We start from the raw sequence: 121896 nt of genomic DNA, 5'->3' as shown, positions 1-121896 counted from the left end.
CTAAAGCATGGGTCCTCAAACTCCAGCCCCCCAGATGTTGCTGAACTACAACTCCCATGATTCTTTGAATTACATAGATAGCCAGAGAATCATGGGAGTTGTAGTCCAGCAACATCTGGGGGGGGGGGCAGAGTTTGAGGACCCATGATCTAAAGGATATCATGGGGATTTGAGACAAGAGGTGACAGGGGAAGTGATGGCTAAGGAAACAGTTTTGCAGCTATTGGTAGAATATAGAGGGAATGAAGAGGTAAATGAGAATGCTATAAATTTAAGGGGGAACCTGGGTGGGCGGGAGGAGGGGCAGGTGGGTGGTATGGAAAATGGACCTAGGGAGGGAGTAGAGATTAACAGTTATATCAGGGTATTTACAGCTAGGAGTGGCAAGCATGGGGGGGAAAGAGTGAATGAATGCATGTAGCTGCAAGTACAAGATACTACAGTAGTACACTATAGATAACAATGAAAACATTATAAATAAGTAATCTAGTGGCAAAGGTGAAAGAAATCCGGCGGAGCATCTTCTGAATTTCAATTTGTACCTTAAAGCTGTAGCGTTCAATTGTAGAGGCTTGCAATAGAGATGGTATGGGAAATGGGCCTTAAAGCCCTATATTAATTGGACAAGAGTGCAAAACTAAATTATGTCATTTATACCTATGTCAATAAGGAACGGTCAATTTATACCGATTTAGGATAAGGAATATAGTTGAAATATATGAAAAATGCAAAAGAGTGAGTAAAATATGGTCAAATAGATACAAAGATAAATAAAAAAAACAAGCTGCCTCTCTAAAGTATGAGCCAAAGACAAATAAAACGTAACATAATTTGAAATATATATATAAACTTTTTCAGAGTATGTAAAATGGTTTCCTTTTACAAAATAACAAAACAATGATAGTGAATGTAAATAAAAAGCTCAAATACACATAGAAATAGCTAAGAAACATAAACTAATAAACAGTACTACAAGTATGCACAATAAAGAAAAAATAAAATGGCAGAAACACCTGATTTAGTACAATATAGGCAAACTGAAAACAATGTATCCAGATAAGAGAAATCAATAAGGTTCTGATCGGTATATTTAAAGGGACACTAGTCACCAGAACAACTACAGCTTAACTTAGTTGTTCTGGTGAGCATAATAGCTCCCTTCAGGCATTTCCATGTAAACACTGCCTTTTCAGAGAAAAGGCAGTGTTTACATTGCCCCTAGGGACACCTTCAAGTGGCCACTCCTTAGATGGCCACTGGATGGGGCTTCTTGGCTCAGGGCGGCACAGTAAACAGCCCTGCCGTTCAGCGTCCCCACGCGTTGGATGGGAATGTAAATTTCCTCATAGACATGCATTGATTCTATGAGGTACAAGTTACAGGGTCAAACATAAGGCTTGCCCATTTCAGTCTTCACACCTGGAAATTTGACAAAGTAATTTTCTGGGCCTATGTCACATGTGAGAGAGTATGGCAAGCTGGGTAATAACATTTCCACCATTATGGCATACCCTTTTAAAAGTAGACAACCCATTGTATTCCAAATAACATATTTTGATATGTTTAGCTTCCTCGTAACTCACTTGAAAACCCCCAGAAAGATGAACCAGTATCGCACAATAACCTGAAAAACAAGTGCATGTTTTAATTGTAGCGGGTTTAAACTAGTAATTTTAGAAAACGCCGGTTTTAGAGTATTTGTTGTGGTTACAGTCATAGAATTTAGAATTTCTCAGTACTATTTGCAACCAAAAGGTACTCCCACAATTTGCTTTTAACAATCATTTCCTTATTGTTGTGAGTTTAGATTTTTTTTATTCTCAGGACCATGTGGTTAATGGAACGCACTCCTATCGGGTTTAAAGCGTATTCTCGTGAAATAAAATCCAAATGGTGAAATTTACACAAAACATTGTCCATATAGAAAAATTCTCCAACTAATTTTACTAAATATTACCATTCCGATTTTCAGTAGCTGAAATTCAATTTGGTGACTAAACTTCATGTGTGCACAAGAGGATTAATCTGTGTATTCAGAGAGTGTGCATACATACATACAAAAAAAACAAACAAAGAAACGGAGCTCTATGAGTTCAAAATGTGATACAGAGCCCACTACCGTCTATTAAAGGATAGTAAAATAAGAATGCTGTAGAGCAGGGCTTATGATGGAAATGAATACGTTACTTGCCACCTTTTGAAAGTTAGTCACTGCTACATGTCTGGAGGTTAAGTTACCAGGGCAAAATTTTCACTCACCAATTGTAGTAGAAATGTTGAGCCACATTGCAGAACATCTACATACAAGGAACAATAAAGATTAAAACATCTCTTCACTAACTCTAGACATGATCCGCCTGGTTGTCTACCTTTGTACATGTATGGCACATAGAATGTTTAACTGTGCAATGAACATAAAAATATAATTGGGCATAACAGGAACGTTAATAAAGGGGGAAGATCACAGATAACTTACTCACAAGATGTGGTTTACTTTTAAATTTAAAGTAAATTAGCATCACTTTTTATATATTCTTTGTAGGCTTTTTGTAAATTGGCTGCCATGTGCAAATGAGAGAGCTTACATCAATAATTGACAGGGAGCTAAGATGCCGGCATCCAGTGGCAGGATAAAGATCTGTGGATTTCTATAGTTAACTTTATTGAACCTCAAAAATACATATTTGTTGAATATAGAGATAAGTAAACAATATGAAAAACCCTGGAATGTGAAGGTTCACCTTTGAATGTTGGAGAAAAAAAAAAATGAATATGCTTAAAAAAAAGTTCTAAAAATGTACATTTCTACAGCTGAGGTGCCATTTTTTGCCCTTGTTAGTGCTGGACGTTATTGTGCAATAAAATGGGCAGTGAGGACAAAATATCCACATCAAAGTTTCCTGGAAAATAATGGGTAGCTTTTCGTGATATTTAAGGATTTGTTTAAAAAAGAAATAAAATAATTGAGGAGGCATATTACAACACCATTGAAACATTACTGCTCGACAGGGACCCGGTCGAGTGCCCCTGTAATATCGGCTGGCTGGGAGGAAGAGACAGCCATTCACTTCCTCACAGCATCCTGCAGGGAGACAGTGCGGGAGGGAGAGGAGCATGAAGAGCTCCAGACCCCTCACTCCCACCGGCAGCAGGACCAGGGCTCCAAGCCACCCTCCTAGCACATAAGGTAAGCTAACAGGAGAGTGGCTGGAGATATATATTAAAATAAAAAAAAAAAATCACTTGTGAGTGTGTGTGTGTGAGAGTTTTTGTATGAGCAAGTGTGTGTGTGTGAGAGTGTTTGTATGAGCAAGTGTGTGTGTGTGAGAGTGTTTGTATGAGTAAGTGTGTGTGTGTGAGAGTGTTTGTGTGTGTGGATATATATATATATATATATATTTCCAAAAATGAAGTGGGTGAACTGAAGGGATTTTCGTGAAAAAAAACCTGTATATTTTATTGCATGTTTGCAAAAAATTAACACTGTCCCGATCGACGTTTCAACCCCAAACCGGGTCTGTCTCAAGATCAACAACTGCTGAACCAAATAAGCAATATATACAGTGCAAAATAAAGTGACTTACCAATCCAAGTGAAACTCCAGTGTGTACCCGAACCCGGAAGTGTTCATGCCGGACACGTTCATCCCATGTGACATAGAGGCATGTAACGCCGTTATGCATGCAGTTGGTTGCCAAGAAACATATAAACAACTGATGGGTGAAGACTTGATACTACATTAAATCATGGTGTGCATGTGTAAATAATACCCATTTCTATATATGGAATGGTGCCAAGACTAACGATAAAAATACAAATATGGAGGAGTAAGGAAATATTGTAGTAAATATAGAAGAAAAAAAAAAAATCATTGATACATCAGCAGGAATACTGCTCCAGATGACCCATACATATGTTTCTCACTTCATTCTCAACATCAGTATTGTTATTGATTTTTTTTTTATTAAACTATGTGTAACACTGCCTCTGCATGATGGGATAGCAGTTCACGTTTTCCTTAGTTTTGCATTCCCATCACTATCATATTTGTCACAGCGTGTTCATTACACTTGTTTCGTTCCTGTATCCTCTTCCATCAAGGTGGCAGATGTTATTTACTTCAGCATGGGTCTATCCTTTTTCTATTTCTATATTTACTACAATATTTTCTTACCCCTCCATATTTGTATTTTTATCGTTAGTCTTGGCACCATTCCATATATAGAAATGGGTCTTATTTACACATGCACACCATGATTTTCTGTAGTATCAAGTCTTCACCCGCCGGTTGTTTATATGTTTCTTAGCAACCGAATGCGCGCATAACGGCGTTACACGCCTCTACGTCACGTGTCCTGCTTCCGGGTTCGGGTACACACTGGAGTTTCACTTGGATTGGTAAATCACTTGATTTTTCACTGTATTTATTGCGTATTTGGTTTATCACTTGGTGATCTTGAGAAAGAGTTTGGGGTTGAAACGTCGATCGGGACAGTGTGTTCATTTTTTGCTAACATGCAATAAAATAGTCCAGCTTTTTTCACAAAAATCCCTTCAGTGCACCTACTTCATTTTTGGAACTATCTACTAAACACGGTTAGCACAAGGGTGCAAAATTGCTTTTGTACATAGAAAGGCGAGTGCCAAGCTTTTTGAGGAAATAATATAATATATATATATATATATATATATATATATATATTTATATACACACACACTTATACTGTGCTAGTTGACGTTTTTATATTGCAAAATATACACGCTGTTAAGGAGAGTATACCAATTGGCTAAATAAAAGTGCAATGGGGTGGCCCTACATTAGGACAAAAAACAAACAAAACAAAAAAAAACCCATAGGTCTACAGAATGAAACCGTTAAAAATAAAGGCTACAGGGATGTGATCTTTGCATTACAGTAAGATAGAATGGATATGGTGGTTAGTGACTTCCTAACGTTTTTGAGAGCCATCAAAAGGCAGCTTTTGAGTTTATGTCCATTATAAATATATTTTTACAATAAGACATTTTTGTGTAGATAGCCATTAGCCAATTTATATTTAGCTAAAAAAAAAAATTCAAGTTTTAGTAAATTGATTTATGTACTTTTATTTCCATTTAGTTTTTTTTTATTTGCTCTTATTCCTGCTATCCAGCATCAACAAACTGAGTTACGAATTAAGTGTCTCTTTGAATAATCTTTAAATGCCTCTTTTGAGGCATTTAAAATTATAACCATGTACATTGTTGTTCTTGGGAATATATTGGCAAATGTGGCTTGAATTTACCTTTCTGTACGCAAGTACCATAAGCGGAGTATTAATTCTAAGAGTCTCCAAGTTCAGCGTCCCCTTGGAACACATTCAAATAGGTTTATTAACGTGTAATAACAGAGGTAAAGCATTGAGAGCACCGTATATTAAAGAACAGCCTACATCAATGCTTTCATACAGAGACTCCTTTCTACAGCTGTACACAGCTCGTTCCAACCCCTACACAATGACCCCATTAAATAATCACTGTTAAACTCAAAGTCCGAACGTTCAAAGGAGAAACATTTTATTTATAGATGCGGCTTAATTACAGGGAAAGACAAGTAGTTGACTTTTTTATTCCTGAAGTTTCTGTCCTTCATCCCTCTCCCTCTCCCGCTCCTGGAGAGGCTAGACAAAGAGGTTTGTACAATCGTGATCGGAGACCGGCAGTGCTGAAGAAAGGCACCGGTGGGTGTTCGGGACGGCTCGGCCAGGTGTTATCACAACCTGCAGTTACGAAATCTGATTTAACAAGTTGGATTTTCAGCATCCTGAAACAGAAAGAGCTAAATGTTAGATTTGAACATACCATTCGAGTACCCAATCCCCTTGCAAATACATTAAATATAAACCATTAACCCCTTAAGGACCAAACTTCTGGAATAAAAGGGAATCATGACGTGTCACACACGTCGTGTGTCCTTAAGGGGTTAAAGGAATACAGATTTTTTTTTTAATATGATGGATCTCTATGTAATATTCGGTTACTGAGCTCTCCTTTTTATTAACTTGCTATGAAACCGGTTATTCCAGTGCTAGGGCAGTCTCATCACTGCAGTCTAATCCTCCTCCAGGGAAGCCCTGATGACTTTTGTCCAATCAGACTTCTCAGAGGATACACGCGATGCTAGACGCCAAATAGATTCAATTATTTAGTTCATTTAGTCCGGAGCCCCTAGTGGTTGTCTGGCAGACACTAGCAGGGGAGGAAAAGGCAAAATGGAAACAATTCCTTTCTTAGAAACACCTATTCTCATTAAGATGAAATGATGTTGGTTATTAGACTGATTCTTTAATTTATGGTTTTCCTGGGGAAATGACTTTGTTCTATTTGGTAGACCAGAGATGACAAGAAGCGGATCATCATCCTGTTTTAAAGCGGAGGCGGAGTATCTAGTTTTTTGTGGGTTTTTTTGCCACGACTCTGCAACATCATCTAAACATAACATACTCCAAGTTAAATTGTTAGAAATGGATACATTTAATTTCATTTAAAAGGATCTGTTCACTCTCAGGCATTGTGGAGAACCCATAGAGGAGCTGCACACTGCTTAATCCAAAACAGCCAAGCTAGCAAATAAATAGCTGTATTTAAAATGGGCAGTTGCCCAAAGTCCCCTTACAAATATTCCTTATTCACAACAACCTACGTTTTTATTTCAACCTGCATCTGTAAGCAAGGTCAATGACAAAACATAGGAAAGCAGCTACAAATGGACAGATACTAGGAGCATGATGTCAGCATGAGGCTATAGTGGGGCACCACATGCACTATATCCATCTCAGAGCTGGTCCTCAGGCTTCATTATGATTCTAAACAAACAGGGGTATTAGCGCAAAAATAAACAATCCTAACCACTGATCACAATTGCTTCACACAAAAGAACAGGGTCTTCTTAAAGGGATACAATAGAAGTATTTATTTTTCATCATGAATCTACCAGCTCTGTTTGCATAAACCGATGGTACAATCGGGAGGAAGATTCTGCTAACTAAGGAGAACTATTATTGAGTGAGAAGTGGTTAACCCCTTCATAAACGAGTACTTCTGACTGTACAATATTAGCAGAACATTTATTTAAAGGAATGCATAGCTTGCATATGAAGATATCATAAAATAATTTTGTGTTTGTTCAGCCTTTATACAAAACAAATGGGAAACGAGTTGTTGACAATATGAAAAGTGTCCTCTCTCTTGCAACATTTCCCACAGTCTGGAATGTCTGTATACAAGTAAAAAATGTATATTCCTACATACCGTAGATGTGACATAAGACTAAACAAGGTATTTTACCATTTTGTCTTAGGTAATTGCAGGACTCTGAAGGCATTACTAGCAGTTGTTTACTGAAAGTGACAACATAATGCCTACACAGATTTATAATACCGTAAATGGTTAAATAATATTTTTAAAATAAAAGGTTTCTAAAACTGCTATTGCAATCTTTATAAACCTCTGGAATGCCGGGCAAAAAGTGAAACAGTAGAGTCTATTCACTACTCCCTCTCTGAATGTAGAAATGATATAGCCCATTGAAACATCCTTTACCGTTTGGAAGCAGGGGGTGAGCTTTTTTCGGCAGGCATTAGATCAGTGATTAGTTGTTTATGGGAGAGAAATTAATTCCTGTGCAAGCTGGTAATCATTCCTACAGTATACATGAGGGTGAGTGAAGCTAAGTGAATTAAATTTCATACTGTAAAATACACAAAAATGAACATGTCTGTTCTGCTTTGGTAGCAAAAGTGTTAAGGTGGTGACCCATTGCAGGTATGGGTACTAGGACTGGGAAAATGAGAACCATGAATTAGGAGTATTGTGCTAAAATTTGGAGCCAAAGCAATAATGAAAGGAGGGGGATGTAACAAGAAGATCAAGGTGTTCTTTGGTGTCCAAGGGAGGGACGGTGATGAAAGTGTGACATGAATAGAGATGTAAAAAGGTGTAGAGATAAAGGGTGGGACGGAGGAATGGAACAGGAAGGACTGCAGTAGGTGTAAAATAATGAAATTGTGTTACTTGGAGGGAGTGGGTGTTGAAATGGAGGGGAAAATGGACTCCGGGGCAGGCACCAAGAACTGATTATGGCAAATAATAAACTAATTTTAATTTAAAAAAAAAAAAAAGGAAATAACTTATGAAAAGCTTAATAGATATAAAAAAAAATTATAATCTGTTTTTAACAGGTATGTATTTGAAGAGAGTGGTGCAGTTTGCAGCACTTACCTTCGCTGCCCGATGCTGGGTTGCAGACAGCTGGTGAATGTAATGTCAGTAACCAGCTGATGCTGCTTAGAAAGCTTTAGATTACGGCATAGAAACATCAGCATTTTCAAACTACTTCCAGAAAAGTTCCGCTGATCACAGACATGCTATGACAGCTCGGAGATTAGCGAAGCAGAAATGTGACAAGGTGGGGTCACGGCGAAAATTAAAACAGAGATTTACTTCAGACAAAAAGACCCAATATTTCACATCATAATGCCAGAAAAGGTAAACTGCTGAGATTTTAAAACAGGCCGCTCGGTATCACTCACAATAAAGACACGCTCGTGATTTTGCAAAGTTTTAAAGGACACACGTATTATTTAACCCCTGCAGGACCAGGTATAGAAACATAGAATGTGATGGCAGATAAGAACCACTCGGCCCATCTAATCTTTCCAAAAATGTTGGCAACATTCTGTCGGGCCAATAGTCCTCACAGGTCGTCATTTCTGACAAGATTAATAAATTATTTTGGATAAACTATGCACATTAAAGGGATAATCAAAGCATTACAAGCAGTGTTTTGAAGGGTTATGGTGCTTGGAGTCCATGTGTAGCGTTTCAGTTTGAAATGCTGCACATACTGAGATATTAAAAGGACTACTCCGGACTCCATAACAACCTAATCCCAATGAAGTTGTCAGGGTGTGAGGAGGTCATGCGTGCCGTCTTAACAAACCTTTTACACTTTCCTGAATGGCTGAGGATGTCATGGACACACAATCAGACTACCAGCGGCACTTGAAGTGCAAAGGCAGAGTGATCGGACTCAGTCTTCCAGAGTTTGCAGCTAAAAACCATTAGTTAACAGCTTAAGCCCAGAACCGTCCCTTTAAGGCTACCTGCCCGAGTTCTAACTTAACCACCGGCTGCGTCATTGGCTAGCCCAAAACTCTCGTTCTGAACTAGATAATGTGAATAGTGCATATTCTTTGCACATAGTGTCATTTACTGACTGAGCGCACGGCATCATCTAGCTTCTGCAGTTCTGACCCCATTACTGGGAAATTGCACCAGGGTATTCCTGGGCTGTAGTAGTTCTAATTCTTTCAGTAACCCTTTAGAGGTTTCCCCTGCTACCAAAATATTACACTGAAATGTCTCTTATTCCACAGGAAAAGTCGTTGCTATTAAGCAACTATCTTGCATAGTATTTGTTTTTGTGGTATAGCAGTCGTGTAAATTTCTATAAATTTTTGTAATTTAAATAGAGAGCTATTCTTGTTGTAAGATTTTTCGCCTCTTTAATAAAGAACCATAGACTAGCACTGTAATTTATTAAAAGGTAAAGGGCATCCCCCTATAATTTTGCTCTACAAAAATTTCTGACAAATTAGTAGGACAGTTATACCGCAAATACAGTAGCTCATAGTTAAATTGGGTGTGCCAGGTCAGTAATTCCGCTTTTTTCCCCCCTGTATATTTTTTCGTAGCGCTTCATAAATAGGAATTCAACTTTTGACAAATATGCTAACTTGGCATTCGTCACCTTCTCCCATGGTGTGAGTGGACATCTTGTTTACTCAGCAGCTCTGTTTGGGAAGTTTTTTTATAGTAATTATTTGCCATCACTACTACCCTTTATTGCAGTCATGCCCACCTCTTTCCCAGCATTAAGATTGATACAGTGTGTCAACATATGTGATGTGCAATCTGCTTTGTCCAGGGTCCGCTTAGTTTAGTTGACGCGATCGATATCACCATACAGGAGTGGAAGGTCAAAGCCAGTTTGCAAGAGCTTTTGGAAAAAAACGATGTGTGGTTCATCAATTACCCAGTTACATGACCCCATCTCCCTTACTTTCTGCCTTTCTATCTTTTGTGGATTATATGCACAAATGGGCAGGTCTTGCAGGGAAAAGGCAAAACACTAACAAAGTGAAAAATAAAACTTGGGTCTAAACCTGTCCCATCCCGTTTGACAAACAGAAATACAGCGTATGTAGTGCATGAGTTAATTCAAAGAAAACAGTTCTATATTTAGGCTTAAAACAATTTCCCCTTGCTCTCAATGAAGGGAAACAGAGCCCTTACAAGGAAGTTTAAAATAATTCCCCAAGTAGGTTTTATCCAGAGAGGAGCCATTGGTGGCTCGAGGCTCTAGAAAAACAGTTCTTTCGAGTGTATGAAGCGGCTGTCCATGCCTTTTCTATGACTCACATTCCAAATAGCTATAATATAATAGCTATAGTGAAGCCATAATCATGCGTCTTGTCTCCTAAGAGTGTTCCACTGCGGTTCCCGGTCGAGTCAGGCTTCAAGTTAGCATGTTCGTTAGCATGTTAGCACGGCATGTTCGTGGTTGCTTCCCCCAGCTCACAGGCAGGTTTGTGGGAAAATCGCAGCAGTTAATCTCCAGATTTCTGCAGAATTTGGGCCTACACTGCAGGAGCTCATGCAATGTGCGTCTAGTTCGCTTGCCTGTTCGGCTCCTACTTTTTGCATATATTTTATGTATATTGTGAATACTATTTTTGTGCACTGTGTATTTGGATTCCTTCTGAAGCCTAGTTAGAATTATTTTTCTTTCCCAGTATTTTACTTTATATTATAATATGTACTTGAATATATTTTGAGCTACCTTCTGATTGCATTATAATAATAGGGCTCACACCAATTTAATGTTTATATGACTTTTTAAGCTTTTCTATTTGCTCCTATTGAGGAATCTATCGGTTCTCGATTGATTTGCCCTAGTTTGATGCTTTCTGATCTCCCAAGCAGTCAGGAGATCGGTGTGTAGAGCCCTTTCCTTACTTTTGTTTATTGTTGCTTAGCAACGTTGACGCCCGTAGCATGCTGGGAAACATAGCAAGATGGCGACCGAATCCCAGGAGGACTCCAATAATTCACTAATCACGGACAGGGGGGTGGTAAGGTGGGAGGGACATGGTGCATTGAGAAAGGGAATGCCCGAAATGTTTGTGATATTCTGTCCTTCAAATAAATACAAGTAGCACCTTGGTGTGCACACAGCAACTTTTTGCGCAGCCTCCTGTTTGTTCTATTTAACAGAAAGTACAAGTCAAATTATGAAATTCGCAGTTCACTAAAAACAATATAATCTCTACCCAAGTTGTCTGTCTGCACTAAATCGGCCTCAAACCTTCTTTAAAGCCACAGACAGGAAGTGGTTTACCATACTGCCGTGTTGCATGTAAAGTAATCCACTGCTCTCCCTACTATGAACCGCTTCGCATGCACAGATGACAGATCACAAGAACTTAAAAGAAATACAACCGCACACCACAAATGTCTCATTCATGAGTCACAACCACACACCACAAAGGTCACAACCTTTTACACATATCTAAAAGTGGTGATGAAAAGGTCTGAATTCATTCCTGCAAACATGTAACATACTAGACCAGGGTTCCAAGATTTTCCATTTAAAAATGGCTGCCAACATATTCCACACACTGAATAGCGGCAGAGAGAAGGGACTGTGCAATTGGATTATTATTTTTTTTTTTATTTTTTTTTTTTTAATTCTTTATTTTTGTTGTGCACAAATTAACAAATAGTTTAAATACGTCACAGCAGTGGTAGCATGATGTATGGTGTTTCAACATACAGCGCATTATGTGACATGTGAGATTTCTGCACAGTTTTTTGTTTTTTAAAAAATCAAGGAAAAGAACATGCATCAAAGACTAAACCTTCATGACTAGATGCTACTTGTAGGGTTATGCGGCATAAAATGTGATGTGGGTGTGACAAGCTGCATAATATTAAGACTAGTTAGAGCTGTGACCCATGGCACCATGGATAATATTCAATAGGTACCCAACAGTATACAAGATACAACGTGGCACGGGTCTGGCACATAGGGAAGAGAGTGAGGCCGGGAGAGCTAGTTATGTGTGAGTGTAAGTGATTGTGTAAAGTTTAACAGGTTTGTTCAGCCTCAATCCCAGGAACAATCAGTGTAATAACCTTCACAGTAAACATAACGTGGCATATGAGCAGGCAACACATTTGTAAGTTCTATTAAAGATAGTTGAGTCAGTGAGGGAAACATAACATTTCTGCTTATGTGCATTACTCCCGTCTGGGTCATGAGTATCCATTGTAGAGGCAGGGTAGCTATCCTTTACATTGTGTTTTACCACGTTAAGACAAGTAAAATCGTAAGAAGGAACAACAAAAATGAATAAAGAAAAAACAAACGGGAAAGGAACGTATCCCAAAAGTCAATTCACTCTGGTCACATGGCGGCCCCTAGTTTGTGGTAAGAGTATAGCTATATTGCCCACTGTAATTGTGGGGTTAACTGTACGGGGGCCATGAGTCCCATAGAGTCTTGTCATATTCACCCGTCAGCCAGTGTCCCGAATGGTCATCTCTCCGGGTCGTGGCACGCTGGTCAGGCCTTCCTTCCGCAGAACAAATCAGTCGGTTAGTGGGCAAGAGAGGTGTTTGGTAGTCCATTTTTTAGACTTGTGGGTTGTTGCACTCGAGTGTGACAGACTGGTGAGTGTATAGTGGCTGATTCAGCCTGTCCAGATGCATATTCAAACCATAGGAACAAAACTGTGGAGCGGCAATAAAACAGAATTATGTTTTGTAGGTGTTCCCGTCTGGAGCGCTCAGGTAGGGACTACTGTCCGTGTAGTGCGGGCAGTGACTCTTGGGACAAAGGTCTCTGCGGTGGCCGGATTCCACTCGTGTGGTTTGGAAGGAGCTCGGGACTGTTGTAGCGAGTCTGGTGGGAGGCAAGGTGCGTCTTCGCTTCCTGCAGGTCCGTTATAAGGTAGGTATTTTCACCCTGGGTCACCTGAAGTTTGTGCGGGGAGCGCCACTGGTATTTGATGGTATGTGCGCGGAGCAGAGTGGTGAAGGGCCGTAGAGTTGCGCGCCAGGCCACAGTCCCTCTAGAGAGATCTGCGTAAAGTGAGAGGGCCATGTCTTCGAATGTGAGGGGTGTGTTACCTCTGGCGGCGGCCATCACAGCCATCTTGTCCTGACGCTTTTGAAATTTGATAATTAAGTCCCTGGGTGCCGTCTGGGGAGCTGTAGGCGGTTTCGGGATTCTGAACATGCCGTCCAGTACAACCCCTTTGGCCTAAGTCGGCGGTAGTAGTTTGCTAATTAGACGCCGTATAAAGTGGGGAAGTTCAGACTCCGGGACCGTCTCTGTAATGCCTCTAACCTTTATGTTTTGGGCTCGGCGTGAGTCTTCCAGTGCCGCCATAGTCTGTACCATCCTCAGGTGCTGTAGTTGTAGCGTTTGCACCTCCTGCTGGAGCGTGGACATTTGTCTCGTGTGGTTGCGACAGTCTTGCTCCACAGTGCTCACGCGATCGATGTGTTAGGCCCTGAATATCTTTTTTCATTTCAGCCATATCGCCCTGTATGTTTCTGCGGAGCTCCGCCAACAGCTCTCTCATCTCAGCTTTAGTGACCGGGGCAGTGTCCGGCTTTGCTTGAGGCTGTGTCAGGGTGTGCATTGCCGGTGGGCATGTCTCCTCAGGCTCGGAGAGACCTTCGTCGGAGTCTACAAAGTCATCCATGTAGGCGTCTAAGTCAGGCTCCGGAGCGTCACGTGCTCGCCGCCATAGATCCCCTATGCTGGTGCCCGGCCGGGGTGGGTCAGGTTTTGGCTTTTTATGTTTCCTGCCCATTGGTGTGCCGCCTGTTGCAGTAGGTGGACTTTGGTAGCTTTTTGGGGGGTAAAAACTTCGAATTTCGCTTGATTTGGGCCTGTAAATCTCGGAGCTCTCCAGAGATGCGACCAGTCCGTTCGGCTGTTGGCTCCGCAGGATTATTATTTTTAATTCAAACAGTGTATGAATTATGAATGCTAGTGGCTTGGTAGTCCTACACAATCCTGCATTAAAAGGTACGGCAATACAAGAGTGTTAAAAAAAATAAAAAATTGCTATTTAGGTAATTTTTACATATAGGAGGACAAAAAATTAAATTAGGAGCATGAAACAAATAAAAGTAAAATAAAAAAAATAAAAAAAACACATTAACAAAACCTTTTTTTGGTGTTTTATTCATTGCCTCCAGCCTTAAAAATCAAATTCAATTTATGGATTGTGTTACTCAACTCTTTAACAACTAATGACACACAACGTTTATCATGATATAACTGGATCTGCCTAACCCATATCCTGAATGTGTTAAACAAGGCCCACACTATTCCTTCACATCTGCATCTGAATCGAAATGTCTGGTGCGCACCGCTTCTCTCATTATCCTGTGTTAAGTGGGTTAAGCAGTTGTCAGTTTTTGTATTTCTATATTCTTCATGCTGTGCTCACAAAATTAGAGCCGTGAGGAGCAGTCTTGTAGGGTCAGGCTAAGCAGAGGGGGGACAGATGTGACAAGGATCCTGCGGATGTTATCACAGAATGTACGCTGGGAATTCTTCGCCTATCTCGGTTTCTGCATGACAGGTGACAAATCAGGGTGCCATGTGTCCCTTCACTCTGTCTGCCATGCTAACTGCTCGCGATAGGAGAGGAGGGGTGACGCAGCACACTGGGTGCTCATTTGTGAGAATGGAGTAGGGATTGTGGTCATCAGATAAGACAGCCAAGGATGTGTGAGAATAAAGAGACTGGCCTCGTGAACCAATCTAACGTCTCCATGTAAGAAACTGTCAAAGGAATAATAAAAAATAAAAAAATAGTGACAGGAAAAAAAAAGTAAGTGATACACTAATATTATGTGGATTTTATGTTGGAGAGGCAAGATTTTGCTCCAAGATTTTTAATGACTAGCTCCTTAAAAAGCAAATCCAACTGGTTATCCTGACTGCCCTCCCAACAGCAATGACCAATGCACTACAAACCAACCACAAACCCACTAAAATGTGGAGTTCTAGAACCAGTTATTTAATAATCCCACAAGGCTGAAAATATACATAAACAAATATGGGAACAACAATATACATTTTCAGTGTTGATATTTGCATTGCTGAATCACAAATATACAATACATGCTGAAAGCTTTGTGGACACCCTTTTTAACACGTGGATTAGCAAGATATTCACGACCACTGCTGACAGATGTATAAACTTAAGTGCAGTCATGATATTTCCAAAAACAACTGCCCATACGACAGAGGTCAGAGACTTTAAACAGGAAACCGGCATAGGAAGGCACTTTTCTAACCAGTCATGTCATTAATTGTCTGCCCATCATAAGCTGCCCCAGACTAGTCAACCATAGGAAAAATGTCAGGTAGCAGAAAGGACTCTAAAAGCAAAATCAGTGCAAGAATTATTCATTGGAAGCCATCTAACTTCCCGATGGACAGCAACTAGGTTTAGTGTACGGCAAGAATCAAGAGACAAGAGCTAAAATCTGCGGCAGGAATATAAACATGACAGGGTATCACTTCATTAGGCCAGATTTATCTAGAGATTGACAAAATATCAAATGTAAAGATTGACATGCTAGGCAGTGCCAAGGCATGGGCAGATCACATCAGAGATAAAGAGACAAATTTTACACAGGTAATCATCTATGCAAAGCCTGCCTATTTAGAATGCACAGTACGAATATAATATTATATTAAAATTTACCCGAAGCAGACCACATGTATGACATGTTACACCTTTACATCAAAGGCAATCAGAAGAAATACGGATTGATTTTTTTTTTCCCCAAATACATTTTGTGAGACTCCTCGAATTTTAGAATAAAAGATTCAGCAAATTTGAGAGTAAGGTTTCATAATAAAAGTAAACGTTATACCTCTTTGGCATGACTGGCATTTAAGATAAAGGACGACTTGCCGTGTCTGAAAAGATGGATTGTTCATCCTGTCAATGGAGGCATTGCATGCATATGCCAGGCACATTAAAATGCGGTAAACATAAACATAATTAAAAACAGATTTATCAAATTATGTTTTTATCAAATTAGGCACCAAAATATTGATGGCATTTTCTAGTCACCCACCCTTGGCAGGAGCACTTTGCATCAGGAGATGACAACTTCAATTACCGAGTTAGATTAATTAATTGTCTAATTGGGGAGGCAAGGTACAGCTGCACAGGAAAGAAATCGATTTGGTTTCCACGGCACCTACTGTACATCTGCATCCAAATCGTGACATGGACCAATGAGAAGGTCCATACAATGGCTTACATCTCTGGATTATATACAGTATAGTGTGGAGTTCACTCAGGGCAAATTATATCTCTCGACCAGTTACTGCACTTTTGTTAAAGCAGTTGATTCACCAAGAACTATAGAGAATGGACTATGAAATGACAAATGTTATGTTAAAGTAGAAACACTTTGTAAATAGTCTCCACCAGATATTTTTCCAGCTCAACAATTCTGGCCATATTTATTGAACGTTCAATTTCATAGAGCACCTACATTTCGTAGACCACAAACACCAAATGGTGATGGCAGTACATGCCACAAATGACCCCTTTACAAATCAAACTCGTGGACACTAAAATCAAAATGTTTGATAGCGGTGTAAAAAAAAAAAAAAAAGGGGTCAAGCGCACAAAAGCAAGGACATCTTATTTCCTTCACCATTCTAGGAAATACAGTTCTGAGCTGTATTTAATTCCGATTTGTTGCTCCGGGTTACAAAATATTGCTTCTCCCAAAGCATTGTCCAGAAGTACGGTAGTTAAGAATGCTGGAGTTTACTCCTATTCAGTTGTGTTTAACAATAAAACCACAGAGATACTTGTGTGGCATCAGTATTGGTGCTGTCGGTAACCTGCCTAATGGTGGAGGTTAGTGAAGTTATAAAAAGTAATCTGCTGGGAGAAGAGGAGGAAAAAAGAAAAAAAAGGGTATGTAAAAGGAGCTATGAATCAGCCTTAAAAAGAGAGAGTCTAGAAGTGAAGCTTACAAAGTGCCTAAACATAAAAAAAAAAATGAAAAAAAAAAAAAAATTGTACTTGGAGAAACAAAATGTTATTATTTTGTGAATACTCTCTACATATACCAATAAACCACTTACTTTATAATTCAATATAAGAAAAAAAATATAAAATAAACCAGCCATTGTATATAGAATTACAATAGGCATGAATGCGGGCATATTAATGGTTCTAATTGAACTAATTTGTCTAATCTGTGGTCAAGACAAACACATTAACTTTGCATAAGGTTTAATAGAAACCACCACAAGTGATTAGGAGGATCCACTTAAAAATAATTCTGGATTCTTTAAAAGGAACACTCCAGTTTTCTGCATAATACATACAACACTGCTGCGTTCTACATAAATGTAACAGTTTATTATTGCCTTCTGCTTTTTGTTAGGGCATAAAGCAATCACAAAGAGCACCCTCTCAGTCATCGAACTGACCGCTGGGAGGGAGAAACCGTGTCACTTTATAAAAGTGCTGATCTCTATTGAAATTAGCATTTTTATGAAGTGACAAACTGGGAACACACTCTTAACACCAGTGTTCTAGGGATTCTGTAAATACTATGTCCAGTTCTGTCCCTCTTACAATAGATAGGCGCTCGCTAGCTGCACAGATTGCACCCCATGAGTTTGACACATCACTGCACAGTAAGAGAAATTTTCTTTTACTGCAAAGTGATATAGGAGATATTATATAAGAGAGACAGAAGTAGTATGGGTCCGGCCATACTAGGAAACTTTGTTTTATTTAGAAACATAGAATGTGACTGGAGATAAGAACCATTCGGCCCATCTAGTCTGCGCAATTTTATAAATACTTTCATTAGTCCCTGGTAGTGATGTCCCGAACAGTTCGCCGGCGAACATAGCGTGTTCGCAATCGCGAACATGCGCGATGTTCGGTCAGCCCCCTATTCGTCATCATTGAGTAAACTTTGACCTTGTACCACAGTCAGCAGACACATTCCAGCCAATCAGCAGCAGACCCTCCCTCCCACCTCCATGACGAATAGGGGGCGGACCCCGAACACGCTATGTTCGCCAGCGAACTGTTCGGGACATCACTAGTCCCTGGCCTTATCTTATAGTTAGGATAGCCTTATGCCTATCCCACGCATGCTTAAACTCCTTTACTGTGTTAACCTCTACCACTTCAGCTGGAAGGCTATTCCATGCATCCACTACCCTCTCAGTAAAGTAATACTTCCGGATATTATTTTTAAACCTTTGCCCCTCTAATTTAAGACTATGTGCTCTTGTTGTGGTAGTTTTTCTTCTTTTAAATATAGTCTCCTCCTTTACTGTGTTGATTCCCTTTATGTATTTAAATGTTTCTATCATATCCCCCCTGTCTCGTCTTTCCTCCAAGCTATACATGTTAAGATCCTTTAACCTTTCCTGGTAAGTTTTATCCTGCAATCCATGAACCAGTTTAGTAGCCCTTCTCTGAACTCTCTCTAAGGTATCAATATCCTTCTGGAGATACGGTCTCCAGTACTGCGTACAATACTCCAAGTGAGGTCTCACCAGTGTTCTGTACAATGGCATGAGCACTTCCCTCTTTCTACTGCTTTCTACTGCTATAGCCAGTGAATGCTACTTTTTTCAAAATTACGAGTGAATCTTTAAAGAAGGAAAAAAAGAAAAAAGAAAAAAAAAAAAGCGCCTCTTAAAGTTTGATGGTTCTAAGTACTTAATCGAGTTGAAGAGAAAATCCATAAAGTTCACAGGTTCAACACTTTCAAGAATTTGATGAAGACAAAAATGTATAAACATTGACCTTATTTCAATTTTACCTTAAGAAGAATAAAAATGATTTTTTTTTCCGAATCAATGTTATCCATCATATCACGGTTTGCCTGCATTGCTTTTTAAGCAATCTTTTATCTAGATAAATCTTACAAAACAGGGGGCGGGGCCAAGCCAGCAAGCTGAGAGGACGCATGAGAGCTGGGCTCCTGCTTTACTTGCTGATATTTTACGACCAAACGCCAAACTTGAGACACCAAACAAGCCGGGGTGCACTACCTGTGTCAGGGGTGACCTGGTGAAAAGCCAGATACTTGAATCGAGCGTGTTGGTGACCGAGAGCCCAAGAAGGCAAGCTGCGGCCTACTGATGGCGGAACCGGGGAGAGACGGCCGCTCTCCTCGCCGAAACATCGGAGGTACAGACCCACTGAAGCCCTGCTCCCCCCCCTGGACCGGCGGGGGTTATCCCGGTCCAGCCCTGAGGGGCAACCTCCCTGCCCAAGCCTCTGGGGTTGAATCTGACAAGCAGCGAGCAGCGGCACAGCCAGACAAAATGGCCGCAGCCACATGTACTCGAGGCATAGAGCATAACGACCTCGAAACCAGGCTGGATGAGCTATTCGCCAGGTTTTGGAGCAAGATAACGAACCGGGAGTTCCAGGCCAAGGCACACAGGGTTACCACCACGGTACCGGTGAACCCCCAGCAAGAGCGCACACCTCCGCCTGTTCCCAAAGCATGCAAACGGCACCGGGGACGGCAAACTAAAGGAACCCAAAAGCCCAAGAGTCTGCTACTGATCATGGCGACAACCCACACACGCCAGCTCCAAGCGAAACGAAGCCTACCTGAAAAACAGCCGCGGCACAGAGAATCAATTCAGGTCTGGTCACGACCAAAGGATCCCGGGCAGACTACACCGCAACTCCTCAACCGCTACCGGCAAGCAGCAGACCCTCGCCTGGGCAGACCCTGGAGGAGACACCAGCGCCCGCAGTACACAACCTCACACGGTCTCCCACGATCTGGCAGGCCCGCACCATGGGGCTCAGATCTAGCTGTTATGATGACCTCCTGCATTGTCCGGATCGGCTGGATACACCATAGCAGGGTAGCAGAGCAGCTGGAACCCCGCGCAAGACTGCCAAGCGGCATTGGATGACTTAGCCTGGCATCATCATTTCAACTTTACATTAGCCCACCGATGCTTGTCTTTAACCTGCATGACTGAACTGCCTAATTATTATCGCTATTTTTTGACTGCCTGTGCCTCTCTACCAGCCCAACATCATATGCACCTAAGCAAATGACACACACAGCATGCAACATACAACTCCCTGGATAATCTCATACGCTTCACATAAGGCCTAAGGCACCTGACACTCTTATCCAAAATGCTCACACACCTACACAGCCCTAGAGGCCTCGCTACTCACATAAATCTCAACTACGTTTAATCTTTAAAAGCATATAAGTTTATTCAAACTGTCTAACTTTACTTCATGTATTTATCACTAGAGATGTTACTAACATTATAGACAGTCCTACCATTCTGACCTCCCTATAAAAAATTGTGCTGTTCATGCTTGACATGTTAATGAATATCTTGTGTTACTTTATTGGCTTATATCTACTTTCATGGCGCTTTAAACGTGTCTGTAATTCTAAGCACTACAAAAATAAAGAATTATAAAAAAAAAAAAAATCTTACAAAACAAGTTCAGTAAGCCATTAATGGCACATTTTGATACAAATGCCACATTTTGAGAGAGATACATTTGTATTTGTTGCATTGAACTTATTAGTGAATCCACCACCTTTAAATTGTGTAGATGATGATAGGATCGGGGACCAGTGCATCTAGCCAACATGATAACTGTTACAGGGATTTCAATTGCATTCCCAATGGAACTACCACACAGTACTTATTTTTACTCTGGACTTTCCCCTATAAAAATTTCATTCAACTTATTCTCACCCACTTAATCCAGTACACATAACCTAATCATAAAGGGAATCACAGGGACACCCATAATAGCACAATCAAATATGTATAAAGGGATGGGGAAGACAATGACTAACAAGAAATATGTCCCCTGTCTGCAGAAACCATAATATGCAAATCATCTAGTCTTGATAATCAGGTAGTGCACATAATAGTTGCACCTAACAGGGGGCACTACATGGGCTCCACAGCCACATCCACCGAATTGGTAGAGAGCATCAGCAGGACAGGAGAGCACACAAGACATTTAACAAAAAATATTACACACCCAGCACTTATAATGGGCACAGGGTGACAAACATAAAAGTCATCTGGGGACCTACATGAAGTGTCCGTCTTGTGCTCCCAGTGATGGTGACTACCGTCACAGTCATGTTCTCTTATTTTATGTTGGGAGCTACACAAACATTAAAAGGATGCACAAGACAACCCATAATTCCTAGTAGGAGGATGAAGTTGCAGTTTGCTATATATCAGCAGCTGTAACACTCCAGTGGATACTCTTTAGATCACACACAAAAAAAAAAAAAAAATACTTTTTAGGTGATATACCCCCACCTAAAACACAAAGTGTGAGTGAAGTGCAGCGCTATAATTTGTACAGGGTAACACTTACCTCTTAAGGTTGCAAAAGAAGAAGATTTTGGTGCCACCTCAAAGGCACACAGAATTGTGCCTGTATCTCTTTAAAAGGCTCCTTTAAATGTGAATTTTGATTTACTCACTTTAGATACTAATTAATACTTGCCACGCAGAAGAATTGCACTATTTTTTGTTTTATTGGTCTACATGCTGCACCATATCGGTTTTCTCCCGTGTGTCATTATTGATCTGCCAATAGTAATGCCTATAAGGCAATATACGCAAATAATATTTCATAAACATTTTATTTACAAATAATATTTTTCTTGACACACTTCCCCTGATACTTGCATAATAAATAAAAACCTATTAGATACAAATGCATTTCCGAATCATTGTTTAGGTTTTTAAAAAGGTCCACATATTCCAAAATTCAGAGGCATAAAGCCAATGGGGGTCACCCAAAAAAGAGGCAAATCATAAGACCCCAAACAACGCTGAGACACCTGGGGTCCCGGTTGGCCAGACCTGTGTATGTGCTGCAAAGCATTATTGTGTGAAAGCCTGGAAAGCAGTTACAGGACATTAAACAAAAATCTTAAATATCGTAATACCTACCCATACACTGTGCTGCTATATATAATAAAATGATTATAGCTAGCCTAGACATTGAGTGCATTTAAACCAAAGAAAATCCCAGCTTCTGATAAAACTACTTTTAAGCAGCTTTTTAGTAGCTGCAAAAAGTCTAAAAATGGTTATAAAAGGCGACCACCTCCCCTCATACTGTCAAACTACAGCTGCAGCAAAAGAAAGTGAGATTACTCCTTTCCAGATTAAATGCACCTGATGTACCTACCACCAGTCCAGCACTGCTGCAGCCGCCATCGTATTGGTTTTCAAGTTGTTACACAAGCTGCAACATCCACCTATTGCTCCTCACTGTCTGTGGGACTGCCCCTTTCTAGGAAGCACAAAGGCACTTTCCAAGCATGGTACACCTTCCTTTAAGACAGACGCGATGGATTTGCTGTCACTGGTGTGTGACTCAATTCCTTTTGTTGTACTAAAGTGTGTAAAGTCCCAGTATCTCCTTTTTAAACAGGACGTGCATTTGCCATTAACAGACCATTTGAGATTTCTACTTGACAGATTCCAGAAGGAAGCATAGCATTAATATAGCACATCACTGCACGCAAGCTCGATTTACTTTGGAGGTAAACAACTATGCATTATATTACACACCGTAAATTACTATTATACGTCAAACACATATCATAGCGCTGTATGCCACGTTTTCAAAGAGGAGAGGAAGACCTGACTTTAGCCTTTCTTAAACAATGACATACTTACTAGCAATAGGTAAAGATGAAATTGAATTCCTCCATTGACATTACCCATGACTCGTACACTTTAAAGGATCACTATAGTGTCAGGAAAGCAAAACTGTTTTCCTGACACTATAGTGCCCTAAGGGTGCCCCCACCCTCAGGGTCCCCCTCCCGTGGCGCTGAAGGGTTAAAACCCCTTCTTCAGCAGCTTACTTTTATTCAGCGCTGTCAGGAAGACTGCCACTAGAGGTTGGATTGACCCTGCTATGTAAACATAGTAACTCTGAAACTGCTATGTTTACATCTGAAGTTTTAAAACCTGAAGGACCTGGCACCCAAACCACTTTATTGAGCTGAAGTGGTCTGGGTGACTATAGTGTCCCTTTAAGCCCCAGAAGGTGAGAAATAACATTATTTCTAATGCCAAAAGCCCAGAGATTATTTTCCAGTAGTCATTGTTGAAACATGCAGTTACTGAATGGCAGGACAAATATTTACAAGGACATTCTAAGCATCTTAAAGGGACACTCCACCCCCCCAGACCACGTCTGCTCATTGGAGTGGTCTGGGTGCCAACTCCCACTACTCTTAACCCTGCAAGTGTAATTATTGCAGTTTTTTTATAAACTGCAAAAATTACCTTGCAGGGTTAACTCCACCTCTAGTGGCTGTCTACTAGACAGCCACTAGAGGTCACTTCCTGACACATAGCACAGATTATCTGTGCTAGAGCATCGCTGGACGTCCTCACGCGGTGTGAGGCCCTCCAGCATCGCTCATTTCCTCATAGGTAAGCATTGGAATTCCTTTTTCAATGCATTCCTATGGGGAGCGCTAATGCGCGGAGGAGAAGACAGCGACGAGGGACATCGTCGCTGCCTCAGGTAAGTGACTGAAGGGGTTTTCACCCCTTCAGTAACCGGGGATTGGGGTGGGAGGGAGAGGGTACCTCCAGTGCCAGGAAAACTGATTGTTTTCCTGGCACTGGAGTTTTCCTTTAAGAGATCTGGCCCTTGGTTTAGCTGCCGGATGGTGTCCATAGCAGTGTGTGTGCCTTTAATGTTCGATAATTGCTGAAAACTGCAAACATTGCTGCTACAATAAGCTCAGCCCTGACCAGTCTTATTTATTAAGTGCAGAACATGCTATGTAAGTACCATCCCGACTTTCTGATAAGAAACTAGAGTCGTGCTTATAGTTTCAATCAGAAAAAGGCTGCTGTCAGCTTGAGCAATAGTGCCGTTAACACTTTCTGATAAATTACACCGTCGCAGAGTACTGAACTCTAGATCTCATAAATGCATGCTAAGCAGGGGTTTATGGAATGTGCTTGGCCCTTGAGGGAAAAACCAAGAGAACAGCTGCAAAAAAACGACAACCCAGGGGATTTGCATCAAAACAGGAATTTCAAAGGCCAAGTTTCTTTATTAACTCAGCATTATTGGCAGCCAGTAGCGCTACTTTAATTTCAGAAGACATGGTCAGTAATACTCACCCTCTGCCTGCTAGATGTGCCCACTTTCCTTCAGCTTGGATAGAAGGTCTTCTACAGACTCCACTTTAACCCCAGCCTGTCTCTGTGGAGGATCTTCCACACTCAAAATCTGGATTCGACTTGAAATGTCCACCCCCAGATCTGAAGGCTTCACATTTTCAATTTTCTTCTTCTTTGCTTTCTGCAAAGTCAATAATATGTGTAATAATTACTGGAACTGCTTAAAATCATGGCTAGATAAATATATATATATACATACATACATATATATATATAAAAAGACATGTTCTGTCCATAAACAAAATAGTGAAAATCTAGATTCTTTCAACTGATCCCAATACTCAAGTCTTTTTTTTTTTTTTTTTTTTTTTTTTTTTTTTTAAAGTTACAGTTTTAAGCAAAGTATAACAAAAAAACAAAAAAAAATCTGAAAAGATTTAAGGATGCCTTTGTTACCTTTATTGTTGCAAAGAGTTTGTATTTAACGGCAGACAGGTCCTGTCACTAGTTTATTCTCATCTGTGAATTCTTTGGTCAATGACCGTGATTTAGATCTAGGTCAGGGCTCAGAATTGCCATTCAGCTACAAGTTTTTGACGAGAAGACATCAAGCTTTGGAATGTGTGCATTGTATTGACTGCTGGTCAGGATCTTAAGTACTGTTTGAAGGCAGCCTCTTGTAATACGGGCATTATGGGTTGTCATGAGACACAAAAATATGCCCAATTACCTCAACATTAAGGTTATAAAGGAACATTCAATCTAAAGTTTACTTTAAAGAAACACTAATGTTAGGAATACAAAAGAGCCATAAACGTATTGTCACCCCCACCTCCCGCTGGTGTTGAAAGGGTTAAAAACACACATAGTGATATACATATTTGTTATCAGTATCAAAAATGAGACTTTATATAGAGTATAATTTGCACAAACGCATTCTCACCATGATATTTGGGAGAGTAGCATATCTCGGCTCATTAAGACGCAAGTCAACAGTTATGACAGCAGGTAGTTTCAGTCTGATGGTCTCCAGACCTCCATCCACTTCCCGAACTACGGTTACATTCTCTCCATCCACCTTCACCTCAGATGCAAACGTCCCCTATGTAGGGAAAATATTAGCAGTAGTATTAATACATAAAAAGAACTCTCAAAAGGCGGCATATCTCAGAAGTCAGACTAGTGAAAAGAAAACCAATGAACGGAACCTTCCCAATTCCCATTTCCATACATTCTAAAAATCTAGAAATCCTAAGTCATGTTTTTTGTTTTGTTTAAATGCATTATTATTATTCCACCACAGAAAACAGAAAAGGGGGGGAGGGGGGGACCTTAAACAATCCAACTCAACTCAGTTAGTGCGTCTCAGCATGCAGCTTGGGGTGCATTTTACCTAGAGAAGCTGTTACTGTTATGAAGGCAAGGGTGACAATTGATAAAAATAAACTATTAACATTTCTTTTTTTGAAAACATTCTTACTTAAATCATTTTAGCACTATGAAAACAGAATAAAGCAAGAAAACCCCTAAAAATAGGTCAAATCAATGCAGCAGACATAAAGGAACGAGAAAAAAACATGGTCCCTCTGCTGATGGCGGGGGATCCAGAGGAGGAGGAAAAATGAGGGGTCAGGAAGCCCTACCTTTATTGAAATCTAAGGTAATATACAGGATAAGTAGATAAGAGTCCAATAAATATTGAAAAGGGTACAATTGTAGTAAGGTGCTATGGACTGCCCTCCTGGTTGTTCTACTTTATTTATACACTATAACGGGTACACCATAACCCAAATGAACAGCTGGAATAGGCGCTACGGCCCTATATCGGTTTTGTCTTTTAAAAAGGAACAGCGTGCAATAAATCATTCCATATTTTTCCCAAATAAGTGTCACGATTTGTCTATTTTGTTGGTTCTCTACGCAGAGTTCATGACTTTTATCCTTTGTATGATTTTATCACACCTGCCTAAAGAGAAGGAAAAAAAAAAAGTTTCCTTCTACAGATAACGTATTGTGACATGCATAGTGTGTAGACAGCAGCAGCATCAACTGGAAGCAAGGGGGAGGGGGTGGGAGATAAACAAAAATTATTTAATGCAAAATCCTTTGTGGAGCAATAGATCTGCTGGATTGTTCGCCATTTTAGACCACAGGGGGTAAAGTCATCAATAGAGACAAGTTTCTCAGTTTACATCCTAAACCCTGTTTAAGAAGGGAAGGTACCTGAGGCCAGTCAAGCAGAGCAGCGGTCATCTGTCCAGTCTGATTACAGTCATCATCAATGGCCTGGAAAAGTAAAAAGGCAGAAGAAGGTGAGCTTCAGGGCATGTCTGTACAATTCGGACACATTATCAGAGACATGTACCAGGAGGGTGGCTTCAGAGAGGAGCATCACAGTCGCTAAAGTACATTGAGACACACAGACTGTACAAGGACTCATAAAAACATAACAGACTCAGTCGTTTACTGGTGAAATGTGCAAGATTTCTGTCAGTTTTACTTTATCATGTGTGAATTATAAAGCACTGCTTTTAAAGGAATGAAAGAAAGAAATGGAAAAAAAGTAAGCTTAAAGAAACACTATAGGCACCGAATCACCTTTAGCTTAAAGGACCACTCTAGGCACAGAGACCACTTCAGCTTAATGAAGTGGTCTGGGTGCCAGGTCCAGCTAGGGTTAACCCATTTTTTTTCATAAACATAGCAGTTTCAGAGAAACTGCTATGTTAATAAATGGGTTAATCCAGCCCTCAAATCCTTTAGTGGCTGTCTCATTGACAGCTGCTAGAGGCGCTTGCGTGATTCTCACTGTGAAAATCACAGTGAGAGCACGCAAGCGTCCAAAGGAAAGCATTGATAATGCTTTCCTATGCGACCGGCAGAATGCGCGCGCAGCTCTTGCCGCGCGTGCGCATTCAGCCGAATGGGAGGATCGGAGGAGAAGAGCTCCCCGCCCGGCGCTGGAGAAAGGCAAGTTTTAACCCCTTTCCTCTCCCCAGAGTCCGGCGGGAGGGGGTCCCTGAGGGTGGGGGCACCCTCAGGGCACTATAGTGGTCCTTTAAAGCGGCACTGTCATCAAGGAACACAAAGATGGCTGCGCCAAGGACAAAGATATGGAAAATAAATAAAAAGTTATAAATAACAAATGAAATGGGCGACCTAGAGGCAATAGTTGGATGACTATGGGGACAATCAAATGTAGAGGAGCCAAGAGGTTCCTGACACCATAGTGCTTAATCCACCATTTAGCTGGCTTGTGCCTCCTCCTCTCTTAGGAAAGGTGAAAACTCACCCTATTTACAGCGCAGCCAGGGTCCTCACCCCGCCTCCTTGATGACATCAGTATTGCCTATTTTTTGCCAATCCAATGCTTTTCCATAAGGAAAGCATTGAATTGGCTTATAATCAGCAAGGAGGCGGCATGGGGTGGGGCCAAATGCCATTTTGGCCAATCAGCACCTAATAAAGGTGCATTGAATCAATGCATCTCTATGAGGAAAATTCAGGGTTTCCTTGCAGAGCGTGGAGATGCTGAACGGCAGTGTTGCCTACTGTGCAGCACTGCCCCTGGAAGCACCTCCAGTGGCCATTAAGCTGTAGTTGTTCTGGTAACTATAGTGTCCCTTTAACATCTGATTGAAAATGAAACAATTTTTCCCATTCATGCTGCGTCAGTCACAGCCAGGGGAGGTGTGGTTAGGGCTGCATAAAAAGAAATACAAGTGATTTAACTCCTAAATGGCAAAAAATTGAGCAGTGAGACTGCAGATATATAATCTATACACTAAAACTGCTTCATTAAGCTAAAGTTGTTTTGTTGCCTATAGTGTCCCTTTAACAGTGAAATGACCTAATCTTTAGACTTGTACTACAAGCCCTTGTTCTGTACTAAGGACAGAAGCCTCAATTTAGTTTGTCAACATTAGAGTTTATGTAAATTAAAAAAAAACAATTAAAATATATATTTTACGTTTTCCTAACTGATTGTGATATTTGAAACGCTGATCCAAACAAATGAGGTTGAGACAATACATGGGGTTCTCTTTACATTTCACATATAAAAATGAGAGCCACTGACATAGGCTGACTATGTGCTTCAAATTGGCTCCCTGCACAGGTTAAAATTACCCCTTAAAAATGCATATGCTGTACTACTCCTTCACCTATCAAGTCTAAAAAGGTTGACAAAGAATAATTGCAATGTGAATGTATGCAGAGACTTCTATGAATGCTCACTTCATCCACAGTCAGTTAACCGATGACTTTCAGTGTGCAGCTATGGGTAATGAAGCAGCATTTAAACATTCAAATCTAGTCCTGGTTTGCTTCACCAATTCTAGAGAAAACATTGTTTTACAGCATTACCCAGTTTTCATTTAAGAGAAGAAAAAAAGAAAATTTGCTTCCCTTATCACTGATTTTTTTACATAGATTTATTTTTCTATATATCACAATATCACACATCGCCAGGGACAGGAATAATAACAATAAAATAATAATTAGCAATTTGTATAGCGCATTTCTCCCTGTGATACTCAATGAACTTTACAAAAACAAACATAAAGACATAAAAGTTAGGAGTTTCTTATGGTCAGATGAGCGGACTGGATCTCTGATAATGTCCCCAAATTACACAAGGCAAAGTGTTACATGTTGCAAATGACAATGAGGACCTTTAATAAAAAACAAAAACAAAAAACCTACATTGATGTATGTATTTGCTCGTATGCTCTGCTGGCAATCCTAGAATATAATGTTTCTCTCACTTGTTTACAGATCCTTTCAAGGTGACACTCTCATTGCTTTAGTATTGTGTTTTAGGAGTTCTCAAGGTCTCTGGAAGACTACCAAACGTGTCAGAGTCTGGCTGCAAAGAAGATTGTATTAGTGCGATACAGTGATCACTAGCGACCTATCCGCATCAGCTACTGCAAAGGTCCGTGACCCGACGGAAGCATTGATTCATTTTCAGATTTTCCAGAGGTAATAAAGTCTATGTCACGGTCCTTGTGGACAATCTGCTACAATGACGACAAGTTAAAGAGACACTCCAGGCTACAAAAGTACAATAAATGTATCTGAACATCATGCATTGAATCATCCGGATTAGCTTTTCTTTCTGCATGTTACCAAATAAATGCTTTTAGCAAAAAAAATAATTATTGGTTTCATCCCATTGCCTTCGATCTGTATGAGGAAGTGTCACCCTATTAGGATATAGTTTCCTATAAAATTAATTTACAGAGATCATGCATGTAATGTTTTAAAGTGAATGAGAAATCGTGTGAATGTGAAAATCACACTACTTTACTATAAAATAGTATGCTCTTTTATTGCTTTTGTGAAGTGATCTAATAAGATGGAATGGAAACCCAATACTTGGGATTCCAAGAACTCCGATATCACTGAGGACTTATTCACTAAACATTGCACTAAAGTGAATATAAAAACAAACTGCAATGTTTAGGCTAAAACAGGACATTTTGAAAAATTCTGTTCTGCCTAAATTTAGCAATACAGTGTTTAGTGAATAAACCTCCTAATGGGTTATCGATCACGTATTGTAAGAAAAAGTCTGTAAAAGGAGGAAAAAAAAAAAGTTTTCTTCGAATTTCATTATTTGCTGCAAATTCCAAAGCTCTGATGATAGTCAATGACAGCACTGGGGTGCCTTCAGTGCAAACTGACCTGTAACCGCACACAATTATTGCACGTGAGGCTCTATCCACTAACCTACACATATGTACAGTAATGCCAAGAGCGGCCTCTAGGGGAAAACACAGGTAGTGGTACTAGGCAAAATAACCGAGAATGGCATTCATTGAGCCTTACTTGCTTTCCCAGAAGCACAAGGTTGACATTTTCCTTCTTGACCAGAGCAGCAATGATCTTCGAGACCTGAAAGGGTCCAAGGCTTTCAGCGTCCTTTGCAGACACATCCACATGAACACCACGGTCTGCCCCCATTGCCAGTGCTGTCCGGATAGTTTCCTGAGAACAGAGAGAGCAGTGTGAGATCAGATGGACCCATACGTGTACAATAGAATAGAACCAGAGAACAACAATTCATGTCACAATTTATCTTTAAATTAAGTGAGACTTGGAATTGCTTGGCCGAGAAGTGGAAACTATACAGGTATTTAAAACCATACACCCTGAATTTTGAACTTTTATAAAATCTGTAAACTACACGGATGACAACATAAGAAGGGGGTTATATAAAGGGGAGCGGAGGAGGGGCTTACGCACATATTTTACATCCACACCATGAATCCATTTTTACATGGTTGACACAGCAATGAGATTATTTGATGCTTATGAAGTCTTGCTGAAGCAATACTCTCGTTCATTTTGCTTTAAATTGATTAAAAACAGACCAACATTCCTAAACATGTTGTTTTTGGCTTCAAGTTATAAAATATATATTTTTTCAAAAGTACATAATTGTTCATTAGACTTTATGTTCTCCAGGATTCACCGGAAAATCTAATTTAAGGTCAAAATAGCCATTTATGAAAGACTATCTTAAAGGACCACTCTAGGCACCCAGACGACTTCAGCTTAATGAAGTGGTCTGGGTGCCAGGTACCTCTAGGATTAACCCTTTTTTTTTATAAACATAGCAGTTTCAGAGAAACTGCTATGTTTATAATGAGGGTTAATCCAGCCTCCAAATCCTCTAGTGGCTGTCTCATTGACAGCCGCTAGAGGCGCTTGCGTGCTTCTCACTGTGAAAATCACATTGAGAGCACGCAAGCGTCCATAGGAAAGCATTGTAAATGCTTTCCTATGCGACCGGCTGAATGCGAGCGCGGCTCCTGCCGCGCATGCGCATTCAGCCGATGACGTCGCGATCAAGATGGAGAGGAGGAAAGCTCCCCGCCCGGCGCTGGAAAAAGAGGTAAGTTTAACCCCTTCCTCTCTCCAGAGCCCGGCGGGAGGGGGTCCCTGAGGGTGGGGGCACCCTCAGGGTACTCTAGTGCCAGGAAAACGAGTATGTTTTCCTGGCACTAGAGTGGTCCTTTAATGAATTTCCAACAACTCACAATTTATTGCAGTGGTTCCCAAACCAGTCCAGGATTTAGGGATTACCCAGTTATGTCTAGGACGTTTTTTTTTTCTCCCCTCTTTCTAAAAACACTTTAGACAGAACTTGGTAATCCCCTAATCCTGGACTGTTATGGGAAACACTGATTAAGTGAATAACCCTACAACTCTTTGATAATGCTACCAAACCCGATAGCAAAAGTACAACTTAAATGTCATAGGTTTCCTGATTTGTGCTGTGGACCGTGAGTTAGCCCACTCTTACAGAACCATGTGAGCATTTCGAGTCCTTGCAGTATGCTTTTGCGGTGTGCACCGATGCATGTAAAACCAACTAAACCATAACAGGTTTACCAGAGGCATGCGTGCATCCTGAATTATTACAACATGTAGACATTCTATTTTAGTTAGAAGTTTGCTTGAAAGCAGGTTGCAAATATGAAGCCATGTTCTGTCAAGTGACCTCACGCACATTTGCACGTCAGCAGCCATGATCTGAAGTAAATGGCAATCGCAGCATAAAAGTCAATCATTAGATTTAAAGTGTTCCACAAACTGGCAATGTTTTGGCTTAGCAGAACTTTGACTAAGCCACCATAGCAGAACACCAAGACTGTGACAAGTACCAATAGGTTAACAATCACTCTAAACGGTCGAATAACAAGACTTTCACAGCACAAAGAAAAAAACAAGTGGTCCAGTAGTCCGTAGCAGTACATAAAGTACGACCGATCAATGTACCAATTTATTTGGTGTAATATATGCAGACACGAGTTATGCGATTTGGCACTGTGCTTCGTGGGACACTGGATTTGAAATTAAATGACTAAAATGTAAAAAGTCCTACGTGATTCATGGCTTAAGGTGAAAATCTCCTGAAATGTTAGCCAATAGCCTGCACCTTACTCTCATACGGTTTCCTTCCAAAACCAAAAGGTGCTGGACAACAGAGTCAGAAATGCCAAGACGAGTGTCACGGACAAAGTATTTATGGGCTGAACTGTAGATTCAGTCCTAGAAATTTTGTTCTGCTATGTGTTATGGAGATCTAGCAATGTATACAGCAACAAAATATTTTCATAATCTCTAAAATGGAATATTTTCACAATGTTTGTGCTTTAGGAAAGGGAAGATAAATATTCCAGGTCACGAGGAGAGTGTGGGGGGGGAGGGGAGGGTGCAGCATAAAACATCTCAGCGGCAGCCTTGGTAATCAGTCTCGATAACTCTGCTTAGCTGCAAATTCCACAGGAATGTACCAAAACCCCAGAAGTGCCAAGGAAATAATGCACGGCCATTGATTGGTGCAGCTTCGGAAACAAAAAGCCTGAACGTGAAACGTACTAATGGGCTCACTGTCCTGGCACATTGTACACAGAAAGCAAGAAACCAGCATCTTGCAAGCAGGGGGGTGGGAGAATAAACATTTGGGGAAGCGTTGTGGGCTTGTCAATAAGTAACAGGAGAAAGAAATGAAGGAGGGAAAAAGAAAAAAAAAAAATATATATATATATATATATATATATATATATATATATATATATATATATATATATACACACACACACACACACACATATATATATATACATACATACATACATATACATACACACACACACACACACACACACACACACACATATATATATATATATATATATACACACACACACACACACACACACACATAATCATAATAGGGTTAGAGGGTTAGGTGAATGGCATATGAAAATTTTATGAATATTACTAGCAAAAGCTCCATGAAGCAATGTCCATAGGTAGCTGCCGTGCAAGATGGTTAGCAATCCCAGAAATGTATCCAAGAGTTAGATACAAAAACAATGGGAAAATCCCCAAGTCATTGTACAACTCTACAGAATATGTTGGAGCCTCACGAACCCATCAATAGAACAAAAGACAATGTGGAAGTCCCAGCTTGCTGAGCACACAATCTGGACCCATGTGAATGTCAGGGGGAGGAAGCATTCTAGCAATGCCCATGTTAAGAGGGGAAAGATAAAGTGATTTCAGTGTGGGTCATAGGAATGCTTGAGCTTCAGTAATGACTAGCAAGTGCCTTCATCCTGCTTAGATTTAATAAACAGAAGAGAGAAAAAAAAAATTAAATCAAAGTGTGGAAGGGTCTTGGCAAAATTTACTAGAGCAGAAAAGCAGAACTGACAGGTCTGTGGATTGGATCCTGAAGCCGCACGCACTGCAGGCATGAATGAGCCGCGGGGGGAAGGGCTTACCCTGCGAATGAGGCAATGTTCATCTGGGCTCCATCAGGAGAGGATAACGTGAGGAGGGGGGCCAGGACGGACAGGGTAAGAAGGCAGCACGCTGATACACAGCAAAAAGGGCAATGCTGCGCTGAAACCTGGCATCACGGCTGCAAGATAAAGGGGGTGGCTGGGGTCAGGTTAGTATTGCTTTAAAGATTAGTTTTTGAACCAGAGTTACAGCTACATTCTGGTTGAGTTTCCTTCAATAAACAGGGGTTTCATTCACTCAACACTGCGTTGTAGCAAACTGATAATTACATTGCAAAAATCTGGAAAAAGCGGTGACTACAGCCATTAGTGCACCCATATAATCCATAATATAGTCCATCCATATAATCTATATCAATCTAAATTTTGCCATTCGATTTTCATTTCTTTACAAAATGGTGTTTCGTGAATACAAGCCACCAACCCGTGTCCTTTAGTTACAATGGGAAAAGTGCTGCATAGATCTCTTAACCCCTTAAGGACACATGACATGTGTGACATGTCATAAATCCCTTTTATTCCAGAAGTTTGGTCCTTAAGGGGTTAAAGGAACATTCCAGGCACCATAAGCACTACAGTTTACCGTCATTCTGGAGTAATTTGTCAAACCAGTTTAGAACAGTTTGACAACTTACCTTTGTTTCTTCAGGACGCCGTGCCACTTCTGGTCTTTCGTGGTAGGACAAGGTGGATGTGCCTCTGCAGCAAATTAAGGTCAGTACATGACTGCGCTCATTGGCCGAGCGTGGAGCGTGACCTGCTTTGCTCAGATGAGCCAACGAGATTTCGCAGCGGGAGAATCCAGGAAGCAGAAGCTGCAGTACGGGTGTCCAGCAGGACGCAGGTAAGTTATCAAACCCTTCTAAAAACGGTGTGACAAATTACATTGTGTTGGTGCCAGGGTAGTACAAACACCATAACCACTACAGCAGGCACAACAGTTTTTTCCCACATCAATTATTTTAGTAATAGGCTTTCACTCTAAAAATTCACTACAATTCACAAAACTTTACATATTCTGCTTTGATTTTATTCCACGGTAAACCCAATTGCCATCAAATGTATAATTAAACGCTCACATTTTTGACACAGTATGAAGAAAAGAAAAAAAAAAATCTAGAAACATGGAGGCCAAGAGCAGCTGTGCATGCAGTCGAACCAACATCACAGGGTGTAGCTGCGGGCAAGGAATTGCTGCGCCATCATCGCTAAAGAAGGAACCATCTGCAGGTAAGTTCACTCAAAACAGTTTATACATCATGCTTGCAATAAGGTTATAGACCATTAAGCTATACATGTACTTTGGCTCACTCTCATATTAATCTCTGGTATCTTACAATGTCCAGGGATGACACAATTTGCATGGTGTGTGTGAATTAACTGATGCACATACATGTAATACGACAGCCAAATCAGAATGCTCACAACATAATTCCAATACAAGTAAAGCCACCTAGTGGACGAGCTGAGAACAATCCTGTATTCAGTCCAATAGGGTTATTCACTAAAAATGGGAATTCAACGTGAACTTCGAACTTAAAGCCAAAGTATCTGCATTTGAAGCATAGCGGACTTAAGATAATTTATCCAGTCTGGCTTCTTTGGCCTTAAATGTCAAATTCACTTTGAATTCTTACTTTTGCACATTTACTTTTAATGAAATGTGTTTTTAATGGTCTACTTGATTTTAAAATGTGTTTTAGCTTTGTGAATTGACCTTTTCTCCTCTCCATTCTAACCCTGAGCGTCTCCCATTTTGCTAATAAAATAGGACTTTGTTTTTTTTAATAGCTGTAGCTCAAGGTCCCTGTTGACACAGAAAGTGGATCGGCAACTACTGTTTATAGGTGAGCTCAAAGGTGCTACCAGAGAGGTAATAGGCTGCTAAACCTGGAGATTTGCAGCAAATGGCAGGTTTGTATATAAACAACGATAGACAGCTGCCTGGCCCTTAAACTGACAAAATAGCCAAGGATGCACTCCCTATTTTCTAATGGAATAAATAGGCACACACATTTCGACAAACACAAAAAAACTTATCAAAGATTCAAAAGTGGTTTCTATCAGACTGAACCCTGACATCAGACTGTGGCTTCGGCCCTCCGAAGAGCAGGACTAATCAGTCAGTCTTTGCGTACATGTTACACGCAATATTGAGAAGGCTCTTGGACGACCAAGAATAAAGAGAATTCCTCCATTAATATCAGAGTTCCAGTGGGCAGGTTTGTATAGCTGCAGCCATTTTTGTAAACTGCTGCAGTTATAAGCAGTTTTTGGCACAAAGTCTGGGAGCTGCGTATTCTCTCCACCAGAACATTTGCATTGACACGGAGCTGCTTTGGCATTCCTCAGAGCTCCTTGGCAGTTCATTAGCTAATTGCAGGGGTTATGCAGGTCTCCTGACCCTTCCCCCTGCACACAACTCCTTGTAACTGCAATGAACCAGAAAAAATGAAAGATCTCTACAGCCATAAACCAACCCACTATTCACATTATTATTATTTTATTATTAATATAGCGCCATCAGATTCCGTAGCGCTGTACAATGGGTGGACTAACAGACATGTAATTGTAACCAGACAACTGGACGTACAGGAACAGAGAGGTGGAGGGCCCTGCTCAATGAGCTTACATTCTAGAGGATCACAGCTGAACGTCTTGCCCTGCCTGTCAAAGGTTTTGTATGGTAAGTCAACATGACAGGCGCACACTACGTCAGTTCCCACCTCTACTGACACGCTCCTTCCCAGCTTATTGTGAAGGAACTGGACAGAAGCAGTGCACGTGTGTGGTCGCATTCACAGAAGTGAATAGAACACTCAGTAAGTTGATAGCCATTGAGCATGTGGTCTTTATAAAGAGACTTTGAGAATAGGTACTGGACCTTTGCTAGCGTAATATGTCTATAAAGAAACTTACTAAACATGCACCATATGTTTTTGCTTAGTGTGAGAATTATTGCAAACGTCTATCAATTATGCAAAAGGATCGACTGTTTATTAGAACTTTAGAAAAAAATGAAACCTTTGCAAATTACGGTAGTTTTCTATCTTGGTTTTTGCGCACAAGAACAGATGGCGAGCTTGGGAGTGAATGAAGCAAGTTTACAATACTAGCTTTGTTGATCTGTACATTTGCTTAAACAAAATTGCTCCCAGTCTCAATATGCTCGCCTCCCACTTAACAAAATATGGACGTTAGGATTAGTCAAGTAGCATCCTAATTTAAACGTTAGATCAGAAAGCTGCTTAAAAAAGACAGATCCATACACACACACACACTTTTAAATTTTTTTACATATTTTTTATTGGGACAGTGGTTATTGACATAGTATACCCAATCGGACATCAATCTGGTTCTCTCGGTGGTATCAGAAGTGATGCAGAGTACTGAGTACACTCACATTGTACTTTGGAGGCTGACGGCTGGTCTGATTGTTAATGGATCTGAACCAACAGGGAGTTTGGTTTGGTTGAGATCATCAAAATCCAAGCAAAAAGCACATTGATCCTGTATGAAATGTACACATGTTGAAATGAGCTCAGGGTACTGGGAAGGTAGAGGGTCACAGGAAAGCTGGAAAACAAAAGATTCCCAAAACGAGGGGAGAACTAATGTATCTTACGGAGACAGTAGCACTGCTCATGAAATCAATATATTTGGTCCCTGCTGAACAACAAATTTAATAATGTTGTGCCTTTTTCTATTCACGGCGTATTGAACAGACCTGTGTGTAATATATAAACCTTGACATTCGATATGATTACACACCAATATTCAAGTCTTGTCATTTCTGTTTAATCAGAGTATCTTTAATCCATTCCACATTTACAGTGTGAATTCCACCTTGGATGTCTGGAAGAGAGCAGGTAGATACAGCAATCTGCAAAATATTAATATACTCTAGCGTACCTCCCAACAGATCCAGGTTGACTGACTGACGTATTTGGGCTTCAGTCTCGCCATACCATGTTCTCATATTCCACGTCTGGGGAGACCATGGAAACGATCCCAGCATGCAATGCCTCGCACTGCGCCCTGTACCCAAAAGGTAAAACACAAATACACGCTTCCTTTATGGACCACTTGCCCTCCTCATTGCCACCACTCAATGGCCTATTTACTGCCTTTTCCACTCCCAAAGTTGTCTGAAACATAAGATAAGATTTGCGTGTAAAGTGGTTATGGCATTTAGATTGATGGTTTCAGTCACTAAGCGTTAAGTAATCATGTAGAATATAAATGCTGCATACCACAGGGCAGCGTTTTTCATAAGCTGTCTGTCAACACGAAGAAGTGATTTTGGTCCAGGGAGACATGTTAAATATAAGAAATGTTAAATATATCCACACAGTTAGACTCGTGAGCCTATTAAACATGCGCAGCGCAGCACAGATTAAACAGAGACTGGCACTCAGCACCCAAAGCAGACTAGGCCACACCTCCTGCGCTGTTCACATGGAGTGTTAGCATGTATGCTCTGATAAGGCATCTATGAAATCCAGCAGCAGGTGTGAATCCCAATTTCCTTTGTTGATCCCACACATTTAAAGAAAGGACAGGGGGGGGGGGGGGGGGGGGCTTTTTGACCCCTTTAACTATTGTATTAATGTGATCCATGCATTTGCTGTATGCACTGCATGCCTCTGCAAAGTGTGTCCATGTATAGTACAATGTGTAGGTCATTTAACCCCCGGAGTGCCAGAGGGATTGTCAAGGCACAGCAAATTACATGGTTAAAACCTTAGGGTTGGTTCAGCCAAGTGAGAAATCTGTGATTAATATGTAGTAAAACTGTGTGCAATGTGTCTTGCGTCTTCGTATTGCACTTTTAGCAGCGAATGGCTCCAGCCCCAGGTCTCGCAGGTCTCTCTGACTGATACACAGACAAAGCCATCAATAACTCCAATTACTGCCCGGCTCCTGCGCCAGGGAGCTTGTACGGTCTTTTACTATAACGAGAAGTGACAGGGCTCCCCTCCCTTCCTCTACCCCCTGCTCTCCCGAATGCCTTTTACTACGGCTGCTGGGACATAGCATTTCTCAGGCGATGTGACAGCTAGGTTCATTTTCAAACCCCAGGTAGCGAAACAGGCCCCGGAGCATGTTTAAAAGAACATTACTGTGGAGGCAAGATTAAATTAGCTTATGCTACAGATTCCTGTGCAACTGGAAGGACACGCTGCCTTTGTTTTTCCCTGGGCAAATGTAACTCATTGAATGGCAATTTACAAGCCAAAAGCGCATTAAATAGACTGACCCCTGGAATCTCCGGTTGCCAGAACTATACCATTAAAAATATAACCAATATTTGATGCAAAGATTTAAAGACGAAGCTCACTTAAAAAGGAAGCCAGATTGATGGACTAGACTGCAACAACGTTGGAAATGCTATGCATTTTATCTCAAAATAAGTGCTGGCAAAGGTTTTATTTGGCTTTAGTCAATGGACTTTCTACATATCCACATTTATTTTGTTATAGTCTGAAGGAACATATTATTATGATCCTGCAGTAATTCGTAAAAAAGGTATAAAATAGCAAAAACAAACGGTTTAATGGCAATTACAAAGCACAATATTTTAGTGCAATGGAAGTCAAGTGTAAAATGTTGGCTTGAAGGGGCACTAAAGGCATCATACCAAAGTCCGCTTATTGAAGTGGTCGTGGTGCCATGGTTATGTTCCTGCAGTAAAACAAGTGTATTAAAGGGATAAAACAGTATTTTATACTATAGCTCAAAGCTCCGTCAAGGAGTCCACGACTAGTGTAGTGGTCTGGTGTTTAGAGGGTGCCTTAAAGTGAATGAGACTTTGGCGCATTGGTACTAGAAACTATAGAAGAAATTTACTGCACATGAAAAAGGCCTTTAATGAGACTTACTGAGCTTGCACACAATTGTGAGTAACCTCACCTTATCAATTATCTAAATTAATAAATAGGCTAATTATCTGAACATTAAAAAAAAAAAAAGCAGTAGTGTAATGCAGATGTATCTACATTTAGCTTCCTCATTTGCATATCAGGACATCCTGTGAGTCTGGAAGCCAGTTTGAGAATTGTAGGTTTCGTTCACTTGCACTGAATGTTATTGGTGGCCTACAGGCACATGTTGAAATATTTTTATCATCAGAATTGGCTTTACATTTTGTATGTTAGTAAATCTATTGACCGCTTAATAAACAAATATCCACAGTACGGATAGTATTAGGGGCTGAGCTCCATAATGCCAAATGCAGACAGATTGATCTTCCCAATCACCTGTGGCTGCATGGTGCGATATACCAGGTATAATAAAAACAGCTCACATTGAAGAATTGCTTAGTTTAAGTGTGTGACAGTGTGTCTCGGTCATACACAAGGCCAGCACTTTAGGAGAGTGGCTTTTCTCATAGCACCTGTCCTGCTCTGCATTTAACCTATTCCCCCAGGAAACTGCAGCAATCACAGCCGATGGTCCCTGCTCAGGAGGAGTAATAGCTTCGGCTGAATTGGTTGGTAATGGCTTTACCTTTTCAGTGCCAGAGAGCTGAAAAACAGCAGATTACTTTCTGCAGGTTTTGTCAATACTTCCTTAAACTTCCTGTTGGGTTGCATTTTTCAGTTTGGGGTGTAGCACTATTAAAAAAAATTAATAAATACAAATTACAGAATAAACCTATGTTTGAATTGAAATCCAGCTGCATTCTGACCAAGGTGAATTTTACAAAAAAAAAATAAATAAATCGGTTTTGATCAAAATCTCTTAATTGTCATTAAATTATCCAAACAACCCATACATAATATTTGATTATCATTCAGTCATTTCATAAAGGCTCAAAGCTAAGTATCAACTAGAGCTTTTTGTAAAGGGGTGGTTTATCGCACTGGGACATTTTTATTTCAAACTTCACTGGGTTTTAGAATGATCAGCAAACTTGACACCATCCAGGCTCCAACCCTATTGCCAATAATATAGTTTGGGGAGAATTTTCTCTTTTCTTCTCCCGCCGTCCACTCATTTCCACAAATTATATCTGAATGGAAAAAAAAAAAGCGGATCTGAAAATATTCTCTAACTTTGCCATGATCCGAACATGTGTGTTTTTGCTTCAACTTTGCCATTGAGATTTAGCAAAAATTCCAAGTTTAGTGAATTACCTTGAGTGTAGTCTCTACCATTGTCATGGTGTGCGTTTCAGACGACCGTGTGAGCGTCCTGGCCGCCCCCGACAGGTGTGTGAGCTGGCTGTATTTTTAAAGTAATGGGATTCCGATTTGTATTCTTCTCGACAATTGGAGTGTTTTACGTACATATAATCATTGCTTATAATATAAAAACATGTAAATACTAATATGATCTTCACAACGTCCGGTTTGAAATTATTTTGCGGCCTACAAGACTGAAATGGTCCTTGAAATGGAGAAACGGCCCATTGGATTGGCAAAAAAAACAAAACAAAAAAAACAAAACAGTAATTCTGATGTCACCAAGGAGGCGGGGCCCGTGCCAGCAGACCTGGGCAGTGCAGGAAATAAGGTGAGGTTTAGTAGGGGGCAAGCCACCTAAATGGTGGGTTTAGCACTATAGGGCCAGCAATACATGTTTGTGTTCCTGACCCTATAGTGATCCTTTAAACACAAAACTGTGCAGTATTTCTTGATGCTTAGTGGCAGTTTTTAGGATTGTTTGTGATGTTTGTTTCTCTCATAAAATATCAATATCAGCTTGTATACTTCTCTATGCACACAAAAAAAAAAAAAAGAAAAAGGAATTAAAAAAAAAAAAAAAAGAAATCTGCTGATGTGGTGCATAATTCCCACAGAGGACAACAATATAGAAAAGATCTGCCCTTAGAATGTTTGCTAGTGGGACACAAGTACCTCAGTATTTTACATTATGCAGTAACAATCAGTACTCAACATTGCTGGGCCCTAAGGTATTCAGTAATATAGACCAGGGTCAGTACCTGATGGGCCACCGATAACTTAGTATTCAGTAATATAGAGTATGCTCAGTCACAGGTAGTTAGTATTCAGTAATAGAAACTAGGATCGGTATCAGGCATTACAGGGGTCCTTATGTATCTTAGTAATCAGTAATATGGACTAGGATAGTAAATGGCCCTACCTGGGTCCTCATGTATCTTAGTAATCAGTTATATGGACTAGGATAGTAAATGGCCCTACCTGGGTCCTCATGTATCTTAGTAATCAGTTATATGGACTAGGATAGTAAATGGCCCTACCTGGGTCCTCATGTATCTTAGTAATCAGTAATATGGACTAGGGTAGTAAATGGCCCTACCTGGGTCCTCATGTATCTTAGTAATCAGTAATATGGACTAGGGTAGTAAATGGCCCTACCTGGGTCCACATGTAGCTTAGTAATCAGTAATATAGACTAGGGTAGTTAATGGCCCTACCTGTGTCCACATGTAGCTTAGCAATCAGTAATAAGGACTAAGGTAGTAAATGGCCCTACCTGGGTCCACATGTAGCTTAGTAATCAGTAATATAGACTAGGGTAGTAAATTGCCCTACTTGGGGCCACATGTAACTCGGTATTCAGTACAATAGACTAGGGTGGTTACCTGGCATTGCTGGGGCCCACAGCTTACAGCAATGATTTCGCTGACAATCTTTTTTTCCTTTAGTCGGACAGCTTCTTCCACTGCGATCTCACAGAAAGGGTTCATCGAATGTTTGACGCCATCAGTTACCACTCCGGTCTTGTCGGGCCTTACTCTTACCTAGAAATAGGAAAATTGGGTGTTCAGCGATACAACATTTATATTATACAAGGAGTGACACACAGACACTGTTTATGTAAATCATACAGAACTGCATTAGAAGTTAGCTATTAAATCTTTATTAACTGTCTCACGTGAAACATAAAACATACTCAAAGAAAAGTAATATTCACAGGATTTGGCAATTAGAGCAGCAACAGGAGACAAGAGTAAGTAAACATCTGATAAATTTAAAAACAACGCTGTACTAAGATTGGCTACCATGTCTCCTTATCCAATCAGAATAATGTCTGCTAACCAGAGTTTGTGGATTACATTTAGTGCATCATGGGAAATGTAGTGACCCAGAGCGGAAGCACTAAAGATTCACTTAAAAATAAAAACAGATCCAGGCATATTCTTAGACAAAAACTCTCACAGAGATCCCAGATATAAGCATCCACAAAATCTATCATGAAAATCCTCGGATGATGAGAATATCCCACAAACCCATGACATCACTAGCCTTTTCCAAGCTGGGACACAATACGCCATTCAGGGCTGCTAGATCGCTATACTTTCCTAGACATAAAAGCTTTTTCACCCCAACAAGCTGTACATTAGATGTCCTGCCCTCCAGCATGTAGAATCCATATGCTGCAGGTAAGATATAAAACCACTCATGAAAGATTGGTTAACTAATAACCCTTCTGCAACATACCACGTTCCAGCTATTTTACAGGTTTTCTCCTTCAGCTAGAATAAGAGATGTGTACTCCGAAAACTATGATGAATCTGGCAGACATACCCTCATATTTACTAATCAAAATATATCTTTATTGAACGAACTAAGACTTGGCTTGTAAAGATTTTGACATACGGGTTCCTGAACTGAAAATAAAATCTATTCATGTTTTGTTTTTATACCAGATGACATCAGCCAAATGAAAGAGACCTTTTACAGAGTGTCAGGTTTATAAACGGCTGCCATTTAGTGGTTTTAGTATTACAAAATGAAGGGTTTCAATGCACAAGGCTGACTGAAAATGAAAGATTCTGGTTCCTAAATTCCACAGCTTCAAGCTATCATGCATTGTTATGACAAAGTAAGATTATTAACCCTTTACTAAAAAAGAAGACCTGGAACACCCATGGTTGCAATGTTTGCCCTTTTTCCCCAAGCAGCACACGGATTAAATCCCCTAAACGTTAACCCTTTAGCAGTGGTGGGGTGACTCAATGTGTTAGCATAAAAGAGAAATGATAGCAGAGGCGTAATGGAGGGAATTAAATAATGCCTCGCTTCTGCGGCAGAGGTTAAACATTCATTCACTCTGGACATTGAAGTACATTCCAAGGACACATTCGCTTTGTGTTTGAGCTGATGCCAGGAAGCAGGAGTGAATGGCCTGATAATATAGCTCCCTCCCTGCAGCCGCAGAGCCATGCGGCAAAAGAACATTTCAACGTTGAACAAGGGAAACACCTCTGCTTTCATAATCCTCCAAATTTCTCCCTATCTAGACATAATAAAGATAAGGAGAATGTAAGTCAAATCTTAATCGAATAATGAAGAGAAATAGCAGGTTCTGGCATTGGGCTACAAACGCTCCCTCTGGTGGACAGAAAGATGCTTGCATGTAACAAACAAGCATTCACCACAAACAAAAATTAGAACGGGGAATGTGTAGCGCTCACTATATTCTGTATTGATGCGCTTTCCAGCTTTTTTCTCATTTTCAAACATTCTTAATGAAATAAATGCTTGTCATTGTACAAGATCAGAATGTTGATTGACCTTTTAAACAGAGAATTATAGGAGCCACTGGAGGGCAGCACCACACTATACAGTTTACACAAACTAACCTCATACGAGTAATACAATACACTACAAATTATTTAGCAGCAATCAATCATCTATCAGAGTCTTCTTAGTTATCTAATAATCAACAGGATTACAGAAACAGTCAATAACCCATATACGCACAGAATGCTTGCAGGGCTATTTAGTGCAAATTGTTTTGGAATTCAAAGTGATCCTCAACTTACAGGCCCGAAATTGCCCAACTAGGAGAGTTTTTCATTGACCATAACATCTATAAACTCAAAATGTCAAGCATAGATACACAGATCCTGAAGTGGTGTCATTCTTCCTGATTAGACATGACTCGGTATGCATGCATTACTAACAGTGTTTAAAAACCATTCATCGTAACACCCAGGGGACTTTTTTATATCCAAATACAATACTTCAGTGCAGAGCGACAACAAGATGAGCTAATCTATGGTCCTCCACGCAATCCAATCTAGCCATGGGACAGCTCTTTCAAACCAGTATCAGAGGGTCCCCTGGACTGCTATGGTAAATAATGGTTAGCAGCTGCCGGGGACCAAGCAAAAGACAGGTCTGTTCCAACCACTGAGGATCAGTGTTACAGCATGGAGCCCTAACTTTGAGTGCTGATCTAACATTAAATATAGTAAGTGTTCTAAGACAATAGAGGGGAGATTTATCAACGGTATTCTGGGGCAAATGACTACATAGGAAGCAATCACGATGGAAACCAACAGAATGCAATTTGCCCCTAAACTAGCTCCTATTCTGCCTTGGTAAATCTCCACTAGTATGTCCTACTCATTTAGTGGCTGCAGGACTCTATAAAGCCTTTAATGCCAATTATAGAAAACATTTTCTGTTGGCACACAGGATGTGCAAAAGGCTAGTTCTAAGCCAACGAATGGTGATGGACAAGGCTTCCAGGTTGGATCACCAGGGAGCAGGGGAGGACCCAGGTAAGGTGGCAGTGGGCTGTAGTGGTTTTGACAATCACTATCTGTATTCGAATTAGCAGACATCAACAATGCAATCTGATTACACAATTAAAATGGATCTATTTTTTTTTTTTTTTTTTTATGTCCCTTCACGGGATTCATTATTGCTTCCTCTAAAAGCTAAATTATTGAATTGACAGACATATTAGGGCTGATATTTGTATATTTACTAAGCAAGTTGAAAATACAATTTGCAAACCTTTGCTAACAAGGCTTTTTCCCTATAACTGGGTTTTTTCCCCTCTCTAAATGCTGTATTTGTTTTATCACTGTTAATTGCATAAACCCATCAGTGCACTATCTCCTAGTGGTGCTAGGCAACAAATCTCTCACCTGATCGCTAAACAACTAAGAGAAATCAATGAAGAACAGATAGAGCCATATTCTTTCTATATATTGCTGTACTTGTTTATTAGTACACCAAAGAACCAGAGGAAATCAATACAAGCGGTTATAATTGAGCAATGTTATCAGAATACCAGGTAACTCTTTATGGATAGCCTCATAATATGGATATACATACTTCAAATGCCCATTTGCAATGATTACGGGTTGAAACCCGAAAACGCTTGTTACACCTTTGTGTGTCCTAATAAATCAATATTATAGCACTTTGTGCACACAGTGTATCCTAATTTTTCCTGTATTTTGTATTGTACCCCTGATAAAGCAACAGGGGCTTGAGTTGACAGCAGCACGTAGGTACCTTTTTGTTGAATATTTTTGCATTGTTTAAAAAAAATAAAAAAAAGAATTTAAAAAAAAAAAATTATTATATATATATATATATATATATATATATATATCTTAATTTACACTGTGGTCAATTGTTAAACTACTTTAAAAAAAATAAAAATAAAAAAAATATGGGAGATACTATGCAATTTCAGTGAGCATAATGGGATGGTCAAAGGACTGGCTGACAGATGCCAATTACTTCATAGACCTCACATCAAGAAGCTGTTAATCCTGTAAGAACATCTGTAGGAAATGTCACAATAAGGTGCAAGTTATAAGGACTGTTCACATAAACCATGGCCAGTTGGCTGGTATGGTTCCTTATACCCTAGTATAGGGATCGACCGATTATTGGTCTGACCAATATTTATCAGCAGAGTTTTAGCAATAGCGGTATCGGCCTTCAATGATACCAAATATTGCCGATAGTGCAGGTGGAGGCACAGTGCAAACAGTCTGCAGCACCTCTAAAATGGGCACACCAGGGTCGTGAGAGTTGGAGAAAGGAGCTGCCGAAATACAGCATGTGCTGGGTCTCAGGAGCCCCCAATTCAGTGTAAAACCCTCTGACAGACTCCACAAATATACTGGACAACCAGGAAGTGTAATGTCCCTCTCCTTTGCATACACACACACACACACAATGTACATATTATTTAAAACATTCAAAATCTGACTGGCATGTACATTTTGTGCATTTACCATTGAATAAAAGAATGATTTAAAGGGACACTGTAGTCACTATAACCATTTAATCTCTTTGAATTGTTATAGTGCCTGTAGTTCGCAGGCACTGTCCCTCCATTCAGTGCTAAACCATAAACCATAAAACCATAAGCCATTTAACACTTAATAAGGGTCCCTGGCTACCCACAGTATGGCCCCTTCTGGGGGTGTGGCTTCCTGGTAGTCTTACCCATAGACATAGAATACGTAGACGCCGCATTGCGTGCTGAGCGGTGAGAAATGCGGGCGACATGCTACTCAAGCTATTTAACACTTGGAAAGTCCATCTCACAAAAGGTAAGTGAAGGACTTGGGGCACTTATAGTCCTTAATACCCATAGTGCGCAGGGGTAGAGGTATGAAGGACTGTGTGCGCGCAGGGGTAGAGGTATGAAGGACTGTGTGCGCGCAGGGGTAGAGGTATGAAGGACTGTGTGCGCGCAGGGGTAGAGGTATGAAGGACTGTGTGCGCGCAGGGGTAGAGGTATGAAGGACTGTGTGCGCGCAGGGGTAGAGGTATGAAGGACTGTGTGCGCGCAGGGGTAGAGGTATGAAGGACTGTGTGCGCGCAGGGGTAGAGGTATGAAGGACTGTGTGCGCGCAGGGGTAGAGGTATGAAGGACTGTGTGCGCGCAGGGGTAGAGGTATGAAGGACTGTGTGCGCGCAGGGGTAGAGGTATGAAGGACTGTGTGCGCGCAGGGGTAGAGGTATGAAGGACTGTGTGCGCGCAGGGGTAGAGGTATGAAGGACTGTGTGCGCGCAGGGGTAGAGGTATTAAGGACTGTGTGCGCGCAGGGGTAGAGGTATTAAGGACTGTGTGCGCGCAGGGGTAGAGGTATTAAGGACTATGTGTGCAGGGTAGAGGTATTAAGGACTATGTGTGCAGGGGTAGAGGTATTAAGGACTATGTGTGCAGGGGTAGAGGTATTAAGGACTATGTGTGCAGGGGTAGAGGTATTAAGGACTATGTGTGCAGGGTAGAGGTATTAAGGACTATGTGTGCAGGGGTAGAGGTATTAAGGACTATGTGTGCAGGGGTAGAGGTATTAAGGACTATGTGTGCAGGGTAGAGGTATTAAGGACTATGTGTGCAGGGGTAGAGGTATTAAGGACTATGTGTGCAGGGGTAGAGGTATTAAGGACTATGTGTGCAGGGGTATTAAGGACTATAAGTACCCCAAGTCCTTCACTTACCTTTTGTGAGATGGACTTTCCAAGTGTACTTCAATAGCTTGAGTAGAGCGGCGCCCGGTCCAAGATGGCGCCCGCATTTCTCGCCGCTCAGCACGCAATGCCATAGACGTGCGGCGTCTATGTATTCTGTCTATGGTCTTACCCATTCATGTCGTCAGTTGGAGCTCTGATTGGCTAAAAGCAGTCGGCTGAGACTCTCAGAAGCACATTGCTGCTCAGGCTAATACTTCCTCATTTGCCAAAGCAGCACAGAAGGCTGCCAGCGACTCGCATTCAGCATGAAAACATTAAAAACTATTTAATGCAGAATAAAATGATGGTACCAGGGATCTCCAGACACTATAACCAGTTTAATGAGATAAAGCAGACACAGTGTCTACAGTGTCCTTTTAATAATAGAACAAATCAAAATGTTCTGTTACTGGCCGATTTGTGTTTCTTTTTTCAAAACTGTAGATGTACAGAATATTGGTATAGGTTGTCAGCCTGAAATGCCACAGATTATTGGCCCTAAATTATTATTTTCTTTCAAATAAAGCCATATCGGTGCATGCATCTCAGAGGTTCATTACTCCCCCATTATCTTGAACTGCAATTAGCACCATCTTCTGTCCTTTCAGAGGTAGAAGCCACCAGAGTTAGAGAGCACTAGGCACCAGCAATAGTTAACAGCAGAAGTCGGCAACCTACAGTCGTGCAGGCCATATAATGCCCACACCATACAACTTCACACACAAATGCCCATGAAAAAAAATATATGGGGCACCCAGCACCAAGTTGGGCCGGCACAACCCTAAAGTGGTCCAGGGGGGTTACCTCTTCCCTGACGCTTTTGGGGGTCTTGTTAGGCAGAGTAAGCACTTGCCCAATTGCAGGGCATTTGCCTACTCCGCCCAAATGGAGTGAGGCCGTGGTGAAGGAGCTAGGCTCTCACGCTGCTCTTCCCGCACAGCTCCCACCCGTGTCCTGTAATGATGCTCTAGACGGAATATGACGCCAATGGTCCCAGATCACTACAAGGAGCCGATGGAGCTGTGCAGGAAGAGAACAGTGAGATAGATGATCCACTCAAGCTGTCCCAGACAAAGGTAGGTGGAAAAAAAAAAAAAACTAATAAAAATTGTGTGTGCATATAAGTATGTAGAGGTCTGTATGTGTGCATGAGATTGCATGTGTTTAGTAGATAGCTCCCAAGTTTAGTATGTTTCAATAGAGCTGCCCACATAAGGGGTACCAAATCAGGGAGTTCTAAACAGCTGAAAGCACAGAAAAAAGAGCGGCATTTATTAATTGTGAGCTGCTAAGTAATACCCTAAACTGGTGCCCCTGGATGGGATTGACATATTTAAGAATAACATTCAAAAATTAAAAAAAAAGTGGCGCAAAGAATATTCAAAAGTGCAAATAACACCCAAAAAGTCACTTATGTGCACATGCAGCAACCTAAACAGAATCCTGATAAATCAATTCCCCAGATTTGGAAAAAAAAAAAATGTGTATATACACAGTGTAAACAATGAAATTATTACCATAAATGCAAACCCAAACAGTGCATCGATTTATATATACAAAAATGGGTAAGTCTATTAACTGTGTATATTTAAGGATATCAAAAAATCCTAAAGGGAAACTATAGTGCCAGGATAAGAAACTTGTTTTCCTGGCACTATAGCTTCCCCCTCCTTCATGTTCCCCTCCCCCACCATGGAGGGGTTAAAAATCAGCGCCGATATTCCTTCGCTTCTCTCCCGACGACGTTAATTAGCAAGGGAGATCTAATGCGCATGTGCGGCGCTTGCATTAGGATTTTCCCATAGGAAAGCATTATATATTGCTTTCCTATAGGGATTTGTGTGATGCTGGAAATCTTCATGCATTGCGACCAAATGTCTCTTAGCGGTGGAGTAAACCATGAAAGGTTATTATTACAGTTTCTTAAAAACCTGTAATAATTACATTTGCAGAGTTAAGGGACCTGGGACACTGCACCCAGGCCACTACAATGAGCTGAAGTGGTCTGGATACTTATAGTGTCCATTTAAATGACAATCCTACATAAGAGTACCAAATTAGGGAGCCATCTACTAATATTGCTATGTGTTAAAGTGACTCTTGCACCATCATATGATATTTTAAAAACTGCATTTTTCTTGTATTATTCTTGGCTGGTACAATGCAGCATGCATGGATCACAATCCAGCTGAAAGATCACAACTGCAAAGTTGTTTATGTAGCCCTACATTATATTTAGATCAGAATACTCAGCTTCTGAAAGAGGTCATTTGCATGGGTGCATAATAAAACCCTTAACCCTGTTGTATGTATTTTAATATATTGACTGTAAACTTCCTGAACTTTGCTATTTTAGGGTTAAGACATAACTATTAACACATCTGTATCAAAATATGATCATTTCTTAAAAATGGTGATTGCAAAGTAGTTTGTGTCCTTTAATCCTGGTATATATATATGAAAGAATGACTGTATTAAAACTGCAGACCTAGCAAAATGTTTTGTACCAGTGGATCTTACAGAACAGGGGAGGCTGAAAAGTAACAAGCAGGTGTGGATACAATGTACACCTCGAAATATATGCAAAATACGTGTCTTAAAAGGTGCACACTATGCACCAAAAACCCTGAAATGCTTCAGTCCCAGTCGTTAAAGCTTGAACGGGGTCCCTCTGGAGCTTTTCCAGCCGACCAAGCTGCAGCTCTACTTCCAGGCTGGTATCGTCCCCTCTGCCTCATACACTGCAACCCTGCTTCCAGACAGGTATCCACATCCAATGTTATAACCTGTCTGGAAGCAGCTCGTCTTTAAAAGACACTTGCGGCTCTCAGGCCTAGCTCTCCTGCTTTATCCCAGGGCTAGAGGGATACTACGACCAGCAAAAAGGTCCAAAAGGAACTAACATCCAAAGCTTTATTTTTACTTGGGACTAGCCCATATGATAATTACATAAAGATTGCTGTGACAACTCAAAAATACAAACAGTCAAATCATAGCAGACAACACACAGCAAGTTATTACAACACAATGATAAAGGGGTGGGGAAGACCCTATCGCTGTTGCTAGATCCTAGCAACCAACAAGTGGCGCTGTAAAGGCTCCACAGCCAAACCCAAGTAGTTGATTGCAAGCATTAGCAAGACAGGAGAGCACACTGACATTTAATCCCAAACAATGCATTACACACACACACACCCTGCACCCACAATAGACACAGGATGACTTTAAATATAGGAGTCAGATACCCAATTGAATTATCCATCTTAAGCTCTTGGTGATGGTGTCTACCACTACAATTACAGTGTTCCTTTAAATAACATTTAATGAAGTGCATGTACATTTTGTTATACAATTCGCCCATTGCAAGACTTTGTAATGAAACATTTTAACCTGCAATATGCAAGTTTTAGGATATAGGTTGATTTTTCTCACACCTCATCCCTCTGTCAATCCTTACACTGACTTCCTGTACCCTATAGGAGTCAATTAAAAATACAGTACTAATCCTTACCTCTAAAAGCTCTAAACAACTCTGTCCCCGTGATATTTCTTCACTGATTTGTATTTACGCCCCTTCTCTAAAAACATAGTCCGCATCCGCCCCTTTCTATGCTACTAAACAGCTTGCCAATGCTTTTGTAATTTCCCACATTGATTATTCTAACCCTCTCCTACCTAATTGGTCTTCCCAAAAGCCGTATTACCCCACTACAGTCTAATGAATGCTGCCTGTGACCTTCTCCTGTCCGCTGCTCGTACCCGTACGGCCAACTCTTGCAGGACGCCCTTCCTATGGAATAGCCTACCTACTGCCATCAGACTCTCCCCTAGACTTCAATCATATAAGAAGTGCCTTAAAACCCATCTCTTTAGGAAAGCTTATGGCCTCCCAGAGTAGCCTCTACCTCACATACCTGTCTCTTGCTCTCTCCTAAAGGGCAGCACTCTACTCTCTCCTCCAGCTCTGCCTCACTCCCACCTTATTTGATTCCTGTCCTATTGTGTTTTACACCCCACCTCCTATAGACTGTAAGCTAGTTTGAACAGTGTCCTCTTCAACCTATTGTTCCTGTAAGTTTTCTTGTAATTGTCCAAATCCCCCCTTCTTATAATATTGTAAAGCACTACAGAATCTGTTGGCGCTATATAAATAGCAATAATAATAATAATAATAATAATAATAATAAACTTGTGCTTGCAGGACTTCTCGCAGGCAGCTTCTCTCCTCTAAAACAGCCTCCCTACCCCAATCAGACTCCCCTTGTCTTCAATCATTTAAAGGGACACTCCAGGCACCACTTCTGCCCATTGGAGTGGTCTGGATGCCAACTCCAACTGTAAATATTGCAGTTTTCATAAACTGCAATATTTACATTGCAGGGTTAACTCCTCCTCTAGTGGCTGTCTACTAGACAGCCACTAGATGGCACTTCCTGGTGTATAGCACAGGTTTTCTGTGCTATAGCGTCACTGGACGTCCTCACACTATGTGAGAACCTCCAGCGTCGCTAAATTCCCCATAGGAAAGCAAAGCATTTTCACTGCTTTCCTATGGGGAGGTTTAATGCGCGTGCGCAGCATTGCCGCGCATGCGCATTAGGTCTCATCCCACCGGCGGCCGCACATGCGCAATCGGTCTCCCCCGCCGGCTGACGACGGCGGGGGAGGAGCATTGGTGGACGCTAAACCACCACGAGGGACGATTTGTTTTCCTAGCACTGGAGTGTCCCTTTCAGAAGTCCCTCAACTTTAAGACGTTTTTATACCAAACCTCCTCAAGACTGTAAGCTCCTTTGAGCAGTGTCCTCATCAACCTATTATTCCTGTAACATTTTGTAATTGTCTCATTTATTATTAGATTTTCCCCTTTTATAATACTGTAAAGTGCTGCGGAAAATGGTGGCACTATATAAATAATAATAGTAAAACCCTCAACTGCACAGCTTTTGGTTAGCCCAGGTGCCTACTGCAGGTCTGTAATAAAATATATACACATCTGCAGCTTCCCCTATATTGTTTATAGAACAAGGATTAAAACAGCACTGTCACCGTCTAGGGACTTTGTCAAATTTGCAGAGTCCCCCGACGGTGACATTGCCGCTGGTGGTCCAGGGGGAGGCATGGAAAGGCGAGTTTCCTGAATCTGCCCCTTGTGCCACCATCTCAGTCCGGTGGGGTCCTCTTCCAGCCGTCATAACTGGGGTCCCTCTTCGGCGCAGTCATGGAGGTCTAAGGACGATCCTGCAAGACCATCCATAGACACAGCCCATTCCCTGCAGAGGTCACTGATGACGGCTGCAGATATTGACACTTAGATTCCATCTTGTGTCTACGAAAGTCAGGAGGAGAAGAAATACAGAGACAAAGTAGTCACTATTTTGTGTTTACATATTTGACTGGGTTGGAATTTCAGTTAAATTATCATAATGAGTATTTCATATAGAGTCTATCTTTAATAAATGCTAATTTTTCAGGGGATAACAGTGCTGGCTCTGTACTAATTATTATTATTATATTATTACACACTATGACCAGTGCTGGCTCTGTGTGAACCCTGCACAATGTTATAACTCCCAGAGGGTCAGACCAGGCCGAAACCCAGTATTTCCTCACCCCCCCTCCCACCCCCCCCCCCCCCCCAACTCCCAGGTCTCCTCACTCCCTGCCTGCCCGTCCCCCCAACTCCCAGGTCTCCTCACTCCCTGCCTGCCCCGTCCCCCCAACTCCCAGGTCTCCTCACTCCCTGCCTGCCCCGTCCCCCCAACTCCCAGGTCTCCTCACTCCCTGCCTGCCCCGTCCCCCCAACTCCCAGGTCTCCTCACTCCCTGCCTGCCCCGTCCCCCCAACTCCCAGGTCTCCTCACTCCCTGCCTGCCCCGTCCCCCCAACTCCCAGGTCTCCTCACTCCCTGCCTGCCCCGTCCCCCCAACTCCCAGGTCTCCTCACTCCCTGCCTGCCCCGTCCCCCCAACTCCCAGGTCTCCTCACTCCCTGCCTGCCCCGTCCCCCCAACTCCCAGGTCTCCTCACTCCCTGCCTGCCCCGTCCCCCCAACTCCCAGGTCTCCTCACTCCCTGCCTGCCCCGTCCCCCCACTCCCAGGTCTCCTCACCCACTCCCTGCCTGTGCCCCCACTCCCAGGTCTCCTCACCCACTCCCTGCCTGTGCCCCCACTCCCAGGTCTCCTCACCCACTCCCAGGTCTCCTCACCCACTCCCAGGTCTCCTCACCCACTCCCAGGTCTCCTCACCCACTCCCAGGTCTCCTCACCCACTCCCAGGTCTCCTCACCCACTCCCAGGTCTCCTCACCCACTCCCAGGTCTCCTCACCCACTCCCAGGTCTCCTCACCCACTCCCAGGTCTCCTCACCCACTCCCAGGTCTCCTCACCCACTCCCTGCCTGTCCCCCCACTCCCAGGTCTCCTCACCCACTCCCTGCCTGTCCCCACACTCCCAGGTCTCCTCACCCACTCCCTGCCTGTCCCCACACTCCCAGGTCTCCTCACCCACTCCCTGCCTGTCCCCACACTCCCAGGTCTCCTCACTCCCTGCCTGTCCCCACACTCCCAGGTCTCCTCACTCCCTGCCTGTCCCCACACTCCCAGGTCTCCTCACTCCCAGGTCTCCTCACTCCCAGGTCTCCTCACTCCCAGGTCTCCTCACTCCCAGGTCTCCTCACTCCCAGGTCTCCTCACTCCCAGGTCTCCTCACTCCCAGGTCTCCTCACTCCCAGGTCTCCTCACTCCCAGGTCTCCTCACTCCCAGGTCTCCTCACTCCCAGGTCTCCTCACTCCCAGGTCTCCTCACTCCCAGGTCTCCTCACTCCCTGCCTGTCCCCACACACTCCCAGGTCTCCCACACTCCCAGGTCTCCCACACTCCCAGGTCTCCCACACTCCCAGGTCTCCCACACTCCCAGGTCTCCCACACTGCCTGCTCCCCCACACTGCCTGCTCCCCCACACTGCCTGCTCCCCCACACTGCCTGCTCCCCCACACTGCCTGCTCCCCCCACACTGCCTGCTCCCCCCCACTGCCTGCTCCCCCCCACTGCCTGCTCCCCCCCACTGCCTGCTCCTCCCCACTGCCTGCTCCCCCACTCCCAGGTCTCCCCCACTGCCTGCTCCCCCCCACTGCCTGCTCTCCCCCACTCCCAGGTCTCCCCCACTCCCAGGTCTCCCCCACTCCCAGGTCTCCCCCACTCCCAGGTCTCCCCCACTCCCAGGTCTCCCCCACTCCCAGGTCTCCCCCACTCCCAGGTCTCCCCCACTCCCAGGTCTCCCCCACTCCCAGGTCTCCCCCACTCCCAGGTCTCCCCCACTCCCAGGTCTCCCCCACTCCCAGGTCTCCCCCACTCCCAGGTCTCCCCCACTCCCAGGTCTCCCCCACTCCCAGGTCTCCCCCACTCCCAGGTCTCCCCCACTCCCAGGTCTCCTCACTCACTCCCTGCCTGTCCCCCCACTCCCAGGTCTCCTCACTCACTCCCTGCCTGTCCCCCCCACTCCCAGGTCTCCTCACTCACTCCCTGCCTGTCCCCCCACTCCCAGGTCTCCTCACTCACTCCCTGCCTGTCCCCCCACTCCCAGGTCTCCTCACTCACTCCCTGCCTGTCCCCCCACTCCCAGGTCTCCTCACCCCCTGCTCCCCACTCCCAGGTCTCCTCACCCCCTGCCCCCCACTCCCAGGTCTCCTCACCCCCTGCCTCCCACTCCCAGGTCTCCTCACCCCCTGCCCCCCACTCCCAGGTCTCCTCACCCCCTGCCTCCCACTCCCAGGTCTCCTCACCCCCTGCCTCCCACTCCCAGGTCTCCTCACCCCCTGCCTCCCACTCCCAGGTCTCCTCACCCCCTGCCTCCCACTCCCAGGTCTCCTCACCCCCTGCCTCCCACTCCCAGGTCTCCTCACCCCCTGCCTCCCACTCCCAGGTCTCCTCACCCCCTGCCTCCCACTCCCAGGTCTCCTCACCCCCTGCCTCCCACTCCCAGGTCTCCTCACCCCCTGCCTCCCACTTCCAGGTCTCCTCACCCCCTGCCCCCCACTCCCAGGTCTCCTCACCCCCTGCCCCTCACCCCCTGCCCCTCACCCCCTGGTCTCCCCCACTGCCCCTCACCCCCTGGTCTCCCCCACTGCCTGCTCCCCCACTCCCAGGTCTCCTCACCCCCTGCCCCTCACCCCCTGGTCTCCCCCACTGCCTGCTCCCCCACTCCCAGGTCTCCTCACCCCATGGTCTCCCCCACTGCCTGCTCCCCCACTGCCTGCTCCCCCACTCCCAGGTCTCCTCACCCCTTGGTCTCCCCCACTGCCTGCTCCCCCACTCCCAGGTCTCCTCACCCCCTGGTCTCCCCCACTGCCTGCTCCCCCACTCCCAGGTCTCCTCACCCCCTGCCCCTCACCCCCTGGTCTCCCCCACTGCCTGCTCCCCCACTCCCAGGTCTCCTCACTCCCTGCCTGCCCCCCCCACACCCAGGTCTCCCCCACTGCCTGCCCCCCCCCCACTCCCAGGTCTCCCCCACTGCCTGCCCCCCCCCCCACTCCCAGGTCTCCCCCACTGCCTGCCCCCCCCCCTCCCAGGTCTCCCCCACTGCCTGCCCCCCCCCTCCCAGGTCTCCCCCACTGCCTGCTCCCCCCCTCCCAGGTCTCCTCACTCCCTGCCTGCTCCCCCCCTCCCAGGTCTCCTCACTCCCTGCCTGCTCCCCCCCTCCCAGGTCTCCTCACTCCCTGCCTGCTCCCCCCCTCCCAGGTCTCCCCCACTGCCTGCCCCCCCCCACTCCCAGGTCTCCCCCACTGCCTGCCCCCCCCCTCCCAGGTCTCCCCCACTGCCTGCCCCCCCCCTCCCAGGTCTCCCCCACTGCCTGCCCCCCCCCCTCCCAGGTCTCCCCCACTGCCTGCCCCCCCCCTCCCAGGTCTCCCCCACTGCCTGCCCCCCCCCCTCCCAGGTCTCCCCCACTGCCTGCCCCCCCCCCTCCCAGGTCTCCCCCACTGCCTGCCCCCCCCACTCCCAGGTCTCCCCCACTGCCTGCTCCCACACTCCCAGGTCTCCTCACTCCCTGCCTGCTCCCCCCCTCCCAGGTCTCCCCCACTGCCTGCCCCCCCCCCCCCCCACTCCCAGGTCTCCCCCACTGCCTGCCCCCCCCCCACTCCCAGGTCTCCCCCACTGCCTGCCCCCCCCCCTCCCAGGTCTCCCCCACTGCCTGCCCCCCCCCCTCCCAGGTCTCCCCCACTGCCTGCCCCCCCCACTCCCAGGTCTCCCCCACTGCCTGCTCCCACACTCCCAGGTCTCCTCACTCCCTGCCTGCTCCCCCCCTCCCAGGTCTCCCCCACTGCCTGCCCCCCCCCCCACTCCCAGGTCTCCCCCACTGCCTGCCCCCCCCCCCCACTCCCAGGTCTCCCCCACTGCCTGCCCCCCCCCTCCCAGGTCTCCCCCACTGCCTGCCCCCCCCCCCCCAGTCTCCCCCACTGCCTGCCCCCCCCCCCCCCCAGGTCTCCCCCACTGCCTGCCCCCCCCACTCCCAGGTCTCCCCCACTGCCTGCCCCCCCCACTCCCAGGTCTCCCCCACTGCCTGCTCCCACACTCCCAGGTCTCCTCACTCCCTGCCTGCTCCCCCCCTCCCAGGTCTCCCCCACTGCCTGCCCCCCCCCCCCCCCACTCCCAGGTCTCCCCCACTGCCTGCCCCCCCCCCACTCCCAGGTCTCCCCCACTGCCTGCCCCCCCCCCCTCCCAGGTCTCCCCCACTGCCTGCCCCCCCCCCTCCCAGGTCTCCCCCACTGCCTGCCCCCCCCACTCCCAGGTCTCCCCCACTGCCTGCCCCCCCCACTCCCAGGTCTCCCCCACTGCCTGCTCCCACACTCCCAGGTCTCCTCACTCCCTGCCTGCTCCCCCCCTCCCAGGTCTCCCCCACTGCCTGCCCCCCCCACTCCCAGGTCTCCCCCACTGCCTGCTCCCACACTCCCAGGTCTCCTCACTCCCTGCCTGCTCCCCCCCTCCCAGGTCTCCCCCACTGCCTGCCCCCCCCCCCCACTCCCAGGTCTCCCCCACTGCCTGCCCCCCCCCCCCACTCCCAGGTCTCCCCCACTGCCTGCCCCCCCCCTCCCAGGTCTCCCCCACTGCCTGCCCCCCCCCTCCCAGGTCTCCCCCACTGCCTGCCCCCCCCCTCCCAGGTCTCCCCCACTGCCTGCCCCCCCCCCCCTCCCAGGTCTCCCCCACTGCCTGCCCCCCCCCCCCCTCCCAGGTCTCCCCCACTGCCTGCCCCCCCCCCCTCCCAGGTCTCCCCCACTGCCTGCCCCCCCCCCCCTCCCAGGTCTCCCCCACTGCCTGCCCCCCCCCCCCTCCCAGGTCTCCCCCACTGCCTGCCCCCCCCCCCCTCCCAGGTCTCCCCCACTGCCTGCCCCCCCCCCCCTCCCAGGTCTCCCCCACTGCCTGCCCCCCCCCCCCCTCCCAGGTCTCCCCCACTGCCTGCCCCCCCCCCCCCTCCCAGGTCTCCCCCACTCCCAGGTCTCCCACTGTCCTCACCTTCACTGCATAGTCAATGACCCGCTTGACACCGACCCACACTCCCAGGTCTCCTCACTCCCTGCCTGCTCCCCCCCTCCCAGGTCTCCCCCACTGCCTGCCCCCCCCCCCCCACTCCCAGGTCTCCCCCACTGCCTGCCCCCCCCCCCCCCTCCCAGGTCTCCCCCACTCCCAGGTCTCCCACTGTCCTCACCTTCACTGCATAGTCAATGACCCGCTTGACACCGACCAGAGCTCGCAGCGCCATCTTGCCGACAGACTCACAGACTGACAGTCAGCCACAGCCAATGACAAGCAGGAGCGTAGTTAGGAAGCCTTCAGCGCAGCCAATCACAGCACAGACCGTTCAGCCAATTAGAAGTGCGGTACGTCCAGCCGCCTGTCACGCTGGGGACGTTGGCATAAAGCCGCCATCTTTGAATCGGGCAATTCCATCCAAAGGTCATCTGAGGACATAGAGTATCCTGCAGTGTGCACAGATGTGTCCCAATGGCAAACTAGGATTTATCAATTCATTAACTAATTATTTATCATTTATCATTCTGGAAACAGGAGTGGGTGCTGCATGACATGGGATGCATTAATCAAAATAAATAACAAAAATGTGAGATGCACCAAATAATAAACAATAACTCATGCTTTGCTTGTCTTGCATGAAAACTCATAATTTATTTTTTCTTTTGTCTATTTTGAATTCTTCATAAAATTATTTGTTATGTATATTTATTTAATATAATGTTTAAACTGATAGATATATATAATGGCTGGCACTGCACTAACTCTGCGTATAGGTGCTATGATGGGCCTTGGGTGGCTGGGCTGAAGCTGCGCATGCACACGTGTGTACCCTGTTCCTAAATCTGTGTTTAAAAAAAAACAAAAAAAAAACATGGGTTGACACATTGTGTGTCGTATAAAATGCGGAGCAGCTGTTTTATCTTGCGCTTTTATCTTGTTGTTTTACATAGTGGCAGTGTCAATGTATCAAAACAATCACAACAGTGCGCCCTCTTTTCGCCAGTTTGTTTTCGCCACTGTCAGAATGACGGTTTTCTGTGACAGTCAAGGAGGTTTCACAATCTTCCTTTAGGTTTAAGGACCAAACAACGCGTCAAATTAACAACCCGTCAAATTGCCAGTGCTTCTTTTTATTTCGCAGTAACAGGACTGCTACGGAAATAGCTGGGCAGGGTGATTGGACACCAGATTCAAGACTTTGAGGGTAGGCCGTTCGCTTACTGAGTAGGTTACAGAGTAGGGTGGAGACCGCCTCACACCATAACAACTTCATTCTAATGAAGTCCTTATGGTGTCTGGGGTGTTCCTTTAAAGGAGCACTATGGGGTCAGGAACACAAACATGTATTCCTGACCCTATAGTGTTAAAACCACTAGCCCCCTTGGCCCACTTTGCCTCCTTAACCCCTTAAGGACCAAACTTCTGGAATAAAAGGGAATCATGACATGTCACACATGTCATGTGTCCTTAAGGGGCTAAATATAGTAAAATATTACTTGTATTCAAGTCTGAAGCTGCTGCCTCTGCCTGTGAACTTCCTCTGACATCATCAGAAGTGGTGGCCTGATCCAATCACAATGCTTCCCCATAGGATTGGCTGAGACTGACAAGGAGGCAGATCAGAGGCAGAGCCAGCACAATTTAAACACAGCCCTGGCCAATCAGCATCTCCTTATAGAGATGAATTGAATCAATGAATCTCTATGAGGAACGTTCAGTGTCTGCATGCAGAGGGAGGAGATACTGAATGTTTGGATGCATTTTAGGCAGCCATGACCCAGGAACGATCTCAAACAGCCATCTGAAGAGTGGCCAGTGAAGTTAGCACTATGCTGTAATGTAAACACTGAAAAGACAGTGTTTACAGCAAAAAGCATAAAGGTAATGATTCTACTCACCAGAACAAATTCAACAAGCTGTAGTTGTTCTGGTGACTACAGTGTCCCTTTAACACAAGTTACACTTAGTTTTCAATGTTTTTGGCCTATTGTTACCATGTAACAGTTCCTTTAATAAGTATGAAGAGATCATATTAAGTGGAAAATACTGTTTGACATTAAACGTTAAAAGTAATTTTTACTATATTGTCACTGTAATATGAAACAAAAATCACATGAAAGACAACAATATGCTAATATTTTTCTGCTTTTATAATAATGCCCATAGGGTCTTTTTTTATTTTAATTTTTTTACACAAACTGTATAAATGGGTATGCCAATGATCAAATCCACTCTGTGTGCCTACTACCCTGTTTAGAAGATACAGAAGTTGCGTCATTGAGTCAGATGTATTTGGGCATACCGCTGACATAGTGTGAAGTGGTTGTGAATCAGACAAGAAAGTGGACTGTTTGCCTGTTTATCTTTTTTTTTTTTTTTTTTTTTTTTAACAAGTCACTTTGAAAACTAGTGAAATCACAGTACGGGATAAAAGATTTTATTCACTAAACCACAAATTGAACCAAACTGCAAAATTGAAGCCAAGTGGAGAATTTCTACAGTGCAGCCATTTTTGCCTCATTTTTCATGTTATGAATTTCAAACACAGGCTTGTTCAGTAAACTGTAAATTGTAAATTAAGTGACATGGGTATATCACATTTTAAGGCCAGAAATTGTCAAATTGGGAAAATAATATTCAGCCACACGGTGCATACTTTCATAAACAACGTCTACCTGAACATACCGTACGTGTAATTCACAACAGCTGTGATTTGGGCATCAATGGTGTAGCTAAATAATGCTTTGAAGTTGGTAGCCCTGTCATCCACTAGATGGCACTGCAATCCTATAAAAAATCCTTTAATCTCAGAAATGTCCATCATTCTAATCTAGTCATATGCAACCATCGGCACTTCAGATGTTTTGGACTACACCTCCCATGATGCTTTGCCAGCATTATGGTTGTACGAGCATTATGGGGGATGTAGTCCACAACATCTGGTGTGCCGATGGTTGCATATGACTAAGGAAGCTTACATTTTATAATGCCTTTATTAAACTACATTTTAGGTAAACAGACAATAAATAAGATATCTCTAAAGACGATACCTTCCTAGACTCACTTATGCTACTTTCCTAGTCTTTACAAAAAGTTTTTGTCTGTCCTGTTGAAACTTGGTGGGACTAAAGCAACAACTTTTATTTTTACAATGAATCACTAAAAGTTCAGTATTACTTCAAACGTATCCTTACAAGTCCTTGGAACGCGGTCACTATTCTGGATTTATTAATATATTTTTTATATAGGAGTGAATGATTGAGGCAAGTTTTTGTAAGTTCGTGCCTTATCTCTGGTGAACTACGTTGGCCCTGGTGGGCAGAAGGAGCTAGATTTCTAGGTCAGGGGTGCCCACAAAGTAGATCGCCAAATGTTGTAGAACTACAACTCCCATGGTGCTTTGCGTGCCTTTCGAATGCTTTCGAATGACAAAGCATCGTGGAAGCTGTAGTTCTACAACATCTGGGGATCGACCTTTTGGACCAGTGTTTATTCTGTCGACTAACAATTTTAGTCAGATTTTAGTCGACTAAACCTTTTGAGATTTAGTCAACTAAAACTAGACTAAAACTAAAACAATTCAGATGACCAAAATACGACTAAAACTAAAATGGCTTTTTAGTCAAAACACTATGACTAAAACCAAATTGAAATTTGCCACCAAAATTAACGTTGGCGGGAAGACACAAGGGGGAGAGAGGAGAGGAAATAAGACACATGGGGCGCGTAGAATGAGACGACTGGGGGGAATCAAAGAGACACAGAGGGGCCGGGGAAAGAGAAAAAGTGAAAGATAGAGGCTTTAGCTAAACCCATTAGATATTAGTCATGCCGATGAAATCTACTGGAGATTTAGTCAACTACAACTAGACTAAAACTAAAACAATTAAGATGTCTAAAATACAACTAAAACTAAAATGGCTTTTTAGTCAGAAGACTATGACTGAATTGAAATGTGTCGCCAAAATGAACGCTATTTTGGACACCCCTGTTCTAGGTGCTTAGAATCCTCACAGAGGAATAGCTGGTTGTGAGATTCTACATGTTTACACATACTTTGCGTGAACAGCATAAGTTATGCTTGTGCTGTTTGTTATAGTCATAGTGGAGGCTGACTTGGATTTATTATCGTTCTCTTCACATGAACACAGACTATAGTCAGCAGACTTTCCTTGAGGAGCAAAAACATAAAGTGTTTTGTATGTGGTAACAGCGCGTTGATGCGCGACATTTTAACTGTGAACGTTACAATACTGTTAGCTTTTACTGCAATAAATTATACATAATTGTGTTCAGCGATGTCTGGCAAGTACAACAGTACCTCCTTTTATTGGGGTTCGGAAACGTCCAGGGTTACACATAGGGCTTTCCCTGTTTTCACTTTTTACACATTGAAATTTGCCGGATTGGTTTGTTGGGCCTATGGCAGCCCAGGAATGAATCTGATTGCCATTTTTAAATCAAGAAGGATTTTTTTTTTTGTCTGTGACACAATTGGTAATAACTTTTTTGCCTTCTTTTTGGTCACAAGAGGAGGCAAAGTTGTGATTGCTGAGTTCTTTCAACCTAAATAGCTGTTACTATGTATAAAGAAACTATGTGCCTTTCATCCTGTGTTTTCTCTCAGAGATAGTACAGTGCAGAAGTCTCGGTTCTGACCATGAGGGGGTGAGAGGGGGAGGGGAGGGCTTTTCTACGCTCTGACTGCTCCTGCAGGACTCACCATGGTGCCTCCAGCTCCAAATTTAAATCTCAAGGGGAACAGGGCAGTGAATCAGGATAATGCATTGAACGTACAACTATTTAAATAAACTTACATCCTGCTGTCCCCTTGACCACTTCCTCAAAAAGATAAGGGGCTAAAGAATCCTGAATCTGAGGCTCTTTCCCAAATACCCAACCCTAACAACACCTACGGATACACTTTAATATTCTGATTGTCTCAGTAAAGCAGAAAGATGGAGGGCGGAGCCTAACTGCCAAAGCAAGCGGTCGCATGATCCTTGAGCTCCTGGAAACAAGGGCCCAAACCGGCATTTTACAGCCTTCCCTACAGGCACTTTTGGGCTCTGGAAGATCTCCAAGCTACACTTCCTACCATGGGAAAGAAAAATAAGAAGATAAGACCTGATAAACCCTGAGTGGGGATGTCCATCGGCGACATGTGGCGGCAGGCAAACAGCGTGCAGGAGTCCAAAATAGCGGCCCTCATGGGAGACTGCTCGGACTTCTCCTGGATGAGGGGTACTTACCCGCACTGCCAGCCGCACCGCTGACACCACCGCCGAACCCAAACACCGCTCCAGTAACAACGGCCATAATGAAAGAGCTCCTAGTAGATCTGCAGCGGAACCTCATGGCTGATATGGCCACTATACGCAAAGATATGCAGGGCCTGACAGGCCGCCTTGGAGACCTTGAAAAAACCTCCACTGAAGGCACAAAACAAATTGCATCCCTGCAAACGTCAGTCCACGACCTGCAAAAACAAAACCTCATATACGAACGCCGCTTCGCGGCCCAGGAAGCCACACGCAGGCGAAACAACCTCAAAATCAGGGGGATCGCAGATACCGTCCCCGAAGAGGAACTACCACACATGGTGAGACGCCTGATGGCAGCCTTGCTGACACCACGACAGGCTAAAGCCATGGAGATAGAAGGTATATTCTGAGTGCCCAAACCGTTGAAAGCGCCCCCCACGGCCCCAAGGGACCTGGTGGTCCAGTTTCGAAATGTGAAGGACAAAATGACGCTGATAGCGGCATCCAGGGACAAGCTGCCATACCACTTTGAGGAAATGGAGGTCAACTTCTATGCCGACCTATCGGGCAGTACCCTGGCTTGGCGCAGGGAATTTTGGCCGCTCACGTCAGTACTACAGCAGCGCAAAATCCGCTACCGCTGGCATCTCTCACGGTCCCTAACCATCTTCCATGGAGATGTGACTCACACAGCCCAGGACGTTAAGGAGACGGCGGCTATCCTACAAAACATGGGCCTCATTGGAACAGCCTCGACCCAGGACAACCTGCCCAAGGCACCCAAAAACCAGCACCACTGGAACCCACAGACGGCGGCGGTGTTTGAGCCCCGATCCTCAGCGGCGGAACCCTCTGACCGAGCCACTACCTAGAGGCAACGGAACTCACTTCACACTAAGCATCTGCCGGGATCTGGACATTGCAGCTACAATACCCCTAAGACGGACTGCCCCCTACAGCACTCTCCCCCTTATGCATATGGGTGACTAGGGCACGGGAGGAAGAGCGAAGACAATTCCGCGGATTGGAAAGGAAGGGGGGGGGGGGGGCAAAAGCCTTCCACAATTGGCTGTGACCCCCAGCTACTGTCACACCATAATTGTTATTTTTCTGGAAGTTTGTTTTTTCTATTTAAAAGTTTCAGCATCTGCTTAGCGTCAGGCACGACATTTAATTTACCCTTTAGGGACAGAACCCACGACTACACCACCACGTTATCACCCACAGCAGGACACAGGCACACACCACACTACCACGGCCCATATGCCAGCCATGCACAACTCTCACGCTTTACCGGCCCTCAGACAAACCACACGCCTGACTGGGGAGACACAGTCTTATTTTGTTTTAGTTCCCCCTCTATCGATAACTCCACCACTGTAACTACTGTCCCACAGTGCTTTCAATATGGTCCAAACATGCAGGCATAGAGACGACACCCCCGCTATTCTGCTCAGCGACTTCGGGCATACCCATACACACTGAACTACTGCGGACTTATCTGTAAATATTGACCCTACTGGTGTTATCTTATGCCTAAGCCTGTATATCTAACGACGACAACTCCTATTCTGCCATACGCGCACCTTAAGCGAGAACCCTCACACATATTATTTACTTACAGCTTGCATTTTATCCGTGGTTTCGACAACATACTGCATTTAAAATGTTGATTATAATGTCGGATTATCTTCTTTATTTTCCTGCACCTTTTAAATTTGTGCACAGTAATCACCATGTCTTGTTGTATACTACTACTCCACGGTTTCCTACGGCTATTGTGGCATGGTAAACCAGATTGTTACGTTAATTCATGCACTAACAAAAATAAAGAATTAAAAAAAAAAAAAAGCAGAAAGATGGAGAGATGCACATATCTGTTGTTAACCAGTGCCATGCGCTTTATTTATTGGTACATGTTAAAAAGTTGTTTTACAGCACAAGCCTTTCTGGGACTTTTCGATTCCTTTTGGGGTAACGATGAGGTTGGCTTAAGGGTTGCTGTCTTGCTAGTCTCTTCTTTTTACCCCCTCGGACTTGAAGTTTGGAATTTGAGGCCTTTACTTCCGATTCGTTCTGGGACTCTCTGAGATCTATGTCTTTCGGTGGTGGCAGTTTTTCGGTGGGCTGGTCAACATCTCTCTCTGAATCTATGGAACTAGAAAATGAACAAACACATTGGAGGCATATTCTGATAACATTTGAAAACAATAGCCCACAATTTAGACCCCAGATGTTTTAAAGCGACAACGTCCATGATCTTGTGTCATTCTAAAGGGGAAAGTTGAAGTTTGACAATATCTGAGGATTTAGATTTGGGCAATAGGCAATAAAAACATGGCATAACTGAGCAAATTCACAAATCAAAACAATTTTAGCATGCTGACTGATCGCGCATAAGAACATTATTCTGTTCTTTACAGTGTAGCACAATTATATTTGCTAAACTAGTTACTGATAGTTAAAGGAACACTATGGGTATCATAACAACTTCATCAGAATAAAGCTGTTATCGTGCCAGTAGGTCCCTAGTGCCAGTTTAGATTTTGGGGTTAAACCGTAATCCCAAAGACTTCTCTTCAGCGCCGTTAAGCTCTGTCCCCTGCCCTTCCGGTTCTTCAAACCTTTGGACCATCTCGGACTGGGGTAATGATGACTAGCTAAGTGCGTCAGCTGACACTCTAAGGCAGCCAATCACTAGCTCCCCATTCATAAAAATGGTTTGAGAAAAATATGCCTGTTTCTCCAGCTGTTTTGTAAATAATCCTGTGTTAGAGATTAATGCAGGAATTGTGTAGCTTCTCACCTGGTGCTAGAATTCGGTGACGTGTCTCGATTTGCACTGCTTTCCAAACAACCTTCTGCCGTACGTATGACGCCGAAAATGCTGCTATAAAAAAGAGCACTAATCAAATATCCTGCCAAGCGATGTATTTTCAACTTAGCTTGGCTTCACTAGCCAAGCTATGACCATATCTATGTTGAAAAATGTTTAAAACATTTTACCTAAAGATTTTACATTGGTGGAAGCGGCAAAACACACCATAGAACGCACGCCTCCTTCAGTGACATCCCTCCCCCTGAGGGTGAGACATGCCAAAGTTCGGATGTGGAAGATGGATGCCATTAACAGTCCAGAACTCTCATTCTAGATTGCTAACGGCGCTGTCAGACATAGAGGTACACCTCCAGAGGCTCAGTATTTTATTACTGAAACGCTGCACAAACCGATTCCAAGCACCACGACCACTCCAAAACGCTGGAGTGTTCATGTTATTTGGATTAACCTTTTAATTTTGAGAATTATTGGAGGTTAAATAGAGAGACAGAACAATGTAAGCTTCTCACCTGGAACTAGGATTCAGTAACGTGATGCTGTTCGTGATGCCTCCCGAATTGTCATGCTCTCTATTTTTAATGCAAAAGGTACTGTAATAAAGAAAAAAGGAAATAATTATATTGATTTTTGAGGATTAATCACTAAAAGCTGAATTGCAAACCAAATTGCAAAATTGAGTCTTATCTAAAATGGTCAAGCTGTGATTACAGCTCGGTTGGAGATTACTCTGAAACCAACTCTTTTTGTCTAAATTTAGCAATTTTCAATCCACTACAGTTTGATGCTTAGCAAATTAACCCCCAAGTGAAATCATGCAATAGGTTTATACGAGTACCACAAATTCATACTTTCATACCAAGACTGGGAGCTATGCAGATAAGGATGGGTGGGCTAGCGGGCCCCAAGGGGGTCATCAACAGTGATACCCATAATAGGACCAGGCCTGTCCACTAAAGGGCTGTGTCAGCTGGGCATCAAGCACACCAGGCTAACTGAAAGCCTGTTTGACTGGCCCACGATATGCAGGACTATATAGAGAGCCCTGCTGAAGCACTCTCTGCTCGTCCTAATTTTAATTCACAGTGCGTCTAAGGCCTAAGGACAGTTTCATGGTGTCCCCGGATGGGACAATTGGAACGACGGGACTGTCCCACCAAAATAGTGACTGTCCCGCCAAAATCTGGACTGTTTTGAGGTCTGTTATTTGTTTTCTAAATTAATGCAGGGCAACTTAATTAAATTTTTCCCCTCCATGGCTAAATTTCTCTACACTACTAGCTCTCCCCAGTGTCTCACCATCTTGGACCACAATTCAGGTGAGCAGCGCTGTTTCTGCTAGTTGACGTCTGAAAATCTGCCTCATGTTCCAAGTTGCTAAACAGAGTGAAAAATAATAGTCATCTCTTCAGCTGAAGACAGTATTTATTACATGGTTATATTATCATTATATTAGAAAGCAGTGTTCGTACAAAATCCATACAATCCCTTATAACTATATGAACTTAGTAGCTTCTCACCAGGCGTTAGAATTTGGTGACACTGTGCTGTTTGACCTTCCTCCGAACTGATTTTCTGTCGTACGAATCATGCCGAACACACTGTCATAAACAAAGAAAATCATCATTTAACATCCCGTCATCAGATTGTGATTGCTGGGGCTTAATTTCTAAACGTCAGACTGTAGAGAATTGAAAGTCAAATTGCAAATGTTTTTTTCTAAAATAGTGAAGCTGGTACTGGAAATGAATTGGAGAATTGAAAAAATATATATATATATTTTTTTAAGGTTTGCAATCCGGTTTCAAGAAACAACAATCTAGTATTTAGAGAATAAGCCACAATGTTAAAGGAACGCTCTAAGCACCATAACCACTACAGCATGCTGTAGTGGTTTTGTTACCAAGATTGCCCTGACCCCCGCCACCCATGCCCTGTGTAGATTGTCAAACTTTTTTAGACTTCTTACCTTGTGTCTGCTGGGTGCCGCTCCCTGCCTCCACTACCAAAGCCAGAAAGCCCAAAGCTCCTGATTGAACGCTTCCATTACCTCTCCTGAGTAAATCCACGTAGCACAGGGCTAGCTCATTGGCTGAGAGCTTTAGATGAGCTAAACTCTTGCAGAGGTAGTGGAGACGGGGAGCGGTTCCTGGCAGACAAAAAGTAAGAAGTAAAACTGTTCTAAAACAGTTTGACTATCTACATTGGGGATGGGGAGGACTGGGGTCAGGGCAATATTGGCAACAAAACCATGCTGCTTTGAGTGTTCAATTAATGTAATCATAATTATCAATGGCCATATTACTTCTACTCTAAACTGTCCCTGGTGTCTCACCTCACAGGACTGCTGCCTGACTGCGCACTGCTTCTGGCGGCAGCCATCTGACTTTGTGCCTCGTGTACGGCTCTTTGAACACTGGCAAACAGAAAGAGGAATAATAGTCAGCTCTTCAGTCAAGGTCCAGAGGGAATTTTATTTATTTATAGGTTAGCGGTTAGTGATATCACGACATGACTGCGATGCCGTTTTAAGGGTTTAAACACACCTTCAGCAGATGAAGCTATTAAAACACAAGAATGTATTTACTAAGCTGTTAATTGTCCTGAATTGAAAACCACCTGCTCTGCCAAAACAATTCTACATCTAAGCCTGAGCTTTCCAATTTCAAATTTAATAAATAACCAAAACTACCGAACTGGACGCATATTTAACTTTTACATTTTCCAGTTCTTTTGGTAAGCCACCCATCCTGCTAAAAAAAAAGTCACACATTAACTCTGTTTTCTCCCCTTTCTGTGCATACATGTACTTGTATGACCTGTGCAGGCTTATCATAGCTACTGCTGCCCAAAAACACTGCAACACAAGCCAGGGGTTCATCGCACAGAGTCTCTCTGCACCTAAATGGCACCACAATGAGCTGCAGTGGTTATGGTGCTCTATTATGAAACAGCTGCTGTTTCTGTCAAGTTGAGCAGCTCTTAATATTTTATTCTGGGGGTTAGATGTTATTATTCCCTAATTTCTCTAATTATTTTATCGACTTTATAATACTACATGATACAATGACCACTGAGCTGTCTCACAATCAGTCTATTCAATATCCCACGAGCTGTTTCACTCCCTCAGGGTCATTCACTACAGCGAGAATTGTCAGGAGTCCAAAATAAAATTCGGGCCAAAACAGACACACCGGAAACATTCTCCAGGTCGGCCATGCTTCTGGCTCAACTACTTTGATGTTAAATCTGAAGTTTACTTTGGAATTCCAACCGTTGTCAGATCAGAACATAGGCCTCTTAGTGGTTTGATTTACTAAGGTGCCACTTCAAACCCTCGTATTTAAAAATGTTTAAAAAAAAACAAAAAAAACCTTCAAAAATTAAAAAAAAAAAATGTCACTTTCAATAACTGGAATTTTTAGAAAACCAGTGAGTTTATTGGCTAAACGTTGAATTGCGGTGAAGTGACAATCTTAACTGCTAAACATACACGGCCGAAACCTAAAAATGGATAGAAAACAAACTCTTAAACTCATCGGTTACCCCAACTTGGTCTAAATTTTGTTACCCATTCACTATAACTTACTGTTTAATAAATAACCCTATTTGTTTAGGCAAAAAAAAAGGTGATAATCTCTCCCGTTCGGCTACTTTGGTCTTTGGAATTTGAAATTCTTACCAATTTCTAACAGTACAATCTTTTAGTGAATAAGGACCTACTGACGCGTATGTCTATGCAGAGGAGCGCAGTTAGTTTCCTGGCTGTAACTCTGTTCAGCCATTAACTTTGTCATTAAATGTGGTTATATCTCTCCTCCATTAATTTAATTTTCATGAATAATCTTTACGCCCTGACAACAAGACAGCTAATCCTGACAGTACCGGTCACTCTGAGTGTACACTTACCTGGGTCTCACCGGTGTCTGGTAGTTGTCGGGTAGCCTCTGATTATTCATTTTCACAGCTCAGCAGAGTGTAGCTTCACAGGATCTGATAAATGATCAAAATGCCAGCCTGCCTCCCAGCTAGTGCTTTATAGGGGGTGTGTGTAATAGACACGTGACATCACGTGATGTCATATAATGCATGGAGACTTTTTCCCCCTTGCCCAATATTTATGAAAAAAACTACTCGTTAGTAATAGTGGACTTGACGTGTATTTTTATTTTTAATGTTCATCAATGGAACAATATGGCAGACATATAATTATGCTGGTAATGCAAACAAGCTATTGTGATTTGTTATTTTGTTTAGACTTATTTGTCGATTAGATTTTCTCTTATCTAGTATTGTTCAGGCAATCAGATTACTTGAGCGATAATCGGTCCTGAAATTTTAATGGGTTTTTAAATGAAAATCAACACAAAAAATGAACAAAATATGTAGTTTATTTACCTTTTACTAAGCACAATTTCACCTTCACATCTTGCACTTCCTGGTAAAAAAATACTTTTGCATTTCATAATGTCTTTTAAACATAAAGGTTTTAAAATACAAATAAATTAGTGAAGACATTAGGTCTGCTTAGTACATGCCTCACTATAATTATACATACCAAATATATATATATTGGGATTACGGTAAGAGAGGAAAAAAGATTTAGCCCAATAAAAAAAATGTGTTACAAGATATTCATTTCATCCGTTATTTAACATTTGCATCACAGGACTTATACGGATAACATGTTTGGGGTGTATGTTTAAATTCCTTTCAAAATATGCTGTTATGGAAGTGGAAACACACAGATGGTCATGTTCTGTTCTTGAATGGGAATCTTCTGAATATCTACGGCAGGCTTCCCGAAACTCCGGCCCTCCAGATGTTGCTGAACTGCAACTCCCATGATTCTATGAATGAAATAGGCTGAGAATCATGGGAGTCGTAGTTCAGCAACATCTGGAGGGCCGGAGTTTGGGGAAGCCTGATCTACAGGCTTCCCATATCCCTGCCTTGTAGCTGACTCTCACAGTTAAAGGACCACTCTAGTGCCAGGAAAGCATACTCGTTTTCCTGGCACTAGAGTGCCCTGAGGGTGCCCCCACCCTCAGGGACCCCCTCCCGCCCGGCTCTGGAAAGGGGAAAAGGGGTTAAACTTACCTTTTTCCAGCGCTGGGCGGGGAGCTCTCCTCCTCCTCTCCGCCTCCGATCCTCCCCGTCGGCTGAATGCGCACGCTCGGCAAGAGCTGCGCGCGCATTCAGCCGGTCACATAGGAAAGCATTCATAATGCTTTCCTATGGACGCTTGCGTGCTCTCACTGTGATTTTCACAGTGAGAATCACGCAAGCGCCTCTAGCGGCTGTCAGTGAGACAGCCACTAGAGGATTAGGGGGAAGGCTTAACTAATTGATAAACATAGCAGTTTCTCTGAAACTGCTATGTTTATAAAACAATTAGTTAACCCTAGCTGGACCTGGCACCTAGACCACTTCATTAAGCTGAAGTGGTCTGGGTGCCTAGAGTGGTCCTTTAAGTGCATATGTTTGGCTTAGCTCCCTCTCCCTGCCTTTGACTTAACGCATTTTAGAATAATTATTATCAGACAAATTAGTGTTTAAAGCATATTTAATGAAGACGTACTAGCTCCCCTGGGGATGGAATACTTTCCAGAGAGTTGCAATCATTTTGCAGCCTTGCAGAATTTAGCTGTACCTAAAGCTGTACTTTTATTGCATAACTGCTCTTTTTTTTATGAGGTTTTATCTCAATCCTTAAAATACCAAATTTTGTTTACTGTTGTTTAAATTAGAGCTGCAACCTTTAACCCTTTAAGGACACGTGACATGTGTGACACGTCATGATTCCCTTTTATTCCAGAAGTTTGGTCCTTAACCCCTTAATGACACAACTTCTGGAATAAAAGGGAATCATGACGGAATATATCCGTCGTCTGTCCTTAAGGGGTTAAGGGGTTAAATCTTTAATAATATTAGGTTTCAGTTTATTTTTATTTTTTTTTAAACCCCTATTTTATTACAAAAATATTAAATAAAAAGTACAGTTTTGTTAGGCTGAATACAACCCTGGACACCGATCATTTTTTTTTTATCTGTAAGTCGTCCCCTTTATTTGTCATTCCTCAGTCGTTGACAGCTGATGTCGTTGGCATCTTCACGTGCAATCAGCAAGATGTGAAACCAGTTTCTGTGCACGCTTTGTAGTCTTAGCTTTTATTAGTTGACAAATGCTGTCTCTTTAAATAGTCACACAAATTACACACTCACTCTGCCTTACGTTCCGCTGAATGATATCTATCACATCAATATTATATTAATCAGTTTAACTGTAACAAGATTTCACACTCTTCTCAATGAAAATAATGTCTCACTGTATTCTCAAGAGTTGCCACTAGGTGGCCTAGCATACAAATGAATCAAATAGTAAGAAAAATATAGAAATTGGTAGCTGAAAAAGGTTCTATTTTGGTTAACCCTTATAATATAGAAAACGTAGTCTGGCACCTCTTTGTTTTCCATTAATATTCAGAATAGAGCGGGGGAAATAGTATCCAATGTGTGTTTTACTCTTTAGCAGAACTTGTCGGTGACACTCGTTTTAATAAAATAATACAAGTTGTGTTTTAGTGTTTTGACTCCTTAAACTCCCTTTAATAAGCTATCTTTGTTTAATCATCTCTTAGGATTAATACCCCTTATTTTAGTGGTAGGATATTAGATACTGGATGGACTCAACAAAAATCAAATAAGGTCCTAGAGAGTGCGTCAGGCTGGAATCTCGTGGGGATGCCACCTTTTTTTAAATAAAAACAAAGGAACAAAAGTGGAGAAAAAAAACAGCTCTATAGATTGCAACAATACTGAAACTGTCATTGAATATTGTTTATAGTTAAAATAGAAGTGATGTATAAAAAGGATTTAATGCAGAAAAAGCCGTCTATGCAAAAATATGTGAAGGTATTAAATCTCTAGGCTAGTAGTCTTTGTATATGATCCTTTTATATATATATCATAGCCTCAGGCTTTTTGTGTCTGTCCAATCATAGGCTAACCAATGTAGCTCAGTGAGAGGTCTTTACAAGGCAGGTGCAGGTGGACAATTGTTGCCTCTTGAGTTTATCTACACTGTGCAAAACAACCAGGAAGTAAGAGGACCAGTTGTCTGATTGACAGCCACGGGGTTAACAAGGTTATTTTTTTATAAGTGGGAATTTTCTATTGAAAGCGCACCAAAAGGCGACACACTCTTCACGCAAGCTAAAGTGCTTTAGAAATCTCAAGTGTCCCTTCAAAGCCTCAGATCATTCTTGTGGAGATTCCCATGAACTTTGAAATTGCATTTCCACCTTTGAGTCATTTGCATTTTGTTTTCCATCCAAACATAAGATGGTAATCGCTGGGCAAGTCGGGACATAGAAGTCCGTATCTTTTCAAAATGCTTCCAGCTACGGCAATTAGAAGGGCAGCGGGCTGGCATTAATGGGCGGAGGTAACAGAGAAGAAACGCATGTCTGTGTTGACAAGAAGGGACTGCCTAAGGCAGCCTTGAACATTCACCGAGCATCTAAGAATATATTATTCCTTTGGCATTGTAATGAACATCACCACCAACTCTTAAAAAGTCAGCAAAGGTTAAAAATAAAAAAAATCACAGTCATCATTATTAATAAAAGTTTATTATGCAGAATAACCTTAAACGTGATACATATTTCATTTTGCTTCATTTTAATAACTTATATTGAGTATAATTGATTTACAATCAGGCAGCATTATTACTGCAATTAGGGAAAACAGTTACTTCTCTGGATATTATACGGAATAATAAAAAAAATGTAAGATTGAAAATCACCTAAAACTTATGTTATTTTTTTATTTAATTTTTTTTAACATGTTGCTCCATTTTGTTTTAACCCCTTAAGGACCAAACTTCTGGAATAAAAGGGAATCATGACATGTCACACATGTCATGTGACCTTAAGGGGTTAACTTTACTTTAACCCCTTAAGGACCAAACTTCTGGAATGAAAGGGAATCATGACATGTCACACATGTCATGTGTCCTTAAGGGGTTAAATATGTAACAATTGTTATCACAATCCAGTTTATTCCAGGCATAGACATGGCACATATTGCTTTGGGGGAGGGGAAACAGAAATATGGGAGGGGTGGACCCTTTATAAAACTGTGCTCGTCTGACAAGCAGTGGAAAATTGCAAACCTCGCTTTTAGTATTTCAGGCCACTTTTTAGAAAAGAACACTTTGATAAATCGCTACCTTTATTTCTGTTTTTCTATCACCACTCATATCTACAATGACAGAAAGTAGCAGAACGTATACCAATCACTGACAGGGAGACAAGATGGAGGCTTTCAGAGTTTAATTCATAGCTTTAAGTACAGCAACGTGGATTTTCTACATTTCATTTTACTTTTCATAGCTCAAACGCACATATTTGTTAAAATATAGAAATTAGGTAAATGTAGTTTTAAAATACTGGGAAGGGACAGTTCTCCGTTATGTGTAATGAATGTATGGCTATATACAGATTTCGAGAGAAAAAGCAGCGACAACTCAAATATTCTTTGCCAATCAACCCGTTCACCACGGAGTTTTACTGAAACCATTAGATGCGTAGCTCACACAGGAAATGCTAAATGCATGCCTTAACGGTTTAACGATTTGCTGATAACAGATTCACTTTATATTGGTTACATTTATAGATTTTTATATTCTTTTATTTATATGCAGAATGTTGTCTGTCATAAAGTAAGTTGTGTATTTATAACGGGGGTGCGCAAAAAGGTGATTTCCAAAAGTTTTAAAACTACAACTTCCATGATGCTTTGTCATTGTCAAAGTTGGCAAATCATCATTAGAGCGGTAGTTTAACAGCATTTAGGGATCCAGCGTTAGGGTAACCCTGCTTTGCCATATCCCTTATCCTTTAAAATATAATACCAGCAAAGTGAAGAAAATGGCATAAAAAGGATAAATAACAGTTTTGTGACATACTATAGGTAGGACGTAAATAAATAAAAATGTTCAAATGCCTTAATAACAGTTGTTATGCACTAATATAGTCTTGATAAAGTCCTATGTTGGAATGAAACGCGTTGACCATAGGACTGAGATATTTAGCCTCTTTCTTTTAACATTTTCCAGATGTGCTTGATCACGGAGCCAGCAGATGTTTGCAGCAGTATCAATGGTGTACTTAAAGACCTTCATAATTCTATCTGTTCCAGATCAGGAGATTGGAGGGATTCAGACCACTCTCTCCCTTAGGTTATAATGGACCTGTGGACGACTCGCATCCAAGTTCACTCGACTATGGCTGAAATGCGTCCTACGAGGTTTGTTAAACTGACCCATCTGATTAATATATTCCTAAGGATGATTTAATTTGTATAGCACACTATTTGCCTGTCGCCTCTGCACGCTACATTTAACATTCCTAGATACGTTTGTATCATAGTTGTTACTGGAAAATTGGTTTCATTGTTAAGACAATTGGCAATGGTACTTAGTGGCCACTATATTTGATTTTTACGTTACTTAATAAAGTACATTTTACATTACAATGGTCTATTGAAAGAATATTTCAATGTTTTTTCAGTTTAGCGCCCTCTATTCTTTAGCTATTTTGTGATTTACTAATAGTTGTGGAATGAATCTGATATTATATTTAAGAATGCAGATTCCCAAATGGCCAGCAGAATGTGATAATACTAAGCAGCAGGTTGTAGTGAACTAAAAACAGAATTGCACTATTTATTTTCTTATTAGAGGAATAGTAAGATTTTCTCTTATTCCGGGATAGTCACAGCGTGGCTATTTCAGACTAAATGTTGCAATTTGAATTTCAAATCACTGCAATTTTTGTATTTAGTTTTAGCTTCACGCAGCGACACACACTACGGACCTGTCATTTGACAAGACTTGTGAAAAATGGACGAGGAATTGCATATTTCCCATATAATCCCTTTTCATGAGATATACTTACTAACTGGCCTTATGGTTTGTTGTCTCTTGTTTTTGTTTGGATTTTTGTTTTTTCTTATTTTTTATTTTTTTTATTTCGTTTTGCATTTAGAAAAATACTAACCCACTGTTTGGTAAGAAAGTTTAATAAAAGACTACAGAATAAAACTCAGACCGATTCATATCCAGGTTGCGGGGAAACCTTATGTGCCAAGACATGGGAAATTCCTGGGGGGAAAAAAAGAGACAATGCAGAATTGATTGATCTCATTAATATTACAAAGAAGTTCAAGCTGACCCTCCCTAAGATTACACTTATTACTTTACAGTTAAGTATTCATTTGAGAAAATCATTTTCTACATTATGATTTTGTGAGTATATAGAAAAGAGCCAATGCCTGCAAATGTTATGGTGAAGGGAAACAAGAGGTCCAGAGAGTCCTGTCGACAGGAGTTTACAGTTTAAAGAAAAGTAATGTTTGTAAAGGTCTTTGGCAGTCTAAAGCGATATTAAAGCCCCACTTATTTTTACAGACCTTTGCCTTTAATTAGCGCTCTACGCACCACAACAACTACAGGGTGCCCTTGGCGCTGTCCTTGGGTAAGAGTTAAATCATTTTTGAATGGTTTGCCATTCACTTGGGTTTCCTAGGCACCCATGGTCAGTCCCCTCTTCAAACTTCAGCATTTGTGATATTAAGTGACCCTATTTTTGTTTGGACAAACTGCATTGGCTGAGAAAGTCAGCAGACACGCCTAGCCAATAAAGTCCATACAAATAGGGATGGAGTTGATGTATCTGAAGCAGAATATGAACATTCTTTTCAGAACTGTTGAGTTTTTTTTTAGTGTGTACTGCTGGTAATTGCTAATATTAGCGGCAGCCATTGTAGCAATCACTGATTGCTCAGCAAATGATTATGACAAGCATGAAAATTAGCCCTTTAAAGCAACAAAATGTATCCCTAACGTTGGAGAGATACACCGATAAGGGCCCTCCCCCCAAAAGTAATAAAATAAATTCAATTAGCTACCTGTAGGCCACCTGCGTGCCCGTCTTCCTGTATTTGTCACTCCCCTAATGATCTCAGCCAATCCATTTCTAGTATGCACGCGCAGCAATTGCTACATTGCCCCAATCAATATCTTCTTTACTCCATGCATCTCTATGGGGTTTGTTCAGTAGCTGAATATCGCCCTCTGCAAAGATGGCAGGACCACAACCAGGAAGTGGCTACGTGGGTGATAGCCACTAGAGGCGGTGTAAGGCAGCAATGTAAATGCTACCTTTTCTCAGAAAAGTCAGGGTTTACATTGCAAAAACTGCAGGGACAGTCTTTGTTTCACAGAACCACTACATTAAGTTGTAGTGATTCTGGTGCTTAAAATGTCCCTTTAAGTCAAATTCTGAGATTTTATTTTCCATATTTGCAGTTTGGAAGTGTGATGGAATCTCTCGTGCCATGGACATTTGGACAGGCATGAAGGCCTGGATCCTGCCCACAGACTGTAGGCCTGAAATTAGCTAATGTCACTAAGGGAAGGCGTATGGGGGCCCTGGACTCTTCCATACTAAAAAACTGCAGAGGTAAGTATGTTATTTACCTCCACAGCACAATTTACCTCAGTAAATGCATAAGATTATTTAAAATTATATTCACATAAAATTATGTCGAATAAACCAGTTTTTTTTTATCTGTTAGTTTAATGCACTCAATGTATCCAGTTCTGTAGAATATCGATACATAAATGATAGTAAACAAACTATAAGCCATAGCTGTGAATACCAGTGGAATATACATGTTGTGTTAGAATTAAATGTCTGTCTTATTTCCCATTGCAATGGAATATGAGGTTACATAGTAATCTAGGCTGAAAAAAGTCTAAAGTCCATCAAGTTCATAGAAACATAGAATGTGAGGGCAGATAAGAACTGTTTGGGCCCACCTAGTGTGCCCTCTGTTTCTACGTTTCTACGTTTCTACGTTTCTATCAGTTATATCCATTAATATAGCATAAAGCATCCAGCTTTTTTAAAATAAAATCTACAGCACCATTTGGGAGTAATTTCTGTGCTGATGAGTACTGTGGGGTGATATTCAGGACCAATATGCACTGTGACTATGATGCTCCTTACGGAACCGCCACAGTTGTGATGAGGTAAGATGTAACATTTTCTATTGGCACCCCTAGTTAAAGGGCATTCTTAACTAGACTCTAGCACTAAAACTATTATGGACTCAATAGGTTATGGAGCTCGGGTGGCCATTTAGTGCGGAAAAGAAAGGTTAGATATGTGAGGTTTATCCCGTACATTAAAACCTATCTCCTCAAATCTATTTAATACAAATGAGCTATTTGGGGGATTATTTACAGCTGATACTGGCATGGAATGTTCTTTTGAATGACTGGACTACACACCCCAGAACACACTTACCTGCTGTCAGAGTTGTTAGAGTCGCAGTCCAGCACAGGTAGAATGACCATTGGTAATTATAGGAGTTGTTATTGACTCGATATGCTGTCTCCCCCGTGTAGACTGACATCCCAGTGATAAGGAAAAGGACTGTAATAGACAAACACTGTCAGATGAATATTATCGCACGATAAGAGCACATGTTAAAGTTACAGCCTGTATCTATATATCCAGATGAGCAATGATGTCCACATTCTTAGAAACATTAACACAGGAACCTGGTAAATAAATGTCGGATTCAGAGGCAAATTTATATTTAAAAAAAAAAAAGGGTTTTATGGCCTTTCCTTAATAATTTATTTATTCACACTATAGTCCCCAGAATCACTACAGCTTAAAGGGACACTATAGTCACCTGAACAACTTTAGCTTAATGAAGCAGTTTTGGTGTATAGATCATGCCCATGCAGTCTCAGTGCTCAATCCTCTGCCATTTAGGAGTTAAATCACTTTGTTTATGAACCCTAGTCACACTTCCTGTAAAGAGTCATCTAATGTTTATCCTTCCTTTATTGCAAGTTCTGTTTAATTTCGATTTTATTATCCCCTGCTATATTAATAGCTTGCTAGACCCTGCAAGAGCCTCCTGTATGTGATTAAAGTTCAATTTACAGAGCAAGAGATACAATTTCCATGCAGGCTGTGTCAATCAGAGCCAGGGTAGGTGTGGCAAGGGCTGCATAAACAGAAACAAAGTGATTTAAAAGGACACTCCAGTGCCAAGAAAACAATCCGTTTTCCTGGCACTGCAGGTCCCCTCTCCCCCCCACCTCCCATCCGCGGCTGCTGAAGGGGTGAAAACCACTTCAGTCACTTACCTGAGACCACCGCCAATGTCCCTTACGTCAGCCGGTGGGCGAGACTGATCCCGCTCGCCGGCCAGGGAGACCTAATGCGAATGAGCGGCAATGCCGTGCACGCTCATTAGAGCTCTCCATAGGAAAGCATTGAAAATGCTTTCCTATGGGGAATTGAGCGACACTGTAGGTCCTCACACAGCGTGAGGACGTCTAGCGACGCTCTAGACCAGAACACCTGTGCTATAGACATGGAAGTGCCCTCTAGTGGCTGTCTAGTAGACAGCCACTAGAGGAGGCGTTAACCCTGCAAGGTAATTATTGCAGTTTATAAAACTGCAATAATCACTGTTGCAGGGTTAAGGGTAGTGGGAGTTGGCACCCAGACCACTCCAATGGGCAGAAGTGGTCTGAGTGCCTGGAGTGTCCCTTTAACTCCTAAATGGCAGAAAATTGAGCAGTAAATCCTGAGAGGCATGATCTTTACACTAAAGCTGCGTCATTAAGCTAAAGTTGTTTAGGGGACTATAGTGTTCCTCTAATGTTCTGCCTCCTACCTTGTATAGTCTGTCCCTGCAAACTTTCAATGTAAATGCTGCCTTTTCAAGCTCACTACTAAATGTGAGTGCTACATCATAGACCTCTTTGTTGTTTGTTCTGCGCTTGGTACTAGATACTCTGCACCACTACGCTATCTTTCTTCTTTATTTCTTATACCTGCCACCACCAGAAGCCTGGACGATTTACAAGTAAAGAATACTCCAATCATCTGATAATCTATTGGACTTTTTATTTTGGTGCAACCTGTACATATATGTTGTATTAGCTGGCTGTATTTATAATACATATTACAAAAATACTGCTGTAGAAGTACTGAAGAATATGGCTGAAGCAGTTACGTTTTGGAATGAAAACTGTATAACACTTTTTCCCCCTAGACCAATTCTGCTGTCTACAGAGAACAGTGGAAGGAGAACCAGAGTTGAAGGCAGCAGGATCATTGTCAGGGTATGCATATAATTAACAGGCAGTCTATTCTTCAAGTGCAAATTGCTTAATTTACTGTACCGACGGTATAGTTGGTAATAGGCAGATACATGCTGTAGGACTGTACCAGGCCCTTGGGGAACCTGGAAATTAAATCAGTGTTATTGCACTGAAGCCAGCAACTTGCTGGTGGGTACCAGTCTCTTTTAAAGAAGCCTCGAGGTTTAGTTATTATTGGAAGGATTCCATACCTGCTAAAAATTCCATGAGAGCAGCTATCAGGGCACAGGTGATTTTTCCAATGGAAAAGTTCTTGAATGATAGGCAAGAAGACAGCATTGCAAATATAAGGAAAGACATGGAGATGATCAGGAGCGCACGGGTGGCTTCAATATACCCTATGGAAGAAAAATCAAAATTAACCTCGTAAGCGTTATCATAAGACAGACTTGTACGGACGCCTAACACAAATTAATTTCTTAAAGTATTCCAGTTTCCATAAAACTTGCTAAATGATTGGCTGCATGTTAGGCTAATTGATAGTTATTGGGAAAACTGATATTTAAGGTTTATCCCAGGATGTAGATTAAACAAGTGGTGGAGGATTCCATACTTTGATACGTTGGGTATCTCCATTATCTCCTTTTCCAGACCTGGTGGTCTTGCTGTCTGCACAGAGTAAATTCGAAACGAGAGATTAAATTGCTATAATGCTACTAGGTAGATGGACGCATAGTCTGTAAGAAAATTAAGCTCACTTATTCCTTCGATTTTGGCGCAGAAATCTTTGGAACAGATCTGCCAGAGGCCTTCATGGGTCAGTCCTACACCAAAATTGACCAGCCAGAAGTCCGTCAGGATTCCAGTGAACAGTAAAACGAAACTGAGGCTGGATCCAGCAATCCCGATGACATTGCCGCACAACATTTTCTTCCACGTGATCGAACAACACAGTCACAGCTAAGTGCAGAGAACAAAAAATTGATGCAGAGCGAATCATTAAACAGACAAATACAAATTGTATTTACAAAACATAGTTACCATAGGAAAAGTTACAAAATAAAATAGCGGAAGCTATTATCACTCCAATATTGTATTTATTGAAATAACACTGACAGGACACTGTCCCAGTTTCTCTTGTTGATTCTTCCACCATGTCTCTGTTTTTCAGCCTTTAGCATCCAAACAATTCCCCCTTTTATATGTTTTCTGAGTAACGTTAAATCATCTCTTCAACCATTTCATTTTAGACTTCACGCCCCCATACGTTTTTGCTTTAACTTGAAATCTTATGACACCCCTTTATTATCTTTCCTATTGGTTGTTGGAGTAGGTCCAGCAATGAGAATAAGAGATCTGTGCCGCTATACCTACAAACTGTATCTTTAACCCCTTAAGGACCAAACTTCTGGAATAAAAGGGAATCATGACGTGTCATACACGTCATGTGTCCTTAAGGGGTTAAAGAGATGATGTTCCCTCCCATCTGCTTTGAGACTTCTTCAAAAGAAAGAGTGTAGATTTTTTAGCCCACCGGGCTGAAGGGGGAAGAAGGGGTTAAACACTAAGCTTTCTCCAGCGCCAGGCTCCCTCGGCGCTGGGGACTCTCCTCCTCCAGACGTAATCGGCTGAATGCGCATGCGCGGCAAGAGACGCACGTGCATTCAATCAGTCCATAGGAAAGCATTTCTCAATGCTTTCCTACGGACGCTGGCGTCTTCTCACTGTGAAAATCCCAGTGAGAAGCGCGGAAGCGCCTCTAGCGGCTGTCAATGAGACAGCCACTAGAGGCTGGATTAACCCAAGTGTAAACATAGCAATTTCTCTGAAACTGCTATGTTTACAGCAGGTAGGGTTAATCCTAGATGGACCTGGCACCCAGACCACTTCATTGAGCTGAAGGGATCTGGGTGCCTATAGTGGTCCTTTAACAAATATGACAAATAAATTTAAACGTAAAAATCCACAATGTTTCACCCTGCACCTGGCATGTTATAAGTTCTGTCCTTTGCACCTGGCAGTCAGCATAGGGAACTCATACAGAAAAGAGACGAAACGATACAATGTTTATATTTCAACTCGCCATTTGTAATGTTTTGCCCTGGCCTTGTTATCCCTGAATGGAATTACGATGTCAATTTCTAAATCTTTAATGTACATATAGAAGAATACACAGCATCTCACTAAAAAAAAAGTTAAAGGAAAACTTTAAGCACCAATAACAACTTTAGCTCAAAGAACACCGCTCACGTTTGACTTGTCGTTTTTTTTTTTTTTTAAAGCTTATTGCATTTAATGAAACTTCATGGTTTTTTTTTTTTTTTTTTAATTCTTTATTTTTGAAGTGCATAAGCATAGTACAGTCACTTGTGAGGTACCGTAAAGGCATTCCTCCAGCGTATTATAAAACCTTTTAGCAGGGAGGGGTGAAGAGGACTTTGCACATTTTTAGATATTAAAGTTATGCATTACACGGTTTCGGTTGTTCAGACTCAGGCATTTTCATATTATAAAATAAGCTCAACTAAGATAACATCGCTTATCTCTCTGGTCGTAAAGTAAAAGAAAGTTAAGATGCTGTGTCATGTGTAACGATAGCTATGTCAATAGACTAGTGTGGTCGATGTAGTAATGTGAGTCGCTTAATAGAATTACGTACTTGGATAGTAACAGGCTAGTAGACCAACGTCAGTAAAACAGGTATAGCGTGTGTTCAAGAATGAAACGTTGTTTGGGTGTTTTGCTAACTCTGTACAGTCTGCCACCATGGCAGTCAACAGGACAGGCACCCATCTGAGTACTGTTCAGTTTAGTAGAGGTTAACCATGCTAGTATCGCAGATCATTCTGTTGTGCCCTGCTCTTAGGCAGCGGGGGGCTAACCGTCCAGATAGCAGAGTAATTTATATAAAATAAAATAAAATAAGGGGTTTAGAGAAAGTTAAGATGCTGTGTCATGTGTAACGGTAGCTATATCAATAGACTAGTGTGGTCGATGTAGTAATGTGAGTCGCTTAATGGAATTGCATACTTGGATAATAAGAGGCTAGAAGACCAACGTTAGTAAAACAGGTATAGCGTGTGTTCAAGAATGAAACGTTGTTGGATGTTTTGCTAACTCTGTACAGTCTGCCACCATGGCAGTCAACAGGACAGGCACCCATCTGAGTGCTGCACAGTGTAGCAGAGGTTAACCATGCTAGTGTTGCATATCATTCTGTTGTGCCCTGCTCTTAGATAGTGGGGGACTAACTGCTCAGACAGCAGAGTAATTTATATAAAATAAAATAAAATAAAGTAATGGTTTATGCGTATAGAATATGCTAGGCAGATGGGAATTAACACATCTTCATGTCGTTTAAGGTTAGTCCAGGGTAAAGTTCCTCAGATATAGCCGGTGTGGCTATGTATTGTCCCCGTTTATGGGTCTATAGGGGCGTAGGCTGCCACCAGTATCTCCTCTCATATTTACCCCTTGCCGGTTCTGGGATCTTGGTGGACGGGCCAGCTGCAACGGATGATGCGGTGTTGCGGTCCTGTGTCTCCATTTGCAGGGTCCGGAGGTGTTCTCCGCCCGTGTCTCTTGCTGGTGAGGAGCTGTGCTGCCAAGGAGTGCGCCGCGCGGCTCACGGTGTCAGTCCTTGCATGTAGGGGCTCGTTACGTTGGGCGGGGGATTCCGGTGCCGCCTGCTGGCGAGTGGATGGGTCAATCTTGGTGGTCTCACTCTGCCACGTGTGAAGGTGAGTGGAGTATGTCGGTGTTTCCTGGCCCTCTGGTCTCCTGCTTTTCCCCCGGCTGGAAGCTGCTTTGGGGGCTCTGATTGGATGGTAACATAGGTGGCGCCGGATGGCCGGGCGTATCCACGCCGCCATTTCCCTCACAACCCGGTGGAGGTGCTGACTCTTGGTGCGGAGTTGTATCCGTAGGTTGGCATAGAGTCGATCGAAAAACTCCAGAGTGTGAGCAGGCGGTGTGGTGAGGGTCCTGTTTGTTGCCGGTCGCGTTTGTTGCGCCGCCATCTTGCTCGGGCCTCCAGAGTCCCGCTCGGCTGCAAGTTTGTTCGCTTGTGTGAGTTGTTTTGTGGGGGTGGTCGGCCCCCGTGAGGACCGGGATAACCCCCGCCGGTCCAGAGGGGGGGGGTGGCAGGGCAGTGTTTGATTGCCGCTTGTGGTGAGGTTCTGTACCGGGGGATCGGCCGCTTCCCCCAGGCCTCAGGCTCTGCTCTGGTGTAGGCCGCATGTTCGGTTCCGGTGCTTGCGTTGAGTTGGATTGTTAGACGGGTATTGTTCTGTTCCCCGTGCGGTCCAGGTACTGATTACAGGCTTCTTGCGCAGCTGGCACAGTTTTGGCAGTCGTGAGAGTCGATTTTTTGCCCACTAGTGCAGGAGCCCAAAGAAAGCACCTCCGTCCATTTTGGCTGCCAGGCCCCACCCCCCCATGGTATTTTTTAATGATGTATATTGATTTTCTTTGAGAAAATGATCCGTGTCCTCAGCTGTGATTGCGCTATGTCCTCAGTGTGAACCTGCAGCATCAGACATGTTATGTTGAGTTCTAACAGTGGAATCTGACTCGGACAGATAAAAAGCCAAACTTTCCAAAAAAATAAATAATAATAAACAAACAAACAATACACATTATTAAAAAAATTATCATTAATTGTTACTCCAAGCACCCTTCAATGATTTGAAGTAGTCATGGTTGCGTGAAGTCTATGGGTATTGTGCGTGTTGCTTTGAAAGACTGCATTTTAGGACTAATTTCAATCTTGGCAGGGGTGGAGGCTGTGAGAGTCTCAGCCAGAGGAGGTGTGGCTAGGGCAGTAAACACAAAGTGTTTTAAATCCTTAATGGCAGAGAATTGATTGCCAAGCACAAGTTGCAGCTGATAATTAAAAGCTTTATTCAATCGTGTGAATTCCAGAGAAGTGACAGTTTCCCTTTAAGTGTCTTAGTTCAGAGTTAGTAATGAGAGATGAGATTAATCTGGATCTGACATTATAGTAATGGTAATGTGTTCCTGTACCAGATAATTTATATAACATTGCATGTGATCAGAGACATGATAAGTAACACACATGGTACAAAGGATCTTTGGGTGACATCCCCATATCTTTTTCTAAACCGTTTTTTGTGTGGTTTTACAAATTATTGGGCTTTCAGGGCACCAAAAGAGCCATTTCACCATAGACGCTATTGATACTCTGTAACAATAGTCGGAAAGTTCTATGTGGTTTCCACGTCTTTTGTGACATTAATCTTTCTTTGAAATTCACATCCTCAGCCACAAGTCTTTGTCACAGCTTACAGTAAGTTAATGACAGGAAATTCGATTTACCACAAGGGGGATGCTCTTAGCACTACATCTAGTTTGGGGGCTTTGCTAGTTTGTATCATGTGAGTCACAATTTCTAGGGTGGGGAGTTGATTAAACAACTGGCCTGTCACCTACAAAGAATTAATTTATCTGCCACTAGTCCATTTGTAGCACCCTACAGTGTCCAGATGCAATCACAGATGTGCTTTCCCCAAAATTAAAGTAAATTCTGTTCATACACATAAACCCAATGTTTGACCATTTCTAATTATATTTCTTGGGCTTCTAAGCAATTTATTTTTCATAAAATATATGATGTTAAGGGTGCCGCATTGTTAGGTGGAGAAACGAGCAATGGGTTATCATTTATAGGCTGTTCCACTCTATATTTGTTTGCACTTCAAACCTCTGTTTCTTGTATGTTAAATCAGTACGTATTTACATCATTTATAATAACACAAGTAAGATGATAAATGGAAGGGATTATTGAAAAATGTACAATTGGGTAAAACACCTTCAATCAGGGGTGAGCCATGGCTCGATGACTCCTGTGTTTAAGATCTTCTTGGCTCCACTGTGGGCATGGTTTAATTAACCAATCCTATTTCTTGCCACAGCTACCTCTCTGGGGTTTACTGAGATCATCAGCAATAATGATCTCAACCATTCCTGTGCTTCTCCACAGAGAGGCATATTCATGCTGAGCTTGAGGACGCTGAATTACAGGCCTGCAATGATTGCAAGACTGTAACAGGAAGTGCCTCTAGTGGCTGCCTGAGTGCCAACCACTAGAGGTGGCCTTAGGGAGAAATGTAAACACTGCCTTTTCACAGAAAAACTTAGTGTTTACAGTGCAAAGAGTGCAGGGAAAGGTTTTTTGTTACCAGAAATATTATTTTTTAAAGTAAATTACACAGACGCACCCTCAAGGAAACATACTAAACCTTACACAAATGCACGCATACAGTGACACAGAGACACATTCTCACAGACACACATAAGAGCTCACAGTCATACATTATTATTATTATTATTATTTATAAAGCGCCAACAAACTCTGCAGCGCTGTACAATAGACATCACTTACAGGTGTGTGCACACTGGAACACACACAGATACACACTCCATCATACATTTAGCCAATGACATTCACAGCTACAGATACAATGTAGCCTCCGCTCTTGTCACTCCCACACTTTGTGTCTCTCCAGCAGCCCTGGTTAGCAGTTACCTGGATGCTACCTTACAGCGCTCTGTGTGTGAGGAGAGAACTGGCGATGAGATGTCAGTTCCCATACCCACTCCTTCTCCTGAGACAGAGTGCGGCATTGGGATGGTGAAAAAGAGACTGTTCACAGTGATAACCACTGGGTTGTGGGCTGTACGCCGGTACAAATTGGCACCATTGCTGTTGTTGCCATGGCTGCTCTTGCCTGATTGCCTGACTCCAGACTGGGTCAGCTCACCTGTAGCGATACTTCTTTATGAAGTATAGATTGTATCATTTCTATTCGATTTCAAAAAACACTTTATACCCACAACCAATATTTTAACAAAGGCTGAAATTTTTTTTTAAAATATACTTTAAATTTTTTTCAAGGTATGTTGTACAGCAATCTATACACCTAATGCCACAGATTCTTCATGGTAGCTATGAGTTCCATGCCTCAAATGTCACACATTTCTTTTAACAATAAAGAACTTGGTAATGACAGAGTGAAAGCTACAAACTAGCAGCCTGAGACAACAAAGGCACTAAACCACCCTACGGTCTCAAATTCCCATTCTGACCTTTAGAATGTTAGCTCTAGGAACCAAACTTTGTAAAAATGAAGAAATGTTAAAATGGCGCATTTAACTGTAGTTGTGATAGTTAACACTGGCACCTTTAAGGCTGACTGAGAATGGTGGGATTTGTTTTTCATTATTAAGTAGAGTGAAAATTCAAAGAAAATTCAAAGTGAATTTCAAATTTAAGTTTGAAATCGCTAAACTGGGAATATTGTCTAAGTAAGTTAAACTTTCATTTCAGCTATTCTGACCTTAAATTTTAAGTACGCGTATTTGTGACCAGATATTTGTTATAGCTCAGGCAGCAGAGAGAAAACTGTTAATAGTGTGACATTGTATTTTCATTACCTTGAACAACGAAGCTCTGTGTGTGTCTGTCAGCTTCCTGAGTGGTCTGGATATGCTCAGTTAAAGAGATGAGACTGTCTAAAAATAAATGAGCCAAAAAAAAAACACTTATTGTAAGTCGTCACACTTTTCTACTGTGTATTCAGCAGCAAAGTGGCCAAAATAGGGACTGTTTCCCTGAATTCAAGACTGTTGGCAAGTATGCGTAACACAGTGAAACACAGACACATATAATGAAGACACTGGGGCTTTCTGCCTGCGGTTCCAGGCCCGGTCTGTGGCTGCCACCTCATTCTGTCCCTCTCCCCTTACTGGCATACTGGGCAAGGTGCTGTGAAGAGTGAGGCACTCAGGGGTTATTTACTAAACTCTGAATTACTGTGATTTCAAATCTGAATTGCAAAATAAAGGCTAAAATAGCCGAGCCCTGACTGTAGCTGAAGTGGAGAATTTTTCCAGATCAGCTATTTTGGTCTCCCGGGTTTCAATTCCTGTTTTATTTTCCTCCCATTTAGAATTTATAAACTTTCCTGTCTATCTCTTCCTGGCCTCTCGCCTGCTATATTTCACGGATGGGAGAAGGGCAAACGTAATGATGGTAACTGCGCAGTCTGGTATTGTGACTTCCATCAATCACAGGCAGCCCAGGACATGTGTGTCTCAGTGCTGGACTTAGACAGGAGCTCTAGTGAGCGTGTATGTCTGTTTGTAGAACTGTGTGTGTGTGTGTATATCAGCAGCTGCAAGGCCAGAGGAGAGACACATTGAATGCCAATAACCCATGATATCAATTGATAAAAGGGATTTCCTGTTAGGGGTTACAGACTTTGATCCAAATGCCTTTATATGGATGGATGGATGGAATGGAATTGATGGGGTTTTGAGACCCTGAATTTCAGAGGGCAAACCGTGAAGTTATATATTTTGTTTTGTAATTATTTGTTTTATATATTTTTTAGTGTTGAGTAGGTGAATCGGATACGGATGTTGATGCCTTTATCACACTGTCACACTATTGATAAATTAATAAACTGTGCTACATCCTTTTACAGTTAGATTACAAACCAATCAGGGCGGATATAATTATCACCCATCATGTCTTTTACATGTCCGTCTCAGGAGCAACAATTATTATATAGTATGGATTAGTAAAAACATTTTCAGAGATTTCTAAAAACAACAATAAATGGAGCATAAATTGATGCATATACGTGAATTAATATAAAAACCACAAGTTTATCCTTATATTGTGTAACAGTCTTTGACTTCTTAAAATGGTATTTAACTCCAACACGTGTAGAAAAAATCCACAGGAAACTCTGCTATAGAGTTCTGCAGGAGCCTTTGTGTCCTAGACCTTACTTACAAAATTAATTAACAGGGTTATTAACTAAAGTATTAAATGTTGGCAATTCAAAATTAATTTAAACTTTTAACCGATAATAGCCTATATATATATATATATATATAGCTGACCAGGAGAATTTTTCACATTTGGCAATTTTGAATTTAAGTTTGAAACTCACTTTGAATTCACTCTGAACTCCTGACAACTCACACTTAAAGGACCACTATAGGTACCCAGACCACTTCAGCTCAATGAAGTGACCTGGGTGCTAGGTCCCCCTAGTTTAAACCCTGCAGCTGAAAACATAGCAGTTTCAGAGAAACTGCTATGTTTACACTGTAGGGTTAATCCAGCCTCTAGTGGCTGTCTCATTGACAACCACTAGAGGCCACTACCGCGATTTACACGGAGTAAATCGCACTTATTTGATGCTGGACGTCCTCATGGACCTCCAGCATCAAAAAAGATCCCAATAGGAAAGCAGTGAGTAATGCTTTCCTCTGGGCGGGTTTGAATGCGCGCACGCCTCTGGTCGCGCATGCGCAATCGGCTCCGGAGCTCAGGAGCTAACGTCGATGGAGGAGGAGAGGTCACCAGTGCCGAGGGAGCCCGGTGCTGGATTAAGGTAAGCAAATAAATGGTTAATTAACCATTTATTCCCCGCGGAACAGGGCCCTAGTCTCCGTTTAGGTGACTAGGGCTCTATAGCATTAGGAATACGTATTTGTATTCCTAACGCTATAGTGTCCCTTTAAGTGAATAACCATGTTAAAAGTATGTAGAATATAAAAAGACAGAAAACACACTAGTGCAAACATTTCGCAGCTTGGGTTTTTATACAATATTGCAGTGTTTGTAAAATCCAATCCATCCTAAAGCTTGTAAACACACCAACAATGTATTCACCAACAATGTCAATTCATACATTTAATGTTACAATCTGCACTTTTTCGGGGAACCTAAACAAATCTTCATGGGGACAGCCTTATATTAGGAAACTCGAGTGCTCCATTAGAGAACAAGATAACTATATCCACTTAATAATGGTTTCTTCTTTTTTATCTTCTTTACCATTGAGCATTATAATATCTAGTATTCTTAACAGTTACACCACTATAGCTGGGGGATGCCTGTCCCTTTTTGTCATCCTACACAATAATGGGGGGTCTGCCCCCCCATACTTCTCAGTTGCTACAACCATGCATCTTTACTGCTTGCGTTTTTGTTTTTTCTGTGTTATATTTATCAGCGGTTCTAAAACTTCTAGACAGCATAATCTTAATAAATATGTATATATTGCTCCATTTTTGGCTTATTATTGTGTGTTAACGTAAAACGGGGGAGAGATACAAAAGTTGGAAGATATTGGCTTTTCATGTCATTTAAAGATATATTGTTTGTGCTACATTGATACACAATTGTACAATGAAGTGTACCAGAAGTGCTTGTTTAACCCCTTAAGGACCAAACTTCTGGAATAAAATGTGTCCTTAAGGGGTTAAAACGTTGAATAAAATAGTAGTTTATACTACAGAAGTCCATAGATAGAACTAGTATACACAGAAATATGCTGCCCTTTAAAACCAAAAATAAAGTACTTACATTTGTTACTATCCTTCTATTCTCTGTCTTCGGACCTCTCAATTATAATTTTAAATTTGTTACTATCCTTCTATTCTCTGTCACTTATAATTGAACTTACCTGGCGCACAATGCTGTGTTCTTTCTTTATTGCAGATGTGAGTCAGACACAGTTCAGATCAATATGACTGCCTGGCCTCCCCCTTCGTCTTCATGTGTGCAAGCAAGTGAGAATAATGGTGTTAAGTTGTCAGAACGGGTGTTATTAGCGACGGAAACTAAATACACAGGAAATTAATTTTTTAGCAGAGTTTCACCACATTTTATAGATGTTTACCTGCAGCATCACAGCATGTCTCCATATCTTGAGAGTGGAGATAGATTAGAGCATATCTCCTATGTGTCCACTTTTGGACTCAAATTATTCTGCCCCACTCTTTCTGCTCTGTTTCCCTCGTTTTCTTGGTGTTCCGATTGTTTGGGGATACTGACACGATAATAAAATTTTTAATGTACAGTTTGTACGAATGTATAGCAGAACTCCACAGCAATAAAATTCACAGTAATATGCAGTGTGTATGTGTATAGCAGAACTCCACAGCAGTAAAATTCACAGTAATGTGCAGTGTGTATGTGTATAGCAGAACTCCACAGCAATAAAATTCACAGTAATATGCAGTGTGTATGTGTATAGCAGAACTCCACAGCAATAAAATTCACAGTAATGTGCAGTGTGTATGTGTATAGCAGAACTCTGCAGCAGTAAAATTCACAGTAATGTGCAGTGTGTATGTGTATAGCAGAACTCCACAGCAATAAAATTCACAGTAATATGCAGTGTGTATGTGTATAGCAGAACTCCGCAGCAGTAAAATTCACAGTAATGTGCAGTGTGTATGTGTATAGCAGAACTCCACAGCAATAAAATTCACAGTAATATGCAGTGTGTATGTGTATAGCAGAACTCCACAGCAATAAAATTCACAGTAATGTGCAGTGTGTATGTGTATAGCAGAACTCTGCAGCAGTAAAATTCACAGTAATGTGCAGTGTGTATGTGTATAGCAGAACTCCACAGCAATAAAATTCACAGTAATATGCAGTGTGTATGTGTATAGCAGAACTCCGCAGCAGTAAAATTCACAGTAATATGCAGTGTGTATGTGTATAGCAGAACTCCACAGCAATAAAATTCACAGTAATATGCAGTGTGTATGTGTATAGCAGAACTCCACAGCAATAAAATTCACAGTAATGTGCAGTGTGTATGTGTATAGCAGAACTCTGCAGCAGTAAAATTCACAGTAATGTGCAGTGTGTATGTGTATAGCAGAACTCCACAGCAATAAAATTCACAGTAATATGCAGTGTGTATGTGTATAGCAGAACTCCACAGCAATAAAATTCACAGTAATATGCAGTGTGTATGTGTATAGCAGAACTCCGCAGCAGTAAAATTCACAGTAATATGCAGTGTGTATGTGTATAGCAGAACTCCGCAGCAGTAAAATTCACAGTAATGTGCAGTGTGTATGTGTATAGCAGAACTCCGCGGCAGTAAAATTCACAGTAATATGCCGTGTGTATGTGTATAGCAGAACTCCGCAGCAGTAAAATTCACAGTAATGTGCAGTGTGTATGTGTATAGCAGAACTCCGCAGCAGTAACATTCACAGTAATGTGCAGTGTGTATGTGTATAGCAGAACTCCGCAGCAGTAAAATTCACAGTAATGTGCAGTGTGTATGTGTATAGCAGAACTCCGCAGCAGTAAAATTCACAGTAATATGCAGTGTGTATGTGTATAGCAGAACTCCGCAGCAGTAAAATTCACAGTAATGTGCAGTGTGTATGTGTATAGCAGAACTCCGCGGCAGTAAAATTCACAGTAATATGCCGTGTGTATGTGTATAGCAGAACTCCGCAGCAGTAAAATTCACAGTAATGTGCAGTGTGTATGTGTATAGCAGAACTCCGCAGCAGTAACATTCACAGTAATGTGCAGTGTGTATGTGTATAGCAGAACTCCGCAGCAGTAAAATTCACAGTAATGTGCAGTGTGTATGTGTATAGCAGAACTCCGCAGCAGTAAAATTCACAGTAATGTGCAGTGTGTATGTGTATAGCAGAACTCCGCAGCAGTAAAATTCACAGTAATGTGCAGTGTGTATGTGTATAGCAGAACTCCACGGCAGTAAAATTTACAGTAATGTGCAGTGTGTATGTGTATAGCAGAACTCCACGGCAGTAACATTCACAGTAATATGCAGTGTGTATGTGTATAGCAGAACTCCGCAGCAGTAAAATTCACAGTAATGTGCAGTGTGTATGTGTATAGCAGAACTCCGCAGCAGTAAAATTCACAGTAATGTGCAGTGTGTATGTGTATAGCAGAACTCCGCAGCAGTAAAATTCACAGTAATGTGCAGTGTGTATGTGTATAGCAGAACTCCGCAGCAGTAAAATTCACAGTAATGTGCAGTGTGTATGTGTATAGCAGAACTCCACGGCAGTAAAATTTACAGTAATGTGCAGTGTGTATGTGTATAGCAGAACTCCACGGCAGTAACATTCACAGTAATATGCAGTGTGTATGTGTATAGCAGAACTCCGCAGCAGTAAAATTCACAGTAATGTGCAGTGTGTATGTGTATAGCAGAACTCCGCAGCAGTAAAATTCACAGTAATGTGCAGTGTGTATGTGTATAGCAGAACTCCGCAGCAGTAAAATTCACAGTAATATGCAGTGTGTATGTGTATAGCAGAACTCCGCAGCAGTAAAATTCACAGTAATGTGCAGTGTGTATGTGTATAGCAGAACTCCGCAGCAGTAAAATTTACAGTAATGTGCAGTGTGTATGTGTATAGCAGAACTCCGCAGCAGTAAAATTTACAGTAATGTGCAGTGCGTATGAGTGTATGGCAGAACTACACAGCAATAAAATTTACAGTAATGTACTGCATGTATGAGTTCATAGAGGAACTCCACAGAAATACAATTCACATTAATGTGCTGTGTGTATGAGCGTATTGCAGAACTCCACATATTAGAGTAATGGGCAGTGGGCTCCCAGTGCCATGACTGCCACGATAACCACTTACACATCTATAGGGCTCCAAGTGCCCAGATTGCCACCACAACCACTTACACATCTGGAGGGCTCCCAGTGTCAGGATTGCAACCACAACCACTTACACATCTAGGACTCCCAGTGCCAGGATTACCACCACAACCACTTACACATCTATAGGACTCCCAGTGCCTGGACTGCCACCGCAACCACTTACACATCTATATGACTCCCAGTGCCAGGAATTAACTTATTGGTCAAGATTTTTGTCAACATTCACAGAATTTTCCCTCCCTCTCTTGTTTTGCCATCTTTTAGAAATCCAAAGCACTTCAGCACTTCGGCAGTTCGGACCAATGTCATTTGGTTTGGTACTTCCGAACTACTGAACTTCGGCACTTCGGCAATTCGGACATTTGTAAGCATCCGAATGTCTGAATTGAACGAAATTTGTCCGATAGTATATTCGGAACTAAACGAATTGCATATGTCTAATAGTTCATAGCAGAACTCCACAGCAGTAAAATTCACAGTAATGTGCTGTGTGTATGAGTGTATTGCCAAACTCCACAGCAATATATTGCACAGTAAAGTGCTGTGTGTATGAGTGCATAGCAATAAAATTCACAATAAATTCACAGTATTTAACATGCTTGACAAGAATAATAAGAAAGAGACATAGGTTAACAAATGGGAAACATGTAAAGGGGAAATAGAGTTGATGTCAATGATATGTTAAATTTCTGTTTATTTTAAGGAAGTATTGAGTGTCTGTTAGAACAAACATTGTATTGATCAACCCTTTTTCTTTACTGAATAAATATAACTTAACATGTTCTTTTAGAATTTAGCCTAATTATGTGTACAGAGAAATAAGCAATATTGTATGTTCTGAAAGAAATACCACTTCAGTTTAGAATTTTGTGAATTTAGAGATTAATTTCAGACTGAACTGCAATTTAGCCAAATCTGGGCCAGTCGGAATAATTTTTGATTTCCGATTAGCCACATCCCTGAATCGTGGGGAAACAAGCTTGTTTTTATTTGTGATCGTGAGTACTGTTCCAGGAACCAGGAAAAGGGGGGATGGGATCTCTTTGATAAAACTGGGATTTTATTCAGAAATCAAGTGCAGTGACCAACAGAGGGGGAAAAAGAGGTACAAATATATATAGATATATACTTCCAAGCACGTTTTTTTCCAGACACGTTGACTCCAGTTATTGAGGGAGACAGACCAGCAGTGATCCTGTTTGTTTACCCTTGCTGTGCTTGAGTTGGAGTGAGAGTCTGGGTCATTGATTCTAGTGTGAGGCTGCCAGGAGCTGTAGAGAAACGTTTGAGTGAGAGATAGGAAATTGGCACTTGGCAGGCATTTTGTCATTCATTCTAGTTGAGACTTTTATACCATTATACAGTTGTTTTTTATTTTGTTAAAGGGACACTCCAGGCACCCAGACCACTTCTGCTCATTGGAGTGGTCTGGGTGCCAACTCCCACTACTCCTAACCCTGTAAGTGTAATTATTGCAGTTTTTTAAAAACTGCAATAATTACCTTGCAGGGTTAACTCCACCTCTAGTGGCTGTCTACTAGACAGCCACTAGAGGTCTCTTCCTGGTCCATAGCACAGGTAAGTGACTGAAGGGGTTTTCACCCCTTCAGTAACTGGGGATTGGTGGGTGGGAGGGAGAGGGACCCTCCAGTGCCAGGAAAACGGATTGTTTTCCTGGCACTGGAGTTTCCCTTTAACTGTTTGGAGGAAAGAATATCCTTCTTTTGGGGACAACGGTTTTAGGAAATAAATGCTTTTGCCTGCCTGGCTTCATGGTCCCAGTATTTATTTATTTAATATTTTACCAGGATGCATACATTGAGATTTCTCTCGTTTTCAAGTATGTCCTGGGTATGAGACTAGCTTACTAACATACAGTTGTTAAAAGTTTATTTTTGGTTTGAAAACTGTTTAGAGAAATAAAAATCTGTCCTTTGGGTACTCTGCCATTAGGAATAAATCCTTTTGCCTAGGCACGGTCCTTAATCCCGTGAGACTAATTTACCACAGCTGTTATTCTTTTTGGTTTTGTTAGCTGTTTGGAGAAAGAAAGTTGTTGTTTTTTGGGGTTTTTTCTGACTGTGTTCAGTCCAGTGTGCAAGTGTGTGAGCAGTATGCAGTGTTTCTTAACACCAAACACAAAGACATAAATCCACCAAGGAATAACACATTTTGCAACACAAACATCTATTTTTGCTGACTAAAGTTGGGTTACCTTACACAGTACACATTGATTCCTATCCCAAGATTACTATAATAAGAAAACTAAACCCACTATCATTAATGTCACATACAACTCCCAAGCCTAAATGGAGAGTAGGGGAAGGGATCCCGTTAGATTTAAAAGAGCACATAATAAAACGCTACAGCAAGCGCTCACAGGAACAAATGCGGATGTTTAACAGGCACCAAGAAACATCAATGGGGGAAATAAAAACAGAAAATCCTTAGATTACTGCAATAAGTCGGTCCTGTTCCCCAATCTGCCATCAGGTTGTAGTGCCATGTCTTCTAACATTTGGAACACCTTCGCCATTGCAGCCACCAGATATTACTAGTATTCATTCAGTCTCAGGGTAGTTGGTTTGGCAGCATGTTCCATACATCTAAACTTCATGGTGTCCTCCAAGAAACAACTAAGAGAAAGCGCTAAAAGAGTGTACTTTTTGATGGATATCCAAGCCATTCTTTAGTGAGGACTTACAGAGGAGTGCCAAACTAGTGTCCCCAATGTCTGGTGGTGGCGGTGATGAATTTGATGATAAAAATTATGTTATCCCCAAAACTGCAGACATAGCACTTAATCTCTGGTCCAGGAACTACTCGACTATGAGTATGATGAGCTAGAGGAATTAGAAGAGGAGAGTGTGGAGAGGACGGTCAGAAGCCCAACATATTCTTTGGCATCTAGTTTGCACCCACCTCCTGCATCTTGTCCACTAACTGCAAGTCCATCTGTGTCTGCTGATTGATTGTCTCATGCAATGGAAACACTTGAGACATTATCTACATCCTCTACCCCTGGCACATGTAACTCACCCACTGTCAGTATCACCAATACCACCACCATCAAAATCACCTTTACCCGCACCATGAACAGTTCCATTAGCGTTAAAAAACCACTATAGTGACAGGAAAACATACTTGTTTTCCTGGCACTATAGTGCCCTGAGGGTGCCCCCACCCTCAGGGTCCCCCTCCAGCCAGGCTGGATGGAGAGGAAGGGGTTAAACTTACCTCTTTCTCCAGCACCGGGTGGGGAACTCTCCTCCGACTGTCCTCCTCCTCAGATGAATGCGCATGCGCGGCAGGAGCCGCGCGCGCATTCAGCCAGTCCATAGGAAAGCAGACGCTGGCGTCTTCTCACTGTGAAAATCACAGTGAGAAGCACGGAAGCCCTCTAGTGGCTGTTAATGAGACAGCCAATAGAGGCTGGATTAACCCCATTATAAACATAGCAGTTTCTCTACAACTGCTATGTTTATAGAAAAAAAGGTTAATCCTAGCTGGACCAGGCACCCAGACCACTTCATTAAGCTGAAGTGGTCTGGGTGCCTATAGTGGTCCATTAATTAGCCAAGTGCTAGTGTACAGGCTATTTGTACGATAACTTTCACTGACACTGATTTAAATCCAGCAGACCCAAGTTACAGGGTTGAGGGTCCTGTATTGCACCAATGAAGCAAACTTTGAAATTCCTTTGAGTGTCTCCAGGAAGGTCGGCATGCAAAGGGCATATTGTACAACAAGGAAGTGACTAGGGGGTTAGTGAAAGGTCGCTAATGCCTGGATGAAGCAACATCTGCAAAGTTACCGCAAGTCTGTATTACCGAGGGAAGAAGAAGAAGAGCAGTAAATACTAGAGCAGGCAGCAGGTTCACTGATGCTGTATCTGAACTTGTCTCAACTCACCACCAACTCTACCTCTTGAGCAACTACTATCACAACCCTTAGGAAAAGCAACGGGGGTGGTGACAGAGGCATGTTGGACAGGTACAGTCAGACTTCATATCATCTGGTGAATTAAAAAAAGAAAAAAATTAAAACAAAATTAAAACAAACAAAGTTCATCTTGCTTACTACCAGTGCCATGTACACCCACTTTCATTTGCTGACTTAGAATTCAGTGTCCTTGTGTGTCATTGCTTGTGCTTTGGAAATTGTAAGATTCTTCCCTCTGTGCGTATTTACAGCTTACTGCCCAGGTGAACCCCGTCTACACTGAGTGAGTGTGAGTGAGTCCCTGACAATGAGTGTGGCAGGTAATTTTTTTTTTTACTCTTTGTAAACAAAAGAGAATTCTAAAATGTGATGGAAGTGATGGTGTAGTCCCCTTGTTCACCCACATACAAAATAAATAAATGAAAAAAAGGTTACTGCTACTTCCTCTTTTTTTCAAATGCCTTTTATTGTGGTTTTGTCCTGTCTAACTAAGTCATGGCAGTTACCTCCGCAGATACAGTTAATAAAAGCTGATAGGACACTGCTTTCTTCCATGCTGAAGGACGCTCACTTCGTTTTCCAAGTAAAAAGTGAGTGGGCACAGGGCAATAGATGACTCACTCACCCTTACAAACCTGAGAAGAGCTAAGCTTTCCTGCAGATCCAGTCTGTAGACTATATTTGACCGTCTTTCTGTGTGGGAAAAAACTGCGCTTTAACATCATCTTCTACCAACTGTTTTGTGGAGGTAGCCAGACAGGGTAAAACCACACAATGAAAGATATTTGGAAAATGCTGGTAGAGCAGCAGAAGTGATTCAACTTAAAAAAATGGGATTTTAGTAAACTACAGACTGAATTGGTGGAAACGCTTTGTTTTTGCCAGGCTGGAAGGGGTGAGAACTTTTTCCTTTAATTTTGGATACTTTTTTTTTTTTTTTTTTAATTTAGATATAAAATAATCTAATTTGTCAACTCCAAATTAGCATTGCATATGTGCATTAAATGGCCTGGCCATGATACCAGCCAATATTGCGGCCATGTTTGCATTTCAACACAGTCATAGGCAGTATTTTTCCTGCCGTTCTGGCTCTCCGAATGGCCTTGTCAAATATTGTTTGTTACAGAAAATTGAGAAATAAATACTGTCGACCTAAACAAAATTGAAAAAAATCTTCTGAAGTGTTTGGAAGAACCAACATTGTTTGCCCTGCTGAAGTCTATAATTTTGTAGTTTTATATTATATGCTTTAAACCCAGAGTTGTCTCCAGCAGCAATGTCCACTCCCCCTGGCGGCATCCAGGTTCTGAATTTTCACATTCAGGAAGCGCAGAGTGTCACCAGGTACGGACATTGCTGATTGGCTGAGAGCTGACAACTGATACTCTCAGCCAATCAGTGACTCTCCGTTCACTAAACTTGCTTGGAAAAGGTAAGTTGGCATCAGACTAAAATTTTGACTAAATTTGAAATTCACTTTGAATACTCTATTTAGTGAATTACTATTTTGAGCGGTAGGAATACAAACTTGTATTCCGAACACCATAACGTCCCTGTCCCTATTTTTATTCAGTTCCCCTCCTTCTCCGTGTGTATTAAAAAAGAATTAAAAAAAAAGTTTCACAAACCTATTTCCTGCACCGTGGCTCCCGCTTAAAAACTGCAATATTTTACATAACAGAGTTAAATGTACAGAACCACTGCGCACAGACCACTGCACTGATGGTCTGGGTGACTATAGTGTCCCTTTGAACAAAAACAAAGATACATTTTTTGTTTTACCTGTCAGTACTGGATCACAGATACTTATACGTTTTCTGATTCTATTTAAGCTCATACATGATAAAGGTTGCCACATCGAATCATTGTACATTTGTGTGTTTTATTTGGCAATTATTATTTTACCCCCTCACTCACATCCCCCCACCCCCCCCAAAAAAAAAAAACATTCTTGAGTGCATTAATACTTTATTTAAAATATTTCAAAAACAATGTTTGTTTGTTTGTTTGTTTTTTGTGAAAATTCCTTTCAGTGTTTTCTCAACCATATGCGTTTAACAAATTAATCAACCCTCCCCCGTTTACCTTAAATGAGTCTGTTTGTGTGGAAACCAATTATTGCCCATATTATTGTCACACCATGACTGTTGCAATACTTTGAGATATACTAAGATTACCGTTACCATGTTCCAAACTCACTGATACATTTCTCAATTCCCAGCTCGATTTCTTCTTTTTTTTTTTAAATACTGTAGTGTATCAGGGGAACATAGAACTGTAGAAATCTTCCTACCAGTACGTCCTTGAGTGTCACAGGAGCTGTGCAGCCAACTAGAGGTCCTTCAGGACTAAGAAAGGTAGGCATCTTATTAGTTAGAGCTAAGATAATGAAGATATTGGATTAGTAAAATGTTGATGAATGTATTGATCATTCTGTGTTCTCTTTATTTTGGGTTGCGTTTGATATTTTGTATACCTTAGATATGGCAGGGAGGTGATTTTGAGAATCTGATGGAGACACATAGAGAAACACGATTCCCACTGTACTCGCTCTTCCAACTGCTTAAACACTGTTATAATTTTGAACACCGACAAAGAAAGACACACTTTTGCACTTGTAAATAAACCATATGTAAACCGTAGGAGTGAGAGGGTTAGATAATAAGCCACATTTTGGGAACATATTTCTAGAGCATTTATATAGACAGTGGCAGGCAAATATGATAGTAGCACTTGCTAAATCACCTGAATGCACCTGTCATGGTTGATTATATATTTCCTACCTGTTCTATGTTAAATTTTGTATATATTGTGTATTCATATTGTTTTTGTATTTTATTGTACCATAATGTAACAATGCAATGATTTGTGGACTCAGGACATACTTGAAAACAAGAGAAATCTCAATGTATCTTTCCTGGTAAAATATTTTATAAATAAGTATTTTATAAATAAATAAATCGTCAGACTGACAATTGTAATAAGTGTTCTAGAGTGAAAGCATACCAATTGCCTACAGCCTGCACAACTATAAGGAAAGTGGGACAATCTGTGCCTCAGGTCCCCAGATCTCTTTTTATTACTTTCATTAATCTGATGGAAGAAGAAGATCCCCAGTCCCAGTGAAATAGTGATATAATAGTGAATATAGCTCCCAATCCCCCAAACATTAGCCTAGACTTAATGAAGTGGTAAACTGATCTGTTTAATCCAGGTTCAATTGCCGGCTTTTATACAGTACAGAGGTACAATCAACACGCCCATGACACTCCCACAACCACACCCACAAAATGTCCCCAAAATCCCATGTCACCATGACTAAGCATAAAATGACAAAATATGAAAAACATCCAAAATCCATATTTCACATGAAGGGGCCCCCATAGTTTATATATCCCCGGATAGCCTGGATCGGTGCGCCCAAGATGGCAGCCATTTTCTCCACCATAGGGTGTTCGGGTTATACGAACGGCGGCCACAGAGAGAGAACACTTAATTATTGCAGTTTCTTTGTACTTAATGAGCCAGGGGGGTGATCGGTGTTCGGTACTTTATAATACCGAATGTGATGAAGGCAGAAAACAGAGTTAAAAATGGGTTCCAGAACTGACGAGGAGAACTGCTCCTGGGAAGGCAAAAATAGCGGTTTTGTCACAATAACGATGTGGAGAAGAAAGTTCTCTACCACTGGAGGAACCCAACAATGTGTTAGCTCAGACCAGTTCACCATAACTGACCACTCAACTGGAAGATATAAGAAGTTTATCAAACAGTGTAAAATATCTGAAAAATTATAAAATTATCCAGTGTGGAGCAATCCTCTTTTTCGTTGGTTACTTGATTGGTTAAATACAAACCGAAGACTTACTTGTAAGGTGTTACAAAAGGCAAACACCTAATTTAATTTGGAGACACCTTTTAAATTGTCAAAATGATGGAATTCCATAGAAATCCAACCTATATTTTGCTTTATTCATCAATGCAAAGACCTGCTGTGGAAAAAGCAGCATTAAAATCCAGATTGCAAATCTAGTTGAATGCTTCAGTAAACATAGTAACCCAAAATACATAGTTTTACAAAAAAGTCTTCCAGAAGCTCTTTGCAATTGCTGGATGTCCAATCCAGCACAAATTCACTAATATGATTTAAGAGACCATTTGCTCCTCTGTAATTTTGAGCATGATTCAAGTTAGAAATTCTTTGCTTTTGTTGCAATACAACTGTCCCTTTAACGGCTTCTCGAATATTTAGACTTATTGGTCCCCCCTTGGTGGGACGTGACAGATAAACACTAAATTCAAACTTTTTCTTGCAAACAGTAAAGCTATGATTTACGTTAGTGGCATGTGCTTAGAGGAAAATCTACCCACATTACTACAAAGAATTGAAAAGTGATGCATCTTTATCAGTAATGGTCTCATCTAGGACCATCAGGGATATTGTTTGTAAGATTAAAAGTGCGCTCGAAACATTTTAGGTGCAATATTATTTTGCTGGCCTATTTTTTCCAGGATGTAAATATTCACAGAATGAAAGCAAAACTGAATCAGATAATTTTTCCAGATCGGCTGTTTTCACTTAAAAATTGCTTTCTCACCAGTCCGTGGTTTGCCTTGCCCTAGGATTATACAATAAATATTAACTAGCTACTTCACCATGGATAACGTTCTGGAAAAATAATGTTTAATTTCTTTCGTTTTGGATATTATGGGAATTTAGATAAATCCTTTAGCAACTAACATTTACTATTTATGTTTTTATTGTTGTTTTTTTTTTCCATTTTATTTTGTAATTTTTGATTATCTGAATTTACGATGAACTATTGTCTTCGTAACAATGTTTATTTGTAATTTTTGGGGGAAATTAAAATAAAAAATAAAAAAAATGTTCTTGATTTAGGTATGTATTTCACACGAGACAGAATTTGCCAAAAGTACCAAAGGACTGGTTTAATTTTGTGCTGGTCACACTCTGTAGTCATATGTATTTTTTTGAAGAAACGATTTTTATTACCATTATTTTGTTTTATATTTTTGTTTTCTCTTGTAGATTGAAGCACGACTGACCAATTGGGAAGATGTTCTTTGGTTTGAAGTCAGCGATTCTGGTTCTGCTTCTTGTTTGCTCCATTTTGGCGCTAACGGCAATGATAACAGATTTTTGGATCACTATCCCGTCTACTTTCCAATATGCTGGACTTTTCAGAATTTGCACAATAGGCAGTGGCTGTTCAGATTTCGCTGATCTAGGTATGAAATGTCACAACATTTCCATATTCCTCAAGAGTTTTTGCTTAATGCTTTAAAGGGATAGCTATACATTTGGACATAAAAATATGCCATAAAAACACCCATATGCAGTCCACTGTGGGTGTCAAAATAATTTACAATGTGTGCTTTGGCTGAACCAGATCTGCCAACCATACAATGAAAATATAAGTATTGGAAAATATTTTGCAATGGGTTATTCTTTTCTGATTTGCATTTCTGTTAAAAAAAAACGACAGTTCACTTTTAGATAGTTTTCAAGTTTTTTGAGAAATGGTGCCAGTTACGCAATTTTTAGGTAAACAGATTTAGTTTATGTACGATGGGGATGGTGGCGCACAGCATAGATACCCATTAATTAATATTGCCAGTGCTGGGAAGGAAATTGATCAGAATGGAAAAGGCTTATGTTTAGACAATTCAATATATTTCCCATAATACATCTCTAACAATAAAACCTTCTTGGAAAGGATGCGGCATCAGTGGAATTTTAGGAAGAATATGGCAACATGACACCAGTGTACCTAGAAATGTTTCAACTCATGTGTGGGTCTTCATCAAACCAAGACTGGTATTCTGGCTTCTGTTGCTTGTAATGGTGGTGCTGTGTTGGTTATCTAACTGACAACATTGACAAACACACTTTTACTGACCCAGCCAAAATCATTTCTGAAAAAAAGCACGTTAATAAAAATGATATAAACTCACTCCAACCAAAACTAGTGCTTTAATAAAATCAGTTAGGTAGGCAGAGTGAAGGTGGCATGCTTTGATTGGTTTGTCAGTCCAGTCACCATTTGCAAGCTTGCTATGCACGCTGATTACAGACACAATGTATTCAGCAAATTAACATTAGAAACCCGGCCTGTTAGTTGCAGGTTGCTAATAACATCTCCAGCAGTATAAATTATTATCTTTGTAGGTGGGGTGTTTCTTACTCAAACGCTTCACATACGGACCCCGAGCACCATCACCACCTCAAAACACTGTAGTGGACATATTGCATGGAGTAATGATTTAAATAAATGTAAAAAATCTCTAATATGTAGAAACTGTATGGACTAAATAATATTCCATGTAAACATATATATTTATATGATAAATCTTTACATGTACATATATAGTCACCTGGGCTTTGCACTCATAGTATCCTTGGTGCTACATAACTCTGGCCATAATATACATACAACGGTAGAGCGCACTCAGAGGGCTCAGAAAGCAATACTGCTTTATTGTGCAGTTATAGAAACATACAGGTTATCTACTATCTATCCATCTATCTATCTAGTTTTAAAGGGGCCTTGGAACCATGAATTTGGACCTTGGACCCAAACTGGTCCCATGTGAGAGCTAGAAGAAAAGTGTGTGTGTGTGTGTGTGTGTGTGTGTTAAATTTCACAGTAGGTAAAAAGGCAGGGGAAAATAAAGCTGGTAACATGAAATATACATAATGGTGAAAACATGTGTTTTGGGAAAAAGATGCCATCCTGGAGTTCTGAAGATCTTTATAAACCACAATGAGAAACTCTTGATGGCAGATTTCCCAATAATTCACACTTATTATGTCTAAGTTAAAACGGAGATAGATATAGGTTCCAAATGAACGTCTTAATTAATGTATTTGTTATTTATTTATTTCAGATGATGTTAAGAATCTCTTAATATCAGTTTTCATAATTGGACTGGTCTTTACTTTGCCATTTGCGATTATAGAATTGCGGTATGCACGCACCGGTGGATTTGGGTGTCTTGTTATAGTTGGAGTTTTCTCAAGCTTGATAGGTAAATAAACATTGTATACAGTAATAAATACAGTACCAATACTATTAAAACAGTTGGTTAATCTAGTGGGCTATTAAAAGCAGGGGAAGGCTTCCTGTAAGCACCATAACAAATTTGCATTATTGGTTACAGAATAGGAGTTGCCTACAATGCGGTTTGTAAAAATCTCTTACCCCATAAGCCAATCGATTAAAGTTGTAACGATGGGTAGTATTAAACTGGATTGGGGCCAAACCAATGGGATCGAGGGTAGCAGAAAACCAGCTAGAGATGAAGACAATGGCTGTTACCTCTACCTCCAACATGTAGGCTGTTTTGTAGAAGATAACATTGTAGGGAAAAAAGATGGTTTATGACTATGGGACAATCAGTTTATCCACAGAAGTGAGCAACAGAGGGGGAAAAAGGAAGAGCACTCAGAAAAAAATCTATAGTTATATATTATATACTAATCAAATATATATTATATAAACATAGATGTTATTTATGTTTTACTGATCCCTCTATTTTTTCCTTTATGAACCAAATGTTGGAAAAATGCCCCTATTAATGTACTATAAAATATATACATACTATTATATTATACATATATTTATCAGCACACTAGTAGGCCCATTTCTGGTGCCTTTTTAGCTTGTTCGCTCAATTATTTTCTAGACTTATCTGAGGGACCAGGCTATGCACTATATTGGGATAAGGTGAGGATTTATGGACAGAGTGATTGGGGGAATTCTGATCATATAGCTAGCAGAACAGGTAACTATGTACCCAATGCTGTGGCTATTAATTTATATTATCTTTCAACCCACTGCACACTAAGTGTAGAAGGAGTTGGGTATTCACAACCCCCCGCACTACCTTCAATACTCAGTTATGGAGTTATCACATTTTCTTTTGTTGCATGCTGGGGACTTATGGACATCAGTTTTTATTTATGTATATCCCCTGTAACCATCACTGAGCACAGCAGAACTTCATGGGGATCTCCACTGTTTCGAACATGAGACTATGCAAGGTATAGAGCTCCATTGCTACACTCAACAATCTAACGTGGGCAGTTGCCATGGAAAAGGTACTCTGGTGAATATAAAGTTGTCCGAATGTCAGAAACAATCACTTCAGGTTCTAGTAAACGAACATTTGTGAAGGTTAAAGCCATAAACATTTTTAAGGAAACATTTTTGATTTAAATATAGATTTTAGATCCTGTGGATAGCTGGGAGTGATGCGAGTCCATAATTGGTTGAATGACTTCATCACCAGAGTGAGCAGTCGATTCAGTTGATGACCGTTTTTGAAATGGTTTCCTCCTCTTTGCAGCTCTTCTGGGATTTGTGGCCATGATTATGGGCGCAGTGTTCTTTTCATCGAGACTTGGCAACACGTATTCCTATTCCTGGTCCTTTGCTCTGGGATGGCTTTCAGTGATAACCGCGATAGCTACAGGTAATTCTTGCCTATCTCAGCTAGCTGTGTTCCAGGGGGAAAAAAGTGCTTAAAAAAAGACAACACAGTATGGTTACTCAGATCCCACCGGCAACCTTGTAGATAAGGCTTGATGTACTTTTTTTGGAGCCCTATGCCAGCTATCGGAGGTTTTCACTAAACACCAAATGTTGTCTGAAAGGACTAAATTTGAATTACAATTCACATATTTACTAAACTACAGTCTGGTTAGAATTTGGTAATTCTGACTGAATAAGCACCATTTGACTTAATCCATTCTGTATCTGCTTAAAAATCAGCAGTTTTCATGAGCAGACCCTACATAAAATATAGGATTGGCATATTTTTGCCAAACATGAGATTTGGACTGGATCTGATTGCGCTGTAGGATTTTTTTTAACATTCAGTTGTAGTGTTATGGTGCAAACAAAGGAAAAGTGTTATGTGTTATGGTGACAAGAATGTCCTGGTGAACCCCCCTCCCCCCCATCGATTGTAAGTACTCAATCCGTTTTAGAATGGTTTGACTTCTTATTTAGGGTCTGCTGAATGCCACGCTCTGACTCCACTACTGGAGGCTGAGAAACTAAAGCCTGGCGTTAAGCCTGGCGGTGCAGGGCTAAGCTCACAGTCTGAGAGTAATCAGCCAATGAACTAGTCCTGTACTGCGGAGCTTCGCTCAGGTGACCAAACGGAAGCTCTTGTTTAGGAGATTCTGGCTATCTGTTTGAAGTAGTGGAGGCGGGTAGTGGCACCCCGCTGTCCAAGATAACAAGTCAATCTGTTGTAAAATGGCTTCTCTACTTATAATTGAGGGTGACAAATCACCACACTGTAGTGGTTATGGTGCTTGGAGTGTTCCTATAAATAAGAATTTACCATGAATACACTACTATTCCTCCAGCTTACTGACAGTGAGCTCCCTAATTAATATTGTTTGCACATGATATTGTCTCCTCATCAACTCACTGTGTTCTCTCTTCATCTAGCTGCCTTCAGCTTCTACATCTTTAAGGTGGAACCACCTATTCAATCTCCTGAGGAGAACACAGAGGCTGGAGCTTTACCTGGAGCCACAACAACCCCAAAACCACAAGGGCATGTCGCCATTCATTTCAATCGCATCTCCCGGATATTCTCCCCACAGAACACTTAAGTCTAAAGCAGAGATCCTCCCTCCCATCTTCATTGAATGAAACTGTATCTTGTCGAACAAAAATAAACGAAATTACCCCTATACCGAGAATATCCCAGACGGGGGTTGGTCAGTTGGAGTGGTACCAATTCCACCCAGGGCTTAACCCTTATTAATGAGAAATAAATCAAGGGAAACCTTATGCAAGAATCCCTGTTTTGGTATTAAGTAGAACCATGTAACTGATTGATAGGTCTTCAACAGTAAATAATGTGTGAGAAGATTGCTACAATTTAGCAAAAGATAATAATTTAACTGTCTATTCAATGATATAACAGACTTTATTAACCATTGCCAAAAATAGACATCAAACTGACAGTTGTATCTATATGCTAATTTGATTAGTGATCATAAAACAATGATGGCGAACCTTTTTGATCCCGAATGCCCAAACCACAATACATCCAGCAAGCTTTTTTCCCCTCAAAGTGCCAACAAGGCAATTAAACCTGAATACTGAGGTTTAAGCTTAGAAAAATCAACTAGTACAGTTGTCCGAACTAATTAACAACTTTTGTTTTCAAAGAAGAACACAAAAACAGAGAGTTCAATGATACAAATGTTAAATTATGATATAAATAGATAAAATTAAGCTTCTATTTATTAGTATCTCCAACAAATGCAATACATACACACACAGACTGCTGAATACATACACACAGTCTGCTGAATACATACACAGACAGATTGCTGAATACACACACACACAGACTGCTGAATACATACACACAGTCTGCTGAATACAAACACAGACAGATTGCTGAATACACACACACACCGACTGCCGAATACACACACAGACTGCTGAATACACACACACACATAATGCTAAATACATACACACAGACTACTGAATACATACACACACACAGACCACTGAATACACACACACAGTCCACTGAATACACACACTGCTGGGTACACACAGACTGCTGAATACATATACACACACAGACTGCTGAATACACACACATACAGACTGCTGAATACATACACACACAGACTGCTGAATACACACACATACAGACTGCTGAATACATACACACACACACACACACACAGACTGCTGAATACATACACACACAGACTGCTGAATACACACACACACAGACTGCTGAATACACACACACAGACTGCATTGAGGGGTGCAGTGTATGTGTTTGTGTGTGGAGTGCTGTGTGTGAGGGGTGCTGTGTGTGAGGGGTGCTGTGTGTGAGGGGTGTTGTGTGTGTGAGGTTTGCTGTGTGGGGGCATATGGTGGGCCAGGGACAAAAGTAGAGGGGCACATTTAACCCCGCCCTCACTGCAGTTTGACCCTGCCCCTGCCCCTGCCGCATGTTAAGCCCCGCCCTCGACACAATGTGTTTTTTTTGGGTTTTTTTTATAATCCCTGGTGGAGAATTCATTATTTTCAACCAATGATTATTAAAAAACAAACACATTTCCCATGATACAGTCCATACACACACACAGACTGCTGAATCCATACACACACAGACACAGACTGCTGACCATACACACACACACACACACAGAGACTGCTGAGTCCATACACACACAGACTGCTGAGTCCATACACACACACACACACACACAGAGACTGCTGAGTCCATACACACACACACACACACAGAGACTGCTGAGTCCACACACACACACTGCTGAGTCCATACACACACAGACACACAGACACACAGACTGCTGAGTCCATACACACACACACAGACTGCTGAGTCCATACACACACACACACACACACACACACAGACACAGACACACACACTGCTGAGTCCATACACACACACACACACAGACTGCTGAGTCCATACACACACAGACTGCTTAGTCCACACACACACACACACACACACACACACACACACAGACACAGACTGCTGACCATACACACACAGACACAGACTGCTGACCATACACACACACACACACACACACAGACTGCTGAGTCCACACACACACACTGCTGAGTCCATACACACACACACACACACACAGACTGCTGAGTCCTTACACACACATTGTCTGAAGGCACTCTCTCCTCTGGGCTTAAAAGGATCACTATAGGGTCAGGAACACAAACATGTTTTCCTGACCCTATAGTGCTAAACCCACCATTTAGGTGGCTTTCCTCCCTCCCCCCCCCCCTTAGATATAAAAGTATAAAACTCACCTTGTTTCCAGCGCCGCACCCTTTGTGACAAAATCAAAATGGCAGATTTTTAGCCAATTCAATGCATTCCCATAGGGAAATCTTAGAATTTGCTGACATCGACACGTCGGCGGGGCCAAATGCCATTTTGGACAATCAGGACCTCCTCATAGAGATGCATTAAATCATCAGGGCTGCTTTCTGTGCAACACTGAGCCAGGAAGCACCTCCAGTGGCCATCTGAGGAGTGGCCACTTGGGCGTGTCCCTAGGGGCAATGTAAACACTGCTTTTTCTCTGAAAAGGCAGTGTTTGCATGAAAATGCCTGAAGGCAATGATTATACTCACCAGAACAACTACGTTAAGCTGTAGTTTTTCTGGGGAGTATAGTGTCCCTTTAATGAAGGATGTACATTTTCTGCATTCGTTAACGACCTTTAAATATCCTAGAATTCAAAGATTGATGACTAATATAACTATAATAAACTATTTACTATTCTACCAAAACATGCAACCATTTAGTAGATCTTCAGTCACTCAGCATGACATCTACGTCCCAATATTTTCATAATCTTTATCTTTATTACTCCATATTTTGGAAAAGAGATTAGGGATTTTTTTTTACTTATTTTTCACTAATACACTATAATAGAAATGCTGGAAATATATTCTAAGTCTTAATTTATTGATGAGCTGCTATATAAGGTTTAATAGAATGAACATTTTTTGGGGGAAAATATTGCAGAATTTTAGAGGGGTGTTTGTATAGTTATGAATACAAGCTCCTTCGATAACAATATATATTTAAAACCATTTGAAACCTATTTGTTTTTTTTAAATATATCTGCACAAACACGAGTAGTCCCCTATAACACAAGTTATAACTGATCAGCAAAATTATATCTACTCTATCTACTTAAGAAATATTTGACCGATAAGTTTAAAGGTTGAAGTGGTTCTTGCCTGAGAATCACGTACATCACCGCCTACTGGGAATTACCGAATAGTGTCAAATTGGTCAGATCCGCCCACTTAGACGATGACATAACTTTGAAGGACAGAACAGGAAACGCGATAGGTGGAAGCATGTTGAAGGTGCGACCAATCGCCTTTTAACACTCTCGGCTTTCAGTTTGAAAGCTTCACCCCTGACGAAGGTGCCATTAGAGCACTGTAACGCCCGTTGGGACCTTATTTTATTTATTTTTTACTTAGCACTTACTTCACTATGCACTAAGTTTGATTACCACTTTGTTTTTACTATTGTGAGGATATTCTAGGGGGTTAAGTGAGGGTTTACCTAGTGTAACATTAGGAGATAGGAGATTCAATTTCCCCCTTACAGTGAGGGACTTAGCCGTCTGGCATCCACGAAGGTGCTATTAGGGATATCCATATGAGGCATTTAGAGCACCCGTGAAGGTGCAGTAGATTGCATTTATTTCTGGTTCTTTACACCCTTGAAGGTGCGGTAAGGAGGGATTTCGGTCAATGCATCTACTAAGTCTAGACTAGTGATAAGAGGACTCTTTGCATAAGAAGAAGCAGTATGTATCTAATTTTTAAGCCTAATTTTTAAGGCATTTTTAAGCCTCCAGACAATTGCTGCCTATGACCGCCCACATACTTACCTAGCTGTATGTGACGGTATTTCCTTTCCTCCTCCTTCTACCCTTCCAGACCTCCCATACTTTCCCTTCTGTTACACCTATCTTAGAATTATTACCCCACTTTCTTACTCTAACAACCCCCTGCACAGCTACTACAGTCAATTGACAGTTTAGGTGAGCTCTCCCAATTATAATACTAGTTTTTCACTCCAACTTCCCTCTCCCTATTCCCGTATTCTGTGATTACTCCAGATTGTTTGGACATTTTAAACCAGGAAGTTGTTTGAAGGGATGTTTGCTAAATCAATAGGGAATATATAGAGACACAGCATATTACACTGTCTTAACCTTTATGATCACTAATCTAATAACATATAGATACAACTGTCAGTTTGATGTCTGTTTTTGGCAATGGTTAATAAAGCCTGTTATATCATTGAATAGACAGTTAAATCATTATATTTTGCTAAATTGTAGCAATCTTCTCACACATTGTTGACTGTTGAAGACATATCAATCAGGTACATGGTTCTACTTAATACCAAACCCAGGATTCTTGTATAAGCTTTCCTTTGCTTTATGGATCTAGTCGAAGCCCAACTCTGATGGTGAATTTCCCATTTTAGACCAAATAGCTCAGCTGGACGCACAGCAAGCTCAGTTATTTTGGTTTTAAATTTGAAATTCACTTCAAATTCACAATAATTCTCACTTTAGTAAAAACCCTGTGAATAACTCCGAACAAAGCAGAAATAAAACCGACTGAATGTTTTAAATATAAGGAAGTAACAAAAAATGAATAAAGACAAAATAGGAAGTCCAGTCCTCTCTAAAAGGGCAAATGTTGGTTCTACAGCAGGAATATACCACTAGGATGCTAGAAGTTATCTAAGTATGCCAATGTAAATGAATGCTGTCCTAGTTGTTAAATTCGAAGGTAAAGAGGAAAGGGGAAATTGCCACAAAAGTATATCTCCCTAAAGGCTACAGCGGGAGGCGGTGTAATAGAGAAAGAGTTTCTTGAGGGGTGCCCTCGAAAGCACACTAGTCGGAGTGTAATCTTTGCCTTAGCCATGATTCCAGTAGGAGCCAGGCTGTGGGTGGCCAGGGGCCCTTATTTAGTGTTAAACTGCTTCAAAGCGCTCCATGCACCCTAACCAATTTAATAAGAAGAAATGGTCATAGTCTCTACAGTGTCCATATATAGGGTTATTCACTAAAGGGAGAATTCAGGGTAAATTCAAAGTGGCTTTCTAAGTCAGCTAATCATTAAAGGGACACTATAATCACCAGAACATCTACAGCTTAATGTAGTGGTTGTGGTGTCTATAGCCTGTCCCTGCACACTTTTTAATGTAAATGCTGGCTTACCCAGCTGCCTAACCCAGCTTGCTTTGGGTCGATTCAAGGGCTTTACCTGCTTCTTGACCCAGCTGAGAATCTCTGCAAGGCTCAAAGTTTCGACCTGAGCTCATTTGTGACACGTCTTGGACCATGCTGCCTAAATCGCACCAGGTAGGAGAAACGGCCGATCTTTCAGACTGGGGCTACACAAAGGAAATTACTGAAGAACAGATGCCCCGTTTCCCCTCTCTCTGGACTGGCGGGGGTTATCCCGGTCCATCCCTGGGAGGCTGCCCTGACAGAACAGGACCATGGGGTGAAACCAAGTCGGCTACTGCAAAATCAGACGACACACCTAAGATGGCGGCTACCGCAAGGATCTCCAGCAGCGCAGGAGAAAGGCAAGATATCTGGTCCAGACTGGACAGAATCTTTGAAGATTTCTGGCGAAGAGTAGAGAGCAGGATGCAGCACCCTCCCTCAAGACAGTCGGGTAACTGCTCTACACCACAGCCAATACATACCTGGCAGCAGCCTGTGGCTCCAGCAGTGCACAGGACCCCAACATGGCGGCGAACCATGAAGAGCTTGTCGCTCCAGCACAGGAAATCAAGCAAGAGGAATGCGCCGTGGTCCACCGCAGAGACTCTGTAACGGTCTGAGGTGCTGCGAGTAAACCTGATCTGATCATATGGCACAACCTCCTGGCACACACCGAGGCTTGGAGGACCATCTTTCCTCTTAAAGCCGCAGGACTCTGCGATGCCCCTAGCCGGCATAGGCTAATACAGGTGCCAGGGCAGCACCAAGAAGAGCTATTGCCCTTCACCTTACCCTCACACCAAGGGGTAATTTATGTGATAATGCTCTCAAGCATCCTTGGAATTTCTGTGACACTAATCTCCAGCATCCTTTCTCTATTCTCTTGTATCACCTCTGGCCTACTCTTTAAGACATGCAACCAGCTGAGGGCCTCCGTGGGAAACTTTCCTGATAATATTCATGTTGACATATGTTTGTCTCTATCCTTAACCTTAAGAATGTCTGTGTGTTAGTTACACTATCTGTCGACTAACGTTATACAGTAATTTGCTTAGACACGTTAAACTTCACTGGATTACTAATCTATTACAAAAACTGTGCTAATTTACTCTGAATGCCATGCTACTATCTTCTATTGTATGTTATTACTCTGTTATCATTGCTGTCGTGGCATCATAAGCTTGTTTTGTGATCTCTGGCACAGCAAAAATAAAGAAAAAAAAGTGTAATCATTTATAAGACACAAAAAATTAGAAGCTAAAAAAAAGAACCTACATACTGTCAGGGGGAACACAGATTGCAATTCTCTCTAGCGTAAAACACATTCAGTGAAAAATAGAATTAAAAACCTTGCCCCCTATAGGCACTCAAAATGTCCTAGCCCAGGGTATCAGCATATCCCTTTTCAATACAGAGGACACCTCTACAATGCAGGAATTACAGTCACTCCAAGAAATATATTTGCAGCTATGCATTCAGTTTGGCTACTCTGATCTTAAATTTGAAATTCTCACTTTAGTAAATAGCCATATGCGGGTGGTTTTCAAAGGACTCTGTGAATACAGGCATTTATCTGTATCTCTGCATTGATAAAATTGATATTTACCCAATACCCTGGGATAGGGCCTCCAGAGTGTCTATAGGGGACAGTGATATTAATTTTATTTTTTGGTTGGTACTACATTGCTGGGTTCCCCCTAATCCAACAATGTTAAATAGAGATAGTACTGAGGGTACTCTTTTCAAGTGACCACCAGGTAATGGTGACCATTTAATGCCACCATGAATAAATCTGAAAAGGGGTCAAAGGATAGAAGTGTAAATATAACGATAGATCTCAGCCACAGTTGCTTCAAAGAGACTCCGACAGGCTCATCGGGATATCACATGGAACTGACACAAAGATGTTTTACGGCATCTATAACAATTCTATTTATTCTTTTTAATGGCTCCTAATTTTAATCTGGGGACACACATACATACTCACACTTACCTATCTACCTACCTCTGTAGGGCATAGAAGAGCTGTATTGGGGTTCCTGTCTATGGTTGCTTGCATTTTTTGTGTGTAACATATTGAGCTCAGACTCAGCCTTGTCATAGTCAACAGCCCGGAGTCTCTTCTATTCGAACGTGAATCATTGAACTTTTATACCCTTAAAATGCTGAGCATGTGGGCATTGGGCACTGAGGTACAAAGGGTGTAGCTTGCACGTTATCAACTGTGTATTTATATCAGCAGCTCCACCACTAGTTATAAATCAAGTGTGAGTTGCCCCATGAGATGAGACTAGTGAATAACATAATACATGAACGGTTAAGGTAAAGGCATGTAAGGAACTACGACAATAAACTCTTTAGAAGGTGAAATAATGACATGTTTAAACGCTTGCTACTTTACGATTAGCTAATGTGCAGAGAGCAGTTCATGTGATCAAAGGCATGGTGTGGAGGATCGGCTATAGTGGGACATGCTTGGCAGGCTGCTGTTTACTGCTTGTGCTCATCCGATCCCTTCGGGGCGCCAGGTGCAGACCCTGGGAGTCCCTGATACCTGGAACAACAAAGGCAAGTCTCTGACTGAGTGCCGGGTTCGCGGCTTGAGGTGGTGGAAGCTTGTTTTGTCGGGTGGTCGGATCTGTCCCGGTGGTGCTTCACGTCCGGTGCGGGATTGTGGTGGCTTAAGGTGGAGGCGAGTGCTTGATGTGGGGCAGGCTCTGCATTTCTGTTTGTTCCTCTGGTCCCATCTTCGACGCCTTTTGCGTTGGTGGATTTTAATGGGGACTGCTTCGCTTAGCTGTGGTGGAGCTTGTTGGGGCTGTGGTGGAGCTTGTTGGGGCTTCCTGCTTGTTATTTGCTTCCAAAATTGATTAAAGAGTCTGTCAATATCCTGCCATGCTTTGCTGGTACCAGGAGGACACGCGGCTGCCGCCATATTGGGAGAGTCGCAGATGAGTATGTCAGCCTGGGCGGCTGTGCTCTGTGCGTCCATTAGCTCCAGATAGCCTCTCAGGGGTGGACCGGGATAACCCCCACCGGTCCGAGGGGGGGGGGGGTAACAGAGCTCCTACCGGGAAGTAGCTGCTCCTGTGCATCCCAGGATCGGGAGATCGGCCGCCTCTCCCGCCCGGTGAGCACCAGGCCACACTTGCCACGCGGATGTAAGTAAGACTCTGTCGAGTTGCTGACCGCTATTAAGCATGTCGGGTCGGTCAGGTAGGAGCAACATTGCTGGGTCATCCCCTTCTGGGGTGAAATTCGCTTGTTGATAGCTGCTTAGAGTGAGATATTGAGGGAGCTCACACGAAGTGCGTCTTCCCTCCATGACAGCTAGGCCCCGCCCCCGGAAGCTGCATTCTTAGTGAGAGGAGGGACAGTGTAGCTGCTGATGATTTAATAGGGAAATCGATAGCTAGTCTAGTGTATTCAGTGTCCACTACAGTCCTGAAGGACTCATCTGATCTCTGCTGTAAGGACAGCACCCGAAAAAGCCCTTTTTGGGGCTAGAACATCAGTCTGCAGTTGCCTGCCTGCCAGCATGTGTGTCAGGCTCACAGCGTATACTGTGCCCACTTGCCCAGTGCCACCACTCATATCTGGTGTCACAATAGCTTGCATTTAAAAAAAACAAAAACTTTTTTGACTGTAATATAATAGCAGTCAGTTTCCTTCACACGTGTTTGTTTCAGGGCCTGCCAGGGCACAGTGTCACACCAGTGCAACTCATATCTGGTGTAACAGTAGTGTACATTAAAAAAAAAAGTAGAAATTTGACTGTGAAATAATAGCAGTCAGTTTCCTTCACACGTGTGCGTTTCAGGGCCTGCCAGGGCACAGTGTCACACCAGTGCAACTTATCTGGTGTAACAGTAGTGTACATTTAAAAAAAAAAAAAATACAGGGGGCTTGTTGTCACCTTTCGGGGACCCTTGGTGTTGTACGTGGCTGGGTGGAGGAAGAGACCTTCAATGACATCAGTGAGGACAAGGAACGGGACATGGCTAGCTTGGTATCCAAACTTGTGCAAATGGGGAGTTTGCGGTTGTGCAAATGGACTGTTTGTGGTTGTTTGCGGTGCATTAAATGGGGAGTTTGGTCTGTCACTGTGAAGCGGGTGTAACCCTTACACTACCTGATCGATACAACATCATACCTGATGTTTTAAAGCACGTTATTCCAAACAATTTAGGGATGTTAGGTGATTTATGCCCTTCATGGATTAAAACTAGACTCTGCATCAACTATGTAATTTTCCATGGGAGTTTTGCCATGGATCCCCCTCCTGCATGCCACAGTCCAGGTGTTAATCCCCTTGAAACAACTTTTCCATCACTATTGTGGCCAGAAAGAGTCCATGTGGGTTTTAAAATTTGCCTGCCTATTGAAGTCTATGGCGGTTCGCCCGTTTCGCCCGTTCGCGAACATTTGCGGAAGTTCGCGTTCGCCATTCGCGAACGGAAAATTTTATGTTCGCGACATCACTAGATACCAATGATCTAGATAGGATTGCTTATGCTTATCTTGTTATGCTTATCTTATGCACAGATATGGAAGCGGGGAAAAAAACCTTAAAACTAAAAACGATCACTCAAACGTGAAAGAAAGCACTCATAGGGCTTCAAAATAAAGCAGAGCAGATTTATTGTAAGCAGACGTGCATTTGCATATAATCAATTTTTCAGTCCAACTACCTTGGCATATTAAGGAAAGTTTTGTAATTGGACTGAAATTGTGAATGTATGTTATTACACAGCAGTAAAGATGACGTTATCTTGCTCATTTTGAAGTAACCAGAGTGTGCTCTTCACTTCGCTGACAACTGGATGATCTCAGTCAACGCCAATTCAATTCCCATAGGAAAGCATTGGGGGGCTATTGCGCATGTGCTTCACCGCACCAATCAGCATCTCCTCATAGAGATGCATTGCATCAATGCCTCTCTACGGGGAGAGTTCAGCGCCTCCATGCAGAGAGTGGAGATGCTCAACATAGGTGCTGCACACTGTGCAGCACTGGACTAGGAAGCAGCTCTAGTGGTTTTCTGTGTGACTGTCACTAGAGATGTTCATAGGCAGCAATGTAAACACTGCCTTTTCTCTGAAAAGGTAGCATTTACAGTGCTCAGCATACAGGGACAGGCTATAGACACCAGAACCACTACAATAAACTGTAGTAGTTCTGGTGACTATAGTGTCCCTTTAATACAAAGTTTTTCTCTCACCGGTCAACTCTAAATTACAGGGAGAGCAGGTGACCCAAGTGAAGATGCACTTTGTTTGTGGCTTTCTCCCCCACACCACTTTCATGTGTCTCTTAGCCCCATTGTCTCTTTCTCCCCTTCCCCAGCCCTTCTGTTAGTCTCTTTCCCAGACAGCAGTACCTCTGTGTGTCTCTTTCCCCACAGTTCCTCTGTGTGTCTCTTTCCCCACAGCTCCTCTGTGTGTCTCTTTCCCCACAGCTCCTCTGTGTGTCTCTTTCCCCACAGCTCCTCTGTGTGTTTCATTCTCCCCTGTCCCAGTCCTTCTGTGTGTCTCTTTCCGCACAGCTCCTGTGTGTGTATTTTGTTCGTCTTTCTCAGCCCCTCTGTCTCTTTCTCCCACGACCCCTCTGTGTCTTTCTACTCCCCTGCCCCTCCATGTGTCTTATTACCCCCAGCCCCTCCATATGTCTCATAAGCCCCCCATCCCCTCCATGCATTTCATTAGCCCCCCAGTTTTCCCATTAGCTCCCTCCCAGCCTTGTATGTGTCTCATTAGCCATCCCAAGTGTCTCAGTAGCCCCCCCATGTGTCCTATTAGACCTCCAGCCCTCCATGTGTCCTACTAGCCGCCCTCCCAGCCCTTCATGTGTCCCTATACCCCCACCCAGCCCTCCATGTGTCTCTATACCCCCTCCCAGCCCTCCATGTGTCACTATACTCCCAAACCCTCCCAGCCCTTCATGTGACCCTATAGCCCCCCAGCCCTCCATGTGTCCATAAAACCCCTCCCAGCCCTGTATGTGTCCATATAGCCCCCTCCCCAGCCCCCATGTGTCCCTATAGCCCTCTCCCCAGCTCCAATGTGTCCCTATAGCCCCCCACAACCCCATGTGTCCCATTATAGCCCCTAGCCATGCCCCTTTATAGCCCCCTCCCCAGTCCCCATGTGCCCCTTTAGCCCCCCAGCCCCCATTTGTCCAATTATTGTCCCTTCTGTAGCCCCCATGTGTCCCTTTATAGCCCCCTCCCCAGCCCCCATGTGCCCCTTTAGCCCCAGCCCCAATTTGTCCCATTATACCCCTTATGTAGCCCCCATGTGTCCCATTATAGCCCCTCCCCAGCCCCCATGTGTCCCATTTGTAGCTCCCTCTTCAGCTCCCATGTGTCCCTATAGGCCCCCCATCCTCCATGTGTCTGATTATAGCCCCCCTCCCCGCTCTCCCTGTAAGCCTGTACCTTGCTCTAGCGTGGTCGAGCAGACAGTTTCTGTTCCCCTACTCGGTCTGACAGGAAGCAGTCATGTGCTCTCTGTGAGCACTTCCTGTCAGACCGGGTAGGGACACAGAAACTCCTCTACCGTGGTCTGCCTGCTCGGCCACGCTACATCTTGTGACCAGCAGGAGGGGAGCGCATCCCTTACTGCATGTTACTGTGTAAATTCTCTGTGTGGCCTGCGAGCCATTGAGCACTAGGTGGCCACGCATCGGCCCGATAGTATGCCGGCCCACCGGAAAATTTCCCAGTCTGGCCCTGCCCACAAGACCTCAGGTAAGCCACCCCCTGTACCAAAAGGCATGGAAACCAGAGGGTGGCTAATATGTGTGTTTTCTTTGACATATTTAAAATGGTGGAAAAAAAGATAAGTAAAACAGAACACTTTTTTTCCAGAGCAAAATGTCTAAAAGATTGAAAATCCCATTGAGTCCCAGTGCAAAAAAATTAATAGATGAAAATTAAAATTCACTTTGAATTTTTACTTTAGTGAATAACAAAATGTGTGTTTCCTGATCACATTACAGTTTTAAGACACAGATACCTAAAATTACTTTATGAATATTTAAAGCAATTTCCTTTGCTCCAACTGAAGTTGCAAATATATTAAGCAATTAACAAAGCAAGATGTGAGCATTCGACCTTCTTCCTGTTTAGCAAACAGCAAGATTTATCACCGCAATACGTGCGCTAAGTGCATTGCAAATAGACAAAGAGAGACACTTCCATTTTAGGGGTGTGACTGGGGGTGTGACCATGGGAGGGGCTGATCTGAGAAACCTTAACTTAGGCGATTTACCAATAACAATTTATATAAATAAATTGTAACTTAATAGAACAATGTATCTTATTTACACAGATTGATTTCTAAACACATTTATTGTAGTTTAAAGACACATTACTGGGAGTATTATTGCTGTGGAGCTCTGTTATATACTCAGACACATTACTGGGAGTGTTATTGCTGTGGAGCTCTGTTATACTCTCAGACACATTACTGGGAGTATTATTGGTGTGGAGCTCTGTTATACACTCAGACACATTACTGGGAGTATTATTGCTGTGGAGCTCTGTTATACACTCAGACACATTACTGTGAGTATTATTGCTGTGGAGCTCTGTTATACACTCAGACACACCAACAATATGGAGCTCCTAGGAAAAAGGGACATTAGAATATAAAAAAGGGACCGAGGGATTTGGATCCAAAATAGTGACTGTCCTTCCTAAACAGAGACACTTGGGATGTATCCTTCTGTTTCTCCTCCTCCAAAGCAATCTGTGCCCTGACTATGCTAAGAATTAACTGAACTGTTATGCAATTTGCTTAATTATAAATTTAAGCAGAAAAGGTTAACACAAGCTATAGGGGATTTTCCATCTTTGTTCAGTCGTATTAAGTGTATGCACTGCCAATAATATATATTAGAAAGACATATAGATATAGAAGAGTGTTTGCTATAAATTAAATCAAAGCACTTTAACCGTTGTGAAATCTCATTCAACCATTATTACATTGGTTCTATGCAGTTTGGAAAGATAATGCGAGAGATTCGCAAACCTTTTTTATAACCAGCCACTGTTTGCTGTTGTTGCTTGTGGGGTTTATCTGTGCCTGATGAATTGGAGCTTCAACAACAAAAATGAAACGGAGATGTATTGCAACAGCGTGGACTCGACAACGTTTAGATTTGAAGATAGAGTCTTTGCCAAGCCTGACCAGAGATTGAGATTGGTATGATTATTATAAGCCCATTCTATCTGAGGTAAGGTTAGGGGTAGCATTAGCTTTAGGGTAAAGGTTGATGTTAGGGTTAGACGTAGAGGAGACCTGACACGTTTCAATTTGTGGCTGTAGAGAAAGGGCCTCTAGTGGCTGCCTGGAAGGTGTGTTTAAACATTGCAGCTTCTAAAAACTGCAGTATTTTACATGGCACAGTCAAAACTATAGGGCCATTGCACCCAGACCACTTCATTGAGATGAAGTGATCTGACTGACTTTCGTAACTTTGAAAAATTAAAAAAAAAATAAACAAGTCTACTTTCAGTTCTTCCATAGGCAAAACAGTAAAATAACTCTTTAGACAAAATATGTAAGTGAAGCAATAAACAAGATGTTTGTTCTGCAATAAGCAATCTGCATTGTGTAACATTTATGGTCCATGTCTTTCCCAATCGTAAAACACAGCCTGGGTCACTAAACAGTGTAAAAACTGATAGGAGCTGCACAATAGCTGCAACCATCGCATCGAGAGTTCCTTTCATCCTATGTGCTGATTGAATCAGCTTTTTGGGGATTATCTAGTTATCCCATAAACTTCTGATGGACAGACCCCATACACCTGAGTTTTTAGAATCTTTTACAAACTAGCTATCTTTGTCTGAAGTTTGAAATTCAGGTTTGCATTGCACTGAATAGATTTTGGGCCCTTTACC

General features: G+C 42.2%; 4 protein-coding genes across 5 annotated transcripts; 1 reads left to right on the top strand and 3 right to left on the bottom strand.

The window, feature by feature from the left end:
- Positions 1-5331: 5331 nt before the first annotated feature.
- ETFB (electron transfer flavoprotein subunit beta) lies at positions 5332-58654 on the bottom strand. Its single transcript, XM_063436937.1, has 7 exons — positions 58560-58654; positions 42221-42379; positions 30158-30316; positions 26549-26611; positions 25269-25427; positions 24326-24506; positions 5332-5803 (listed from the first exon to the last, which is right to left on the bottom strand). Exons 1-6 carry the CDS (start codon positions 58611-58613, stop codon positions 24336-24338), a joined length of 765 nt encoding a protein of 254 aa, XP_063293007.1. The 5' UTR covers positions 58614-58654; the 3' UTR covers positions 5332-5803; positions 24326-24335.
- A 6926-nt stretch (positions 58655-65580) lies between these two features.
- On the bottom strand, positions 65581-70476 carry LOC134576747 (uncharacterized). The gene is made up of 7 exons (XM_063435460.1): positions 70394-70476; positions 68820-68900; positions 68005-68085; positions 67784-67861; positions 66997-67077; positions 66455-66538; positions 65581-65806 (listed from the first exon to the last, which is right to left on the bottom strand). Exons 1-7 carry the CDS (start codon positions 70441-70443, stop codon positions 65581-65583), a joined length of 681 nt encoding a protein of 226 aa, XP_063291530.1. The 5' UTR covers positions 70444-70476.
- Positions 70477-76499: 6023 nt separating this feature from the next.
- NKG7 (natural killer cell granule protein 7) lies at positions 76500-91270 on the bottom strand. 2 transcript variants are annotated; one of them, XM_063436229.1, is made up of 6 exons: positions 91190-91270; positions 88140-88217; positions 81443-81644; positions 80936-81082; positions 78862-78990; positions 76500-76652 (listed from the first exon to the last, which is right to left on the bottom strand). In XM_063436229.1, the coding sequence occupies exons 3-6, from the start codon at positions 81609-81611 to the stop codon at positions 76594-76596; spliced, it is 504 nt and encodes a 167-aa protein (XP_063292299.1). In that variant the 5' UTR covers positions 81612-81644; positions 88140-88217; positions 91190-91270; the 3' UTR covers positions 76500-76593. The 2 variants fall into 2 exon arrangements, with proteins under 2 accessions (XP_063292299.1, XP_063292300.1); XM_063436230.1 differs by having other exon boundaries at positions 88140-88213.
- A 9151-nt stretch (positions 91271-100421) lies between these two features.
- LOC134577281 (uncharacterized) lies at positions 100422-108147 on the top strand. Its single transcript, XM_063435973.1, has 5 exons — positions 100422-100471; positions 103185-103384; positions 105044-105184; positions 106505-106630; positions 107620-108147. The coding sequence occupies exons 2-5, from the start codon at positions 103213-103215 to the stop codon at positions 107784-107786; spliced, it is 606 nt and encodes a 201-aa protein (XP_063292043.1). The 5' UTR covers positions 100422-100471; positions 103185-103212; the 3' UTR covers positions 107787-108147.
- Positions 108148-121896: the final 13749 nt, after the last annotated feature.

The sequence above is a fragment of the Pelobates fuscus genome, chromosome 11, assembly GCF_036172605.1.
Source record: "Pelobates fuscus isolate aPelFus1 chromosome 11, aPelFus1.pri, whole genome shotgun sequence".
NCBI classification, from domain to species: Eukaryota; Metazoa; Chordata; class Amphibia; order Anura; family Pelobatidae; genus Pelobates; species Pelobates fuscus.
The sequence above is the reverse complement of the archived record's forward strand: the minus strand, read 5'-3'. Positions and strand labels throughout refer to the sequence as shown.

Excerpts from the sequence above, each read along its gene's own strand:
- ETFB (XM_063436937.1), bottom strand. The coding sequence starts at position 58,613 with ATGGCGCTGCGAGCTCTGGTCGGTGTCAAGCGGGTCATTGACTATGCA. Across the intron at positions 42,380-58,559 it reads TCATTGACTATGCAGTGAAG|GTAAGAGTAAGGCCCGACAA; the intron begins GTGAGGACAGTG and ends TCCTATTTCTAG. Across the intron at positions 30,317-42,220 it reads GTGGGCCCCAGCAATGCCAG|GAAACTATCCGGACAGCACT; the intron begins GTAACCACCCTA and ends CTCTGTTCTCAG.
- LOC134576747 (XM_063435460.1), bottom strand. The coding sequence starts at position 70,443 with ATGAATAATCAGAGGCTACCCGACAACTACCAGACACCGGTGAGACCC. Across the intron at positions 68,086-68,819 it reads TCAGGCAGCAGTCCTGTGAG|TGTGTTCGGCATGATTCGTA; the intron begins GTGAGACACCAG and ends TGTTTATGACAG. Across the intron at positions 67,862-68,004 it reads TCACCAAATTCTAACGCCTG|CAACTTGGAACATGAGGCAG; the intron begins GTGAGAAGCTAC and ends CACTCTGTTTAG.
- NKG7 (XM_063436229.1), bottom strand. The coding sequence starts at position 81,611 with ATGTTGTGCGGCAATGTCATCGGGATTGCTGGATCCAGCCTCAGTTTC. Across the intron at positions 78,991-80,935 it reads TCTCATGGAATTTTTAGCAG|TCCTTTTCCTTATCACTGGG; the intron begins GTATGGAATCCT and ends TGTCTATTACAG. Across the intron at positions 76,653-78,861 it reads TCTAACAACTCTGACAGCAG|GAATTTCCCATGTCTTGGCA; the intron begins GTAAGTGTGTTC and ends TTTTCCCCCCAG.
- LOC134577281 (XM_063435973.1), top strand. The coding sequence starts at position 103,213 with ATGTTCTTTGGTTTGAAGTCAGCGATTCTGGTTCTGCTTCTTGTTTGC. Across the intron at positions 103,385-105,043 it reads TTCAGATTTCGCTGATCTAG|ATGATGTTAAGAATCTCTTA; the intron begins GTATGAAATGTC and ends TATTTATTTCAG. Across the intron at positions 105,185-106,504 it reads AGTTTTCTCAAGCTTGATAG|CTCTTCTGGGATTTGTGGCC; the intron begins GTAAATAAACAT and ends TCCTCTTTGCAG.